Here is a 119,356-nt window from a genome sequence, read left to right on the forward strand (position 1 = left end):
GTGTCCGGCTCACGGCACACCAGTGCGCCACGGCACACCGGTTGCGGAGCACTGCTATAGGGAATGCCCTTTTTCCTTATTGGGAAAAATAATAAAAGTATTGAAAAAATCTTGATGAGAAAAAAAAACAGTGGGTAAAGTATAAGATATTTTTTCACTCATTGATGCAAATTCAGCATACTCTGACAGACCATGCAATACAAACAGAATACTACACTTGATACAAAAATGGACAGTCAATAAGAAAACCGCAGGTATCCTCCCATTGTTCATCCTTTTATTAATGTACGATTCATACGGAAGCTTGTCCAATCCTTAGAGAAAGTTCGTTCTAGACATTGTTTCTGCATGTTCATGACTTTGGGTGATGCAGTAGACATTCAGTTCGCTCAAGTTCAGTAAAAAAAGTTACGTAACTCAGGGATTGAAAATGCTACTTCACTGGCCTGATGGAGATGTGCTCTCGCTGACAAGTTCAAACCTCGACTTCATTTTGATACAGAATGAGGAGAAACAAAAATCAACATGGGTTCAATGGGGCAAGGAAGCCAGTTAAGAGTTAAGTAAAATGAAGTGCAGATTAACGTGGTTAACTTTTCCGCTGGCCAAAGGAGGATCTAACAAAATTAATAATCTGTTTTTAAATCCACAAAATCTACGTTAGTAATGCCATCAACTGCATAGCTAAACGTGTCAAGCTGCTCTTTATTAAAACATAAATAATTTATACCTACCATACTGCTGCAAGTCTCATTGTGTGTGTGGATAGAAAAGAAAAGTAATTAAAATAAAAAGGCAAACTAATATATAGATGATTAAACTTATTTATTTTATGAATATTATATTATTTTTAATGGTAAAATAAAATTCATAGAAGTTATTGCAGTTATAAGAGTACTCCCGTTTTCATTTATTAGCGGAATACTTCTTTAAATGGTTTTAGGCAGACATTATCAAAATGTCCTTTTTTCTAAAGTATTTACTGTACCGTTAATTATTTCCAATAAGATTCTTCAATGAGAATGTGTTTAATTTCTTCCTCTGTTTCTAGATAATTTCTGCCATCCACAAGACGACTGAGGCAGATATACTTTTTAGGTTCAAAATTCCTGAAGAAATCCAGTGTTTTATTTATATCAGCGATTGTACTATCAAAAATATGCAAAGGTTTCATACATCTTTTAGAATATTTCAACACCTCGTCAAGTTTAGGGTCTTTGTTCTCGTCTTCAAATGTAGAGAAATCTTCTTTTGGAAGCGGGTAGCTTATATTACTTTCGTCAATTGTTGAAGACAGTTGGGTCAAACATTTCTTCCAGGCAAACTGTCTTTCGTAAGAATGCACTATGCTGGGTAACGTTTTCAAAGGGTTCATAACCTTCAAGAGATTTTCTTTGACTTCAGTACAGTACAAGGTTTGGTGGTGAAGCGTATCATCGATCCACAGCTTCTCCCCATTTTCTAAGACAATCCTTCTGTTTCTGTGTAAACCAAATCTCTTGAGCGACTTAAGTTCTTTGACGAGCAAGTTGCTAACATCATGAATGTCTTGTTTCGTTTGCCTGTTGGCGTTCATCTCACAAAATACATGTTTAACATCAATGAGATTTTTCATATTTTTATTGACAACTGACTTCATAGTTGAATTTGGATGAAAAATCGACATGTTCAGAGACTCGTTTCTTTCCATAAAACCAAAATCATTGTGTCCGAGTGTATCAAAAACAGACTTACGAATCTTCTTCATTAAATTGATGCTCTCTGATAATTTGGAAATATTTCCATGCACCAGGGTTTGTTTTGTATTATGAACAGCGTGTATGGCTAAGATATCATCTTTGAGATTCACAATGGACTGGCCATAATCAGTATTTATATTATCCATCTCCTTAATGTTTCCTGCAAAGATTCCATAAGCAGAAGTAAGATTATCAATGAATTCTTTGAAAGCGTTCACATAAGCGCTTAACTCTGCATATTTACATTTTATCTTCAGAATTTCCAAGGTTTGTGGAGAGACTTTCGCAGACAAAATCTTTGATTTCAAAGTGTTTTGAAATAAGAGAGAGGCTTGATTAGAGTTTTTTTTGTTTTGCATGCCAGCAATCATCATATTACAATGCATGAGATTCAGTTGAGCCAGACTTTCTTTCCACGGCAATACATTCCTCAAACGTGCATTACCTTCAACCAAAGCGATTTCTTCTGCTACATTCTTATCATCCAAGACTTTAGCAATAATAACATTTCTCTTATTTATCAGATTTTCAAATAAATTTGCCACATCAAAACCATCGAGAAGTTTCTCTACATCTACTGCGTCAATTTCATCCAAATTTGAAGAAAATAAACTTTCGAATTGATCAATTCCCTTTGTATTGTTGAGAGATACAAAAAGGTCAACTTTGCTGTTATCGACAGAATAGTTCTGAGAATCTGGAAGGTTTTCTTGCTTGTTAAAACTGCCAGAATGCAAAAAATCTGCAAGGACATCTATTTCAAAACTTTGTTGCATTTTCAGTTTCATGTGTTTTTTAAAGCAAGGAATATTAGTGATAATGTTGGAGAGAGATTTACTTTGAGAGATATCGTCATTTAGTTGCTGGGTAGTTTCTTGTACCAAATGTATTTCACGTTGGATATTTGAAATTGATTTTTTCATTCGATTTACATTTGCACATTTAGTTTTCAATTTGACAAGTTGCTCAGCGACTTCATTTTCACTCGACTCGTTTTGTCTCCTAAGTTTTCGAAGGGTCATCTCGCTTTCGTTTATTTGTTTCCATAATAATAATGGAGTCGGCGGCAGAACTTGCCCAAGTTTTGCTTTCGATGAATTTTCAATCCCTTCATATTGGCGCACTGATTTGACGAAAATGTTTTCTTTGATAAAACCTACTTCTTTCTTAGGCTTCACGTTTTTTACGACGTCTTTCCAAAAGTATCGGAATATAGAACCACGACAAACTTTTTTCAATTGATCATCGGAAGGAAATTTGTCTTTGGGATACCCCATATTCAGAAGCCATTCTCCCAAAATAGCGTGCGGATCCTTGTCAGACATTTTAATGATTTTACGCGGAAAATTATACAATTTCAAAGAAAATTGAAAAGATTCGATTCGTAATTTCAAAACAACTGTCAGTTGTCAGTTTGATCAACGGTTTTTGGTGTAGTGTTCAGATTGTTCAGGTGAAAAAATATCTAGTGTTAACAGCAATAACTGCAAACATAGCAAGAAGGTACTTTTATAGTGAAGCAAATAAAAGTAACTCGAGATGGCGAGGCGTGGAAAAAGCCTTCTTCACGAATTAGGGTATTTTTAATCACGAAACGCTTATGTATAATATTTTGTTTATTTTGTGCTTGCTCTCATATTATTGTTTTTAGCGAACCTTTTAGTCAATTTCATGTTTTGTTCTTTTTTTCGTAAATGAGAGATTATTTTATCATTTTTTTTCTTGTACAATTAAAAACAAAAAAAAAAGTATTTTTCCATTAAACTCGCCAGTGGGTAGTTGGGTTTGGGTTAACCTTCCAGCGGGCGCGCTGTCTTAAAATTTACGACAAACGCGCCTTATCGCTTCCCCCACTCTTGCGACTTAGTTGTAAGCATCGAGCTTCGAGCTATGCTAGAGTCAAATCAAATGTCAAACATTTACCGCAAGATATAAATGCTTTTCTCAAAGTGAATTACGGTAGGGTAGTTGAAACGATAACAGAAGAATAAAACAGAAGCTTTCCAAAATGCGGTGTTTGTCGGTTATGTGCACTGGATAAGAAAAGATCCTCCGCATCAATGAAGTGTTGCCGTTGCCAGTCCTTTACATGCAAGAACCATTCTTCAGTTGAGGTGGTTTGTAACAATTGTAAGGATGAGGATATTAATTCTGACTAAATAGGTCGATAAAATATTTTGTTTTGAAATATTAACATGTTTAGAGTGTTGCTTCGTTTTTTTAAGAAAGTCAAATATATTTTTTTAAAGTACTGCCTATTATGATTTTTCATATCCTTAAAGAAATTCCCTAACGTTTGTATAGTAGTAGATTGTAGAAAACACCACTTACACGGAGAAAACTTGATGACGTAAAATTTATGACAAGCGCCCGCTCAAGGGAAATTTCTCAACGCGCCCGCTGAAAGGTTAAGTAAGGTTATATACAGTTACAGTTACGTCGAATAATACGACATCCGTCTCGTTCCAGAAGCACGGTAAATAATGAGACCGAGTGCGTATCACGTGATTCGTTTCAATGCCCCCAGTGGTGACATTGTGACAGTAAAAATGTTTTTAATTGTAATAAAATCCCTGGTTAAAATCTTTCGGTAATAATACACCTTGTGTATTATGTGTTAATTTTGAACTTTCTTGTCTCTTTTATATTTTTGTATGCTCTTTTCTATATTGTGTGTATTTAATGTACAAATAAAAGGAAGTAGCGTGAAATTACACTAACCACCTGTAATTCAGGAAAAAACTTTCTTATCTCTTTATACGTTTACGTTATTCCTTGTATTTTAACAATCACACCGTCACTCCTTGCTTCATCCTCGATCTATGTACAGACTTTGAGAAAACATTTAAATATAATATTTAAGTACACCAGGACTTAAATGTTATATTTAAAAAATTGAGTGATATCGGTTTCTCTCAGAATTCTCTTGTTTTCGTGGCTAGCTACTTACACAATCATCATCGTTCTTCTGTGGAACTATATCTAATACGGGTTTGTAGAAAGAGGTTAACTTATATGTGCCTAATAAGTATACTCGTGAGAGATTCCATGCACTTTTTTTACACTCTGAAAGCAAGGACTTTTGCCAATCAACTTAACGATTCTGCATTTACAATGATCGTATTTTTAAAGATCACTCCCTTCAGCAACTATCTTTTGACGCATAGAAAAGAATAGTTAGCTGCCCCCAGGACCTTTTATACTTACATCTTTTACTTTTTCTTATCTTTTCCGTAGTATGTTGTTGTATACCGGTTGTATGGAGGACATAGAGAAATAAATAAATAAGATTAATACTTCATCTCATATATACCCTTCTATTATTCTGACTTTTGAGATGGTCTGACTCAAGTATTTGGTTCACTTTATCGTACTAGCATTAAGTATTTATTTAATATTACATATTATGGAAAGTTTGAAATTATACTAACAACCCCTAAATCCGGAAAAATTAAAAAAAAAAATTGTTGTAGGTAAGCGTATCTGTGTGGTCCGTAGTATCATACTAAAAATAGTTCTCATGACGAGGTTTTACGAACAAATTCACTACCTGTAAACCACATAAATATAAAGGACGATGTTTTAATGATTTATTGAAATTTTCTTTCGCATTGAAGAGCCAGAGTCTCCAAGAAGTTGTGAACTTAGTTTTAAATATTTCTCAGGGTAAATGTTACAATACAAAAGGCAGGGGTTCAAATAAAAACCAAAAAATAATATTTATGTTTGAAGTTTACTCTTTTTTGCTTTAAAATCAAAATCATAACTGCAACACTGAATGTAACATTAATCTATGAGAGTTATTATAAATTAATATAATTTATTAGTAATAACATTACAAGTTTCACTTTTGAACAATTCTAGTATCATTATATTGATATTATCTTCTCTTTTTTTTCTAAAATCTCGACTATACTATAATTGTTCGATCCGTGATTTATTGACTAGAATTATACAATTATTGTAATATAATACAATTTTATTACATATTCATATTATGAGGTGCAAGCACAGATCTACAAATCAAAGTTAGTCTCAAATATTCACACAAAATGTGCAAATTTTAGTGTTCATCTTTACAAAATACAAATTTGTCATAACGCAGTGAAATAAAAACATACCTTATATCTTCATAAAAAAATAGTAAAACTTGCAATGGACATAATCGAAAGACCCAAATTATTAATCAGGAAAATAATAAAAAAATATGCGGAGAATTAATTTTGAATAAAATTACCTTTTTCCAACTTTTTCCCTTTCAGAAGAAGTTACGCATGGTGAAAAAGTGCGTATTTACTATAAAATTTGGTTTTAAAGGTTATTGATAAGAAACAAACACACCATTTTTATAAATCACCATAATAATTTAGTTTCGAAATACTATTTCAGAAAAAAATGATAAGATTGACTTGAAAAATTAAACACATGAACAGTGTACCAAGTTTAGTATTCAGTTTTATTGTTAAGCGTACCGAATTTTTCACAAGATCTTTGCTCAGTAATTTTAACGTTCAAAACTGTTTTGAATGTTTTATTAAGTCTTTACTTTATAAAATTAAATTTCATTTGAATAACATTTCTTCCTTACTGAAAGATCACTTGAAAATATATATCTAATAAATGTTTTGGGCGACAACGTTTCGATTCTCAAAATGTCTCGACTATATCCATCGCAAAAATAACAGAAAAATGATTATAGCGTCGTGAAATGTCCAAGCCATCCTTAGTAACTTTCAAAAGTGATGAATTTTCTCTTTTGTCTATTGCTTTTAGGTACTGGATTATTCTATGGGTAACAACAACTGTCAGTTGTCATTTCAAAAATATGAGAGAATCGTTTTATTCGAAGAACCTTTTTAACATTTAGTTATTTCACCGTTCGCTATAACCGGTTTTACCGTATGAGAAAATAACCTAAGGTCAACTTTGCTGGGAGGCGTTGCGATTTTAGGAAGGCAACTGGAAATATGTGAAACAACAGTAGAGATAATACAATAAAGTATAAATACCTATAGTATATTGTATTTAGAGGAATAACGTTAGATATATAATATTCCGTTATGAAAAATCACTTTCATAAAGATAACTTAAAAATAATAATTGAAACGATTTCCTTGGAATGTTAAAACGAGATAATTCTTTGATTAGATTAAGATCGATTATTAAATTCTGATTCTGAATATTTAATTGGCATTTGGTATTTATAAATTTGTATTTTTACAAAGTGCCATTTGTTTGAATAATTACGTTAGAATAGAGTTTTAGAAAGAGCATATTCACTTTCAAATCATGTTTCAACTATACAGTATAGACCCTGTGTCCGAACAATTAAAAACCGAGCCTGTTCGGTTTAAAGATTATTACTGAAGTCTAACAATTAGTCAATTTAACATCTTTTCCACCCACCCGTTTTTTGGATTAATGTAAGTCCGGTTTATAGTGGGTTCGGATGACAGAGACTATACTGTACAATACTGATAGAAAATGAATTAGATTTTCAAAAGTCATGCAAGGAGAGGTATATTTTATCTAAAAGGGGAAAAAAATCATTATCATTATGAGGAATTGTGTTTGTGCTCCACTTTGAAAAGAACACTCACACGTTAAGAGCTATTTGTGTAAATAAGTTTCCATACAAATGAGTCTTTTATACAACGATATGTATGTTTTACAGTTGGCAGCCTGTAGCGTTACCATTCCCTCCTCATTTGTTGATAATCTTCTTCCATTCTTTATTGAGATATATCTCATGTACAGGTGTAGAAGGAACGCTTCCAGTAATAAGGTCGATATCCTGGCTTCTTTGCCAGAGCTCATTACATTTGTTCATTTAACCTACCCTCAAGTGTTAGATTGTTCGATTTTTTAGACTAGAATTGTTAAATTTAAAATTATAATATTGAACAGGCAAACGTACCTATGTTACAGATTTTTGTTGAAAATGTGAAGATAATGATTTAGATGACAAAGGCCTGAGAAATCTTGTGTACTATTTTTGATTTGTAATTATAATTATTTATCTGTTAAATGTATAGTTATGTATGTTGAAAATAAACTCTGGAGAGATCATTAGTCAATCATATTATCCTAGTACAATAGTATGCAGTTCAACATGTGAGTTATAAAACATGATCCTTATAAAGTAATGAACAGAAAAGATTGCCCAGATTTAATAACATCATGGACATACATATTGCAAAGTTTAAAAGCACACGGATATTACTAAGAGTATGCTTATTTTTTTTATTTACATCTTTTATTTTTTGTTCAGACAGAAAGTTTAGGAGAATAGATAAATACGTCAATTAGATTTCTACTCCAAGTGACACTTGCGCCGTACTCTACAATACTCGTATCTGACAATATATTATATTGTTTCAGTCAATTCCATTACATAGTTAATCAAAGAAGGATTGTAAGCAAAGAGTTACAAGTTAAAATGGATCAAGTCAAGTGAAGAAGTATAGTAACAACCAAATGGTAATACATAATCTATCTTCCGGATATTGTGCAAAGAATGCCTTTCTAAGTGAAAGGTACACAACTCTTACCACCAAACAATATCACAGCACCCTTATTCTTAGATGAAATTAAGGTACATTTGTGGGATAATGGTTTCAGATCTAAGAACACTGACATGAGATGCTAGAAAATATAAAACATGAACTCTAAAAAGAGATATGTTCATTTGATTTTTAGTACAAGTACAATATTAGATAATTCTACATTTCAGACCATTTTCTTTGATTCGCTTCCCGAGATCCAACTACATACATTCGGTACTTGTATTTGTGTGATATTTTCCATTTCGACCCTTACATTTGAATGAACCTACGTACATAAAATGAGTAAAAACATTAAAAAATACCTCTCCACACCTTATAAAAATTTACAATAAATGATTAAAATCTTTCAATGACCAGATAAACAATTGTAATAATACAAGAACATAAATATTAATTTGCACATCCATGAAACTAAACATTAACTTCTTATTTCTAAACCAACATGAATTGACAAATTTTGAATATACAGTGGAAACTTTACAGTTGTACTTACTAAAAATTAAATAACGTAAACTAAATTAGTGTAAACAACATAAGTATTTCTTAAAACAATAGTTTTTTTTACCGCCATTATTATAATTTGTGAGCATAGTACATAATATAACCATGAATTCAAATGAATATGATTGATTTGATTATATACTTGCTAAATACAATATAATGCACCTCCAACTTTAATACTTTTCCACAACTGTCACAAGACAAAACTATGAAAATTATAAACTAAACATTTAATTTTCTACAATTTTGCAATCAGCATTAATTTTACAAGAAAAATGAGAATTACCCATCCCTTTGGTAAATTGAGTTGATTAAATGATGATGAAACATCACATTTGAACATAGGTGTAGTGTTACGGATAAACAATGACAGAACAATATAACACCAACCTCTCGGAACATTGAACATGGCCAGGCTCGGAATACTCCTGCAATCATCCGTGCGTACTTATCCTCTAGAAACTTCGTAATAAGTGCGATCTTAACAATTTGTTTAACTTATCATAATGATTTTAGAAAATAACTCTATAATATTATCGAATCATTCATATTTTACACGTTAGTTCGTATTCCTTCTAAAATAGCTCTTGTGTTCTGCACTCTCTAATTCCGAATCTAAAGCTACGTTTCGAGTCCAAGCATTTCGAAGCCACGTTGTCATGGCAACAATCAATATGCAACTATCACTTTCCTTCTTCCAAATTGTTTATCTCGTGAGATTTAAAGATATCTATATTACAATGGGAAACAGCCAAATAAACAAACCGTAACTGAATGCTTTAGCGATGCACCTAAAACTCTAGATTTATCTAGTTAACACGTCACTCGACACTTAATGGATCATATAAAAATTAAATTGTTGGTTTTCATCACATTTTGATGGAGCATTTTAACCCCGTAGTGTTTGTATTGTCTCTGAAGATTTACACGTACCACTCTTTGATATCTTTACTGTCTCTCTTCTTCCCGTTGGCCCCATTCCTTGCCATGGGAACTGGGGCAGCGTTCCTCTGCATGGATGCTCCGTTCATCTGATAGCCCATGTTGGCTTGGCTGGACTGCACCTGAGAATGTACAAATACAGAACACTTCATTCATCATTCAATCTACCTACTATGCACGAAGCACACTGTTTTATGTAATTCATTCTGTTTTGTAGTGATTGGCTAAAGTGACAGTAGGTTCCAAATACTTACAAGTTAATTACATTATTAGCATATTATTTTTTTGAGAATCCAAGCAGAATTGTTTTATTTTGACTGAATTTTACAGCGGTTGTGATGCTGTTCAAGTAAAAGAAGTTTTTGGAGAATGTGTTTTGGGGGTTTTAAAAAAAGAACAGTTGAACGATTTAAAAAGCGTCTATCACTTCTTTATGCATCATAAAGGTTGTCACACACATATCAACCCGGCACCATATCAGTATCGCCTCAGCTCGAGCCGTTCAGAATTCTTTGTATGAAACTCCATACTGCAACGACTCTAATTAATCAGCATCGTAACCTCCCTCTCCTGTAAGCTCCCCTCATTTAACTTGCTTGTTCCGAGGCGATGCCGATCCGATGTCAATCTGATATGAGTGCGATAACATTAACCCCTAAAGGTTTGGAAGGATATTACTAGCAACGTCATGTTCCATTAAAGCCTCTCCTAATGTAGCACCAATGATTCTAGGAAGAGTACTCTAAATTTCCTTGTTGGTGTTGCATTAACCTCTACAAAGCTGGTTTTACAAAGCAATCACATGTATTTATATCCATTGTATGTGTTTTAGTAAAAATTCATGGATCACATGTGCAATATCCGCCTGCGGGTTTAATCGCCGATGGACCACATATGCGACAGCCAAGCAGATCAAGGCTGTAACTTGCATGATTACCATTGAAGTGTGGTTTGTCTTTACCTGGTTTCCTAATAAGGCAGCGCTAGCTCCCTGCTGGAACGCTTTGTCGTCCTCCACTTTGTAGCTGGGATCCGCCCTCGACTTGAACTTGAGAACTATGAGTACCACGAGAATCACTGCTATCAGAGCACTGGCCACAATACCTGGAAACACAAGACAACCATTCATTACCGATTCTTATATACTTTTATAAAATAATATTATCCCAAAGATAGTGTCTGTCCAGCTGTCTAATATCTATGAAAGGCTTAAAAATCTTTTCAAAGTGCCTTATTAGAAAAAAAAGGTTTTGTTAAATTAATTTGAAGTGTAAAAGCATAGAAAATTCATTTCACTATTTGACGTATTTATAATGCATATTATTCAATAGAGAGCTGATAAAACAGGGTATGTGACTAATAGTAATAGGTAACCGTTGGGCTTCCTTGGTTGGTAAAAGGAAAGACGTCGCTCGCAGTTGCGATGGGCTGACAACCTACAGAGTACAGCTGGCTTTGAGTGAATGAGAGTAACTAAGAATGAACTAAACTATGTTATATATTATATAACATTTTAGGGAGGCTAATTTTAAAAACCATGGAAGAGATAGATGATGGAAGAATGTCGTGGGTGGGTGCAACACTTGTGATCACATTTCTAGAGAATTTCTTTTCAGTGTCCAAGACTGGTCTTCAGAAGACTTATGAAGATAAATAATATGAAATGTACTGATCAACTATTAAAAACTAGCTTAAGTCCACGGCGTTACCCGGGGATTTACACAGAGTTTTTCGAAATAAAATGTAGACAGTGACCTTCCTCTTGTTTTGAATTTCAAGTGTGCAAAATTTCATCAATCTCGGAATAAAACTAGATTTGTATAAAAATCAAATTGAGGTCGCCCGCCCGCCACAAACACTTTGCTTTATGTAAATAGATTTACAGGTAGGTGACTGTAATCATACCAATGATCATAGCCGTGTACTCGGAGGCCTCCGAGTTGATCCTCTCCTTTATCTTATTCCTCGGGGTGTACGCAGTGGGAGGATAGTACTGAGCTGGAGGCATCTGCACTGGAGGCAGCCGCTCCGGCAGTCCCGGGTATACAGGCGAAGACTCCTCGTGTGGTCCCCACGTGAACATATCCGGCGCTGAATGTGATGTAGTCTTATGAACAGGGGTCGACGGTTCTTCTTCCTCTTCGACACCTTTAGGTGTTTGGTAGGGGGTGGTTCCGGCACCGCTGCCTGTGGAGTGCTGATCGGGCTTGGTGTGCATAGCGGGAGACCACGGCGACACCGGGTGAATGGAGGTGGTAATGGAGTGGACTAAAGTAGTGGCTCCGCTCGGTTGGTGGGACGTAGAGGTGCCGCCATCTGCCGTGCTTGTGCCGGTACTAAAAAGAAACAATCACATTCATACAATTAGGGGCCGTTCAAGTATTACGTAAGCAGATTTACAATTATTTACCCCCTCTCCCCCCTTGTCACCAAAAGTAAGCAAAGCTCTTACCCCCCCCTTCCATGCTTACGTAAAAATTGGTACCTATATGCATTTTTCTGTTAATGTATTCTGTTTTTTTATTGATTCATAATCAGCACTTATAAAATAGACTTAGGATAGAGGACTTTAATGCACATAATATTCATTTAAACAAACTAAGCGAGTACCTAAACGTATTAATTATTTGTGGGAATCTCCAAATATGTATTCGGTTTTCAAACATTGACAATGTGTGGGTTGCCAATGTGTAAAAAAAAAAATAACTACTGCTGAGCAGTGCTGACGTAATCATTATCTCGACCCCCCCACCCCCCATGTCATCAAAAGTAAGCAAAGCAAAGACCCCCCTGCCCCCCTATAGTGCTTACATAATACTTGAACGGCCCCTTATGCATTCAAAAATATTTTGTGGATTTTGATGATTTTTTGGTTGGTAACTTGAATGAGATTCTAGATCTAAAAAGCAGCATCTCCACAAACCTTTCCGAGGAAGATCGTTAAAAAACTTTACCCTTCATTGCATAAAGGCGGCTTGCTGTTTTTCAATTAAAATAAAAAAAGCAGAAGTTTGTTGCCCGCTATATTATCAAAGACAGCCAAAATCTTAAAAGAACTACTCTAACTTTATTTCACCATTACATATAATACATTTAAGGTGTCTAGAGACTCGTAGTACAACTGGTAATAATTTAAATAAAATTAATTTTTATTATTATCTACCCAGTATCACTTAAATAACCTTATCATTTTTCTCATAGAAAAATTTGAAACAAAGAATAATAGCATTGCTGGAAATAGTTACTGTTTCTGATATCACGCTATATCAAGATATTTTCTGCATTATAGGCGTCATAAAACTTCCAGCAAATTAAGTGCATTACCTTGGTGGAACCGTATGATCTATTTCAGTAGTTATTTCACTGGAACCAGACCCTGCAAAGCAGTCTTCATCGTCACATGGCTTCTCCAGTTTGCCGCTCTTTTCTACTTTGTCCTTATTCTGAAATGAATGAAAAACAAAATGTTGTAACTTTTTGTGGTGGTAAAATACATATTTTGTTTTATGGTGAAATAGGTGGAAGTAGTAAAAATGATAATTTTGCTCTTGGAAGAAAATATTAAATTATTTTTATAGATATTATGTTAAATGAAACATAATGAAAGTTTTAATTTACATTTTACACTGAGCTGGGTTAAATTTGAGGTAACTCTACTTACTGGGCTAATCTTGCTGGAGCTTGTTGGCCTCGGTTGTGGGGGTACATAGACAGGGGTAATGAGGTCATCCCCTCCAGAGCCAGCCTCAGGAGCTGGGAGACACTCGTCCTCATCATCATCACGGCATCCGGATCCTGCTCCGGAGAATACCAGTTCATCGAGCACTCCCACACCACCATAGCCGGATGCCGGGGTCTGGCATGAAGATGAATAATGTTTAATTTTGTTTACATATAACATATCTTTAGATTTTGGCATAATCTTTACCATTAGATTCCCTCGAAACAACAAGGTTCCATCTGACTCTGTAATGTTATAATAAACTCTAAAGTAGAACTCTCTATACCCCTTTAGGCCCCCCAAGGGCACGCTGCGTTTAATTGAATTCATAACATTTCACTACTTTTAAAAATAAAATAAGGGTTTTTGGTAGTATGCGGATATCGCATATTGACTGGGGTTCGGTAAAACCCTTCAAACCTCAAAATTTCAAGAGACAATAAAAACGAATATTTACAAATTCATAAAACAATTTTAAAATTTTGAAGTTTATATGAAAGTGGTTATTTGTTTGATAATATTGCAATTCTTATAATTCGTCCCTCCAGTTCGTTTTTGTCCAACAGACCAAAATATAAATAGGGAGAAATAGCTCTTTAATGTTTTTTTTTAAACTAAATTAGGTCAATTTTAGGATTGTTTAAATGATTTAAAGTGAAGGAAATTATTATTTTTAAGTATATTACGCAGAAAACATAATTTTTATTTGGATGTTAGACAATGTGACGAATTCTTATTGCTTAAAATTGGATACTGGACAAAAGAGAGAGGATGTTGTTGACTCTTGTGTGACTGCTATTTTACCCAATGTTTGGATATTCACGAAGATTAGAAACAGAGATGTGCAAAATGGGTACCCAAAACCATTTGAAATGCAAAATGGAAATGGGTCAAAACTTTTCCATTTGAAAATGCAAAATGCAAAATGGTTTTTAGAAAAGCATTTCAAATGCAAAATGCAAAATACCTATTTTCAAAATGCATTGAAAATGCAAAATGGTTTCTCAGGTCAAACAATTAAAATAATTATAAAATTTTTACACAATTTTGTCATAATAATGGACATCAATGTAGAACAAACATTATACATGATGGTAAATCCGAAAACACCACGACTACAGATTATGAAACCACAAAAAATTTGCGCGGGACTAATGTTGCCAACGTAAAAACATAGAAACTGCTATCTAACATTTAATATTACAGCGTCATGGCCCCATGTTCAGTATTTGAATCAGTATTTTTTGTAATGGTATCACTCAATTGCCAGGGCTCCTACCAGGGAGCAACTTGACAAATGTAAATTATCTCTCATAGCGAGGTTGAGAACAGACTGATATTTGGGGCTTATGAAAAAAAGATGAGTGGAGATAGTAGGAAGAATGTTGCAAAAAAGCATTTAAAATGGAAAATGCATTGAGAAAAGCATTTAAAATGCAAAATGGAAAATACCCATTTTGCATTTTGCATTTCCATTTGAAATGGATTTATTTGAAATAAAGCACATCTCTGATTAGAAAGTATTTAAAATTAATATTATAACACACAGTAAAAATAGGTCTATCATTAAACATTGATACTTATGGGACTAGCTCGTTAGTCAATAATATTAACTTTGTAGTTATATTTTTGAGATGAGATTGAAAAATTTGGATGTGATTTTTTAAAATAATTTACAAAGAACATGCTTTTCAAAAATAATTTGCCACTTGATTGGGAAACAAATGGCGATTGTGAGCTTTTGCACAATATGTTAGAAGGTCATAATATCATCTATAAAAACTTAACTTTTCAAATAATCATACTCCTAAAATAAGGCCGCATTACACTCATTGCATGTATTATTGTTGATTGATGAGCGGCAGCTGGTGAAAACAATTAGTGCATCAAGTAGGTTATCGATCGTTAGAAACAGATAGAGTTTATGTATTCATAATTATTGTAAAGCACCCTTGAGGTGATTTTACACTAAAACAGCGCTATACAAATTATCCAAATGTTTACATATACATGGGCGGACCCGAAAGATTGAATGGATTTATATGACAATATAAATTTAGTAACATTTCAAAATGGTAAGATGATTCGATGGATTTCAAAAAAGTAGTAGATACAAGTTCTTTAAATGTGTAAAACAACAGACAATGAGTTATTTTTTTAAATTATTACAAGTTGAAACATAGATTTATTACACCATGTCTTCTTCTTTCGTATGGTGGGGGGGTCAGAGGGGGACATCTAGATCTGCGAGCCATTTTAGGGCCTCAGGCGTCGCCATGTGGACCTCATCAATCCCGCCGGGGAATGAATGGAGCGGGCATTCGTTGACCACATGTTCGGTAGTCTGCACCGCACCACATTCACACATCGCCGACTCTTTAAGGCCCCATCTGTGCATCATGTGGGCACAGCGGCTATGGGAGCACCTTAACCTATTGATGGCGGACCAGGTTTTGCGAGGCAGTGAGAACCCAGGCTGTCTCTCGGTGGGGTCCTGTATGAGATGGGCATTTCCCACGTTGGCCGTTTGCCACTCAAGTTTCCACCTATCTTCTGGGGTGAGAGGTAGTCGGAGGAGCCTCTCTCCTTCCGCCCAGAAGGGCGAGTCTAGAAGAGTCTACACCATGTAGACTTGTAAAAAAAGAGGTCACAAAACCTACCTAACCACATTTGACTCCGTGACAAGTGTTCCAGTATTTGAGATATCGGCTAACTGTTATCACCACTCTGTTGGGCAACATTGTTAGGCGGGTTATGAAAAGGGCTGAATGAAGAGATTGGATATTGATTTAGGTAAATAAACAAAATGGATAATAATAAACATTAAATGTATGTACCAAAAACAACACGTTTTGATATTCAACTACCTTTGTGGAAGACATTTCTTTTTCTGAAAATCACAAGAGCAGTTCTTTCACGAAATTAATAGACTTCATGATTAAAACAGCAATGACTTTAGATTATTTCAATTTTTACTGCGGTTTTTCACCAGATCAAAACATTTAATCGAAATACAAAATGTTATTATAACCAACCATGTGAATCTTTATAAAATAAATCTAAAGAGATCTTTTGAAATCAAAACTGAACAATTGGCTGAGAAAATTATAAAATTTTAATAACCTGTCATTTTTTACTTGGATATGTTTTTTCTTTTCTACAGGGTTACATCTTTAGGCACTTTATGTGGTGAAATCTTCTAAAAACAATTGAAATAACTTTGTAAATATCAAAACTAACATCAAGATTTTTACTTTCGAGACGCAAACAAATGACGCGGCTGAGAGTGGTCATGAGTTCTTCTGCTGCGCCACTCTTGGCTGTTTAGTCTGTTGGAGAAATGCGCTCTTAACAGAGAATTTAAATTTCACACTTAGGCTATGAATGGCTGTAGATGTTGGCCACAATAATATGAAATGTAACTTAACGGCCGGTATAAAAATGGAAGGGTTCTTTGTCCATGTCCAACTTAAGACAAAATCCATTTTACAACACATTACGTAATTTAAAAAAAAGAGTTTTTTTACTTGAATCATGTAAATAAATGTTTTTTTATAACACCCACATACTTAACTCAATTTTTATCAAAATTGGTCTGTTCCAAAAAGAACTATAAAAGATTCTATTGATGAATTATGAATGATTTGAGGGATGAGTAATATCATCGATAGTTTTTTCAAAGTAATAAAAAAAAAAAGAAAACTGTACAGTGCAGAAAATTAAAAATGCCAATCAGCAAAAATTACTTTACCATGTTGAATTTTTTATTATTCTTCTGTATCTATTTTCTATATTGTGGCTTCTCATTATATGTGTGCTTTTGTTTTTAAAATGTGGCTTGAAGGGTTTTACCAAAACACAGTCGATGTATTATGATTCATTCATATGTTGCCTATATATTTATGTGATTCACAAAGTTTCACTAAAGCACATACATTGAGTCAAAATGTGCCGTGGGGAAGGGGTAGATTGCATTGTAAAGGTTAAACACAATAACGCATTGTCAGAAAGAGTCAAAGAAAAACCAATTGTGTTGGTATATGATAATAATACTTATTGGATTTGTATAGTGCCGTTTTTGTGAAAAATCACCTCAAGGGCGCTGTACTAATCTATGCCGAATTTAAATAAAAAAAACTGATATTGCCAATGAGGTCAGCTCCTAATTTTTTGATTTTAATGAAAATCTATTGCATTGAAAGAGTTAATAACTACAGAAAATTAGTTTTTCGGTGTCTCAAAAAATCATTCAAAATGAATTCGGGTAAAACGTATGCAATGGTGTCTCGTGACGTCACACGAGACACAATTCAATAAGAATTCATAATTCGAATAGCAGTTCTGCAGTACCGCAGTACATGTACTGTGATGTCACAAGCTTTTCGGCCGGCGGCAAATATCTAGATTTTGATGGCTAGTATCTTCAGTACTACCTATTAAGAATTTTCTAAAAATTCAAAAAGCTATGCCCTCAGCATGCTTTAATATGATACATTTGCATAAAATTTTGTTGTAGGAGATGACCTCATTTTCATAAGACCTTTAGACTCCTAGGTCTCATATTTCAAGTTTGAAAAACCCAAAGCCAAGAAAATGTATGTGACCCACAGCTGGCAGGTAAATTTAATAAAATTTTTGAATTTCATACGGAGGTCCGATTGGAAGAAAGAAAAATGTGACAGGGATTCAATCGACTAGGCCTAAAATATGTTACACACCTGCTGCATCCTATGTAGCTCATTCCGTTCCAATATCCCCGTCATCAGCTGAGCGTCCCCCCTCACGGAGGCCCCGGGATCTTTCTCCGCCGCCAGGTCCAGAACCCGAAAACCGTTGGCCACCAGACCCGCAATCACCCCGCTGAACCCCCGCTCTACCCGTGACTTGGCCTTGTTCCATTTACCTCCCACGTAGACGGCCGATTGGGCGTTGAAGACTGTCGATTGTTGGCCTGGAATTTGATAAGATTTTTTTATTGAATTGGATACACTGGAATTAGGGTCAAATTCAATCAAATCAAATCGACCATCATTAAATTAGCTCCATTTTGTATTTTTGTCCCCGTTAAATGTCGATTCCTGGGCTGTTTCAGCTTTTGATCAGCTATCTTGCATAAAAGCAAAACCATTTTGCTTGATGACTGATCAAGACTTGACAGAAAGAAATTTCAAATTATCAAGAAAACTTTGTTCAAAACTACTTTCTGCTATGGAATTACTTACCTACTCATAGTTTATACATAGAAAAAAAAAGTATTTATGCAAGTAGGTACTTAAGTACCTAAACACTTTGCCAATAATAATTTGAGAATGAAAATAATTGAAAAGAGAATAAAATAACAAATTGCAAGTGCGCCCCTCAATTTGGCAGCCACCTATGGTCTGGAGCCCCCAAAATCTTTGAAAAATCCCTGGACACGGGCGGTTTGTTTGATAAATTCCCCTATCTTAACAAATGGATTGTAATTTGTAGAGCAAAGTTATCAGGTAGGAATGCTGTCCTTGTTTTACCAGTATTTCAATGGAAGATGCTCCAAGGAACTAGCGTCATAGATCACTCCGGTACCAGTGCATAATCGGGAAACATGCCAACTGCGGGCCTTGTACACGGTTGAAATTTGCCACTACAAGACCCACATTTACTCCTTCCTCTCCTAAAAAAAACCCCCCACACAGATCCCCAAAGATGACAAAAGCCCGGAGGGAAAATATTTTTCTCAGGTCCTCTTGTGAGAAGTTAAAGATACATTTTGATTATTCGTGTATATAGTATTTTTATCAATATACCTTGTGGATGACTGAGTTGCACATTAAAGTCATCTACTTGCAGGGTGGAGTTGGCTCCGTGTCTCGTAAACCGAACAACGTGGTAAGCATTGTCGTTGACTTTCACCCCAATTTCTCCCAAAGGATGGTCATTGTTGCCAACATTATATACCATGAACACATTTCCTTCGACCTGTAAGTAAACAAACAATATTCAATATAATGTATTTGTAATAAAATTTATTATGAAAGGGCTATGAAAACGCTATGAAAGGGCACAGTTTCTGCAATGTACAACCCCTGTAGTTTCTGAGAGGCTAAATTAATTGCGTCTTCAATGGAGCTCACGTACCTAAGATCATTTTTTAAGGTTACTCCGAGCATGTCAATGGAAGACTGTTTCGTATTAAGATATAATTGGGTCTTTTAAAAATTTATTTATCAAGTTTTAAAGTGATTTATGCAAATGACTTACGATTTCCATTTCCATGTAATCCTGAGTGACTGCAGATTCAATTCTCAAGATCACAGCATCCGATCGTGAGGTCACAAGTCCCAAGGCAACCAGATCTTGCTCAGTGTCGACTACTCGGGAACTGGGCAGGTTATACTGGATCATGCCTCGGTTGGGGCCAAACTCGTATGCTATTGATTCTGGAATTAGAACAAATTGAGCTAGGCCATTTGTATTTTATGATTTATCAAGTCTAGTGGGTTTGTGAATCCACCATTTTGATTGAAAGCTGATTCAGACTGAATGAATTGGGGCATTGTCCCGGTAAAACAGAGGTCCTGGGTTTGATTCCCAGTTGCGACCGTTGCCTTTTTATTTTCTGTGTCTGTTTCTGTTTCATGTTTCGTTTAGGTTTACATATTAGTATTACCTTCATCTTCAATGATTAAATCATTTTTATTGAAATAAAATAAAGATCTATAGACCACATCCATAGATAAAATAAAATAGAGATCTAGATACCGTGCATGTGAAATTTCATAGTATTTTTACCTCAAACAAGTCAATATGATCATTTTTGTGGATAGGTACTGGGATTGAGTAGACAGTGAGAAAATAAGATCGGTAAGCATACTGATTAATTAAAGAAATATCTTATTTGTGTTTGAAAGAAGTATTAATTGAAAACTTACCATCATAACATGTAGGGCCTGTGAAAGATGTCATATCGCAGTCACAAGCATACGTATTCCACTGCTGCACACAGAGCCCCCTATTGGCACATGCGTTGTGACTGCATTTTGTTGGACCTGAAATGTAACGCAGATAAAGTATGATGTCATATTTATTCAATATTATAATATTTTGACTATGTAAAACATGCAAAATGTTCTTCTAATGTAGTAAAAATATAATATGTATACTGATCCAGGAATGTTAGCCACCATCGGTATTTAATGTGTACTTAGTGTCGTAGGAGATGGCCTACCTTTACCTACTGGAGGGATGTGTAATAATGAAGTGTCGCAATGCTAAGACAAAGATTTATGAATTAAAAAAGGTTAAGTGAAATATTGAAGTTATTGGACTGACTGTGATACATAATCCTTTGATACTATCCTAGGTGGCGGTTGTTGTCTTTAGCAATGGGCAATTTAATATCGGTTGCCCTTCCTGGAAATTTTTATTGCCATATTTGTGGAAGACTGGGCAATGTGTCTTACTGACTGTAAGTTGTAGTGATAATAGATATTATTAATAGCTATAATATATTAGATGAAGGAGAAAAATTTATACAAACCTTCGCATCCCGTTAACAATGAACTACTCGGCACGACAGCATCATCGATGAGTGAAGGACTTTCTCCTGGCAGATCTAAGCTAGCCAAACATCCTTCAAAGCCCTGTCGGGATACAATACCTGGACCCAGACCGGCGTACATGTCCTTCATCACACCGCCGATGTAAAGAATGCTGTCTAACTCAAATGTCAAGACAGAACCTACAAAATACACGGTAAAATGTTGAAGTTATTTATTATAAGATCATTAGTGTACAGAAACATAACATATAATTCAATTTTATTACCTGTCGTGCTGAATATTTCAAAGGTGTCATCCACGGTGAGGGTGTGAATTTTTGGTGCGGGCCTTCTTACCGATACTGAATGCCATCTGTTGTCATTCAATGGTGTCTTTACTTTATCCTTTATTGTAATCACTCCGTCTCCTAGATTGAATGCATAGTGTACATGTCCATTCACAAGTTCCAACGCAATGAAATCTTGTTTCTTTCCCCCATTGTACAGAAGGATTCCATTGGCTTCCAATGTTTTGAAGTAGAAGTCAATATAGACATTTGAATAAGCTTTCAAAAGTGGAAGACCGATGTAAGTGTGTTTCGATCGGAAAGTCACAGCCTTGAAAATGTTTGGATGCTCAATCTTCATGAATTTTCCTGTAACCTTTATTTGCGGATAAGTCGGAATCAGGTTATTGAAGCCAAGACCCATCGTCTTTGCCAGATCTATGAATCTGTGACCATTGAAAACAAACCCTTGCAAATATCCAACATAGTTTGGTAATGTGGTGGTCATTTGGATCTCTTCTTCTAAGTGGAAGAATCCTCCCAAGTGAATCGTCGCTATTTCCAATGTTGACGCTTTTCCCAAAATTGTTTCAGCTGAAGCAAAACAAGAAAGTCAATAACGTAATGAATCGGAAGGGATTTTTATAAAGATTTACAACATCAAATAGATGAGCAGAAGATAATTAATTGCAAATTAAATCCAATCATGAAAGAATTGACAGTAAAATAAAGAGACAGCACAAGTGGTAGAAGAGTTCCAGAAAGCAAAAATAATTTTTAGACAGAATAAAATATGTTGCAATGAAATTGACAAGAGATTTTTTAAATAAAGCATGTTGAATATTTTTTAATTTGAATAGAGATTAAGATGAACAATATTATTTTTTATTCAATCCACGATTTTCAGTATTTTTAGAAATAAGTATTAAATAAACAAAGAGATTTATTTTAAGGACTCAAAGCAGACAATACTGTGACTTGTTAATTTATTGGTTTTTTAATGGAATCAAATTACTTTTTTTTTTAGTTAATTTTTTTTTAAGGGAGGGTTATAATCAATTATTATCGCAAGCACTACATTCTTTAAGGATTTAATATTATTTTTGTCTAGTGGATTTCTAAAGAGACATTCAACTAAGGATTGAGGGTCGAGCAGGCACAAATCATAACTCACTACGGAAAACCAAACCAAAGAAGAGAAATTGAAGAAAAAATAAAGCGAAATTATAAAATAAGAAAATAAATAAAATAGTGCCCACTAGAAAGGTAAATCATAGGAAAGTCAGAAAGATTATTTTGTACTGCACATTTGATGCCTTTATTCATTTTATTTTATGTTCAGTCAAATAAGTGAACTTTCAATTCAATGGCATCGCATGAAATGTGCAATTCAGCTTCAGGACAAATTATGACGAAAGAGAGTTTAGTCTTTTTAGTAAAATTTATGAAGTTGTTGATAAATTTGGCAAAATTTTGTGAAAATGAAATTATGGTAAATTCTTTAAAAATTACATTTAAAAGAGAATTTGAACAACTCACGAATGTTACTAAAGGACAAGTTTTTATTTTATTTGGATAGATTAAATGTTAAACCAAAATATTTACCAGTTGAATACAGAGTTGTCCGTGTAAGCAAAGTTTTTATTTGATGAAATTAACAGGTTTTATGGTATTTCCAAATAAAGTAAGAAACAGGGTAAACTATTGTTCGACACTGTCAACATATTTGATAATTTAAAAATAATATTTATATAAAAAAAGATATGTGTATAAGTTGACGCGATCTGAGTGACAAGTCTCCAAATTGAATGTGCACTATTGCTACCATTTACTACATAATTATTAACAGTCAACACTTATTAAAATTGTAAAAATGTGCAAATAATGTAGCAACAAGCTACTTCCAGTATAGGCTGCGAGCCTGGCTATAGAGAACACGCCGGCTTTCCAACAGTTTCTGGAACCGTCGGGACAGCTCCACTAATAATAAACGCCGCGTCTGCCCAAAACCTCCTAGATCACAAGGCGGGGACACTCATTCAGAGCAGCCTCCTAAATTGTATGAGATTCTACAAAAAAATTAATTTAAATTTATTTTTCAAATGATTATTATTCATTAAAAAAAATTAAAATGGTTTGGATAATTTAAAAAAATAAATGAAAATATATTTTTTTAAGGTTCTCATAAAAGTAAGGAAGCCGATTTGATTCAGTGTCCCGTCCTTGAGGATTTGCCACCGTTTATCTCCATCACCCACGGTGTTGAGCATCGGCCCGGGCAATTCGCCACTGTTCATCTCCACCATCGACGGAGTCTAGCGTTGGCCTGTAAGAATTCGCCAACATTCATCTTCACCCTCTACAGTGTTGTGCATCTCACTGGAGGACCGGTAAGATCCATGATCTTCACTACCAGCTGACCACAAAAAGCAAAGATCCACATCCCGACTTGAGATGTCACCTAGCCGTCATGCATCTCATTGTGATGCATACACCAATACTGTCTACGTAATAAACAAACTGATACCTGATACTACATCAACATCTTTTATTGTCTCTACCTCCCGTTACCCACATAATGATCACACGGTATTGCATGTTAAAAGATAGATACCCAATGTATGACCACGAGCCATTGATTATTCAAAAAATTTCTGATAATTTGACTAAATGAGTTTCAACGTCAAATTATCAATTCTTACACGTTTGACATGAAAATTTCCAAACTGAGTTGTCACTAGATTATTTTACGTGTTTTGGATACCTTTTTTTATTATCAAATATGTCGAACAGACTAATTCTAACAAGTCACTTTAATAGGTAATACAATAAATAAGTGTGCTCGGTGTTGTGCCCAATACATACATAACATACCCCTCACGGGCACCGCCGAGTCCACCTGCAGTTTGAGGTTAGAGGCACGTCTAGAGAAACGGACCGTGTGCCATTCGTTGTCGTTTACATTCTGACCCGCTAAAAGGTTCTAAAAATGACATGGGGAGTTAGTATTGTTAAAACCTTAAGCATATATTATGTTACGGGTGATAAAAAGGTACTGTTAATAAATAGCATGAAATATATATATGGTGTCAACGACAGTTAACGATATGCCGGTTAAAGTAGAAAAGATTCCGTGATGCACTCTTGATGTTTACTGTCAAAGAATGGTGGAAAAAAATGCTGTGGATGACAAACGTGAAAAAATAAAAAGAAGATGTTGTAGTGGTGGCTAGCGACTTTTTATGTTGAATAAATCGGGGATACTAAAATGATAATGTTTTGGTGTCAATTTCATTTTACTTTTAGTAAATTTTTTTGGCAAGATTTTAGACAGGGAGGTGTTAAATACAAAGGTCCTTAAAAAAAAGAGGAATCTTAACCCTCGTTAATGAAAAGTTAGTAGCTGCCATTGCATTTATCATTATCATCTTAATCATCGTCTTCATCCACAGCTTCATCTCTCGTTGGAAACCCACATACCTTCATCACACGTTGAGTACATAGTGACTCATCAGTGTATAGTTATTGTTAAACTCTATCACATTTGAATAAATTAGTTCATACGTAACGATTCACATGTATAAACTATTGATCTTCCCACTCCACGTAAGGGTCAATATTCCGAAACTAATGGTCTTCAAACCTTCTCCCTATCACCCAGCCTCACGCTGGCCCGTACCCTCCCTGCAACCACCGCCAGCTCCAGCCGGTCGGCCGCCCCCGTCGCCGTGGTTAGCAGCAGCAGACCCAGTGGCCGCGAGGTGCGGAACCGCAGGGCCAGCTCCTCAGTCTGCGTCAAGTGCTCGGGACCCAGGGATATGGAAACATGTTGGCTGCCATTCAGGGAGATGGTGGCTGATTCTGCAAAATTTTGGGAAGTATTGTTGTTTTAGTTGGAGGAGTGAAAGGTAGGTGAAGAAATTCCAATCCTAAAACATAATTTTCATGCGGTTAGATTGAGCTATCTCGGGGTTCGACTAAAAGTGAAGAAAATATTAGTCAACCTAACTCAATAATCATCACGTCTTTTCATTGTGTGGTTAGGCGGAAAGATTGGAATTCTGCAAAATTGACTATGTAAATACCTGCGACATCTCAATTAAGGGAAATGTTGAGAGTCAGAGGAAGGTTTGGAAGTACCTACCCAGAAAATCAGATCTGTTTCCTAAATTTCACCACATATTCTAATTCTATAAGTTAAAAAAAAAATCAATCTAATTTTATTTGCCCTCACTGGGTTAAAGGTCTAGCGCCGAAAAACTTTTCGCTATGTCACGGAGGTGGTCAGGGCTCTGTCCTAAATACGCTATTCTCTTCACCCACATTCGTAAATCTGCTCAGTCATACTCTTTTATTATTTCGACTCCTGATTCGATTGATGGTTTAATGGATTGATATGAAGTATTATTGTCCTATTCTAGATTATTGGTGACATAAACGAGTTAAATCACTACTTGCACAAAATCAGTGTAGTGTATGAATGATTATTTACCTCTTCCACAGGTAGGTCCCGTGTAACTTGTAGCAGAACAGTCGCAGAGGGGACGATTCCAGCCTTCCGTGCAAGCTCCCCCATGTTGGCATGTCGTCAGGGAACACTGCGGTGGTACTATGTGGCATGATGGACGCACTGAACCTAGAACCCAAATATAAATGATTATTATTATTATTGGTAAGGAAATGGTCTGCAAAGCTCCTGTAAGCAATCAAGCCCTGTGAAAGCAGTACATGTACCTTAGTCCTCTGATAGTAACCCACTTTCTTTAACCGACAAAAATATAAAATAAATAAAAATACATTTCAAACAGTATTGTGATTGTGACATTTTGATTTTTGTGTTTAACAAACCCAGTGTATTAGATATCCAAAAGCAAAATTAATGTACAAGATTGATACTGCAATTTCAGTGTTTCGTGACGTGCTTGGACACAATTTTTCAACATTGCGATTGCAGGGATCCGGCTCCAAAGGTTTAATAAATTTAACCAGGGTTGGCGTTCATTCCACAATGTGTCTTCCCCAGAAATCTGAGCCTTCTTTCCATCAAGGTGGGAATTTCATTGAAAGGTTAAGAAAGATACCTATAAGACCAGACTAACTTGCTACAATAATAACTGGATTATTTTAGTCATTTGCGCTTATTGACATCCTGATTTGGAATGTTCACTCAACAGTTGCACCGGGAGTCATTTATTTATGGTTGCACCTTTGACAAACATAAAAAAGAGTCTACATTCCTCGCAATATCAGTGGGAAATATTGTTCCCTTGCGGGAAGTAGGAAAGGGGGTATGACGACTGTCAATGTCGTAAGAATCCTTCTGACTGCGAACGAACTCAACGAACTGTCGAAGGTGACCGGCGGCTGCGCACCACCATGCAAATGCTCCACGAGTTTTTAGCATTAATAAGTTAATTTACACGATTACTGATTATGGTAAAACCCTACTTAAAGGTATTGCTTTCCCTGTATTTCCCAATACAACTTGTGTAATATCTCAGCGTACATGTGGGCATTTTGAAGTTATAGCCGGAGACCTGTACCCGGCGAGCGTTTGTAACCGACTGATGCCTTTGATATCTCACATCGGACAATGATCCGATATGCGTGGCCCATACTTTGGACGCCAAAGCTGACTCTGTTTATGTACTGCGTTGTTGCCAAACAGTTTTTCCTTCTCTTGAGCGCTGTGACTCTGTGAATGACTTCGTAACTGCGTAACCCATGGAGGTGTTATAATATATATGACCTCAATGTATTTGTGCCGTGATGACGTAAACACAAACACTAAAACTCCCTACGGTGTAGATGGTATCTGGTTGTATCTAGGTCCTTTTAATGACTATTTGAGCTAATGGAAAATGGAGAGTGTGAAGTCTTGTATGAAAACAGTAATTAGGTGCAAATGACCATACCATAAAATAGTAGCTGAGAAAAAGTTTTTACTCCAGATAAGATGAGTGACATTATGAAAGTGAAATGTTTCTCATTCAAAAATTCCACACATTTCTCAATATAGGTACAGTGGCAATGTTTGACTCAACTGAAATTTGGGTAAAGTTGTCGAATTCTGCTTCATGCAAAGGCACTTAAAAAAAAACACTCGATTTCAACTCATATCTAATGGAGACAACTATTCAAGTCGGGGAGATGTAAACATACACAAAATAGGTTTTTAGGTAGTTTGGGCTCAATTTATGCTTATTTCCTAACCTTTTAACTAGACTTTGATTGAGAAAAATGGAACTATAATGCATCTTTTACCATCTCCCCCTACATAAACAGTTGTTTCTTGTAGTAATTAAGTAGAAACCAAGTGCTAATTATATATTTTTTGCGTAATAAGCGTGAGGCGGAATTCGACAAGTTTATCAATGTCTAAATTAGGAAGGTTTATTTTTATTCAATAAAATTGTATTCTTTACGAAATTAGCGGCATTTCAAATGTCAAATAGTAGACCACAGACAATAATGAATGAGCAGTGTCATAAAAAGTTGCTGAAGTATAAGTACCTACCTATTAATTTTCTCTTCGTTTTTGGATGAAATTGACGCTTGTGGCACTATGTATCCACCGGTAGAATTACAATTTCTTTTAAAAGTACCTAGTCACCCATCGATTTTGAGATTAAAAAAATGGTGAAAAAATCTCACCTTTGAGAAAAATAAAACAAGTACCTATATGGTTTTGTCGAAATATAAAAATTGAGTACCTGAATCTTGTTGTCTCGCATAACTCGTCAGGTCTATCGCCTTGTTGTTGGTAACAAGGTCTCTGATGCAGCCCACGAACCCCTGACGAAGGGCCGCGGTCCACAGAGCGGGAGGGGTGTTGATTGAGGAATGGGATGGCCCCAATCCACCCAGGTACAGAGGCCCATCTAATTCTAATTGGTTCGACTCCCCTGGAAAGATAAACAAGATCATATTGATCGTAAATATTTTTAAGTTGACTTGAGATTAAAAATAATTATTTTCTCCTTCAACCGAAGCTTAGGAATATATTTTTATTTAATTTATTTACTGTCGGGAAATCGACAGTTTACATTTAATCAGTTTGTACATAAGTATTATAGAGCCAAAATAAAACCAAATATAAATTTACCCCTTGTGACTTTACCTCTACTGAGAAAGCATAATATGGAATAAGTAAATTAAATTTTTAAGAAAGGAATATAAATTAAAAAATTTATCCAAAACAAAAGATTATATAACGAAAAATTTACAAAACATTACATTTATAGCCATGGAGAGAGGTTGTAGATATAAATCCAACTTTTCCGACTTTATGTCCGGGTTAAATCTTTCCAACAGGAAAAACTAAACCCTTCCATACACTTTTCCACAAATGATCATCTAGTCAATCCACATTATGCAAGTGCATTATATAAGCATAACAAATGCAAAACAATACAAAAACAACACGTCAAATCACCAGAGATCAAATGGGAAAATAATTCACCGACACCAGATATTTTCATATCAGAGGGTTCGGCTCGGAAAAACTTTTAGTTGGACCTATAAATCCTACAGATCCCTCAATATTTAAAAATCTTTCGTAATCCTACCTACATGTATTTAAAATGACTGAATCAATATAATCAAATCATAATAGAGATATAAACAATAGACACATAAACATTATTCACAAACCATCAGAGAAATATTATTTTATGGACCTCTTGAATTTGGTAACGTAATATTATTATTACTCTCTCTTTTATATAAAAATTACTGTCAAATAATTGGAAAGTAACTGGTTATGCCCGGGTTACAAAATTATTTTTTCGAAATCTGTTTCTTTGAATTCTGTCTTTTTTATGACAAATTTAATAAATAATGATGTGTAAATAATGAATTAAAATAGTAAAAATAATGTTTAAAAGTCATTGATAGCTCATGATAGAAATTAAATTGTTAGTTAAAAATTCCAGACAACCTGTGCAAATTTCATGACTTACGTATTGCTTCTTCAACTAACGATTTTATGACTGAATATTGAAAAGAAAAGATCTTATAGGTACTTGAACGAGACAGTAAGCTGATGAGAAACATTATTTTATTGAATATCAGGTAAAGTAAAAGGTAAGTAAAAATTATTTTAAAGAGATTTTTTTAATGTACTTGTGATACTGATAATATCTAACTATTTTGGAACACCCACCCGCAGTCCCCTCTCCAGTCCCTTCAGTTTCACAATCCCCGCAAATTCCCAAAGATACTCGGTGCTTAGCGACGTTTTGAAAACTCGCGTTTCAATTCGACAATGTTCTATTTAAGTTTATTTTGATCGATTCTTCAGCTCCCAATAGAAACAGAATTATTATAAAACAAAATTATATTTGATCAAGAACACCACTTCACAGGCAAGGGTTTCTTCAAAATGATTTACCTGAACGTATACCTTTACAATTGTACCTATACCATTTCTCTGTACCAGAGTTTCACTCTCGAAGACGTCGCCCTAACCTCCTTTAGTATTGTAGAGCGAACCGCACCAATATGTTCATGAACTCACCCGTGGGGAGAGTTACATACATACTTCCTAAATGCAGTTACCTTATCAAAATATCGATACGTTTTTCATGTCCTACAACGCAATTACAAGGTTTGTGGTACTACAAATACATTGTTTAAGCTGTACAATTATAACAACTTGGACCCCATTTTCTAATGATATAAAAAAATTGTACAAATTCAATTAAATAAATAAGACTTGGGTCGTGTGGAGATCTCTTAATAATTTAATTAAAGGTTCCAATTCGGTACCTAACAGGAACGATTTCTGTGATTACAAAACTGGTGTTCGTTTTACCTGGAGTCCTGAACTCGGCAGAGGCACCGTCCACTGTGATGCGGCCATCCCGTCCACTCCTCCTGAGCGTGAGGTCGTGCCAGTGAGCGTCGTCCACGCGCCGTCGCGACGCCCGCACGCGCACTCCGCCTGAGCCCAGGTCGACGTGCAGATAGATGTGTCCGTTCAGCAGCTCCACGGCGAAGAGATCCGACTGCAGGACAAGGTTGTGCAACGTGCAGAAGATCAATGCCGTTGGGACAGTGTTACGGAAGAAAGCTTCCGCAAAGTTTTTTTTTTAAATATAACGCTTTCGCAACTACACTGCCGTAAATCAAAATTCTTAAATTCGTAAAATGAACAAACTTTGGGAGGTGATTCTACAAGATAGTACCTACCTAGAAGTAAAAAAAAATTAAATAATTTTTTTTTAAATCTCAACGTTTTAAGGTAGTTTTCAGGTACAAAATTTGAATTGTTTATATGGAAAAAATAATATTCTTTTATAGAAAAATATTTTTGTTTGGAAAATAATCGGAATTTCTAAAAAAAAATATTTTTATTTTTTTACTTCTACCATCATTTCGAAACACCTCTCGAAGTTTATGCACTTTACCCCCGGAGACCCTGTATGTTTACGTCGATAGGCAATCCTTGGTCGATGATAGTACCTATAATAGGTCCCTACATTTGAATGAACGCCCAGCAAGAGTGTCAGGAGCCAATTATTAGTTATTTATTACATGGCTACTACAATAAACCAACTTAACAAATGGATTGCAATATTTAGAGCATGGGCGTTAGGCGGGAATGCAGTCAATTTCTACCGATAGTTCAATGGTAGATGCTCCGAGGAACTAGCGCCATCCCTTCGGTACCGGTGCTTAGTCGGAAAACGACTCGTTCCTGAGTTGAACAGCTCAGCTATAGAACGATTTGCCGGCCTCTGTCTTCTCTCACTCATAACATGGGTATTTTCAAGACCCATGTTCATTCCTTCTTCTCCTTAAAAAAACAGGAACTGATGGAAATTATTTCCATCAGGGTTTGTTAATGTTTCAAATAAAATTATAAAACGCGTCATTATTATAAAAATCATATATCATGTCAATTATTTCAGATTGATATATTTTGACATTGGGCAGTGTAGTTGAAGGAGCGCCATCTATGCAATACCTACTAGACTTCTAGATCTAGACGATAGTCAGACACCATCGTGGAGGAAAGCAAAATAATAAAAATTATGAAGAACAACCGGTTGGATGCTACGAGTATAATAATACTTTTGACTCTTTGACTTTTGTATAAACGGGTAAATCATTTGATAAAGTTTGTCAACCTTTGTTCTGTTCGTATTTCAATTGAAGGTGCTCTGAAGAACTAGCGTCATTCATCCCCTAACAATTCAAACGCGTTCCCAACATTAGTAACTTTAATAATTGAAAAAAAGATATTACTAATAGAGATAAGCGAAACATTAAACATAACACAGCAAATAAAAAGGTAACGGTTGAAACTGGGATTCGAACCCCGGATTTCTGTCGTAACGGGACAATGCCTCTAACTAACCACTCGGCCATTTTACAAATCAAGCAAAAAGATAGCAGCCAAAAAATATGTGAAAAAAATTGAAGATTATATTGTTAATTCTGAATTTGAACTATGAGATGAAAAAAAATCAGGCACAATGACCGAGTGATTAGAGGCATTTTCCCGGTAAGAGAGAGATTCTGGGTTCGATTCTCAGTTGCAAGATTCCCAGTTCCCTTCACTTTTTTATTGACTGCGTCTTGTTCTGTTTCATGTTTCGTTAATATTTATCAGTATTATCTTCTTCTTCAATAATTAAATATTATATTGATGATTATAAGTTTCAAAAGTTATTTAAAATAGTTAGTTAAAATTATTCTGAAAATTGGTTCATGGTTTCGATTTAACACAAGGAATGAATAATTTTCATTACTCGTTCTTGTGATCAACACTCCTAAGAAAAACCTTAGGATCTATGTCGTTCAGTATAGAATTAATATACCAATATAATCTAGGTGGGTGTAGCAACTCAGTCTGCTATAATGAAACAATAATAATGGTAGAAAGTGATAAAATTACTATCGGTGACTAACTACGCCTGGAGCAACTTGAACTTTGAAAATACCATCTTTATTTATATTATAAATAAGATATGAATTTGCCTACCGTTATCTTTTGATTGTAAATATTCAACCCACTAGTTGAAGATCGGAAAAGTACTTTTAACTGTAAGGACGGGTTGTTTCGGAGAATTTAAACAATTCATCAAGTTTCAACGTTTCATTTTCTGTGAAAGTCCTATTCAAGTTCTGTTCATATATCATTATAGGCTAGTTACTTGACCTAACAGAAAAAAAACAGAATTTAAAAAATCTTTCACAGAACTTGAAAATGAACGTTGAAATTTGATGAATTGTTCAAATTCTCTGAAACAACCCGTCTTAGAAATGACTACCTTAGTCGTAATCTAAATCTTATTTATATTGCGCTTTTCTGCACAGTTTAATCTCGTTATTAGTCTGGTTATTGTTTTTCTGCGTTGCATTGTTTCACAGAAGGGAATTGACGTCACATTTGCACAACAAACACTGAAATCCAGTTCCAGAGCCTTTCCATTTTATCCAACGAGAGAAGAAAAAACATACCTACCTATGTAAGAAAAAATACACCGATATGTCCAGTTAGTTTCCAATGATAATTTTTTTGAAATCTTTTTAATATTAAATTTTTATTTAGGGCTTTCCAAGAGATTTAGGTACCTGTCCAGATTGTCTAGTAAGTACACAAGTTGAGAAAATAAATGATATCTTTTCAACATAATCTTTGTGACCAAGGCCTCTTTCAAGATTAAATATATAACCAATCGGTTAGTTAGTTGGACTAGCTGTCCGAAGCCCCGGGTTCTCACACAGGAAATGTTTTATTGGTTTCTTGGATGAGGCCTTTTACACTTTATTATTTTATTCTAAAAGCCACATACTGCTCAACACGGTTGAGTTTTTTGAATCTAAAATATTTAATCAATATGTTAAACATGTCAAACTGTATGTAACAACGAATCTACGTGCTTTTTAAATACATATAACTATAAACGGGAATGCAGTTATTTCTACAAAACAATAATTTAACACGCCACATAAATAAAGAAAATAAATTTAAAGAATTTCGAGTACCTAAATATTGCACTTTTTAAAATGCCGGGATCACACGAGGACAATACAATAGGGTGGGACAATGAGACAATACAACAATTCTACCGTAGTTCAAACGCGGAACGCTGTCAAAAGGGATATACGACGACGCGCGTTATACGAGCGAGTTCGCGAAAAATATGGTCTTTCTATCGGTCTTTTTTACCAAGATGTATTGTTGTGTTCCTACTGTCCTAATGTGAACAGTAGTTTGGAAGACAGAACAAAGAACCAAGACACTGTCTCAGAGATAAACGGGTTTCGCGTTTGAACTACGGTAGAATTGTTGTATTGTCCCATTGTCCTGCCATGCGCGGTCGAGTCTTTTCACGGGGCAGCGACAGGCCAATATTGTACTGTCTTCTGTATTGTCCTCGTGTGATCCCGGCATAAAACAAAAAAACATTTGATATTTACCCCTGTGCTTACGTTAATTCGTGTTTTAAACCAGTACAGAGGTAACTGAAATTCATAAATATTTAATCGAACTCTTTCGAGGTGGCTCATTAAAATAATGCATGTTGAATTTTTTTATGTTGACCGACACTTACTAAACACGCAACATAAACGTAGAAAATAAACTACCTACTCTACTAACTAAAATGTTGCGTTGTAAAAAATATAACCTCGCTAACGATTACAGCATGAGTATAAAATCCTTTTTGTGTATTTTTTTTTCGAACATAAATTGGACTTACCGGGTTTACACTAGCGACAAATTTGTTGAAGTGTTCTGTGTAAATGAATTCTAAGATTCAATCGAAGGTCTAAGCTAGTAATCACAAAAAAAAAACAATGGAGCTCTGTTAACCTAACATGAATTTTATTTATCAATTTCCACGCTTTAGTATTAAATTTATATTTGCTAAATCATCTGAGGGAGCCGAGAAATGTTATGATAGTGATTATAGGGCACCATTTGTACACAGTTGTCATTAGTCACATGAGAACGAATCGTTTCTACGACACGTTCTTGAATTGAACAGCTCGGTTGTGGAACGATTTGCCTACCTCTGTGTATCCTCCATTCTACAAGATGGGTCTCTTCAAGACCCATGTTCACTCCTTCCTGGCCTGAAAAAGACACCTCTACACAGCATCCTCAAAGATTACATAGGTTATGAGGGAAATAATTTTCCCCACAGCGTCCTGTGTGGAATTAATTAAAAAAAATAAACGTCATTGAAAAATGTATTCACGTTAGGTTAGAAAGGCTGCATTTTAGCATATTTGCTATTTATAAGTTATGAACTTTGACTGAATCTTAAAATTGGTAATACAAGAATACGGTCGCTACTGCCATTATTTTACTTGTAGTAGTTACATAACACAATATACCGAGACCAGTTTACTGTAAAGATTTTATTGATTTTTTTAAATATGAGCGATGGATTCTAAACACTTTTAATTTAGGCAGTAAGTAAATAGATGTTTTTATTATAAACCCTAAATTTTCACGAGGAAGCCAGTAAAAATATTCTTTGACCTTAAAAGATAATCACAACAAGAAAACATTACTTGCTACATAACTACATGCTAGACAATAAACACGAATCAAAGCAAGCTTAGATTACACATAAAACATAGAAAATGGTGATGAAAGCAACTAGTTCAGTGTGTTGAAGAAAAAAATATATGTTGCCAAGTATTAAAACATCAGTAATATTAAAGTGTCATTAAAGGTTATTATTTTGTAAATCAGTTGATAGTAGTAATAAAACACTTTGAAACGCAATTTTTGAGATATTCGTTAAAACTTTCATTATTTACAATTATTAATAATCGGTGTTGTGTACCTATCTTCTAATAAACATTAAAAGTTATGTAAGAATGCTTGGAGTTTAAATTGATTGAAGAATTTGATAAACAAAACATTGTCTGCAAATAATATAAACAATACAAAATGACAAGATTACATTGTCATCGATAACGAGTCTATATGTCGAGTTGTAGCTCGATCGAATGTCGGGAAGTGGGTTAATTTCCACTTCCAGGATTCATCTTCATTAAATAAGGCGATGCACTACGTAGTGTAATATTTTAAATTGAGCCGCTATCAATAACAACCCTTACGTAGATGGCGATAAGGTTTAAATTCCCGCTTAACACCATCCGCCTGTTTTGATTTATGCAAGAAAAAAACATGGCCAAAAAGTGCCTTTTATTTTATTTTGTGGATGTTCAGGCATAAATATTTAATTTTTTTTGATCATTTTATAAATAACTTAATTTTCCACAGTATACAATAAAATAATATCCGAAAATGGGTTCGTAAGTAGGAGCTTTTGAACTTTAAAGCAATTTTCATAAGCCTTTACATTATTTTTTTCTGGGTTTATAATAAGACTTATCTAAAAAATTCCTCCATTATTTCAAAGGCCAATATGTATTCTATTCGCAGTATTTAATTAAAGCATTTGAAACATTTCTAGGCGACCAAATTTTCAAACCAAAAACACATGTTTTATCATTACTACGCATGGCATTGCCTTAAATAATTTATTCATTAATTCATTCAAGAATAGAATAATGAAATTCTATTAGATAAATTTAAAAACTCTATAAAATTTATGTAAATGCATATTTGTATGAATATAAAATATATGTAGGTATACGAGCGCATTTTAGGTATATCTATTTGGGCAAGGACCCCGACATCTGTAAAACACCTGCATCACTAATTAGTAAGTGGTCAAATGACCCGAGGGCGTATTCTAAATAACAAGATATTAGGGGTAGAATCAAGCAGTTTTTCATTAGTAGAATATCCTTAATAAGAATGTATAACATTATACATTCAAATATAAAAATCTCAACTGCTAGTTAATGAGAAAAGATTTTTATAGAATTGGAAATTATTCGTGAATTTCTTATCAAAATCAGGTTTTTTCCGTTATTTATTTGTATAGTTGAAAAAATAAGTAATATAAATTGGTTTGGTGAAAAAAATTTAATATTCACAGAAAACCATGTTTTGAAGAGAATATATTATTTATAATATGGTGTTGGTTTCAATCTATCGGTATTTAATTCAAATTCTACCTAACGTTCGATAAGAACGAAATGCTATAACAGTCTGATTTTGTGAATATTCAGATTATGTAGATGAAATGATTCTTGTGAATTTCACAGATTAATAATACTTTAAATAAGTCAACGGGAGGTACTAAAAACTATCTACCAATCTTTGTTGGAATCACGAACAAACAATAATTTTACAGGGGAATGCAAACCATCAAAGTTTTCGAGATTATCACATTTTTCTACCTAACATCTACAAATAAAGTTTTACAAATTTTGATGGCAGTAATATTGATTATAAGGAAACGATATGAAAGGAAAACTACATAATAACGTTTTATGTGTCGATGCGATAAGAATTATGTATTTAAATAAATAAATATATGTTTTATGTATTCATTTAAACGAAATTAACGTAAATTTTGTCATCAATTAAAGTGTTTTTTTAATGATGTAAGGTAAAAAATAAGGGCCCTGAATGATATTTCTAATTTTGAAACTTTTAATTTGTGGAGGAAATCCATAGTCCCCATTAAAAGCTTTTAAATAAATTGTAATCACATGTTAAGTTTAACGGACTAGTTCTTATGCTTTTCAACTGATCACAATATTATTTTCGTTCAATATCTGAAACTTTCAGAGAATCGGCATTTAACTGGAACCGTACAAAAATGTTTAAAAAAATCAAAATGGCGCTGATCCTTGATTTTATGTAAAAAGTGTTGAAACAATTGATTTTTGAAAAGAGATATTCACTATTTCGTTGTATTGCTCGATTTAGTTTATAAAACTGTTTATGATTGAAACTTGCGATAGATTTGAAATTGTTGAGAATGTTTGCAAGATGGATGAAGAAGGTATTTTAAGGGTATGTTTGATGATGCGATCAGAAGTTAGACGGAGTTATAGGTTATATGTCATAACAGTTAAGGCGAAGGTAAAGCTATGTAGAAGGGTTGTTTCAGGGGGGGCTGGTAACTCGAAATGATTAGATAATGTAGGTTGTATGTCAGGGGTTGGTAGATGGTAATGGCGGCGGTTCTTTGCGTTTCGAAGTGCTTCTTACCGTGCAACCTACCCTGGGTGGTTTCACCCCCGTATTGAAGGCTATTAGTCCGTTGGTTTCGTTGGTCCGGAACTTGAAGGAGATGGTGCCAGTCTTCACGGCTTCCCAAGGCGGCAGGACCTAAAATCAATAGTCAAATTTAAAAAAAAAAGAATCCACATTTACAATGCTAACAGATTTTTTTGAAGACAGAAAATACGAGCTGAATACGTCATGCTATGTTAAATCTCGGGTTAATTTTAGAAGTGCCTATGTCAATTTTTGGTAATTTGAATTAAGTACCAGAAAGTACTCCAAAACGTCCCTTAAGTTTGGTATCCAGACACATCTAAAAACATTCCTAGCAATGCGCAACGTTTAGATTATGAATGTCGATACAGATGTGTTCTGTCATTTAAAAAGCGCCGATAACAGCAGTATTGGAAACAATAGCCATCGCTACAGATGTGTGTTGTCGGCTTTGCTGTAAATATTAATCCTCGGGGGAAAGTTGATTATAAAAAAATACATTCATTTTTGATATGAAATAATTTGATCTCCCTTTTATATTAATTAAAGTTGTGATGGGCATTAATAATTGAACTAAAATTAATATTTTTAATAAAATTGCATTAGTCAGAAAATAACTTTTGGTAAAACATAAAGCCTGTGGATTATATTTTGCACTGGAAACCGCATATACTCAATAGCAATGCTCCATATATACATAAATAAGTATGTCGATCTGTGTAGGCTTATTGTATCTACTTATCAGTGTACGCCACAAAATAGAATTAAAAGAACGAACTAATATGATATGATAATGTTCCATTCTTCTACCACAGTTTATACCGATGGTTCCATTTAATTTTTGTAACATATTTTCTATACATTATGTACTATTTTGCGTAAATATATAAAGAAGAGTGTTCCGGTGTGGTCCTGAAGATTTTGTGGGTGTGTTTTTAGAAAATTCTACAGTTTTATACTTAAATTGATGACATTTTTTACACTTGAACTTAAAAAAAAGAGGAACGTCAAAAATCATCCTTATGCCCTTTGACGCAGAATTTTGATACTTCTTGATACAATCTTGAACACTTTTGAATTACTGTTTGTCTGATTTCGAAAAAAAAAACTGCGTAAACCCGTGCAAAACCGGGAACTTCCGAAAGTCAAATGTAAGATCATTTTGTATAAAATTAGGTAGGGCTAAATTAACGATTGGTTCGCCGACCTTTACTGCAAACTAAACCATCCAATGCCGGTTACACGAAAGCTAGTATACAATATAATATACAAAAGCGATGTCTTCGATTGTAAAGAATATTTTTAATATCTAAAACATTCATAAATTATGTTTTCAAACTCCGTGGCAGATCTGAAATATATATGGCTTTCAGCCCTGACACTGCTCTTTGAAAATTTGGTGTACTTAGTACCTACTTATTTTTTGGTAAACTAATGTTTAAGACAAAATTTTTTATGTATAGCACAAAGGGTAACAATTATTTTACAAGCAATAATTATTCGCCTGAAACACTCATCCACATTGAAAAATCTCCTGATAAAAGATACATGACGCCAACGGGACTCGAACCCGTGTCCCTTCGATATCCGGTCGACAGCTCTGACCACTGAGCTATGGCGGCTTATCTCTTATCCGCGAAATAATTCAATATTTACTAGTGTTTCATTCAACAATTAAAGTTGGTTGTTTTTAGGTGAAAAAATGTAACAAGCAGTAATCCCGTTGGCGTCACGTATCTTTTATCAGGAGATTTTTCAATGTGGATGAGTGTTTCAGGCGAATAATTATTGCTTGTAAAATAATAGTACCTACTTATCTAGACCATCGTTTTTTTTCGTATCCTTTCCAAGCGTTCGTATTAGGTAACAGTTTAAATTATTTCCAGTTGGATAATCATTGGTCAAACTTCGACTAAAAAGGTAGGCAAGTTCTCGTACTAATAGGAATTAAACCCTCGAACTTAAAATCGAAGTCACGAAAGCTTATTGCAGGTCACGACAGGAATCATGTCACATTAATTATACAATCATTAAATATAGAATTTATCGATTTTTGTTTTGTTTTCTACTTTTAATAGCACCTACCATTGCAACATAATATGACATATCTATTATATAGGGTGAAATTCGGGAGGTGATTCTACATTATGGTAGAAGTAAAAAGGATAAATAAGTTTTCGAAATTCCAGTGTTTATTTTCTCATACAGAAATATTTTTTTTATATAAGAATATTTATTTTCCCATAAAAAAAACCAAAAATAACCTTAAAACATTGGAATTTCGAAAAAAGTTATTATTCTTTTTTACTTTTAAAACGTTGTAGAATCACCCACCGAAGTTAGCGCGCTTTATCACCGAACACTCTGCATTATTTTCGGAATCTACGCGATTACCTGTACAATTCATAAGAGTAGTCGTAATCCAATTTTAAAAGGTTACTTCCACAAACTTAACTTGCTGTTGGTGACGCCACTAGTGTAGATATTGTGAAAATCGGGATTTATTTGTAACAGAATGTTTTCTGAATAGTCGAATTTAATTATAATCTAGTAATAATTAAAGTGAACTAGATGAAGTCCCCAGAGTTGCCCGGGCTGTGCACAAAGTTATTCGAAATCAGGCTTATACAGTAACCTTCCTCTTATTTTAAAGTTCAAGTGTGCAAAATTTCATCAATCTCGGAGTAATACTGTAGATTTGTTTAAAAATCAAACGAACGTCACCCGCCCGGTGTCCGTCCGCCCGTCACCGAGAATCTTCTTTATATAAATACATAGATAGTTAGATAAAATAAAGCACATACTTTTAGATATTTACTATTTTTTACAAGAGTCTCAACTGCTCTCAATTGTGTGGAGCCAGTAAGACTACGGCATACCCAATTGAAGTGTGGATATTTAAATTAATTAAAATACAGTTGCCTATCTATCCAATCACACAAATAATTTAAAATATCTTATTCTTCTCATGGATATTATGTTATTAACTGTGATGCTGATGGAAGGATTAACAAGGGTACACACGACACAATACTGGAATAATTGGGGCATTAGCTTGACACACATGGCAGAGATAGCGAACCAAAACCCCGCACCAAAACTCTTCACGAATGGAAAATTCAGGTGGCTTAGCTTGGCTCGGCAGCCTCTGCTTGGTATTCGGCGAGTCCAAATCCGCCGAGCCAAGAGAAAAGACTGTGGTCAAAATGTGGACAAAAGTCCCCGAGCCAATGGCATACCGGATCTGTGGTGTGTGTGCAATAACCGAGCCAAAATCCGCTCAGTATAAATTCAGACATCGAATCGAATCGAATCGAAAAGATTCCTCCGAGGTATGACGTCTTAAAAACGGATGTGATTTTGTTCTGGATTTTACAGAAAAAAATATTCCTACCAATATTATTTCCTACTACTTAATTCTAAATAAACCTTAAATGTTTGTAAAAAAACTATTTTATTTACGCAAATATTTTTTATTTATTTCTAATCTTTAAATAAACTTTCTTTGTTGAATATTCGTAAAAAAACTTTTCTATTTGCCCATATCTTTAAAACCACTAGTACGATTATAGATCACAAGTTCGAGTCACTCGATGGTAACATTGATGATATAGTGATGCTATTGCTAAAATATTCTTTAAATATTTGTAAACCAATCGATTTTCTTTTTTGCTGCTCGGCATCACTGGACATAGATCCAACTTGCATGGCTCATCCGCACGATCGTGTGTGGCCATTAATTTCCACAGTATCTAAATTAATTCAACCAAATGGTTGAGGGCCAAACTGTTCTACCGTGTGTGTCTAGCATAGGTTTTCGAAGTCCGTGAATGTCAAAACCTTAAAGTAATTCATCGCCCAACGCGTTTTACAGGTTTTTGAAATTTGTGTACCTTAATTTCATGAAAACAAAAAACAATGATCGTTCACAAATGAAAATAGTTTGAAAGCATAATAAAAAATGGCGTCTTTAGTATTTCGGGCCACCTGCAGAGTTAACTATGTCAAGCCGTAATCAAGTAATTGTAGGTAGGTACACATTAAAAAAAGTAAACGTCTAAAATATGTAAATTATTTTCACAATGAAAAGGGTTGAATTCTTGAAACAACAAAAACTAAAGTTGGAATAATTTACGAATTAATAAAAATACGCAATTACGTCCTCGTTGAAAAAATAAACAATGAAAACGAAGTTTACGGCAAAACCCTTGCCCAGATGGGAGGAGTTTTTGGTTTCAAGTCGTTTATAAACGTTATTAATGTCCCATAATAAATTATTTCTCAGAGACTCGATGCGGTCAATTCTAACTCCAAGTAATGAGGTGACAGGGAAACTAAGAAATATAAATATGACAAGGAAAAATAATAAGATCATTTTTTTATTTATTTATTTCAAACTTATACTACTGAAAAGAACAATACCCACCTCGTGGACTCTTTACCATGTACGAGTTTCGGGTGTTTTAACTGCAATATAAAAAAGTTTTTCCAACATTTGCGTTACAGGAAATATGGTGTGTTGTCTTATTTTTCACGGTTAAATGAAATGTATATTTCAAGCCATGTAACCAATGCCAATGTGCGAGCTGAAAACAGTGTTGTTGTGATTCCAGACACAACAAAACTGTACAAATTCTATGACGCCAAAGCGAGTGCGAGGAGGTTTTGCTATGACACAGAATATATAATATTTTTCATAGTGTCTGAAATAACAAGGACAGTTTTCATTAATTACCTAAAATTCCACGAGGTTGAATAGTAGTAAGCCATGTAGAATGTCCAATATCAGACATTTTATAAGTGCTTGATTTTTAAAAACTAACAATGTAGGTATCGACGAAGTAAGTTTATACATTGATGGGGTGGGGTGAATATATATTTTCATTAGGGTCTAAGAGTGCAATCGAGCAAATTTTGAAGGCGAATGGCAATCAACATTATACGCATTATTGATATCGAGGGAGAATGTCTTTGTTTTCCACAGGATTCTAAAGATATACTGCTACGCAAATTTTGGCTTTGTGGGTTGGTTCTGGGATCAGAAAGACATTCAATCAATTTTATGTATGAAGACGGGCACCTGGACAATATTGTTGTAGATATATTTTTTTTACCAGAAGTGTTCTCTTGATAAATTGGACTATTGCTAGATTTTCCTTCAATGTCACGAAAAAGGACGAACAGTTTGTATGCAAAATCTGTCATTCTTTCACAAAACCTCATCACTACGAAAGTAGGTTCCCGCAATGCGAAGCTGGAACTCCGGAACAAATCTTTGTTTTGTACTGAACGATGTAGTGTCATTTCAACCAAAAATTTCAGGTCCAAAATTATTATGTTAAAAGCAAAGATGTTCCTGAAATCGTTACAAAAAAACGTTATTGGTGTAAAAATGACACAATAATAAAATGACGATGTAATTGTTCTAATGGCACTTCTCTGCGATATTCACCAAAAACGGGGGTCGATAGAAAAGATGATTTAGGTTAAGTTTTTTCTGATCTGAGGCCAAAAAAATTACTAAGATTCGAAAGCTCACAAATTAATGTAAAACCCTATTTTCCTGAAAATAATTCTAGCGACCTCAGTCTTATCTCTATATTCCACGCCTAAAGCATATAGGCAGTTATATTTAAAACAGTAACAAAATACGAGGACACTAATATGTTTCTCTTGTCTCCTCTACGACTTCTGAATGCTAAATTAAAATAAAACTTATAATAAGTTGCCTCCCTACTACGACAAATTAAATATATTTACCCGTTTGTTTGGGTAGAAATAGGTCAACCCTAAGTTACTAAGCCACTAAGTCTCTTCGTACATTAGTATTACCATTAAATAATAGTTACTATGGTAAAATTTTATACCGACAGTGGTCTGGAATTTTTGATGGTAAAAAATATGAAGAGTATCATTATAATATATTATATCATATGGTATTATCATTTTTGCTGTCAAAAGGCTGGGTTATGTTCCACAAAACCAACAAGGGTCGACATTGAAAATCTTTTTTGACACATGCAAGATAATTATTTATTTATTTTTTCATGTTCTCCATAAAACGGTTATACACCAATATATCATGGAGAAGATTACAAATTAAAAAGTTTACAGAAGCAGTTTTACTATTTTGTGACATATGTTAAAAGATAGTTACTGAATTGTCTGTAGGTGACATTGAAAATGTCGATGGCTAATGCAGAATCGTTAAGCAGTTGAGTCGCTCTGTTTATTGGCGCGTTCTGATAGGCAGAAGTCCTCGCTTTCGGAGCATATAGGAGTGCATGGGATCTCCCTCGAGTATAATTGTTAGGGACATAAAAGTAAACCTCTTTCAACATAGGCGGATTGTGTATTGTACCAGAGATTAACTTAAAAAAGTGTTTGCCTAAAAATATTTTTCTGCGGGCTTCTAATGTATTGAAATCGAGCATTCCTGTTAAGAACAAGGATGGATACAGGAATGGATAGTATGTATATTCCCTCATATACAGGTAACGCATAAACCTTAATGACCTCCAATGAACAATAAAATTGCCAGAAAGGTTCTCCCCGATTTTTTCGTAACGCATTTCGTGAAATAGGTAACTAGATATAATATGTAGGTAAAAGAAATAGCTTAGGTTGAATGTGGCGGCACCTGTCATCTCAATTAGTATATTGGTATCATTGATATTGGTCCCTGCGTATTTGGTGGGGCTCACCATATATGCAGAGGACGCAAACAGTAGCAATGAACGAAGTTAATGGTAGGTGCATAGCTAAAATTTAGCTACATCTGAATAAAGCAATGACAGATTGCACTCACTCACTGAAATGTCACGGACCGCCATTGGTGTTCATCAAAATCTTGCTCAGAAATATACGTATGTTTTTGTGCAATCTCTCATTGCTTTATTCAGATGTAACTTTTGTTGGTAGGTATCTACCATTCTCTTCGTTCATTGCTTTTGTTTTTCAGTTCGTATTATATGATTTGTACTGTGCTATTATTGGATATTAATCTTTTAAAGTTTTTTATGTGAAACCGCACAAGAGTCCCAACTGCTCCCAACTGTCTGGAGCGATGATACTATGGCATCTCCAATCGAGGTATGTTGTGTGGCTGAAGGTCGTGGGGAGGCGAAGGATATGGGGGAGAATAAGGTGTGGAAGTACCTGGAAATTAAAACCAAACACAACAAAAGCTATTGAAGCAGGCAGCGTTTCAATTCTGAATGGTTGTCTTACACCAGGGCGGTAGAGAACAGATATACTACATATATATTTTAAATGAGTAATTTGTGAAATTTTACAAATTAGTCAAATAAAATTTACTTGTGCACGCCGGGATTTGAACCCGAGACCTGCAGCTTGCTAGTCGAGAACCCTCGACTAAATTAAAACTAAACTAAACTAAATTAAACAAATGTAAAAATAAATAAATATATTTTTTAAATAAAAATACACAAGCTGTACCCCGCTACGCGTTGCTGTGGCTCAGTCAATCTGTGCAGATAGAGACAAAATAGCGCGTGTTGCTTTGCGGTTTTTTGCGGGCGGACGCAGTTTTTATTTTGGCAAGACGAGTTGGGAGTGTGTTATTTCTACATTGGAATGTAATTATAGGAGTTTTGTTCAAACGATTTCGTCGTTCTCCCCGTTGACAGCGTGATCTCCTGCGTTCGTGGGTCTATCAATATGATGAAAATGGCTGACATTGTTGGTGCGGGCGTCTCCTTTGTTTAGTCGCAATCGGACTTGAAAAGAAGCGCTGCAAATTATGCCGAGAGCCACGCTATCCTCACAGTATGTACGCAGTTGGCTGAGAAAAGATCGGATACAGATTGCCACTTGATTCCCCGACAAGAGGGATAGACCTCGCTACGTTCATTCCAGAAGAAATCCTGTAAGAACGCCCCAAGGAAAATGTTGCCTTCAACCAGAAAACACGCGTTCGTAAAATTCCTCTCTTTTTTTATCTACCTGGTTTACTACGCCAAATATAGTGATTATTGGATGAACTTTCATTTGTATTTTATCAATAAGCCCTCTGACAGAAAGCAGTATTGACTTGTCCCACGAATCCTGAGATAAATTTCCTCATCACTCTCAATAAGGTGAGTGATATTAATATACACGTATATAATTATGTGTGACAAGATATAAATTCTCAAATGATAGCTATCATAAACAAGAGGCTGTCATGAAATGATAAAAGAAACCTGCCACTGTATAAAGAAAACCTTCATTAATAACGTGGCTTACACATTTTTGGTAAATACGCACCCAAAGGTAAAAACTGGAGGGTGTGAGATGCCAGTCCGCTAGCGGCTGCTTATTGTAACAATTTCAAGGGCGGGTCTGGTGGCCTCGGGGTAAAGTGGTTTTTTTCTTATCACCGGGTAACGGGTTTGGGCCACGTTACAAGGCAACATCGAAAAGAAAGAAATGGCAATGATTTCATTCTTAAAATATTTTTGCTTTCATTAAACTTCCCTTGTTAAGTAAGATCACTTAATAAAGATATCACTTGTAATATTGTAAAAGTCATATTATACACGGTGTCCAGAAAGTATAAGCGTGACACTAGTGAATCTACATCACATTTGTAGTCGATTTTGTTGGATATATTTTTAGATTGGAATTTTTTTTTAAATTTTGGAAAACATTGGTCGGCAGGGGATTAATATCAGCTGTTTCATACATTTTAAAATGCGCCGAAGCATAGATCCGGTCCCAAGCGACTCTTAAGGCGACACAAGACTCTGATAACGGGGGTTCGCTCGAGACTCACAACTATCAAATATATATTTTTTTGACCGATTCATATGGATGTAAGTTATTCATATTTAAGATTAAGATTAAGTAAGACCTTACCATAAAAAAATATTTTATTTAAAACATATTATCTAGAAAATTTCATAAAACGTTTTTCAACTATAAAATTAGCGGCAAGCACCAGATTTTATTTCTTTAGACGATGAGTTAGTAACATTTTCTTTGGAAATAATTTAAATAAAGATCAATTTTCTAGGTCTGCTCGGGCAAATTCAACCGAAGGGTCGTCCATTACGCCAGGCCTCACGAAAAAATAATTTTACACAACTTTTTCACTTATGTGGTTAAGATTCCTACATTATTTTAGAGATTTGCCATGGAAAATTCGACCGTAGGTCTGTCGATTACACCAGGGCCGCGCGTCGTTTATTTTTGTGCGTGACTTCTTCACTTACGTCGTTACGATTGCCGCTTTATTTTAGGGTATTGTCCCGTCTTAAACCCTCTGATTGCCGAAAAAAAGTGCTTAGGTCGAAAAACAGATGTTTTTTGGATTATATTATGATTATTTACCGGTTTGTTGCTTGTTCTGCAAATTTGCAGATACCGTGTATAATCTAACCATTAGCATTCTGTAAAAAAATCGTTCCGCTAAAATTTCATCCGATTAAATTTCCACACGAATTCTTGTAAAAATATTCTAGAAATCAATCGATGATATAAACTATAAGTTGAAAATAATTTAAAATAAAGCTCTGTTGTCTACGAATTAATTTGTCTATCGATTACCATGATTTAATTTCTAATTTAAATTATATAAATACTTTACAATGAACATAGTCGTTCGGTCGGCTCTCTGAGAAAGCCGGGAAACGTTTATTGTAAGGAATTATACCGAAGTTATAGTTCTACATTTGAATATTAGAATGCGTACTAAGGACGGGTTGTTTTGGAGAATTTGAACGATTCATAAAATTTCAACGTCATTTTCGGGTTCTGTAAAAGTCCTATTCAAGTTCTGTTATTATAAAATTATAGACTAGTTGCTTGACCAAACCGAAATAATAATAGAACTTGAAAAAATCTTTCACACAGCTTGAAAATTAACTATGAAGAATTGTTTGAATTCTACGAAACAACCGGCACGAAATCACATATCGATTTAAAATAAGTATTTCATCAATTTTGTTGAACTATAACACTAACATTTTAAATGATCTGAATAAGCTAGGTAAGTGTGTTTTCTGTATTTGTTTGTAAATAATTAGATAGAGTTTAGGTCACAAAAACGGCGCTGTATAAGTTATCGAATTGTTATTTTTGTTAAATTTTTAAATAGAAGATTATCACTTATAGAAGGATTATCACATTATACTTATTAAATTCTAAATAATGCGTTTGATAGTCCAGAATTGCTTGAATTGCTACACTTTCGGATACCATTACGTAATACTAGAAGTCGGGATTAATTCAGTGCAATAATTTTGGCACTAAACCCGTCGTCCACGGGTCGGTAAGGGTAACGAAACGATAAGGATTCGATATAAACCGTAAGACCCTATGTAAAAAAGTTCCACAATAGCTACGCTGCAAACAGTAGCGAACTTTTCTTTTAAGTGCAGGGTTAGCGCATCACTCGGTTTTTGTCGATTCCTTACCGGACCGTGAGGCAGCGGGCTAGCTACCATAAGTATAGTATGTACTTCTTTTTGCCGAGAATTTACTGCTCTATGATATAACATAGCCGAGTGTACGTGACCGATGGTACGCGTCGCACTATTTCCAGCTCACAAAGGACTCAAAATGAATTATGGAAAAAAAACTGAAAAGGGCGTTAATAATCATGTAAAAAATAATTAACAGTAAAAAGGATGACTTTATTGAAATTGTGACAAAACTCTCACAAGTAGTTATAAAAAAGGTATAAATTTGACGGAAATTTTCTTGATTTATTCTAAATTTGCATACCATTTAAAAACTAAAAAATCACAAGTTTTGACCGAAACCAGCAAACATAATTTTTTTGTTGCTGCAATATTTTACTAAGATTTAAAAAAATATTTATGCATTTCAATAAAGGCAAACGAACAAGAATCTAATAGGTCAATAATCTGAAACATGCCGTTTATAGAAACCGCTAATACTTTTTGATCTGAAAAGTGTCTCGTTTAACGCCTTTGTACGTTAAGCCTTATAAAACAACCCTCGCAGACGGTCATTCTTCCAAGTAATTACGTTCCCCACGCGGCTCGTTTTGCTAAAGGATTGGGTTGTTGACATTGTACGAGGCTATGGCCCATAAGGCTTAATGATTTTTTTCTCCTAAGGGTTGAAAACCTGTAAAAGCGAGTGCGGAATCTCGGAGGGGCTTTTAAGTATCAAATAGATATCTTATTGGAATTATTGTTTTGCTCGTTAACAATTAACTTCCGTCAACGATTTCAGTTGTAAGGTTTAAGCGACCTAGGATTTTTTTCTCTCTGAACATTTTAAATAAGTTTTTCAACGTTTCCGTGGCAATTATTAACTGTAAATTAATATATTTAAAAACATCTATTTCAATTTCACGTTTGTTTTTGTTCTTGGGAGTGGAAATGAATCCACTTCTCGACATTCGAAAGAGCTGAAACTCAGAAGATTGGACCTCATTGTCTATGACAATGCATTACAATTATGAACACACACTCGTAAATATACGCTTTTCTCTGAAATTCGATGACTTTACAGAAGTTAATAAACCTAATAAACGTCTGTTTTATGCAATCGGGATTTGGCTCGGTTGATAAAACTGTAGACTTCAGTACCTGGGTAGATATTTTTTTAATCAAAATACAAATAAGAAAGCGCAAAAACACCACCACCAAATACTAATTAAATTCAATTTGCCGCCATTGAAAGAAGTGTCAAAGTCGACATGCTAAACTTGCTTCAACTAGCGGCTAGATTTGTTGATTATGCCACTATTTCACTGGAGTTGGAGTTAATATTTTAGAGTATTTGGTTGTTAATCGGTTGGGTAAAATTTAAAACACATTTCTCAGTATATACATGTACTCGAAACGCCATTATGTTAAAACGAAGTACATTCATCAGCAATTTGAGTGTTGGAGTGTAACTTAACTATGTGCAACTTTCCTCACGTTACTTACGTTTAATGGAACTCGTCGCACCAATAATATCAGTCGAGTATTGATGCCATCTAGTGCAATAAAATAAGTAGAAAAGCAAAATAAAAACTATTAAAATATACAGAAAAAAATACAATATAAAATTTTATGATTTAATTGAACACCGAGGTTGCACTAGGAATGGAAATTTGTACAAAAATACATTAAAAGCATCAAAAGATAAAAAAACTCTTATTTTTTATATGAATAAATATTTCGTGATTATTGGTATTTGACAATGCCTTTAGATTGTGGAACACCTGTCTCGCATATTTGCATAAATTGCTTTTAAATTTTAATAACTTCTTACAACTTAATAATTGCTTATTTTTTCTTTTCCTTATATATCGTAAAGTTTGTATTACGTAAATGTTATTTATTTTTAGATTTCTTGTAAGTCTTAAAAAATTGCACTTTTTAATGTTTGCGCGCTTAATATTGTGAATTTTCAGAATTGAATTTCCATAAAAAAATTCTCTAAAATCTAATCTATTGTAATATCAACGTACGTGTGGGATTGCACTAACCTCCTCACATCCTGGTATAAAAAATTTGATTATAAACCGAGAAACAACAAAAAAACATAGAAAAAAAATCGCCGTTATCGAAAATATAGAAACGGAAGGATGATTTTTTAGAAAAACAATTGTTCTGAAAACCTCTGCAAAGACGCCATTGATAAGTACATATGTACTCTTGGTAGGTAAGTGTGCCTGCAGCCATATAAAAGTAACCAATTACTTGGTAAGGGGAATCCCCGTCAGTTTTACTCCGCGTACATTAGGGTGCTTTTTATTCCTCTTTAATCAATTTTAGGTACCTAGGTACTTTAGGTGAATTATGGAAAAAAAAGAAAACAAACTGAAAAGGACGTTAATAATCATATTAAAAAAATTAACTGTAAAAAGGATGATTTTATTGAAATTGTGACAAAACTGTCACAAGTAGTTATAAAAAAGGCAATGATCTACCAACCGCAATGATGAAGTAGGTACTTTGCAATAGATTGTGGATATCGACTTAATCGTAATGCGAGGGCAAGTTAATATCTCTATGGTACCGTTCTACGTTCTAGCAAGATTTTATTTAAAAAAAGAGAAATTAATAACATGTGTATTAATTTTGCATTTAAGACGTTGAATATAAAATAAACCAGATACGTTCTATTTACAATATTTTTCATGGTCACATGTAAGGAAGAAAGTATAAATTTAAAGTTATTAGTGAAAGAAAAAAATATGAAAAGGGTAGACGAACAATACAAAAGAATTGTTTTGGTTTAAGTACATTGTAAGGTTAATTTGATTTAAGAAATTTTAAAGATACAGTGGAAAATATCAATATCTCTCAGGGAATTGTGAGTTTTGCAGATACGGAGTTTTGGGCGTATTTTGATTTGAATTTTTGTTTGTAAAATAAGGTATTTGATCTGGTATTGCGTTCAGGGCAACGAAATGCAATCTCTTCGAGTCAATAAGACAGTTCACAATCTTATATGGAAGATTAAGTGGAAGAGATCTATAACCCTAAAGTAGATACCTCATCTGTTGGTTGAATATGATTTTATAAGTTATTTGAGAGTGGTAGATAGTAGGTAGGTATTATGGATTGTTGAATTGTAGTTTCATTTTCTACCAAAAAGTGGAGTTATACGGTAATAGCAATCCTTCGTACAATAATTACGAAATATAAATTTAACGGCTTGTATTTTAAAAGAATTTCATGATGTTTTTTATAACATAAATGCCTAATGCTTTTGATGGTTAACAAAGAAATAGACGTTTTTATATGTTCAAACAAAGTGTTTAAAATGTCAGTTTTTTTGTGAAAATATTTTTATTAGATGAACGACATAAAAAGTGAAGTGAATGTTTTTTGCGAATTCCTTATATAAATAAAATGATTGTGTTTTTTGAATTCCGTATTCTGCTTTTTTTACATTTCTAGAAAAAATATTTGTGCTTAACTCTTTTCAAATTTTTTATACGTTTGAAATTAAAATATTCCATTTCATTTTTCGGAATAACTTTATTGAGTAAAATCTCAAATTGTAATATTTGATTATTGAAGACAATATTAGCGATTTCTAAACGAAAATCTGAAAACAGAAAAATCAGAAAAGTATACGGTCACATCTAGGACTTGTGACCGTATCCTTTTCTGATTTTTCTGTTTCAGATTTTCGTTTAGTAATCGCTAATATTGTCTTCAATAATTAAATAAAAAATTCCAATTTAAACATTATATTTCAACTACAAAAATCTGAGAAGTTATTTTATCTGTTTTTTAAAATGGTAATTGTTTTTAGGACATCTTTGAAAAGAAGATAAATATATAAAGTACTTTTAAAATACCTTAGAATTCCGAAATTCGATGGGAAATTTTATGTTTATACAACAGATATGGAATCCTCTTTGGCTGGATAAACAATGTATATATCTTTCTAATAATTATTTCAATATAGTTTCTATTAGAAAGGTGTTAACTGCTTATCAATTATATGAAATTTACACCAAATTTATTAGTAAGAGCGTTAGTATTTTACGCTTTAAGCTAGAGTTTATTAGAATGCCTAATATGCCAATTCAAAATCTTTATAAAGCTTCACGTCGTTGAAGTTTTCTTCTTTTTATAATTTATAGTCATTTGACATTTCTTGTTACAAATTGGGATAGTAACGCTCAACATGTTTGAAGATTTTTCATCTCACCGAAACAGCTATAGATCAAGAAACTTTCAAAACATTTTGGGCTCAATTCAAGGAAGAGTTAGCGGTTAAATTACCGAAGACCGCCTCACACATTTTTCACACAAAATATACCACGAAGTTGCCGAAAACAGCGAATTTTTCAATAAAGTTTTGTTCAAACTTGGGAAGAGCAAAAATTAAATACACATTTTGCCATCTTTATGAATGGGGTATTTTTACAAAATATGAATACCGTTAAAATATGTGGAAGATTTATAATTTTATTTCTTATTCTGATCATTGTACTAAATCATTATTTAATATGAATCTCGTATAATGTAATTTCATTCATAATTACTATTGATTTAACAAAACGATCTTATTTTGAAACGGTTCCAACTGGCTACAAAATTATGACATAAAAATGTCATTATTACGTCAGCGCCGCCATATTCACGAATTATAACGATCATGTCGGTTTGGCGGCAAATCGAAAACGGCACATTTTAAACAGTTACAGAAAATTTATTCATCAACATTAAAATTTAATGAAAATACATTCATTATTGTAATTTTTTTCGAGTATTAAAAGAGAATGAAAATACCCTATTGAGGAAGCTTGAGTTTGTACAGCAAAAATATTAACTAACAGACGTGGGTACAGCGGAACGCTGCGGTTGAATGTATTTAAAAAAAAAATTATTCAATTTATTTATCGAAAACATCAGTCACGACCGAATATGGTGTTATCATAAAAAGGTAGCCACATTTTTTCAATCAATTTTTTGTTAATTTATCCAGCAAACTACTATTTTTCAAGTTACACAAATACCCAAGGTTCGTAGAAAATACATTTTAAAATAAATTAAAACACATTTTCTACGAACCTTGACAAATAACGAGAAAACTTATTTAAGAATAAAGTTATAAAATTCTTTCGAACTTTACACCAAAATACTTCTTTTTCAAACTGGCAAAGTATTTAAAGCATAAATGAAATTGGCCAAAAAAGTTTTCGTTCTGATTGGGTCTATGTAAATAGGTTTACGAACTTAAGTAGGTACCTACTATATTTTATTGTTATAAAATAATGTTTTTTTTAACCTTAAATTATTATAAGTTAAAGGACATTATTAATATGTCAATGTTCCCACATTCGTATCACGGCAGATTCTCTTCTCCTAGAGAAATAACAGTAACTTACGCCGTAAAAAAAACTTTGCATCTTTCATAACGGCAGAGCTCGCCTTTTTGGGAGATTTTGCTGCTTAAAATAAGACCTTTTGACGATCTCTTTAATATCTTACAGCACGGCGAACATATTTAGTTACGATAGTATTGTTAAATCGAAAGATTTTTCATTTATCGATTTAAACAATATTTTTTGAGACCTATTTCAAAAAGTCGTTTTAACATTTCCACAAAATTTTAATCAAAATATAAGGTGGATAATATTACTAGAACTGAAAACTTAATTAATTATATTATTTTTAGTTTAATTTGATTCGGATTCAAATTACCGCAATGCGCAACCCTTGTTATCCTCCCAGCAAAAGTCCTGCAAGAGAAATCGCTGTCGTTATCCCGGGTCCCTAAACATCTCAGGGGTGAAAACATCCCTCCTGGCGCTGGAAAATATCACCAATAACTCGTGGTATTTTTCTCTTACTCAGATATAGACGGGTTGGCAATTTTCTGCACGTGTATAGAAAAGAAATAGGGTAGAAGGAAATATTGATTAAATAAACGTTTAATATTTTTCCAATTTGCAAGAGTTTCTGTTCCCTAATTTAAATTATGCATGGATATATAATCTTTATCATATCAAATCTCTATCAGGTTTAATCTCTGTCATATCTAATCCCTATAAGGCACATATTTTCTTAATATTCATAAAGCTGATTAAATTTTTCTTAAATATTTCTGAATCAAATTCGTGTTTGAAAAATTATCTTTACAGTCAGTCTATTGGGCATTGAGGCAAACTTGCTGGAAGACACATTCAATGTAAAAAGTGATGCTTGATATTTTGACTGCAAAATAATGCACTTTCTTTTAAAAAATATTTTCTTAACCCTTCAGATTTTTAAATATTTTTACCAACAGGTCCCAACGAAGAATGTCGGAATGTTCCCTAGGTATCTAAAATGTGCTACATATAACTTATTTTTGAAGTTGTCGTTAAAAGAAATACTATTTTAGAAACGAGATTAAATTATCTTTGAACTATTTGCATTAGAAAGAAACACTTTTCTTTAAAAAAAAAAAAAATTATATCAAACATGAAAATGTTACCAAAAAATTTACCAGGACATTTTGATTCGGAACGTCCATAATTTTGAAATAATTTGATATTTATATATTCCTTTTGAGTAGGTAATAAGTGAAAGGAGTGTCACTGCACTTTTTGTAAGGTTTATAAAATAACAGAAATATAGATAATTTTTTAACTTTTAACTGCCAATGAAAAATGCAGAAATTCATAAGCATGCACTTAAACAATTTTTAAAAAATTTATCCATGCTATTATGTATAGATATAAATATTTGACATAAACTGTGAAGAATAATTATTAATCTTTCCAATGACGAAATTTTTTCATATCTACGCATTATAAAAAAAAGATAAAAATACTTTTATAATGTATTGACGCCGCGGACAAATCTGTTCTTCAGAGGCTATAATGGAATATGATGTTTGTGGCTGGTAATGTCCTTCCGAGGCTTGAAGGGTTAACCAATATGTTTGGTTTCAGTATTTTGTAAGGTTCACATGCCTTGCTAGATAATACTTGGTCGATGACATTATGTCTTCGTTTGCTTTCTAAGTGGATGCTAACCTAATTATCTTTTAGCGTTCAGTTTCTATGTCACGCGTGAACGAAATTATGGAATAGAATTCCACAGTCGAACTGTATTGCAAAATCTGCTCATCACAAAAGTCCAAACTGCTCCCAACCATATAGAGCCATTGCGGTATCCCCAACCGGGGTATGTTGCGAGGTTGAAGTAAGTCGGGAGGGAAATGATATGGCGAGGAGTAAAGTGGAGAAGTTTCTGGCTCTTCAGAACTTGTCAAAACTCATGGCTAAAGCTACTTCAAGCCAAATTTAGATTCTGCATGGTGATCTTTCACCGAAAACGATACTGAGAGTATTTTGCACACTCTCCGTGGATGATTTTTTAGATCTTTGACTCAACTTCGAGCAGAAAATACAGAACGTCAGTTTTCGATATACGATTTGATCTAGACTAATTCATTGAATAATTCTCAAATGTTCTGGTCTTCAAATAATTTTATGATAAAAGTATGTAACAAGTTTATCTTTTCGTGATTTTATTTATTCTTCGTGGTTGTCTTTGCAATAGTTCAACCCCCAACGTACGTTAGTTTCAAAAAGTTTACGCGAACATATATTTCAAACAATTTTTAGATAAAACATGACAAATCATTTTTTCACCAATGAGAAAATACCATTAATTTGGAACATTTTTTGAAGAAACTTTTAGATAAATTAATGACTAAAATTGCATCAAAGTAAAGTTTTTGTCTCATTAGAAAGTTTACTATTGATTGACGTGAGATCATTTGCTTACCAGATGCGAGTCTCTCGTGGTGAAGGACACCGGATCCGCGGTGTCCCCGGAGATGCAAGCATAATCCACCGCGCCCGTCACGCTGATCAGTTTGCTGCCGGTGCGCGCCAGGTCAATCATGTTGAGTCGAAGAGTGTCCGCCGAGAACTCCACCTGGAAGATAAAACAAACAGTTTAAGCAAAAGAATTCTCTTTTAAGTCTTTGTGATTTTTATTTCTTTATATTAACCCCACACAGGAGGCCCTGAGGAAAATAATTTCCCTTTGGGCGCATGTCATTTTTGGGAAGCTATATATAAGGTATTTATTAAGGAAATGAAGGAGAGGAAGTTCTGGGAAGGTAAAAGGTATCAGTATTGGGTAGGAATTTAGGGATCAGTGTGTCCAGGAGTGACGAACATATGAATATATCCGTTCCACTGTGGCGCAAGGCGATGGGTCGAGAGATCAGTTGGAGAGGTCAAAAGGTAACCCAAAACCAGCCTCTCCCGATCTCTCACGCCAAATAGCTGGTGAAAAGGCGCATCCTAGACACACCTCACCTGATGAACACAGGAACCCCTGCCAAACACCAACGTAGTGAACCACTTGGGATGACCTATGGCAGAGGTGTTGGTTATCGAATAAATGGTTCCAGGGCAGCGGTACCCAAGCCCGTCTCCCGAATTATAATTAGTCAGCGGTGGAGACCTGCTTAGTTTTTATTAATTATCTTGGAATCATTGACGTACCAGGGCGCCAAGACAAACTATCAGTGAATCCTGACATTATTTGGGGGTAAAAAATGGATACAAAATTTTGATCGCACGGTGAAATTTTTGTCGTTTTTATTTAAAGAAATGAACCAACTCGACTTTGTAAATTTTTATTACCGCGACAAGAGACGGAACCAACCTAAGGTGCGAAAACGTCCAGCGACAGTGCCCACTGCCAGTAGCCGTTGTTTCTTCGATACAAAGTTGTGGAAAGACGCTAAAATTAATGTAACTTTCCTAACTTTTCGTATCCGAATTTCTTCTGTGGTGGTACTCAAAATTTAATTTTACAGTCCACTTCCCACAAAAAAACTCCCAACTAATATTGTCGAAAATAAAAAAACAACCCCCATGTTCTTGTTTTTGTATTAAGTAGGTTCTTGCACGATTTTTTAAGTTAAGTACTCTAAAATCACCCCACTAAATAATGGCATCAAAAGATCAAAATCAATTAATCACTTTAAAACCGGTGTCCAAAAATGGATATCTGGCGGATAGAGGCGAATTTTCTTTAAGGGACATATATATATATATATTTTTTTAAAGAAAGTCAAACATTCCCAGGTTACGAATAATCTGACAATATTTAAAAATCTCCTACTACCACCACAGTAAGCTGAAAATGTTGCTTGTGTTGTGATGGAGGACTTAGCCAGCCGAGGAATTGAACACACTTACTACGCCTGGGTGGGACCCAAACGCGATGTCAACTCGGCCACCGACCGGTGAATCTATACCGGCACTAAAAGTTTTTGTATTTAAACCAAAAATATACATAGCTAGCTGAAAGATTAATTATGTTTTACATTAATTATTAAAAATAGTTTGACGCCGCTGATACGTTTCATGTACTTTAGAATCGCTTCAGTATTTGTCGAGAACAATATTGTGACAATAATTTTTTCGCTCTAGTATTATTAGCCAGAGTTCAAACAAGAATCTAATTTATCCACATGTGTCACTGTAACTCGCACATACAAAATATAAACAGTTTACCATATTTTTCTTATTTGCTTACCTACTTACATACACACTTTGGTGCTATAAATATATAATTTTAATAACTTATTATGTATTTATTTTAAATTCTATACTCCTTACTATATTATATACTTTTTTAAAAATTATTTTTAAATTCCTTAATATTTCATTCTTTTAATATATTCTTTCAAATTATTTTATTAATTATCATGTATTTCACATAAAAACCAACTCGCACATAAAATTTCAACGGTTTATTTTTTTCTTATTAGTACTTACATTAATTTCTTAAATTGAATTTAAATATATAAAAAAATATATATTTCTTATATTCTCTTGAGGCGATGCCATACGTAGTAATGCAAAATCATGTGTTTTTGGTTTGAAAATTTGTTAGCATAGAAATGTTTCAGGTGCTTTAATTAAATACTTCGAATAGAATACATCTTATCCTTTGAAATAATCGAGTAGTTTTTAGATAAGTCTTTTTATAAGCCCAGAAAAAAATAATGTATAAGACCTATGAAAACTGCTTTAAAGTTCAAAATCTCCTACTTACGAACCCATTTTCGGTTATCATTTTATTGTATAATGTGGAAAATTAAGTTACTTATAAAATGATCGAAAAAAATTAAATATTTATTCCTAAACATCCACAAAATAAAATAAAAGACACTTTTTGGCCATGTTTTTTTCTTGCAAAAATAAAAACAGGCGGATGGTGTTAAGCGGGAATTTAAACCTTATCGCCATCTACGTAAGGTTGTTATTGATAGCGGCTAAATTTAAAATATTGAATATGACGTAGTGCATCGCCTTAAACTCTTCTCCTTATTCTGTTAATTTTGTATACTTTTTTTATATTTCTTCTATATTTCATATTTGATTTATTCTTTTAATGAACTTTATATATAATCAACCACCACATCACAGGCATGTGCCTAGCTTGGTAGTCTAAACATGCTCAATGACTGTAATAAACAATGCACTGAATAAAGAAAAAAAATATTAGGGCGCAGAATTATATAAAATAAATCCCTTAAATAGTTTGCGCTTTTGTAAAATAATTTTAAAATTTATTCTATTCAGATTCCAGATACTTCCAACTCCAGGTGGTACTATATTTTTAATCTACAAAAAATCAGAAAACAATAAAGCTCAGCTATATTCTTATCCTCTCTTTACCTTTATCTGCAGTATTTATTTCTATTTATTCCTCATAAATATTTACAAGCCGCCGGTAAGCTCCTTTCTTATCTTGTTCTTTCTTGACTTACTACACTTTCCACCTCGCTGCTTACTCTTTCCTTCTCCGGTCAATATAAAGACCCAAAGGGAGATCTCGTTACATTATTTTGACATCTCTAAGGAAAATGAGGAGTTTGAGGAGCGGAAAAGAAAGAGAAAAGTGACATCCGTCCCCAGAGGCCTTTGGTCCCGCGGAGGATATTGTTTAAGGTTGTATGGCCTTGATGGGTTGACGTTCGATTTTAAAGAGTTAGACATTTTACTTTAGTGTTGCTAACATAAAATAAAGAATAAAAAGCTGCAGATGTTATTTTAGAATGGTAAAAGTATTCAATTGGGTAATATTTTCACATTTTTACACGTTATTGATAAATTTTCTTGTATGTAACTAGAATCTCAAATATAGTTATTAATATTCACGTATCACGTTTATTCTCTTAAAAGGCGGTACTTTAACGGAATTTGGTGCTACTTTGATTATGAAATAGATAATTCTCAACAATCATAACATTAGATACCTCCTTCACTATTTACTTTTTCTGAAAATATTCCATTTCATATCAGACATCACTTTTTTTTGTTTACTCAATTTGTAGAGAAATATTATCGGGTCAAACTGGGGAGCTAGTCTATGTGCTTATATATATAGATAATAATATGTATAGTTACAAAAATGGAAAAAGAATATTTTCAAAAATACTGTAAAATAGTACAAAATATTGTACAATGAGAAAATTACATATAATTATAGAAACAGAATATCAACAAAATTTTAAGATAATTTTATTTTAGGTAACCTATAAGTTATCTGTAAGAAATATGTTTGTTTGATAAAGGTACCAAATCAAGAAATATATTTTTTATGTTTATCCTTATGTCCTGAGACATTACAACAGCGATGTACAAATTATTCAATAATTTATATTATTGGGGAGGAACCTATAAAACTTATCCATACTCAGTAAAAGATTCACAAAAAATCAACATTAGAGTTGTTTGGTTTTGAATTTGAGAATATGCTTAGTTTCTACCATCACCTTGCTGAAAAAGTATTTAAAATTTGGAACAATAGCAAGAACATAGTACATTTGTTTTGTGCATTCGGGTGTATTTGTTTTGAAAACAAAAGAAGGATTGAGACTTTCTTGGAAGCAAGCTCTTGTTGTTTTTCGTGTACATGATCTTGAATGAAGTTAACTATCTTTAATGTGCATAATATCGTTTAAGTACTCATTCGTTTTGTTGTGGCCATAATTACCTCGATATCGCGGTGGAACTTACTATATTGTGATTATGTTGTGTGCTCTTCGCAGAAATACAGTGGTGAGTGATTGGTCTTCCTGTTCCTTCCTTCCATACCTTGTTCCTACACATACTATCACACAATTCCAACAAACACCATTTCATTGCGTCTCGTTTAAATTATTTACAATAATCTTTATGGATAATATTGGATTGGAATGCATGAAGTATTATTAAGAAAATAGCTCATCTTTCTTATTGAAGATACGTTTTAAGGTAAAGCGGGCACTTGGCATTATTGCTTTCTGCATTATTATTTTAATTATTGTTTCAACATCGCGGAAGACGTTTGGTTTGAAATTGAACTTTTCTTTCATGTACAAAATTCGTATTAAAAACGTTCAAAAGGAAATTCATCGCAAGTCACGAACATTTATTAAACGAAGACAAGGAATAAGTTAGACAAGAAAGCAGAAAATTGAATTTTCGTAATATGCGGTAATTTTACTGTAATATCTTTATATGTCACTGTACCTGTGTATTTGTTTTGAACAGAATAATTCACAATCTGAAAGAAATAAAATTACCTTGGTAATAAAAACAATTAACTTATTAGATTTTATAATAACTCTTGCTCAAAACTGTTTTCGAAAACATTATTTTGATGATGTACCTACACATTTGAAGAGTTTTTTTCCCTTATTACGTGACAATTTTTAGATTTCGTGTCTAAAAAAATTCAATGATTTGGAGACGAAAAGAGAATTCCCATCAATTATAAAGACCAGCATCTTCATTAAAGAATAGTAAAAGTAGATGTTTTTGGATAGAGGAGTTTAATCGAGAGGACGATCATGAGGATATGATAGAAAATAGAAATAACAGTGCACATGAATATCCGCTTTTGTAATGTAAGCGGTTCGAGAGTGGTCAAATTGTTAAGGCCAAAATTGGTTTAGCAACCTACCTAGCCCCAACTTCGTGATCAAACCAAACACAAGCATTTCTCGGAAATATTGGTTTTTGAATATGACATTTTATTTTTGTCTTTATTTTCAAAATGAAAAAAAAATCAGGACGCGTTTTATAAAACAATACTGTAGCTATAACACAAGGACACGAGCGGAACACCCGTTCAAAGTTGATGTAGGCTTTATGAGAAATGTTTGTATTTACGACTGGTTTTTGTGTAAGTCGGCTCGTATGTGGAACGAGCTACCGGCATCTGTGTTTTTTCCTTCATATAATCCGAGTCTCTTCAAGTCCCCTAATTAATAGGACCTTTCATACAGCCCCTAGGTTAACCCGCCTCACAACGCAGCCCAACCGGGTGGTAAAATAGTTCCCCTGCGTTTACACTGTACAGACAGGGAGCGCTCTTGTGAGGTGTCACATAAAAAATAAAATAAAATAATACACGTTGAAATTTAAAAAAATAGCTTAATATATCAATGTCAAAAGCAGATACATCTTTCATTTCTGAAGCCCTGTCATCGAAACTAAAAATTCTCCGAAATTATCCATATTATTAGACTGTTTATCGTTCAAAAAATATAATTTTGATTGTCATTTGAGAATATTTAAAATAGAAAAATAAAACGTAAAGCTTGTCATAATATCTGCCAAACTGTCTCAAATCCATTAAATATACGAATCATCCTTTGAATAATAAGATGACACTGGAAGTTTCGTTTGACAGCTTTCATTGAATAATTTAAACTCTAAAGGTCCCGAATTATTTATTTAAGTATCTTCCCACGCGAAACTCGAACTCTAAGATATCATTCTAGTACCCATGTTAAAATGTTAACAATTTAAAAAGAAAGTTTAGACGCCCTCACTGGTTGAGATCTAAATTTTTGTGACATATAACACTGCCTAAGTTTTAATTTTGAACCTCGATGTTCATAAATTACTTTATCTTTTGATTCAATGCCAACCCATACTAATTGGTTTAACTGTTCTAGATTTACAACGTACAATATGAGAACGAGAAAGTAAAAAAAGAACTATTTGTCAGGGAACGAATCTCGAAAAATACTCTATAAAAAAGTCTGAATTACAACAAAAACTCATTAAAAAAATCTTTCAGAAAGGAAATATTGCTTGAAATGGCTTTAGTCGTGTGTATAAATCAGATGGAGAATATACGATGCAAATGTGAATGGTAGCAGAAGTCAGTGACGCTTGAGGAAAACATGGCACGAACAAGTGAATCAGATACTTGAGTCAGGCCATGTTAAGAGTCAGTAAATAATATAAGAGTATGTATGAGACGATGAATGAGGCAAGGAGTGTATGCCAAGACCGAGTTGTTTGGCGGTCCGCCCTCTCTGCCTACCCCTGCGGGGAAAAGGCGTAATGGTTAGTTAGTTACAAATCAGATTTGAATATCCAGGTACCTAATACCCAACCTTCTAACCTCCTTAACCTCTCTACTTCATTAATACACCTACCCTAATTGGAGAAGCCACAATCCGACAGGCTCCGGGTAGTTTTTTTAGTACAGCACTCTCTTAAGATTTGTACTTAGTACAGTACTCTCTTGAGACTTTTATTTAGCACAGTACTCTATTAAGACTTTTATTTAGTACAGTACTCTATTAAGAATTTTATTTAGTATAGTAATCCCTTAGCAATCCGAAGCTCGATTATTTGACAGTTACTATACTACGTCGTTATTTTTACTAGTTGAAAGCACAAAATCAAGCTCTACAATTCGCCGGTAATCATATGTCAAATTCAGTAGTTCGCTGCTTGTCTAGACTCAGCGCCATGCTTCTTACTCTCACACATTCAATTTCTACACCGACACCGTCAAAAAATTGAAGCAAGTAAATTAATATGATTTATTTCACTCCACCGTATTTCTCATATCAGAACTGATAGTGTAGGTACACAACTTCACCCTGAAGCCTAAAACTGTACAAATAACGAACTTATCGTGCAATCTGGGATAAATAAGTGGTACCCAACACAAAATATCAACTCGACTATGAGGTTATGAGTTGTGACATATTCTATTATAACGTTTTGAACAAGACTCAAACATTAATTTATTAGCGAAGTTTCTCCATTATTGCTGAAGTTCAATGGCTGAGATGAAATTGTTAGTGGTGGGGAAGTCGGGGAAGTCAGAGATGTCGGTGAAGTGGCGTTGAAGATGGAGTTGGAATGACGTTACTTCATATAGAAGTTGTGTTCCATTATATTTGGTTTTGTAGCAAACAAAGCGTTTGTTTTAGAAGACGGATTAAAATTATGAGTATATTGAGAACTCTGCTGATAGGTATTTTGGTTGTGGTACACTTTAAAGTGCCAGAGATGGACAGAATGTGGAGAGAAATTCTTCAATGGGTAGTGGGTATATTGAGTCACTACATTCTGCGAAGTTAAACTGAAATTGAAACCTCGAATCGGCTTACTCTTATACTATTCAAACAAACTAACAGCTAAGCACTGTGCTATAAATATAATTTTCTTCATTTCGTGAATAAAACACTTATTACGTTTATTATGTCACATATTCTTGATTATTTAACCAGTGGATCTCGCATGACATGGCGTCATATTATTGGTGTAACACCCGCTCACGATTGATACCGAAAGAGTTGTTTCTTCGATTCTGTTGTTGTTTTTTATAATATTTAGCATGTGAAACTAACTGCCCGTTTTCGTATTTCTTTAAAGTTATTCAGCCTTCTTAAGAGACACGAATAAATAAATACCTCAAAAGCAAACTCAACCAGAAAAACATATTGGTTTTACAGCAATTTTCGTTAGGTATGTGTCACACAAATAATCCTCGGTACACGTGAGAACACTCGTTCACAGTTGATGTTGGCTCTATAATAATTATTAATAAATTCCTTCCTACCATACGGTACCCTTATCAAAACGCTGCCCATCTGGGATGCTTCATGGTTCCTCTACCTATGTTATTACACTGTACAGACATGGGCGCTCTTCTGAGGAATCACATAAAAAAAGTTACTAAGAATTGAATAGAACAAAACACAATTTGGATTGCTACAGAGATGTCTTTGTGAAACGTATTTTCTTTTCTGAAGTCGAATAACACGCTTGAAATATGCCATATGCAAGCAATGGATCTTGTGAGTACTGCGTTCATATCAACTCTGACTGCCATACCTAAACAAAATGCTGAAAAACTATTTATAAAAATTAAAGCTCAATATTACGTTACCTTCTTGAGACAGCCGATGAAGTTGCTGTGCACCCGGGCGCCGAGTAGCGCGCGCGGGTTGAGCGAGCCGGCCACGTGCGCGCGGCTGGACGCCAGCATGCTGAACTGACCCGCCACGTGCGAGTGCTCCGCGTACACGTCATCCACCACCGCCGACACCTGGAGGATAGAACGCAAATTAATATTTAATAGAGTGTGACAATTATTTTAATACAATGGCGTAAAAAAAATATTTTGTGCAATTGACATTCACGTGGAGTATGTAGAATGATTTTTGGGTATCATCTTGTCTCATCCTTTTTGAGACGTTTCGGAGAGCCGTAGTAGTAGATACTCTCGTTAAATACTTCAAAATGCTCTTGTTTGGGGGCTAGATCTGATTAACTAGGTATACTTCCCAACCTTCCTCTCTCGTTCTACTTTCCTTCGCCATCTCCTTCTCATTCCCACTTTTTTCAGCATTCCAACGTAATACCCCAATTTCCACAATTCAACTGAAATTTGCGGTATCCCATTTGAAAAAAGTTAAAAAAAAATAAAAAAATTTTAACTTCCAAAAATACAGTTTTTATTTTTTATTTATTTTTTAATTTTTTTATTTTTATATATTCAATAATATTGTTATTGCCTTCAGAGGGCGAAACAACTGTCACGCGTAATAATAATTACACAGCAGAACTTGTTTAAAAATAAACTGTTTTTATAAACCCAATAACAATATTATTGAATATATAAAAAATAAAACATTAAAAAGGAGTTCTACAAATTAAACTTAATAACAATAAATTAACAGTTTTTTATTATTAGCCCCGTTTAACTGATTGACATCAGTTTGTCAACGGGTTCTTTTTACAATTAATTTTAAAAAAATACAAATACAATTTTAACAAGTACATAAAATATACACATAATTACATTAGTACAAAAACATTCTTTCACATAACCATTTTTTTAACATACATTTCCTTCTGAGAGTAACATTCCAGCTGTAATAATTACGCAGCAGAACTCATACTTTTATAAATAAACTGTTTTTTTGTAAACTGAATGATAATATCATTGAATATATAAAAGAAAAAAAATTAACGTAAAATATTTAAGGTTCATAATTAAGTTGGTATGTATTTAAGTAATTACTTACAAAAGTTGTGATTTCACAGGAAATTTTGGTTTTGATTTATTAAATAAAATTATTATTGGAAACATACTTTTTTGAGCGCGAGGTCTACTTAACCGTAAAATTATAAATTAATTATGAGTTTATAGAAGCTATCTGTCCCTAGAGCCGATCTCCATAGTTTTAGTCAAACTTCAAAAAGAGCTGCCATTCCTGTAAGCCGTTTTTAGGAAGGCTTTCAATTTGTTATGAGTTTCACGTTTTACGGGAGCTCAGAGAAGATCACCCTTTGGATAGAGAATAAAGACAAGTATGACCCACGCAGAGGACTCACAGCTCTTATTTTTCCTTTACTGCAAAGAATCCCAATTTTTGAATAGGATATTTTATTTTCAGAATCCAATTGGATTACGTTTCTAAAAATCTTGTTTTATACAATTCTTTCCTTGAAAAGTCACATAATCAAATTACCTACTTCGATGAAAGGTAATTTTTCTCTTACAACTTTTCAATGCCAGGTAGATACTTCCTTATCTTCCTCTTACCCCTTTCTTTAATTACCCCACCTTCCGCCGTTATCTCCATCGGATTACATGTATTACTATTGAGGTAGAAAGTACCTACACATGAACACAAGTCATGGGTATATTAATATTCACGGGCAATCGGAATTACATTTCGTAACGTTATACACTGAAATATGAGCGACAAAAATCGACGTGAAAAATCACTTGATATAATATTTGTAGAATTTGTGTAACCGATAGTGATCATAAAATATTTTCCCCGGGATGATTTCAAAAAGAAATATTTTTCCTGTTTTTAACATTCAAATTAACACCGTTAGTAAACTTAAGTACGTTAGCCTTTAAAAAATTTAAAAAATAAATACACATTTCAAATAGAGAATTATTAATTTATACAATAGAAAAAATCTAATTATAGGTAGGTTGTTTGCGTACCTACTATATCACCGTCCGAAGAATCAGTTCGAATTCGCAGTAAAAACTAACGCACATTACAACTTGTTATTTGATTGCAGAAAAATATGTTATTATTACGTTTCATCATGGAAGATTGCAGACAAATATGTTATTATTACGTTTCATAATGACCAATTGCAAAATAACTTTATGTTCTTAGGATTCAATAACGCCGATTGTGCAGAATTACTATGACATAATTATGTTTCAGCCGATTCTATAATTTTAACAATACTATTAAGTTTAAAAAATGTGGCCGATATGTAGCACTGGTATTTTTACGATTCATCGTGACTGATATATTAATAATACATCAAATTATAAACAACAAGATTATTCACAGACATAGCAAAAAGACGTGCCATTAAATTAGACTACCAAAAATAGACAAATCTAATTCGCAAAACAGTTTTAAGGGGTGAAATATTATAATTGGCTGCCGGAAACTATAAAGTCTTCACCAGTTATTGGTAGATTCTAGATGGATTGTAGGAGCCACATTAAGCTATATAACTAAATCAAAATTCAGATTTGTTTTTATTTGTTTGTATTTACTTCAATTATAAATTCGTATTGAATATGGAATTATAGGATGGGGATCTGCTGTATCTAAGTACACACATTAACTGAACACAATTCAAAAAGGAATTATAAAGACCATACTGAAAGTACCCATAAGAACGCCTTCGATTGAAATATTAAATAGTTTTGATGTACCAAATGTACAACAAATATATGCTAAAAATATACTATTAAAAATACTGAATCCTCTACAATACCGCGTATTTATCAATCAAGGTCAAACACAATGACATAAAAAATATTCTAGGTCATAAAACCACATTCGGACAATGAAATTATATTTATTTTGCGACAAAACTCTTCAACATCCGTCCCCTGATATAAAGCAAATAGAAAATTTGAATGATTTCAAATCAAGAATAAGAATCTGGCTGAAAGAGATTAATGAAAATACTCTGAAAAATACATTAAAAAGGACAACTAATAAAACAGAAATGAATAACTTTATTTGGCCTCAGCACAGGTAACCGTAGTGAGGAGGACAATTTACTATACATATATTTAACATCATATTTTGCATATGATTTAAGATTTTCACGGCCAAAAGTATTTTTGCTATTTGTTTTTGGGGTATTATGCCGTGTTGCGCTAACTCCTTCTTTAGCCAACGTTTCGGACAGCATTGCAGTGTCCATCATCAGGGCAGATGTGTTCAACACATCTGCCCTGATGATGGACACTGCAATGCTGTCCGAAACGTTGGCTAAAGAAGGAGTTAGCGCAACACGGCATAATACCCCAAAAACAAATAACAAAAAAAAAAATCATATTTTGCATTCAAAAGTTAAAAAAAGTCGACCCAATAAAAATTGAATATTTATTTGGACTTTTAGAAAAAAGTTAATAGGTATCAAATTTAAAACGAAAATCGGATATGTTTATCCGAGACATTATCTTAGTTATAAACCAAAATTTAGAACTTTGTGATCATTAAAATATTAGATCGAAAAATATGACGCATGACAATTAGGTTTCAATGTAGAGGGAATAAAGTCATTTTCCCTCTAAGACAGAGATCGTGGATTCGATTCCCAGTTGTATTTCTTTAGATTTTTTAGCATAATTTCTTCTTCAATAAAATAAAATTAACAGTTTTATTCACTTTCGCATTTTATTTTTAATGAAAACATCTATAAATAAGCAAAATACAATATATCAATACTATATAATATACAATATATCAATACTATATAAAATACAATATATCAATACTATATAAAATACAATATATCAATACTATATAAAATACAATATATCAATACTATATAAAATACAATATATCAATACTATATAAAATACAATATATCAATACTATATAAAATACAATATATCAATACTATATAAAATACAATATATCAATACTATATAATATACAATATATAAATACTATATAATATACAATATATCAATACTATACAGGGTGTCCGGAAACTAGTAGTACAAGCGGGAAACTGGTGAATCTACATCACATTTGGAGTCGATTTTGTAGTATATTTTTTTTTATTTGAGCTTTCGTTATCGAGTAAATCGAGTTTGAAGTTGATTTTTTTTTTTTTTTTTTAATCAAATTCTTATAAATTATTACTGAAGATCAAAGTACCCAACTAATTAAAACTATTTGAAAGTAAAACAAATGAAGAAACTCGGATTTGAAGCATTATTTTGAAATCACCCTTCATTTAACCCGGTGTAATCATAAAATATTTCTGCTCTGCAGGGTTAAAACATCTGTTATTCAACCCTAAACACCAGAAAAAACTTTAACCCTAAAATAGCCGAAAAATATTTTTTTTTGTTTTTTTTTTTTTTTTTTGAAAATGCTCAAATCAAAAAACTTTATGTTTTTTTGGGTTCCCCATGTGGTGTAGATTCTCCAGTTTCCCGCTTGTACTACGAGTTTCCGGACACCGTGTATAATATACAATATATCAATACTATATAATATACAATATATCAATACTATATAATATACAATATATCAATACTATATAATATGTTCAAAATCTTAAATCTCCGACAGTTCTTCACCGATTGCTTTGAGATTTTCAAAATTTGTTCTCATTAGGACCAGGAGTGTTGAGAATGTGGTTTGAATGGTAGAAGTAGTCGGGGACGCCCGAGAAACACTTAACGCAATATCTCTGCACAGGAATGAGATTCAAAGTCGAATTACTGTCGATGAAATGTAGTTTTTCAACAGCAACATTGTGGTATGCAGAAGTGAATGGTGGAAAAAGTTGGACACGCCCGAGGTAGATATTAGTCATTAGCGTGGCCGAGTTTAGCTAGTTTGATAAATACATTATTAAATAACTATTTATTTTTATTTTTATGTGACACCTCACAAGAGTGTCCCTGCCTGTGCAGTGTACAGACAGGGTAACTATGTCGCCACCCGGTTGGGCGGCGTTGTGAGGCGGAATAAGGTAGGGGCTGTAGGAAGGGATTTGTTAATGCCGGCCTTGAAGAGGCTCGGATTATAGGAGGGAGGAAAAACAGATGCCGGTAGCTCGTTCCACATACGAGACGACTTACACAAAAACGAGTCGTAAAAACGGCCCGTTCTCATGAAGCCAACGTCAACCGTGAACGGGTGTTCAGTTCGTGTCCGTCGAGTTTCGCGCACGTGCACCGGTGCATCAGGAATCAATGCTGCTAGCTCCTTGGAGCAGGCTCTATTGAAATACCTGTAGAACAGACACAGCATGCCTACATTGCGTCTATGCATTAGAGAAGGCAATCGGTCTGTTAACAACGGATTGTCAATCAGACGGATCGTTCTCCTTTGCACAGATTCAAGCAGGTTTATCAAGTATTTTGGGGCACCAGCCCAAAGGTGGCTCCCAAATTCAATCGTTGGGCTAATAATAAAGAACACGAACAGTTTTATTCACTTTCGCATTTTATTTTTAATAAAAACATCTATTAATAAGCAAAATAACAATATAGCAATAATAAACTTCCCTTTGCGTAAATCTTAGTAGAAAGGTTAGGTTAGGTACTTTAAAACATTATGAGGTGTCATATTTACTCACTGATTTAACCCAACAAGAAACATTTAACATGCTTTTTGAGCAAAGTACGGAATATATTAGACACAACGAGTAAGTCCATAACGTTATTAGAACGTACCTACATAAATTGTTTGCAAACTCGACGGTTTTATTACTACTACTTTGACTTGACTTTTAAGTTTACCCATTTAATTTCAAAGTTATTACGCCGAGAAACCGATTTATCAAGTCGAAACATTTTTATAACTATAGCAATATAATACGTACTTACCCATCTCGCGAGAAAAATAATTGTGTTGAACTTAATAACTTAATATACCTACCTAATTATAGTTGAAGATACTAAATTGTGGCAGGACTTGAATTTTCTCAACTTGCGTACACTTTTAAGCTCTGTAGTTTATAAGTTAATTATGTACCACCAAGTACAGTAATTAAAAGCAAGTTTTAAAGACTAAATACTCACTTAGCGGAATAACGAAGTGGGAACGATTCTTTGTTTTAGGATGTTTTCAAGTAAATAAACGCTCTCGGCAATGTCATTTATAAAATTTACATTTTTGTGTCATTTTATATTAATTGTTAAAACTACTAAAAAAAGTACACATATTTTATTAGACAAATATATTTAAAACATTATTGTAACCACACGTTTTTGTCATATCAATAATAAAAGATTTGGAAATAGTTTCATAATTTTTCTCGAATTGTGGTCGGAGCCTTTGGTTTCATGTAAGTGTACATTCAGGATTTCAACATGAAGTGTGGTGTTTTCTCTTTTTAACATCGTTTAGTTCATATTTTTCACCATGATATCAAAGGAAACACAATGATTTCTATGAGACCATATAATCATATAAGTGAACAGATTAGCCTGAGGAGTTAAGAGTTGAAATTACATTTATAGGTATTGCATCCAGAGTTGACCCGTACCTTGAACCGAACACAGTACTTATACAAATATATAGCTTGCGTTCTTCAGACATGTTTTTTGACTTCACAACATCAAATTCCAGCAAAGTTAAAAAGGACACTTTCAATACGATAAAAGAGCACATTAGAAAAATGTTAAAAGCTTAGGTAATGCAATGACAATGTCACTTTTGGCAAGGAATTCACTATTGAAACTGAATACATGTGCTCTAATACACAAAATCCTAATTTGTTTGGGTCAACTCTAATTGCGCGAACTGCATCAAAATTTGTTCGCTAGTGTGGTGGGTCTTCAAGGGTTTATTATTTACAATTGCTCTACAATTGCCCGACAACGTAAGCCGCCGCTGCCCCCATTACCAGAAATAGGTTGTGCACCACAATAGGTTAAACTAAATCCCTTCGCAGAACTGCTCCGCCATTCAAATGGTTCTAGGAAATAATTGATTTTGTCGATGACCCTCTCATTGTTAAATTATACAATTCATTCGATTGCCCTTACGATCGGGTGAAACAAGAACAGATATATTTAAAAAATCTAATGGTGACCTGTAAGTTATAATCGTTAATGATTCAAGTTTATTGACTGCTCTTATTTTTTGCGTTTTTTTAACGTAGGAGAAAATAAAAATTGGGATAAAAATATTGATAATAAAAAGAAATGTTTGTGTATTGTATTTCTTCTTTGTCATTATTGAAAGCGAATTTCACCGAGGTCCAGAATCAGCTATCTAACGAAAAATTCATTTTTGTTTTTAATGAGTTTTATTATTCCAATGTACATTTGTTACGTATAACTTTTATTAATTAGCGACCGGTTTCGACACGTCCATGTCATTAACTAGCTATTTTAAAACTAAATTTTTAAGTGCAGAAATATGGGGTTTTTATTTAGTTTGGTTCTTTGGTGGGAGGGGATTTGAGGGAGGGGGAGGGGGTTGAGAGGGAAACGGAGGTTCCCCGAATGTTCCCCGTTATGTTAACTCCTCCCTCCAAAAACAAAAATGTCTAGAAATTGTTACATAGTGAATGCCAAAGAAATACAAAAAATAGAAAAATTCATTGCTCATTATTATTAAATTTGATAATGTAAGGAACATTTTTGTATCGGCGTTTATTGAAATATTATTGACAGTTTCACACAATATAATATATGTATCTACGATCATTCGTCAGATACTTATGTTACTAGTAAATAAATAAGTAAGCATTGAAGAAGATAATATTAATAAATCTAAACGAAACACGAAACAAAACAAGACACAGCAAAATTAAATACAGGGTTCTCCAATAAAAGGTGTTATTTTGAATAGCCCGCTATTTCGGTAGATGTTACTTTTAAAGATGTCATTTTTTAACATTTGACAAGTAAAAACTACGCCATTAATAAAAATTGAACGATACACGCTTCAACAACTCATTGAAATGATTAAAGTTCACTTGAGTGAATCAAATGCAAATCATCTTGAGTGATGAGGTCCATTTCCATCTCGGTGGCTTCGTAAACAAGCAAAATTGTCGCATCTGGGGCTCGGAAAACTCAAGAGTTATTGTTGAAAAGCCTCTCTATTCTCAACGTGTGACTATTTGCGCACGAGTCCGGTGGAGTCATTGGACCTTACTTTTTTGAAAATGAGGCTGGAGCAACAGTTACGGTGAATGGATTGTGCTATCGAGAGATGATTAATGATTTTTTATGGCCGGAATTGGATGGTATTGATCTGGACAGCGTTTAATTTCAACAAGACGCTATGCGCCACACAAGCAACAAAACCATTGATCTTTTACGATTGAAAATCAAAATGACACCTCTTATTGGAAAACCCTGTATAACGGTGTCACCTGGGAACTCGGCCATTGGGATAAATATTTTAAATTTCATATTTTTGGCTGATATGTTTTGAATAATTACAAAGTTCTAGTGAAATTATTTGTAACCTAAATAGTACCCACTCTTTTTTAAATCGAAATATATTTAAAAAAAAAAAATAATCTATTTTTTTTTTACATAAACCGTTTAAACCTAGCATGATTCTCGTAGATAAATCCAGGGTTCGATTCCCAGTGGAGACCGTTACTTTTTATTTATTTTTCAATGTCTTGTTCTCTTTCATGTTTGGTTTAGATTTATTAGGATAATCAACGTCTTAAAAGAAAAAATTACAATAATGGGTATTACCTTCAAAAGTTATTCCAATAAAATAAAATAATCAAACAGTCAAAAGGACAAAATAAATGTTATGAAACCAATTGTGGCTATAATAGTGTATTCAGGCGTTTCCATCAATGTTTATCTTAGGTAATTGCTAGTTGGAAGCGATTCAGTGCTCAGTGCGTTGTGCGGGTCTCTTAAGGACGAAACCATCAATTATTTAACTATATACAGAAAATTGCAAATAATTCATCTGATTCTGATTTTTAACAATTTTTCTTAATCCACTCTTATTCACAAAAGTCCAAGTTTTCATCTCGATAAGAAAACAAAACACTCATGAATTGCAGTTGAATGGTGTAGCATGAACATCGCCACACACAAAAAAATCTTGTGACAAATATTACGAGCCTCTTTGCAACTGTCAGCTCAATTTCCTGAATATTTAGAGCACTCAGCCTTTGAAAGCCGAGCGACAGTATGGCAGCGGCAACGGTGAAAAAACTGAAAAAAAACTGTGGAAAGATTGAAAGAGAAGGCTTTTTGTGGAATGCGGAACTCGTGCAGTAAACCAGGCCGCTCTGCCGAGACAAAGGGGTTCCGGAATGCGGATTTCCACAAACAAATGGTACGAGCAGACTGCGGAATGAGCTAACTGGGAATGCATAGAACGGTGAAATTCAAGACCGGGATTCCCCGAATGATTGAGAAGACCTTGTGGGCGCCGGAAGGTTTGTGGAAATGGCTGTTTTATTGGAATGTTATTAGCATTACAACACTAAAATAAACAGATTTTCAAGACCATTCAATAATTTCGAGTATTTAAACGTGAATCATTAAAATATTAAGCATAATTTTTTAAATATATATTTTTATTTTTGTCGAGAATTTTATTTTAATTTGTATTGCGGAATCAACTTTATAACTTACCCCTATTTAAGCGTTTACATTTCAACATATAGAGAAAGACTTGCCATGTCTTCCTCGGGCGTCTCCGACTTCTTTTACTATTCATATTCATTCATATTAGTTATATATTCTCCTTACACTCATTTCTTCGTTCATTTGCTCACATGTTTTTACAACACATGCGCCTCAGGGATCTCATTTCTACAGAATTCAGTCTACTTTCATCCTTCCTCTGCCAGTTTTATACCTCACTGCCATACATCAGGGTAGGTACCAGTACTCGATTGTGAACTACGCTTCTTTGGACAATTTTTCGTTAGCGCCAACCGCGTTCAGTCCCCCATTAATGAAGTTACCCGCAATTACCCTTCTTTCAATATCTCTGTCAGTCTTACAACCTCTCATAAACATACTTCGTAAATACACAAACTCATCCACCTGCTCCAAGTATTCATAATTCACAACTATATTGCACACTGTTTTCGTGCTCTCTCTCTTTAAAACGCTATGATTTTAGACTTACTTACATTCATTAATAACTAATTCCTCATACATTATTCGTTAATCCTAAACACGAGAGACTGTAGATCTTCCGTATCATATTAAAAATAACATACAGTATAATTGTGCACGTTCCAGAGTCGAAGATACTTTCAGTATCGCCCTGGTGTAGTTGAAACGTTGCTTGAAATGGCTTTAGCCATGTTTGGTGACCAGATCTGAGCCTGGTACTCTCCCACCTTCCTCTTCTTCATCTCTTTCCTCTCCCTATTACCTTCAGCCTCACAATATACCCCGATTGATGATGCCATAGTCTCACTGGCTTCAGACGGCTGGGAGCAGTTGGGACTCTTCGGTGTTCAAATAAAAAATACAAAAATATACTTTAAGATTACTCAAATTCAGGTTATTTAAATATTGAAAAACACTACAAATGCGTTATCAACAATAATTATTTTACGTTACTTACATAAGTTTACGTTACGTTTTATAAATTTTAAATTAAATATCCCACTACAAGACTTACAATATCATTTCCTATTAAATACTTAAAAATACACCCATTGGAAGACAAACGTAAAATAAACGACTTAACTGTTTTATTCAGAATTCTAAATTCGACTGTTGCGAACTTCTGCAACTCATAAACTTACGAATACCTACAATAACAACACGACAAAATACACAATTCCACTGCAACACACATAAGCGCAATTACATTGCGAACTCCCCAAGACAACGGTTTCACACTATGGGAAACCAATACTAAGGTGATGTCGATATATTTAATAATAACTTTGCGAATTTTGTGGATCACGTAAAAGATTTATTTCAACACTATTCCTAAACGGAAGTTGTATTTTTGTAAACCAGTCAAATCGCTGTATTTTTTAATTAATGTTCTTGTTATTTTTATTTTTGTTTCTTGCATGTATTATTTTTTAATGTAATTTTAATTTTATTACTCTTTCTCATGTTTCAAAATTATCTGTCATCAAAATTGTACCACCTACATGTAAAACCCTCTGGGCGTTAAATAAATAAATAAATAATAATTACCACTAACTTAGGAAGTTTCTATTCAAATTCAACCTCCATATTAGCCCGTTAAATATACATGTAAAAGCACACAATAAATTTTAATTTATTAATGCTTCAATTTATTGATTTCCCGAAAGGTACTTTAGAACACATTCATGTTAACAACTTCTATCTATTAATGTTTATAGAGGACCGACACTAAAAAATGTTTTCATGCAAATTATCGATTTTTAATGTCAAGAAACACAAAGGTTACGACCTACTTACCTTCATATTATGTCAAAAATTTAAAATTTTCATCATTTATCATCACCGAATTGAATTATTAGGCATACCAAATAAATACTTGTGTCAATATTCAGCCCTGATTTACTGAAGCTATTCACCTTCAACATACCAACTAAAACTACACAATTGAAAATTATGTTTAATTGCAACAATAATATCACGACTCAGTTATTCACATACTCAATTTTTGCAGAAATTGTAGATGTATTCAACTGCACGGAATATAATTACAAAAAGACTATAATAACATGCCTCAGAAATAATAACAATTACAGTTAGCATAATACTGTTCTTTTGCTTAGGTTACATATAATTTTAAAAACAAATTTTACTTTTGATTACTGTTCCACTGAATTTAGTACATAAGGGCGTGTAATATATAAATAAATAAATATCTAATATTGCTCAGTATTGGTCCAAGCGAGGAGAAAACTTATCAATAGTAACGCTTTGACGACATCAATTACCAAGCGGTTAAAATCGTTGGTTACGAACACAGAGTTCATGAGTTCTGAAATGGAAAATACCTGAAAATATTCGAAAACTAAATACTGTTTTTCATATATTTTATTTGTCAAAATAAACCTTACTGTCGTCTCACTTTTATAACGTTTCTTACAAATATAATTAATACAAAAATCGCAAAGTTTCAGAATTTTTTCTCAAATTTCAGTTCAGTTTCATAGAGGTGTATATTTAAATTTTTCTGTGATTAACACTTATATTTCTAAAAAAATATAAAAAAAGTCGCTATCCACGTCTGTCTGTTTATGCGCTTAGTTCTTCTGAACTATGTAACGGATTGTGATAGGGTTTTCACTATCATTTAGAGAATTTCTTCCAAAAGGTTTGTATATAAAATACATGCATATTATTTTTGTAGAAAGTAGAGAAAAATCGATGTTTTATAATCGAGTGGTAAATGTCTATCTCCTAATGATAACACCCCGAGTAACGCTGGGTAACCGTCAGCTAGTTTGAATATAAAGCGGGGTGTTTTCTCTTTCTAACACCGTTTATATCACATTTCTCACTACGACAGTAACGGAGACAACCATTTCTACGAGACCTATATGAGCTTTTCCCAAAAGAGACAAATTAGGCTAAGGGGTTTTAAAACACGTTAATTAGTAAGGTGTGGTATTTAGTGATCAGGTCTGAGTAGTCAGGTACTTGCGAGCCTTCTTTTTCCCTTTCTATTTCCTGTCCCACTCCCGTAAATCTCATAATATACTCCTGAAGGAGATGTAGTGCCACTGGCTCCAGTTAGTTCAAATTCGCATCACGGACGTGCTACTTGATGTGAATCAGGCTATAGACAAACAAATAGCGTGATTGTAAATACAACATTAAACATGATGTTATTATTATTTGTTCTCTATTATTTGTGAAAGGTGGTGGTTAAATAAACTGTTTTGTTTATTCAAAGAAATTCCCAGGTTGTTAGATATTAATTATTACGTCATTAGAGTTTTGGGTAAGCACTAGGCCAATCATTCCCATCGGTACTAAAACGTTCATGAGCTGGATACTATCATTTACTCCAATTTAATAATCTGCCATAGAATCTTTTACTAATTGAACATCCGAAAAATGGAAATGAAAATGATATCTTACTTAATTTCTTGATAAATAAATTAATTTTTCAGTGATTACTCTATGAAGTAAATCACATAGTATCCTTAAAATTGGAGCATTGACCAATAAATGGGCGCTTTTCTGATTCTCATGGTTACATCACGGCGACGGCACAAAAAATATAATGCGTACCTTATTTATCACAATAATACTGCTCTTTCTTACACACTAAGTTATAGTGAGACACACGTTAGGACAAAAGATGTGCGTATGTCTGCTTACATAAACACCTCATTAGTATAATAAATTAGACACCTTTGCCAGTGCCGTCTCCGTGGGAATTTTAAAAACGCCCAATTTCAGACAGAAAATCAATGCAAATTCCATAATGCCCGGGCTCACTGTTAGCTTTAACTGCTTTAGATAATCATTTTGCTGCTATTAAAATAATTAAGATTTGCGCTATATTCCTTAGTGATTACCCTGGATAAAGACCGCCATTTAGATTTGAAAAATCGTTGCACGGAATGCACATAACGGTGTTCAGTAACTAGATCTAAATATTCAGGCACTTCCCAGCCTTCTTTCAACTCATCTCCTTCGTCTCCGATTTTCCTAAACCCTCACAACATATCCCGTGGTAGAATGCCTTCCAATCACTTTCAAATTATCCAAACCTTCCCCTTTCCCATCGCCATCGTCTCCCCACTAAGCCTCAATACACATAGAATACTACCAAAACCACAGTCATAGTGGTTTTGGTGTTAAGTCTTGAGTGGTAGTAAAAAAAAACAATATTGTTTTTCCTCCTTCGTTTTCAAACGTGTATTCGGTTAAGCCGAGCTCTTAAAATATACCCATCCGTCTAACAGGAATTTAATCAGTCGTAAGTGTGTAAAGATTGGCAGAGATATGCTGAAAAAATAACCTTCGCAAGGTTGAATCGGCCAACTGAACTTCAAAGGAAGCGGTCGAAGGTTGCCGCCCGCCGTAAGCTCATGTGGTGAGGTAATGAGCTTAATATTGACTTCATATAAGAGCTTAATAAGTCTTGGCTGTGGGAACTTCAGTAAAGTAGATAGTTTTGTAAGCAAAGTTTTGGGAAAATACAAGATTACAAATTAATGTACCCAACAAGATTATAAATGCAAGATTACAAATTAATGATGGATGGGTAAGGTTAACAGTACAAATATAACAGTGATAAATATTATTTCCAAAAATATCTATTCATAGAGATTTTTTTTGTGTACGGTTTTTGCCATAATTGATGAATTAGTTAAAATGAATAAAAATAAACCCAGTGATTTGACAATAACGATATACTCGTATCTAGGTTACAACATCCGTTATTCAGAACGGGAAAAATCGACAGTTCCAGAGTGGACACTGGATACTCTAAAAAATAATCCCAACGCTGCACGTTGCTTGAAATGACTTATGCAGTATTTGGTGACCAAAACTGAACAGCAAGTACTTATTCCTTTATCTCTTTCCCCTCCCCACTCTTTTATGTGGATGTCGTAGCCCACAGACTACAGGCAGTTGAGAATCTTCAGAATTCACATAAAATATATCGTCAGCTATCTTTTTAAATATATTCTTATATACAGTATGTCCGGGGTAAAGTGCACAAACTTCGGGAGGTGATTCTACATGATATTACAAGTAAAAATGATTAAAAAAACTTTTTTCTTATTTTCAACGTTTTAAATTGTTTGTATGGAGAAAATAATATTCTTCCATAGAAAAATATTTTTGTATGAAAAAAAAAACAACGTAATATTTATTTATCTTTTTTTAATTTCACCATCACCTCACGAAGTTAGTACTTAACCTCAGGACATCCCGTATATCAGTAAGAAGGATGTCCTGGTGACGGTTTGTTAAGAAAAAAACGAAAACAGGAGGAAGCTCACTGTCTATATGAAATTTAAAAAAAACTACCTCAACCTCCTTTCCCACATCTTAAAGTAGTATTTGGAAATTTCTGTCCACAGATCTGATTTCGAAAATCTCTGTGTGCATAAAGCGTGAGCTACGCCGAAAACTTCAGGCAGTGCTTAATAAATGCAAAGTTAAAATCATGTTTGACCGTCCTAAAACGGGAAAATTATTTTCGTTACACATTTTTTTTTAAATTTTCATATTTTTCCTACATTGTTTTCTGCACTAAATTTGAATTGATTTCTACTAATAAACTAATAAATAAAATATTGAAAACAAATAACCTTTGAAAAAAACAAAATGTTACTAATTACATTTTCATTAATAAATATAATTAAACCAATAGAAAATTACGAGTGCAATGGAGTTGATTTATGATTTTGACTACAGTATTCCCCCTTTACTATAATATGCATGTTAAATATTATCAAAATTATCTCTGTTTTACAGTTTTCTTGTATGTATATACGTTCCTAAGTACGTACTAACAACCAAGCAGGTCAATATGTATATGAATTAATCAATATCAATTGTTCTATTATAATATTACACTGCACACGTGTATCCACACGAATCGAACAAACTTTAACCAGTGGTTTAACCAGCTTTTTGGAGTAAAATATAGATTGCATTTTGGTCTACGGTGACTTATTCTATTTGTTTAACCTCAAAACATAAAGAAAAACAACTGTAGGCATTTAAATGTTAGGATCAGGGCTGTGGGTTAAGCAGTTACTAGCCTGAGTAACCAGTAACATGTGATATATATTTTTTTGAATTTGAATTTTTTTTAATCTTTTTATTTTTTATTTTTAATACTAATAAGGCCAGGTATTACAGTTTGTTGGGTACGTGCTGATACACCTTATATTAATTTTAAAATTTGCAAATATGAACAAAATTAATATATAAATTCACCTTCCCTCTCTCCATAATTTGAAATGATGGCCTAGAACACCCTTGAAAGCCAGAAAAAAAAGTTATTCATTTTAACTTAGATGTCAGTGGGTATATTTTTAATGTACGTTATCAGAGAAGAAGTTTATTTTCTATATTTGTTCTTAAAAATTTGTATACAGTCTTGATTTGAAGTACCTATAAGAGCTTCTAAGGAGTTTAAAGCAGATGACGTCACAACAGTTCTAAATATCTCCACAATACTTTATAGTTGTATAGTGATTGGGATCGAATTACATCAGAGGCATTATGACCTTTTGGTATTTTTTATTAATTATTTAAAAATGTGGCATTTATTGTACGAATAATCACAATGTATAATAAAACTGACTGTATAAAAAAATATATATGTCTACCTAACTGTGAAACCATCAATTCATGGTGGAATTCAATTAAGTCCCCATATTATCTTTCCTTGTTCACGAGTCTATCATCTACCTTATATTGTCTCCAAGTATACTGGAAAATACAAACAGATTTTCTGTATTACGGTAAATCAACATTCCGTATGACGACAAAGATTTATTTGAAGTTAAACCACGAAATTGCTTCATACTGAAGCATTATTTGCTAAAAATATTTTCCTGAAACAATGTAACATTTTAGATGGCATTGCTTTGCGTTTAACACAAATTAAGCAAATAGCCCATTCCAAAAACTAAGCGTTCACCATATAACACGGGTAGCACCACCGTTCGACGGAAAGAATCACTATAAAACTAACAGAACGAGTTTGCCTAACATGAAATAGCTTTTGGTTAATAAAAGCCGATATAATCAGGTTATTTGAACAGCTAAACAGATCCACAAAGGTGTTAGGCAAATAAACCCCGTCAATGACTGCCGCAGCAAAACCGTTACTTCCACAATCAGCCGTGGCGTTATTAACGCAAACAATAGTTTAATTCCAACCGTAATTTTGTGGCGGGGTCGTATTTCAGTCAGGGGTGCGCAAAGCGGTACGTGAGCTAATGCCGCCTAATTCTATAGGGTGCTAAACATTGTGCGAGTTAGCAGCTACTTAGGTAGGATTCGGTGACGAAGCCTGTTCTTTGCATATAAAGTTAATAATTGTAAAACTACATGTAATGCAACGAAGTTAATACGTAGACTACATACAAAATGCATCCAAGCAAATAAACATTTATGTAACCAATTTGCCAAAGTTAAACATTTATTTTAAGTTAAAGTTACGGACTTTCAATTTTGTAATTTTATTCCCGCTTAATCTAGATTGATTAGAAATCCTAAAACCTCATCAAAATAATGCTCTCAGTAGGTCTCACTTAGTGAAAGACTGCCATTCGGAATCGAAACGTAGCATGATTTACCGGGTTTAGTTACTGGAACTGAATATCTAGGTGCTCACTTACCTTGCTCTTTCCCATCCCCAGAGCTTATAAAAAATATAGAAAAAATACTAGTACAATTTTTATGAAATATCACCCCTAGGGGATTTGACAAAGCTTAATTAACTAAATAACTTATCTTAAATTACAGTAAAAATACAATAGCTATAAAATATCTAAAAACTCTAGATAAAATTACATAAAAAATACCAGAGCTAGAAAATAATTAAGAACTATTGCACCAAAGCTAGAAAATATCCGAAAACTGAAGCTTAAATTACACAGAAAAAATCTTCAAAAAAAAGCTCTCTAACGCTAAAAAAGAATTGCGTGCTGTGCCTTGGGTCGTTGCCGTTGTTAGGATTTTATAATATAGGTACTATACATACTATGGTTTGGCGGTATTTGAGCCTTTGGGCGTTGCCGTTGGTAGGATTTTATAATGTAATCGTATACATGCTATGTTTTGGCGGTATTTGAGCCTTTGGGCGTTGCCGTTGGTAGGATTTTATAATGTACTCGTATGCATGCTATGGTTTGGCGGTATTTGAGCCTTTGGGCGTTGCCGTTGATTGGATTTTGTAATATACTCGTATCCATGCTATGGTTTGGCGGTCTTTCAGCCTTTGGGCGTTGCTGTTGGTAGGATATTGTAATATACTTATATGCATGCTGTGGTTTGGCGGTATTTCAGCCTTTGAGCGTTGCCGTTGCAAGAATTTTGTAATATACTCATATGTATGCTGTGGTTTGGCAGTATTTTAGCCTTTGAGCTGAGTACCTAATGCGAGTAGATTAAATATTATATCGCATGGAAACATTTTCACATTCGTAGAATGCCATGTAAAAGGCAAATTTTGGGAAAGTTTCTTCACCACTGTTGTACGGTATTAATGTAAGCACGTGAATCGCTCTAGGCCCGAGTAGGCATTCTGCATATTTTATACGGAATCTCATTGAATACGAGTTATGCCGAAGTCGGGCCAAATGTTACGTATAATACTTATGTATGGAACAGTCAAATCTGTGTTCCCGGGAGCAGGGCTTAGCAAATGTTAAGCCACTTATATTTTAGTTGAAATGTTTGTGTTAATTTTGAAATGGGTCGGTAGGTATTTAAGTAATGAGATTTGTGTGGCTAGACAAAATAACCCCAAATCATAGAATCATTTACAATTTGGGTGGCCGCGCAGCCCCGGGAATCATTCATTGAATAACCACCACTTCGGCCATTGGTCACCACAAGTGGTTCTGTAGGTTTTTATGACTTAGCAGGGGTGTCCGGGTTTTCGGGGTGAGGTTTTTTCAGGTCTTGGTGTGGGATGCGTCTGCCCACCGCAGGAGAAGCCGGTTGAGGGCGCCCCATTGACCCTCGAACCAGACTCTCGGTCGGACGGTTTGCACATACATTAACATACTTAAATTTCGATGTTTTTTTTTCGTTTAATGAATCTGTTTTGGGGCAACCTACTATTTACTGGTAAATTAAATTGTTTAGCACAATATTTGAATACTACCCCGGAAGAAGGATCTATAGAATAATACATTAGTTCAAAAAGCGGTTTTTTGATGGAATGCCTAGTGATCAATATAGTTTTAGGCACAAATGGAATTTTATGATTGATTTTATTCCCTACCCGTATTATGTTCTGTGTTACATAAGATAGTGAACCATCATAAAGTAGTAGTGTCATCTCTGTCTATATAAGTCTTAAACAAAGAGAAAAACATATTTCCAATATAGAAAACTAATAATATGCATAGGGTTAAGAAGTTAGAAGTTACTGGAAGGATAATATGCATAACCGATATACGGAACCGTGAAGAAGAAAATGTTATCAGGAAGTGTGTAAATAAAACAGCAAAAGTTGCTCTTAAATTGGTAGATGGAATAAAGATGTATATGTCATCTAACATTCTCTATTACCAGAAAAATAATGTTAGTAATAATGTTTTATGTTTTGATTATTTTCAGCATCGCGACTGTGATATATTTTAAAAAGCAATACAAACATTCCCTAGTTACGAATAACCTGACAATATTTGAAAATCTCCTATTACCACCACAGTAAGCGTAAAATGTTGCTTGTGTTGTGATGGAGGACTTAGCTAGCCGAAGCGTCGAACACACTACGCCTGGGTGGGACCCAAATGCGTTGTCAACTCAGCCACCGACCAGTAACTGATGGAAAGCATTGCTCGAACATCACATTAGTATGTGTATGTAACATTTACTCGTATTGTTTTTACGTAAACCCCACACAAGAGGCTCTGAGAAAAATAATTTCCCTTGGGACTTATATCACATTTTGGGATGCTGTGTGGAGGGTCTTTTTTAACAAAATGAAGGAGAGGAAGTTCTGGGAAGGTAAAAGGTATGAGGGTTTGGGTAGGAATCCAAGGATCAGTATGTCCAGGATTCACGGACATATGAATATATACCTCCTGCTGCAACGAAAGGCGATGGGTAGAGAGACCAGTTGGAGAGCTCAAAGGGTCTCCCCAAACAAGCCTCTCCGGATCTGGCATGCAACGCAGCTGGTGGGCAAGCGCATCCTGAACACACCTCACCCGATGAACCCGGACACCCCTGCTAAATCGCCAAACGTAGCGAACCACTTGGCCGACATGATATGGTAGGGGCGTTGGTTATCCAATAAATGGTTCCCGGGGCGGCGGTACCCAAAATCGCCTCCCAAATTGATACATTTGTTCCACCATGAAACATTATACAATATATTTTCGCAGAAACTCAATAAAGTAATACAAAAATATTCCACATTATATAAAATTTTAATTTTAATTTCAAATGTATATATATTAGTATAATTACGTCCGTGTTGTTATTTAAAAAAATATATGTGAAGGTGTGAAACTTTTTTTTGCATCTCCTGAAAAAAAATGATATTTCATACAGATTCTTCTTCTAGGGAGGTATTCAATTGTTCTTCAAAACAATTTATGAATGTTTCGATAAACCGCGAACCAAACTAGATTTGAAATATCAACCCCAGACCCACCGTGCTGCTTGAAACGGAAATATAAATTACTTACGTATATGAAAGGATTTATTTACAATTCGCGGCATTACCTCTACAATAACGGGTGAATTGTAACGGATCTTGTGAGAGAATGCATCCGGAATAGTATTAGATAGCGCCATCTATCATAAGATAATGATACCGGGTCCCGTATCCCGCATCCCTGATCTGAGGTAGAAATTGCTTTGGGTTTGTGCCAACCCTAACTTTGAAGCGGAGCAAATAGTTGCATAGTATTCTGAATTTCGGAATATTGATTTTGTCAAAGTTTTAGAATTTTATTTGTTTCCAGGAATATTCTTCTGTAATAATAAGCAAAAAGTGATGTTTTATATTATACTGGCCACTTGTTAGGAATCCTATCGCGGTAAATTGTTATTTTACATAAATTTTTCGGTCTTTGTTATTTTCGAAATCAGAAATGGTAAATACTAGAACATTTTTAAATTATTTATTTCAGGTACTTACCTAGAGTACCTACTTATTCTTTTCCATGAAAATATTTGTGCCACTAGAGAAAAATTGTATTTATTGGTGTACCGAAATAATAGTGTACATATGGGGTATACTCATTGTGAACATAATATTGTTTATTTAATAACAACGATGTTAAAATAACATACAATATACCATAAACCATAGTGGCAAGACTTTCGTTAGTCTTGCGGGTAGTACGTTTGACTGGCTGTTAGACGAGCCGAGTTTGATACTCACAGCGTTTAACCCAATTTCTCCCTTGTTAATTAAAGTTATGCTTCGGCAAAAAATGTGTACTATAATTCTTAGTGTTCATTGCTTCGGTTAATACTTAAATATTGATGGCATCGATGCTCCAAGGTAAATATTCTGCTAACCATAAATGAGAGATATTCCTGGGAAATGTTTTCCAATGCTTTGGATAGCTTACAATGCAACCCGATAGAAGTTGCCATAGTCCCACCAGCTCCGAGTACCACTTCTATCAAAAAAATGTGTAAGGTGTAAGTTTTAACTCTTTTTTATGTGACCAACTATTTTGTATTTTGTCTGTCTGTAAATTTATTCAAAGGTTTCGTTTCTAGTTCAAGACGGTGGCCATTTTTTTTTGGCCATTTTTTTCAATTATGAAATCGTCGATACCTAATTGTCATTGGGATATTAACGTTTCTTTGGATAACCTGCATAGCGAAATAAAAAAAACATGTTACGCAAAACACATGATTTATTATTAAGTGGGTAAGTATTTAAGTACCTACTTATGAAAAAATATGATTTTAGAAGAAGTTTAGGTTTGCATTTATTAAAAAAGAGAAATTTTAAACATTTTTTTTTGACATACCTACAAAGAAAAAATTTTTTTTTTGCGGATTTCAAACCCGCCACTTCTGGATTCACAGCCAAGGATTTTAACCGCTCGGCTCTGGAAGACCTCCCAACATTATTTTTAATCCTAGATAACGCAAAATTTCTCCGGAATGTTCTGATATCAATCAGATTCCGAAACGTTTTCTCCATTACCCAAGTTTAATGTGTCACCCAGTCGTTCGTAAGAAGTTGGTTGTGACCCAGTAAATAATGAAAATGGTTGGAAAAATAGTTTTCTTGGAGTTTTATTCGGCTCCTCGGATCGAGAAAAGAGTCGCGAGCCACTAGCTGTACGTGATATCACGCCAACGTGTAGTCACGTACAACAGTAGACTTGTAGACTCACAGACCCCTTGTGTAGTTGTTATTACGTTTACCACACAATGGTCTGAATCGCAATTTTAGCTGGCCAAATATAGCTGTAGAAAAAAATTGTATTTCTTACATTATCACAACATAATGTTCGTTTATTAGTGCTATTTCCAATGGGCCTGCCAAGACAAAGTTGTGAGAAGCAATTCATAAGAAGAGAAAATTAAGGTACAGGCCAAATAAATGATCCGTCATTTCAGATCACTGAACTTACCGACAATCACAAAGGTTAGATGCATTTTTTAATTGGTTGAATGCACTAAAATTAGTAACTTTTCAGTGCATTTTGGTAAGAATATAAATGAATGATTTTGGATGAAAAAAGTATAAAATGCGAAAGCTAGTCTGCATTTCACTACATAGCGGTGGTTAAAAATCACTGAACAGAACATAAATGAAATTATAATCTGTCCGTTTGGAAAAAGCACGGATATAACACACGATTTATTTATAACTGTTTGACTGCTAGTCCTCAGACGGGTTAATGAAAAGCTGAAGAATGAAATTCGTTAGGTATTTGATAATTTTTAGTCAGCAGTAGCCAAGAAAATATGAACTTTCTTCGGATACACCGACATGCCCATATTGCCCATACCACAATCCTATCGGTTTATTTTTTCAGTAAATCAGATGTACATATTCGATTAATCACAGGGATAAAAATCCTGAAAAAAAAGTGATAGCATGCCGATTTCCTGATAAAATATTAGTGATTCAGAATTTATCGAGAACATGCGTTCTTTTCCAAATAACTATCATGACGGAATTCAATTTCTATATGAACCGCCGTCTTCATAAAACATTAGCTTTTACCTGATAATTTGTTAGGAACTCTGTCAAAACATTCGTTAAAAGCCTACAGTCCCGTTTTAAACAGGAAAACGAATAATTTGACCAGATTTTTAAATAAATTAACAGTATTTTATATAAGTAAGTTATCTCCGTGCACTTGGCCACGGAGAAAAATGAGTATTGCTTATTTATTAAGAATCTTTTATTATTATTATTGGTAATTAGGTTAAAAACGGGTTTGCAGGCCCTTAACAAATACATCAGGAGGTTTCCTATTAAAATTTTAATAAAATATGAATAAATTATCATGATGTCAGAATGTGTTCATAAAAATCCTAATATTTTTGCATTTTGTCACTCTACTCGTATATATATATAATTTGTCAATAGTAAATAATTCTCAGTATATTTGGGAATTGACAAACGTTAAAGTAATGATGAACAACAGGTTTGAAACATTTATATCATTGAATTCGATGTGGAATTTGAAAACCCCATCATGGATTTAATTAAATGCTGATTTATTATTGAAACAAAAGTGAAACGTATACTAAGCTTTCTTTTACTAAGATAACTGTTGATCTAGATCAATAAGGTTCCTTTAATGCCCAAAAGACTTAGTTTATGCACAAGAATAAGTCTTCTAACTTTATCAAAAGCTTTGGAAAAATACACAATATGTATCACAATAATTATGTTCATAATCCCTATAAGAGGGTATGGTTAAAGATAAACAAATTAAAACTAAATGTTACAAAAAGTAAATACATGGTAATAGGTAAAAACATTAAACTGTGGAGATTTCAGACTTCTAAAAACATATGTGTTGGGAACCCAAAATAATATCTATTTTAAAATATATATATATATATATATATATATATATATATATAGGTCCCACAACATTTATTGCGTCCGTGCGTAAATCCGTCTTTGGGCGTCCAGCACTTCTAGTTCTTTTTTTTAGATTGTTTTTGTGAATATTGCACTATGTTTTACTCACGATAATCGCTAATATCATATTTTTTTAATATTCATAATAATGCAGGTTTTGATGTTTATTACACTCTCATACATTTCTAGCGTCACGTACATACTCACGTCCGGGTGTATATTTTTTGTATATTGAAGGTTCCTTTTAATATAGGTTTCACGTCCGTTCACTCTAATTTAATTGTTACGTCTGCCGTATATTGCTGACTATTCTAATAAAGGTTTCACGTCCATACTGAATAATATATTCTTGCGTCCGAGTGTATATTATTTGTTTGTTACATGGCGTTTTGAAGGTCGATTTAATTTTTACGTCTTCCGTATATACGGCCCTTAAGACTCTTGGATTTGTTTTGAGAGTTTCAAAAGGTAAATTTAGGCCGTTGTTATGCCCCTTATATTATTAAACCCCTTAGGATTACATGACTTATTCTGATATGGGAGATATATTTCACCTTAAAAATAATTAATATAAATATTGTTTATTTTAATTCTTTTGTATATCGAGACAAATAGACATCTATAATTTTTGCAATCTTTTCTTTATTTTGAATATCTACTTATGTGAGACTTCTTATCATTTTTACCAATGTATCTTATTTTATTAAACGCTTTTGTTGTAACATTTTTTTTTTCATTCTATTTTGTTTTCTCTATTGTTTTAATTTTGAAGAATTTATAATAACTGCGATACTCAACTATTAAACTAGAATGTAAACGTCTATTAGGTGTAATAAATAAATTAACAAATAAATAAACAGCACAAAATATTTCTTACTTTTCTAGTGAAGTTTTCACGTTCATAGTGAATTAATTAATTAATTACAACATCTGTGGTTGAGAGATAAGACTCTCGACTCGCAATCCGAAGCCCGTAATCTGACGGTCAAACCCGGCGTGCGCAAATAATTTTTTATTTGTTTGTGTTATTTCACAATTAATACATTAAACATAATATAAAGTGTGTTTGCAGCACGTTCCAGAGTGAAATATACTCTCAGTATCGCCCTGGTGTGTGACCACCATTCCGAATGGAAACGTTATTTCCAAGCTTTTGCCGTGTTTGGTGACCAGATATAAATAGCCAGGTACTTTTCTACATTTCTCTTCCTCATCTTCTTCCCCTCCCCAATACCTTCACCCTAGTACTCAGATTGGGGATGCCACAGTCTCGCTGTTCCAGACGGGAGCGGTTGAGACTCTTGTGCGGTATATAAAAAATATATGTATATATATTTATGTTTTATTTTTTTGACATCCAGAAACACACCAGACCTGACAACAAACTGTCTATTGATAGTGAGAACTTTTAATGAATATCTTGTTACACCTTGTATACAAACTTACCTACTGGGCGTAGGCGTGCGACAATTTTTTTTACAACGATATCCTTAGTAAAAATGTATCATTTCATAACGCGCCAGTTCGCTCCATTGCAGAGGGCGGTCGGACATTTTTAGGTCGGGATATCAATTTACCGTCCACTGTAAACCATCTTACAAAAATGTCCACCCGCGCAAGGCGCTTTTTAGTTCTGAGTGCTAAGTGGCAACGTTGTAAATTAACTGAATGTTGCCAAATCTGGGGTTTTGCTTCACCAAGGACTCAAACAATACATAAAAATGTACAAATTCGCCAACGGCCATGGGGACGCAATACTATCGACGAAATGCGTGGACGCAGCACGGCCGTCGTTATGTATACAAAATAATATCTACTCGTGATTGGTCACGAGGATACAATACCATCGACGCAGAACTTCTGTCGTTACGTATTCAATATAATAATATCTGTTTTTATATTTAACTTAATTAGTTCAACCTCAAATTGCAATATTTTAATCAATGAGTTAAACTTATTAATACCATTAAGTTCAAAATAAAAATATATTTTTGAAGTGAAACTTCTTTAGGCGCGTAATGGATTAATTATTCGGGGACGGAGTAAAACCGAGTCAGGATCGACACGAAAATGCGGGTACCCCCACCACCGCTCACCGTTCACTGTCCCTCTCTCACCATATGCGCTTGTTGAGGTGGGGGAGCCGCTCACGAACGTTCTCTCTCTTCTCTTCTTTCCTCTCTCTCAGACACCAGCGAACTGCGCCACGCCAAGCATCAGCTGCTTGGTTAGTATACTGCGTCGTGAGTGTAATACGAGTGAAATACGTAATTGATTGTGGTTCATACGGTTTGGTACAGAATTTCAGTGTTAAAAATGAGTAGTGACGAGATAGAGGTGATGAACACATCAGTGGCACAAGAGGAAATATCCCCTGAGAATCACCAAAGAAGAGGAGAGTCTGATTCACACAGTGATGACATTAACATAAGGTAAATATAACCTATAAGAGTTGATAAATATTTCACAATATAGTAGTATTGTTGGAATAGGATTGTTTAATATATTGGCGAGATTATATTAACAGTGAAATATGATGTAGGAATGTCGTTACAATCAAAGCAATGGCCAACAGGCGGTACAGACAGCGGAAAAAAGAATTAAAGCCTCCCAAACCTCAAGCTAAAACGGCAGCAGAACGTTGTAAAGCATACAGAGACCGTCAAAAACTTCGGCAATCTGCGGTAGCTGAAGCTATAACACCTGCTCCAGTTCCATCAAAAAAACGGAAAATCGTTCCAAATTCTACGTGTACTGCGAATTTATATATCGCACTTTAGTTACCATAACCCAATTATCACGACATTAGGAAATGATATTCATGAAATTGACAATGAAAATGGCACATGATTGGTAAATTGTCATTGTAATTTCTTTGTAATTTTTAATTGTAATATTGTTATTTATGTAATATTGTATACTTGTGAATAAATTGAAAATTTTTGGAACTATACATTAATCGAACGTCATTCATCTATAAGAAAATATTAGAAAAAGCAAATCCATGCTTCGTCGTTGAATTATTTAACCTCTAATTTTCAAACTAACCTAAGAGAGAAAATAGAGATGATGAAATGAAAATAGAGAGAGAGGAATACTAGAAGTTTCACTTCTGTCTTGCGTAGGCTTGACACACCCACTTTTTATTATTTATATTTTTATATTTTTTATTTTTATTTCTTAACATCTTTAGTGTTACAATATTTACAACATAATATTAAATAATATTTAAATCACTTTTCTGATAAGTAAGATGCTTGTGCTTAGGAGAGGACAACAATATATTTTTACATATTTATATTGCAAATATTATTACAAAAACTATTAATAACCTTACAAGAAAATACAATAAAAGTAATAAAAACAGGTTAGTCATAAATAATACCAAGGAATGATAAGCAGAAACATAATATGTGGAGTTTATTAAGCAGAATTGATTTGAAAGTACCTACACGGCACACACGCTCATGTAATCTAGTAAAATAAAAATGCTTGTCTTAGAAGAATATGTTCAACATATGTATAATAACATTCTCTCTGATTCTATCTTCGATGTAACCAAAATAAATATAAAAACTATATTAAAAATGTATTAAACGTGTACCAAACTGCATAAAATGTTATTATATTATGTAATGACATATATTATGTAGTATTACGTTATAATAATCTTCTGTTTTAATAATTTCCTGTTATAATAATCTCCAGTTAAAATAATCTCATGTTATAATAATCTCCCTCTTGAATAACGTTATATTTTTTACAAAATGAAACAACACTATGTTTTAAACCACTTTATATTTATTTTATACAATATTTGGGTTCAATCCAAACCGGTCGACGAAATATAAATAAAAATAAAGTGGTTTAAAACAAAGTATTTGTTTCATTTTGTATAATATCAAGCCACTAAGTGTTTGCTTTCTTCGAAAAATTTAATATTTTTTAGTTCTTGTAAGTATAGTTTTTAAATTTTTACATACATAATAGAATAGAATATTGCGGAAATCTGCAATTGGTTTCTCAGTTAGGTAAATTACACGTGTATAAATGAACCACATTGTAAACTGTTGATTTCCCTGAAATAAAATAAATAAATAAATAATTTAAAACAATAAGAAAATTTATTAGGTGGTATTAGAGAATTTTAAATTGTTTTTTTTTTGTAACTGTCATAATTTTCCTCAGATATATCCAGGAGTAATTTATTGAATAATTTTATACCGTTAAATAAATAATGATGTTTTGCTGTTGTAGTTCGAACTAGTGGTACGGTTAGTCCTCCAATATAAATAATTATTTAGCTTAAAATTAATTATGGAATATTATTTTTATCAAATAAATCTTTATGTAATTGAATTTCTTAATGTACGAGTATTTTTGTCATAAATTTTTGTGAGAAGTGGAACCGGGAAACCTTGGAAAACATTTATTGTTGGATAGTTATATGGCTTTTTTAAATATGATTTTTATTAATATTTTTTGAATTGTCACAAGTGGACGTAGGTATGATTTATACGCACCCCCCCCGCAAACCACGATTTCATATTGTAGTAGTGTAGAATGTGCAAGTGCAAAATAAATACCTTTAAGTATTTAATGATACAGTATTTCTAAGTCTAAAAAACATAAAGATGAGTTTTCTCATTCTGTCTACTGTGGAGTTTATTTGACTTTTCCATTTGATGTTATTATCGATAATTATTCCAAGATGTTCACAGCCTAAGCACCCTGATCAAGTTTCTGAAAGAATCGCTTGGGTACCTACTGGATTATAAGGGTATAACGAGCTATGTATTCGATACATGCGATTATATTAATTGGCTCATTATTTAGATTCACTAATTGACAAACAGTTTGCGTTACATATTGGTATTTCGTTAACATTGATATCAGTAAATTTTTCTTTAGCATAGACTACAATTCCACTACTTTTATTTTTGTGATAATTTGTGACATATTGTTTGTAGTTTGGAATACTTGGTATATTTTTATGTATTGCATGCGAGTGTGCCTCGGATAGTATTAAAAAATCTGGTTGTGGACATAATGTTAAATACATAGGTATACCAGAAGTTCGTCCATGTTTCAAATTATAATCCTTATGTTTAAGTGCAAGATTGTTAGTAGATTTATTATATTGTTTTAGATTATAGTGCATTCGCTGTATGTTTCACATACGTATTCTTCTATATTTTGATTTTTTGTTGATTTCATTTAAGTTAAAGTTTTCATTGCATTTATTAAGGTGTGATAAAATATATATTTATAATTCTATGAATATATTAATAATAATCCTCACAATTTGTGTTACGATATTCTTGCTAGATTTCAATTCATATCTTGAGGTTTTTATTTTATTCTATAAGATTTATTTTATATTCAGATAATATTCGGGAACTTATAAATTGTTTGTTTAATTGACAACAATATTTAATTTAAAATAAAACAATAACTTTGTAAACACCACTTTTATTTTTTATACTTTGTGCCGACCGGGTTTCGTTCCCAAAAAAAACGCTTTTTCTTTTTAAAAAAACACAACGAACGCAATACTACCAACGTAATGCGTAAACGCATCACGATCGTCGTTATGCATTAAAAACTACGCAGGATGCTTCTTAGTTCTTAGTGTCAAGCGGCATCGTTGTAAATTAACCCAACGTTGCCAAATCTGATGATTTACTCTACCAAACGCTCAAATAATTTATAAAAATGTACTCGTGAATGGCCATGGGGACGCAGTACTATCGAAGTAATGGGTGGACGCAGCAAAATCGTCGTTATGCATTAAAAACCACGCAAGACGATTCTTAGTTCTGAGTATCAAGCGGCATCGTTGTAAATTAACCAAATGTTGCCAAATCTGATGATTTACTCAACCAAACGCTCAAATAATATTTAACAATGTACTCCGAATGGCCACGAGGACGCAGTACTATCGACGTAATGCGTAGACGCAGCAAGACCGTCGTTATGTATTCATAATAATATTTCAACGTGATCGGCCATGGGGACGCAATACTATCGACGTAATGTGTGGATGCAGTACGACCGTCGATATGTATATAAAATAATATCTACTCGTAATCGGTCTCGAGGACGCAATACTATCGACGTAATCCGTAGACGCAGTACGATCGTCATTATGAGTTAAAACTAGTATATTCTCATGAGCGGCTACGGGGACGCAGTACTATCGACGTAATGCGTGGACGCAGCACGACCGTCGTTATGTATATAAAATAATATCTACTCGTAATCGGTCTTGAGGACGCAATACTAACGATGTAATGCGTAGACGCAGCATGATCGTCGTTATGTATCGAAAATTATATTACTTCGTGGACGCGGCAAGATCGTAGAAATGAATAAAAACATACACTGCTCGATATATACATCGTGTAGCGAACCTGTCGGCAAAATGTCAAACGTTCAATATTCGTTTCCAGACATTCTGAGACATTTTTTGCTTCCACAAAAATTTTTGCCATACGATTCTACATGGGGTAAGCATCGTTCTGGCCAATTTTGAGGTCAAAACATTGCAGCGTCCGTATATCGGACGCTGTAAGTCGGTGGACGCTGCAATGCTATGGAGTTTTTAGGGGTCGGACGCAACAAATGTAGCGGGATATATATATATATATATATATATATATATATATATATATATATATATATATATATATATATATATATATATATATATCAAGGCAAATGCAAGTGCATGAACACGTATTCCGATATATTAGGAATTTACTAAAAGTTTATCAAGAAACCGCCTGCAATTAGGTTTTTATCCAGATTACCGATAATTTGAAGAGGTTCTTAATAAATTAGGAGTACAAATTTTCCTCTGTGCATAAGGCCGAAGGAGTAGCAAGTTTACGGTGCCATTTCGGTAACGCTGTGTTTTTGTTTAATATTTGGCAATCCTTCTGTCGAGTTATAGATTCAATAAGATTTTACTCTGGGCAAATTGCATTTCTGGCCACCAAAAGATCCGGTCAGGGGTGAATGTGCGCCTGTCATGGGGCTACACCGACACTGGGCATATGGTACCCGATGCACAAATCCTTGGGCCAAGTTTTAATTGCGGAATTAATTCTGCGCGCCAGGAGCCCAGCAGAGGATTGGAGTAATGTAACACACGAGGCTTTACTTTTGCAAAAAATAACGCGGCCACCTGAAAAAAAGTGGGTGTGTCAAGCCTACGCAAGACAGAAGTGAAACTTCTAGTATTCCTCTCTCTCTATTTTCATTTCATCATCTCTATTTTCTCTCTTAGGTTAGTTTGAAAATTAGAGGTTAAATAATTCAACGACGAAGCATGGATTTGATAGGATATTTCCTCTTGTGCCACTGATGTGTTCATCACCTCTATCTCGTCACTACTCATTTTTAACACTGAAATTCTGTACCAAACCGTATGAACCACAATCAATTACGTATTTCACTCGTATTACACTCACGACGCAGTATACTAACCAAGCAGCTGATGCTTGGCGTGGCGCAGTTCGCTGGTGTCTGAGAGAGAGGAAAGAAGAGAAGAGAGAGAACGTTCGTGAGCGGCTCCCCCACCTCAACAAGCGCATATGGTGAGAGAGGGACAGTGAACGGTGAGCGGTGGTGGGGGTACCCGCATTTTCGTGTCGATCCTGACTCGGTTTTACTCCGTCCCCGAAAATCCATTACGCGCCTAAAGAAGTTTCACTTCAACAATGCATACCTGACTTTAAATTATGTGTGCATACTTTTCTGACATTCCGAGAGCTAATTTTTACATTAACCACCTCACCACGTGATCTCTGTTCTGAGATGTTATTTTAATAGATCAAATTTAAAAAAAAAAGTATTTACTGCTGAAATTGAAAACCAGTTTTATTTTCAGTAAATCTAAATGTAACTAATCTGTCACTCTATTTACGAACAGAGGTAGGCAAAAAAGACACATCGCCACACAAAATACTTTATTCAAATTTAAACATCGCCTTATAAATTCTCTTCTGTGATTCTGACTCTTTACATGACCCGACTCAAGTTGATTCGCTCTAATTGCTCGTACTTATCACCATAATCATTATGCTTACATTAGATGAAATAAAAATAATATGACCAAATAAATATATTTGAAAATCGTCCGACACGATTTACACAGCTGCAAAATATAGGAAATTTACGAAGAAAGTTGTTAATTTTCATTAAAAAACCACAATAATATTATAACATCAAAAACTCAAATAGGAAGCTGGATGTAAAACATATGGAAATCAGAAATAGAAAACATGATGACATAGATACCACTTGACTGCACTAAAAAAATACCATGTAATATGTTAGCTATTTTTTACGTAGCTTCTTATCACTTATATAATTACATTTTAATAACACGTACATGAAATGCTCAACACGGGAACATCACTATCTGTACTTGTACAAAAAGGATGATCATGTGTAAAATATTTATTATTATATAATACTCCGTGTTTGTAAACATTTTCAATCACTAGGGATTTAAATGTTTTTCGTAATTTTTAAATGGAAAAGTATAGATTTTTTTATGAAAGCCATTAACTTAAAAAAACTAAATGAAAGGGATTAAAAAAATATTCCGACAATATTTTACAAAATCATGATAGACTCTGTAATGTTTCATATAAAAAAGGAAGGGTAATATAAATTATGTAATAAAGGGTAATTTAATGTAAATTACTCTGTGGGAGAGTAATTTTTGCAAGGCCGACCATTCTTAGCCTGTAATCACAATACTAAATCACAAACTAGCAGATCCCATATAAGAACCGAAAAAACGCTCAACATATTATTTGCTCTGCGACAGTTATCTTGACAAGATTAGGCAAACTCAAACGCGTTCAATAAACGATCTTGAAATTATTTGGAAAATGTATGCTCAAAATACAGTATGATCTGGATAAAATATCTATATGGTTAAAGATAAACAAATTAAAACTAAATGTTACAAAAAGTAAATACATGGTAATAGGTAAAAACATTAAACTGTGGAGATTTCAGACTTCTAAAAACAAATTTGTTGGGAACCCAAAATAATATCTATTTTAAAATATTTAAAATTTTAAATGTATTACCGGGCAGATGTTAAAAAAGCTAAAAGTCTTTCTGCTTTTTGTGGGTTATGCCTAAATACGATAAAGAATAAGTTTTAGATGTATTGTAAAGTGTCCTTAATGTAATAGAAATATGTTCAAAGGTTTATACTAGATATAAAAAATATAATTTTTTTATAACTAAATAAAAACATGCAACAATATGTGTATTAAAAAGCTGATAATTAAGAACATCATCTTCAAAGAACTTGGATGTATCGGAAATTTTTTGAAAAAACATTACGAATACATTGTGGTGAAAAAAAATTTATTACGATCAACTTTTTCTCTTATTTTGAAGGTTATACCCATTTATTGAAGAAAAGATAATACTAATAAATATTAACGGAACATGACACAGAACAATACCCAGAAAATAATATATGTTTATCCGAGACACTATCTAGGTTACAAACCAACTTCATTAGAAACTTTGTGATCATTTAAAAAGGGTTTGCTGACAAAAATATGTAAAAAAATTAGTTGCTAGATGATTGTTAATTCTGAATTAGAAATATGACGTTTAATAAATAGGTCCCAAAGATCGAGAGGTTGAGACGCCTGTTCTGGTTAGACAAGAGATCCTGGGTTCGATTCCTAGTTGAGACCGTTATATTTTTATTTTCTGTGTCTTGTTCTGTTTCATGTTTCATTTAGATTTATAAGTGTTATATTCTCCTTTAAAGTCATTTGTTTGATATGATTCTTTTTAATAATGTAATGTATTTATTCAATATTTTCACACCAACATTGTAACAAATCTTATGTGATATAATTTTTAAAACGTGTTAATTCAATCGCCTGCCATAACACGGGCGAAACAATACTAAACGTATTTACTGTACAAATTTTGCTGCAGGAAATTTTATTTTATTATTAATATATCTTAAATTTCCTTGTGGTGACGGTATGATGCTAGATGGTGTTATACAAAACATGCGTAACTGCGCTTTTACATTATTCTTAATATTAAAAAGATGTAAAAAACTCACTCTGCCGTTTTAATTTAAACAAGAACAGAACATACAGATGCAATGTGACTTTAAACTTACAATATTGATTTTAAAACTTCCTTAAAATCGAGTGCGTTATTTGAGATCAATAAGTTATTAGAAATCCATGATTGGTCTTTGGCAATACCTATAAAACTTCATCATTTCTCTCTCTTTATTACTTTCGATTCAACTAAGCTTTAAAGTACATTTTTTGTTTCCAATAACTCAATATAGGTAATCGTGCTAATCGTTAAATCAATAAAGTGTCTAACAACATTATTTGAATTGTTTCAACTTGACAAATGTTTACGCTCCCAAGGTTACCATAATAAACCGCCACGAACCTAAATTGCCACGAGTAAACGAAACGGCTACGATGCTACGAGTTGCTACGATATAAAGACTGACCTTCGTTTTAAACTAACAGCGCGTTTTATTACATATTTGAATAGTCGTAAACCCCACATTTATAGAAATAAGGTACGGAAGAACCGTGGGTAAATATAATATGCATATCAAATAAGGTGGAAAACTTTAAAGAATACATTTTATCCTTTTGTGGTTTTGATGTGCTTTGGTTTTCTTTCAAATAAAAAAATCAGTTAATCCCCTGATTTTTCCACTTTATTGAAGCAAAAAGTTATCTACGTAATCGATTGTTCAATTTTTGTTTAGTGTGAGCGCAAGAATGGCTATTCAGCTGTCATGCTGTGAGAATCATTGTTAAAAATATATTATTGGTATTTATCTAAATAAAGGGATCATTTTTTCACTCATCAGATAAGTGCAAAAGTCAAAATAATCACTTAGGGACCTACATTGTAAATTAGCTCCGTATCATCACCTCATCAGCTCAAATAATCACTTAGGTCCCTTTATTGAAAATTAGTTCCGTATCATCACCTCATCAGCTCAAATAATAATAATATCAAAAAGGTAAAGTGCAAATTCAAAAATATATATATATATTTTTTTTTCATTTTCTAGATTCTTATATTCCATGAAGTGGTGAATCATTTAAATTTACTGAATTTAAAGTTAATGTTCTTTATACAAATAGAACGGCGTCATATGCGCCTCACAATTTTTACCTCATATGGGTTTATTCAAATATTACCTGGCTTTTATAGACTTAGAGGCCTTATTTAGTTCTCAAAATGCTCATCAGTTTGTACTGTACTGCACACTTAGAGCGTCTATTGAGTAGGTATATTTTCGTTTAAAATACTTAAATATGCCAACATTTTGGCAGACAAGGTTAGGGAAGCGTCTATTACGAAGATATATTCTTGTAAAAAATACTTAGATATGTCAATATTTTGATACACAAGGTTCGAGGAGCGTCACTTGTATAGGTATATTTTTGTTTAAAATACTTAGATATGCCAGCGTTTTGGCAGACAAGGTTCGAGTAGCGTCACTTGTATAGGTTGTTACGTAATACAGTCTCCCTATGAAGTTGAATAGGGCATAGTTGCCCCAACTTCCCCTCACTAGTTGCGACACACGCGGCCAGATGGTCGAAATACGTGATAGACCACACGCAGCGTCTTCGGCTAAACACTGCTCGTTACCGCCGCGCTCGCCAGTCTCCATTCCACCCGGGCCTCGGACAGTCACGCGCTCTTGCAGTTTGTCAATTATCAATTCACCCGAACCTCACGTAGTTCTCGCGTGTGTAAACTATCTAAATTATTGTAATCAATAGTCTGCCGCATCATTCGAATACATGATTCTACATCCCGAGATTAACCTTTGTCCATCGGAGCCACGCTTCCGTCGAAGCACCTTGTGTCTCCTCATCACCTCAACGGTACCGCTGCTTTTAAGCGCGGGAAACCTGGGTCAACATGATGTACCACATCTCAAGGCGAATCGTAAGCTTTCAACCTATCCCCTTTTTCTTGTGTTCAATTCTTGTAACTTCATGTAGAATCCACGCTCATCCTGTCGTCAATTTAGAGAAGAGAGTAGAGATCTATTTCACCCTTGTAATTTCTCGAGATGTTTAATATACCTTGTGCCTTTCTACCCATGTGTATTTATTGTGTGTAAACCTGTCCGACCTCCTAACCGATGGACGAGCTGATGACCAAAGAAACTGCCCACCCCTGATAGTACACGAGTTTCATCTGCCTACCCTTTTTTATCTGAGCTCAGCCAACAAATTACCTGGTTCGATTCCCGGTTTAACCATATGTTAGCACTGGCGCAAAAACGTGGGTTTTTTTGGTTATTAATCGTCCATCGGGAGGTCGAATTGGAAATAATCTTGTACTCCTTCACTCTGTTTTCATGCCTTGTTTTGTATTAACCTTTGAATAACAATGTTTTCTTCCAATAAATCATAGCTGTTCTACAAACCATCGCGTCAAATCTAAAACAACCGTGTCACATTAAAACAATTCGGTGTTAAATTACAAGTTTTACGAATCGTCACTCGACAAAATTTTAAGTACCGGTATTCTATCACAAGGTGCGCAACCAACATTTACTTCTTTTCGGACATCTCAAACATCACATAGTGATCCAAAACCACAATGGTTTACTTTCCAAGTGCAATTATTAGAGAGAATGAGCTACAATAATCTACAATTCAACAGTTTCAAATCTTGTACATGATACAAAATAAATTCCTTGTTCGTGGAACCATAAGCCAGCATTGCTCTGCAAAATACACAACCAAGGAAACTAAAGCCCTTCTGTCATTTGATAATTCCGCTTTACATGTAATAAAGGTGGGTAGAGTATCCTTTTTGAAAGAAAAGTCTTGAAAGCCGACTTACCCTTTACATATAATTGAGATTCGCGATTGACGTAAACCCGGACTCTCGGCGCTTCTCCGCAATGGCCTGTCGATTGTCCAAGGGAAAGGGAATTTTACGAGTAAATAACCAAACACTGGTTCTGCTTAAATTCAGACAATTGGTCACGAATCACAAACAAACCCCCCAATAATTGTTGAAAAAACAAACAATACTCTCTCGAAATCTGCACTTTGAATTTTTGTTTTTTTTTTCGGAAGAAATTTTTTCAAAATTTTTTCTTCGAACCAAGGACTTTGAATTTTTTTCGGAAATTTTTCAAAACTCACATCTCAGGGACTTTTTCCACTAAAATTACAAGGAAACCCCTGGCCGTTTTGTTTTCACAAATCAAAGACTTGGAAATTTTTTTCAAAAATTTTCTTCACTCATCAAGGACTTTGAAATTTTTTCGGAAATTTTTTTCAAAACGCACAATCTCAGGGACTTTTCCACTAAAATTGCAAGGAAACCCCTGGCCGTTTTGTTTTCACAAATCAAAGACTTGGAAATTTTTTTCAAAAATTTTCTTCACTCATCAAGGACTTTGAAAATTTTTCGGAAATTTTTCAAAAACGCACATCTCAGGGACTTTTCCATCAAAAACACAAGGAAACCGCTGGCCATTTTTTTTTCCATAATTGGAACTTTGAAAATTTTTCGGAAATTTTTCAAAAACGCACAATCTCAGGGACTTTTCCATCAAAAACACAAGGAAACCGCTGGCCATTTTTTTTTCCATAATTGGAACTTTGAAAATTTTTCGGAAATTTTTCAAAAACGCACATCTCAGGGACTTTTCCATCAAAAACACAAGGAAACCGCTGGCCATTTTTTGGCAATTTTTGGATAGGGCCTGACACGCTTATTACGAATATTTTTTAGAAAAAAACTTTATATTCGCCTTAATTACTATAAAAGAAAACTTTTTGCATTTCGGGCGGCGGAAAATTATGAATTTAAATTTTCAATTGCGTTAACCAAAATTCACTTCGCGAATCGATGCGGCGGCAATCAGCTGCCATTAGGTACGTCACTGTTATGTTGGTATCCCTGATACATTGATTTGTATCACAAACCATGTTACACAAACCTAGCGTAGCCGGTAAACTAGTTGAAAACTGGGATGTTTTTCTTGCCTTGACGCGAGCAGGCGTTATTAAGGGGCACTTTCCTTTGTATCACAAACCATATTACACAAACCTCGGCATCCCACGAAGATAGCAACGGTCGTATTTAGCTCTTGTTAATGCATCAGTGATACCAACATAACAGTGCGTTCCTAATGGCGTCGCGTTGTCGCCACATCGATTCGCGAAGTGAATTTTGGTTTTATGCAATTGAAAATCAAAATGCATAATTTTCCGCCGCCCGAAATGCAAAAAGTTTTCTTTTATAGTAATTAAGGCGAATATAAAGTTTTTTTCTAAAAATTATTCGTAATAAGCGTGTCAGGCCCTATCCAAAATTTACCCATTTTTTTTCCATACTGGAACTTTGGAAAATTTCACAAAATTCTTCACCTACCACCACAAGCAAACCCCTGGTATTTTTTTTGAAAAACAACCAGCCACACACTCAGACAATTCTCTTTCTTCTCACAAAGTCTAAATCAACTTCCACAAAATGAATCCTCAAAACAACACCTTAGGCATAATAGCCAACATCTGCTCTCAAAGTACTCAAAGTTTAGAAAAGGAATTAAAAGACAGGAATATTTCTCCTTTCAACAAAACCAAAAACGTCCTGATTAAGTACGCAGCATTTCACAACAGGAAATACATAAAAGGGCTGCAATTTCAACCCGGCAGTATAATTGCTGACACAAACAGACACAATTTACGCAGGAAACATGTCACCTTTAAGGAAAACGACACAGTTTGGAGACGCAACAACACACTCTCACAAGGTGCTTTGTACTTCTCTGCAAAACTGGCTCCTCGCTTTGTTAAAGCAAAAGTGCTGAGAAAAATCTCAGATGTAGTGTATACCCTATCGGACGCCTCTGGTAAACACATCGGTAATTACCACGTGAAAGATATTGTCAAACTAGGAAGCGTGGACACAATGGACACCACCTTCACTAGGTCACCACACACATAGCTAACAAACCTTTGGCTCTACCTTTGTCCCACGAGATTTGGCCCTCGTGCAGACAAATAGCATGTCTTATCGCGTAAGTTTCATATAAAAACTCGCACTTCGACCTCTGCAAGGTAACCTTCTCATTTTTTTCTAAAAACACAGAAGTGTCAACTGTGGTTTTTAATCATTTCCCACCCATACATGTACTACTATGCTCCTTTGTATAAACCTTTTGTTATTTCTGTTTCTTTGTCACACCTCACCGTGTATTGTATATAAATTGTACTCATATTTTGTACGTATTCTTCTCTGGAACTGATCATTCTAGTCAAGAGACTTTTCTGCTTCCCAAACGATTGATGCTCCCGGAGTCATGACCCTGGACATTAGTTGTTAGTCGTCACCATTCTGACACTTACGACACTAAATATAACTATTTTTTGTCATAACTACCACAAAAGTCACGTACAACATTGTATGTAAAATTTTTTTAACTCCCTCATGTTCTCTGTTATTCACATTGTTTTTCACATTGTTCTTTCACATTTGTTCGTCACATTTGTTCCAATGGGTTTCATCGTACTTATAACAATGACCCTTTGCAACATACACCCAATTGAGGTGAATTTTTCTACCCCTGTAACTTGTAATCATAATGCGTGTGTAAATTCCAGTTTGGTATCGTCATTTGATTCAAGTTTACATAGGTGTAACAAATAAAAGTTACAATTACCTTTTTTTAAAGTTTTTTCAGTTTTGTCTAAAAAATTGAATGGCGCTCAACATTCCCATTTGCTCTAATTTGTTGTTTTTTCAGAATTTGATATTGACACGTCAATTCTGAAAAAAAAAGGTTGTTGTAAAGGAGAACAAACGCCGTTTTGTCCTCCTCATCAATAACAATGTATCATACATAACACCTTTCGGTCACATTGAGTATGTAAAATCTTAAGATCTCAACTTTCTGACCCCAATTTGTTATATTATGTACTATATTTTGACTTAATTAGCATTAATTTGCCTTGTCAAATACACCGAGCCAGGTCACTTATATTAAGTCATCCTGTCTCTAGGTGCCACTTGTATCAATTTGTATCATAAAGTTCACAACATTCGTGTTTGTGGCAATTTTGGCAACACCAAGTGTGTTCCCCGTTTTTTTTGTTTGGTCATTTTAAGTAAGTAAAACCCTAAAAGGTCTTAAATAAACCACTACAAACCTTTTTGTAAGCAAAGAGTAAGTAAAACCGAGTAGGTCTCTTTTGCTATATGTATGTCTTGTCTAAGACATCCTTATAGGCATATGTTTTGTATTATTGCCAACTTAAAGCATAAACCCAACCAAAGGTTATGCCATCACAACATTTTGTAAGCAAAGAGTTAGTAAAACCAAATAGGTCTCTTCTGCTATACTGTGTGTCTCGCGTAAGACATCTTTAGGCATATGTCTTGTATTATTGCCAACTAAACGCATAAACCCAACCAAAGGTTATGCCATCGTCATTTTTGATAATACCAATAGCCACTACTTTATTGTTTTTGACATTGTGTATGTATCTTTTTTCCGGTATTGAAATGGTACTTTTTTTATTATTGAACGTTGATATGTTATTTTCATGATACATGAGAATGTTACAATATCCACCATGAGACGAGGGATCGTTATAAAATCTAACGCTATACATGAGAATGTTATAATATCTACCGTGATACGAGAAGTTCGTTATAATTACTTTTTTACTGGCTCACATACACTGTGGCCAAAGAGATAATTTGTTCCATAAATGGTTATAAATATCTATGTTGTACCGTCCTTTCAATACTAGGGTTCTTTCGTAATTCGTTCAATTTCTACATGAGACGTGGAAACGTTATAATATTTACCATGATTCGTGCGAACGATACAATATCTTGTTGTTGTTTTCTTTAAATAAGTTGACACTATGTACTTGTTCTACCGGACGTAGATCATTTTACCCTGACTTGTCGCCCTTAATTGGGACCCTTTTGTATAACTCATAGCACCGAGGGAAATGTCCTTCACTGTAGTGAGAATTTTTGTTCTTAAATCATGTATATGTGTAAAGAGTTAGGAAATTTGCTGGTTGATATATTTCGTCCTCACATGGAGATCGAATTGAGAATTAGCTCAGTCACTATCAATTTTCGCTACTCAAACCCTCCATCCTTCACCCTTCCATCAAACTCTTGTACATTTGTAAAAGCTAAGAAATCTGCTGGTTGACCACATTTCGTTCTCTGAAAGAGATCGAACGGAGAATCAGCTCCATCACCAGCAGACCTTCTCGCTCTACGCCTTTTTTCTCATCCCTCATTATCTTTGAGGTTGATTTCATGAATCTGGAAGGTGTACCCTACGCACATAGCGTATCGTCTGTCTATAAGACAATCTTTATCCATGAAATTTGCTTCAAAAACTTCCTTTTTCACCCCATTCCTAGGTAATCAACACATTTCTTGTAATTTTGAAAGTCGTAAGTTGTTATCGCTCATGCGCTAACACCGGCCATGGAAGGCCAACTTCTTTCAGAAACTTGGTGTTACTACGGTACAACCACCTACCTATACCTTGTAAATCAAATAGGTAACCTCACGCTAGTCGTGATAGTTTTTGTCTCCCCAATCTCGGGATACTCATGGTATAGTCAGCACATTAGATCTCTCTCTACTCTCTCCTCTCTAACCAAACTACGTTTTTTTTTGTCTTTTTGTCTTTTCTCTTGAACACAATTTGTTTCTCTCCAAACGTTTTTTCATCATTGGTCTACCAGGCAGGTAAACTTCAAGAATTTTGACTATAATAATAACCAATTCCCGGATTAAAAAGACCAGCAGCCCTCCTCATCACCTGCAAGCTGAGCTTCACTTCTTTGCCGCCTTCACTTCCATCACTCACTTCTCTCCAATCTCTGCGTACCAAAAACACCCGACCGCACCCAAATTAGGTGTGAGTCGCGCGTGCAGTAGCAAATCAAGTTGTCTCATCATTCAAACCACATTCAAAAGAACCAACCTCAGAGCATGCCAGCTCAAGGTTAGTTATGTTCCTGCAATCAACCACTTGCCATTGTGCAATCAACTACTTGCCATTGTGCAATCAACCACCTGCCGTTTGTACAAATCAACCACTTGCCATTGTGCAATCAACCACCTGCCGTTTGTACAAATCAACCACTTGCCATTGTGCAATCAACCACTTTTGTACAAATCAACCACTTGCCGATGCGCAAACTCAACATAATAGCCATCACACGCATCAACCATCAATCAACTTACTGGTATTACTCCATGTTATTACCAACTTCATTTCACCTTGACAACCACTGCTCCACCACATCAGCATAATGAAATTCACGCTGGTACAACAACAGAACCCGGATACTTCTGGCCCTCAGCATCACCATCTCTCAACCACAACCAAGAAGCACAGTTCAATTTCTATGGCCCTAGTGATACTTGAGTGCAATCTCAAATGGGTCAAGTTACAGTGAAAGTGTAACTTTATTAACTTCAGTGAAATTACGTCTACTTGGTACTCAACGAAACACTACGCTCTTCAAACTTAGCTTACAGACCAATGAAATTTTAGAATCAGGTTGTTGTCTTTTCATCACTGCATAAACTTGTATGTTTGTCTTTTCATCACTGCATAAACTTGTATGTTTGTCTTTTCATCACTGCATAACCTTGTATGTTTGTCTTTTCATCACTGCATAACCTTGTATGTTGTTCTTGTCATCACTGCATAACCTTGTATGTTGTTCTTGTCATCACTGCATAACCTTGTATGTTGTCTTTTCATCATTGCATAACCATGTTTCTTTTCTCTTTGTTTTTTTTGTAAATCAACACTTTTTTCTCTCTCTACTCCCCTCACGACAAGGTGAAGAGGATTTTTAGCGCCTAAAGCTTCATTACCACGTCGCCTTTTACTGGCGGAGGGGGAATGTGTTACGTAATACAGTCTCCCTATGAAGTTGAATAGGGCATAGTTGCCCCAACTTCCCCTCACTAGTTGCGACACACGCGGCCAGATGGTCGAAATACGTGATAGACCACACGCAGCGTCTTCGGCTAAACACTGCTCGTTACCGCCGCGCTCGCCAGTCTCCATTCCACCCGGGCCTCGGACAGTCACGCGCTCTTGCAGTTTGTCAATTATCAATTCACCCGAACCTCACGTAGTTCTCGCGTGTGTAAACTATCTAAATTATTGTAATCAATAGTCTGCCGCATCATTCGAATACATGATTCTACATCCCGAGATTAACCTTTGTCCATCGGAGCCACACTTCCGTCGAAGCACCTTGTGTCTCCTCATCACCTCAACGGTACCGCTGCTTTTAAGCGCGGGAAACCTGGGTCAACATGATGTACCACATCTCAAGGCGAATCGTAAGCTTTCAACCTATCCCCTTTTTCTTGTGTTCAATTCTTGTAACTTCATGTAGAACCCACGCTCATCCTGTCGTCAATTTAGAGAAGAGAGTAGAGATCTATTTCACCCTTGTAATTTCTCGAGATGTTTAATATACCTTGTGCCTTTCTACCCATGTGTATTTATTGTGTGTAAACCTGTCCGACCTCCTAACCGATGGACGAGCTGATGACCAAAGGAACTGCCCACCCCTGATAGTACACGAGTTTCATCTGCCTACCCTTTATCTGAGCTCAGCCAACAAATTACCTGGTTCGATTCCCGGTTTAACCATATGTTAGCAAGGTATATTTACGTTTAAAATACTTAGATTTGCCAGCATTTTGGCAGACAATGATCAAGGAGCGTCAATTGAGTATGTATATTCTCGTATAAAATATTTAGATATGCCAACATTTTGATAGACAAGGTTGGAGGAGCGTCTATTGAGTAGATATATACCTCGTTTAAGATACTTGGATTTACCAAAATTTTGACTGGCATAGTTCTACAAGGTTCATAATGAATCCAATTGCTGCCCAGTGCTCATAGGTTGAAAGCGAGTTCACTTTCACTCATACATTACGCGGTTTTCAGTGATTTTTGGTAATCATACTAAAGGTGTTTTGTAAAATGCCGCATTATTTTTACAAAGCCATTTTACCAATGTTTATAATGTCCTGCTAAATATAAACATTGCTAAAGAAGATTAAATTAAATGCTGTACTGTACTGTTACTTCAACACACTTTTATAAACCAGATACCTACAAATTACGTTCATCAATAATATTTCCTACTGGATTCAAGAGTAATCTCATTAATTTTATTAATTTCATCATTGGTCAGCAAATAAAAAAGAAAAAAAACTAGAAAATTATCACAATACGCGTAATAAACGTATCATATATTAAAGCATAAGTAAAATATTCAATTAGAAATATTGTTGTGTTCATATTTACGGAATTATTTGTTTGATTGGTGTAATTGAACTATTGTCATTTATTTATGCTGGAAATAAATATATGTACCTACCTACATAATTCCATTAAAATATTTTGGTAATCGATAGGGTATACGTTATTGGTAAATTTCCTAAAATTTACAAGTGCCCTTTAAACATCGTATTATTATTATTTAATGGCGTGGTAAATGGGATTTTCCCCCTGCGTGCCGGTAATGTTTTCGGAGCAATATTGTTGGCTTTGTAAATTTTCTATGGGTAAGTTCCGAACTGCCGTGTTCTATGGTCCTGGAAACTTTTGAATGGAAAACATGTTAATTTGTAGCAAATGATTTTTCACACGTGGGATTTTAGTTCATTGTCGAAATACGATGAAAATGTAATTATATATTTTAGAACGACGCATATTCACACACTTTTACCGAAAAATAGTATTATTTTATACTAAGGTTGGATAATTTTTTTTTCGTATTGCTTATAATCTATTTTCGTACGATGATATCTCACCAAAAGAATTGAAATAGTGGAACCACTGACAACATCATGTTTTCAGATGGTTATTTATTTTGCTGTTGATTCCATCGTTATTTTGAAAAATGTACATTCTGCATAAGACTCACAACTGTATGGAGCCATTGGGATGATGCATGGTGAAAAAGGAGTATTTGGTGATCTATTAAAATCTGGTAGAAAACGGGATTGAAGGCCGTTTCCTATTAAACTTTTATTACAATCCCAATATATCGGAAATCGTGATTAAAGTAAAATTAAAGCACACGCATTAAGTGTTAACGCAGTTCGGAAACCCATTTTACAAAATTTTATGATATTATAGTGAAACATTTATTTATTAATCGATTCCACTAATTACTAATTTTCGTTTTAGGACCTAATCCAAATCCAATTTACTTTGGAGCTGAATCCTTTAAACCGCTACCTGGGGTAAGAATAATAATTCTTATAATTCAAGCTTATGAGTCAAGAGTGTAGATCGTTGGAATATCTATACATGGAGGTGTATTATCTATACGCCTTGAAATCTATTCTTTTTGTTTGTAGGTTTGTAATTTTGTTTTGTAGGTTTACTTGATTAGAAGAAGACCTGGCAGGTATTTTATTTTAATTAATCACCAGGAAGTTTCACCGCAGAGATAAGCAGAGAAGATGGACCACTAAACAACTATGTCTTGGCACACTATTTTCACAATTTTCTCTTAATTATTATCGTTTTTTTAATATTAGCGCGATCCTTCTAACATTCGTATTAACATATCTCCCTTTCAAAGCATCTGTGAACGTTTACTACGGGGCCTAAACTTACATTGTATACTCTTTTAATTATCCGAATATTGACATGACCCCTCCCAATGACACATGGAAAGTATCAATATTATGTTTGAATATGTATAATAGTTACATTTGAAAGTATTATTTGGTCTCTCGGAACCGTCAAGATTGGTGTAGCAGTCGTCCATAACGATCGCTATGCGGCTATCTCACTCGCGCTAGTTTATGCCAAAGTAAAAATGACGGAGATAGGTATATTTCTTAGCTAAGAAATCCGCCTCCAGAAGTATTATTTAGTGGTAAGGTATGTTATATACCTTGTGCTATAATATGCTGAGCTAACACATTCGTTCTGCCATGTGAAATACATAAAATATCATGACAATAGTTGTTTGGTAACAAAAAACAATAGCATTTAGGGAAAGAATGAGCTGTCTATTTAAATTACTGGTTAGGAACTGAGTGGAAAAATGCATCGGGCTCCCTCCCCCCAGGAATAGTGGGTTAAATTCCACTCCTAGTCAATCTCTTCATCATTACACAAACGACAAATTCCGTTTTCAATGATGCTTGAGCGGTTTAAATATTGTAAGGTTATTCGTAATCCCGAATTGTTTGTTTTTTTAAACAAAAAGTACGAGTTATATCAAAAGAAAAATAATATAGTAATTTTAGAAGTAAATTATTTTATTGCTTGTTTTTTGGTCCACCCCAATGAACCAAATACTTCGTAACCATAGAAGTAAGGTGTATTTTATACAATTTTCTACGGCTTTTTGGCATTTTTCCGGTCAGAACTTTATCCGTTGGTTCTCGAGCATTGGTAGGAAATAGCGGGTCGATATTCGTATTTCGTTCTTTGATGTTGAAATTTGAATATTTTTAAACCATACATAAATATGATTTGTGTGAGAAAATATTATTATAGGTACTAACGACACGGCGGGTTGCGTAGTCATTTCGACACCGTGGAAAGATAGAAATAAGAAGATTATTACGGAAAATTATGATGGAATCCGATTCTCAAAATATCTGTTAAAAAATTGAATAAAAAATAAATGTTTCGAAGATTATTTTGGTATGTTTATGTTTGGATGTAAATATACCAAATAATATTTATTTTTTCATAGTTCTAAATAATTAGTGTCGTTTATCGACTCTTTTTTAACACACTTATGTTTTTAAAAAATGTGTACCCCTCGTGTCATGAAATTTGTAATTTTCTGTGACAAGCTATTTTCAGCTTACAACATTTATTTTGTAGTTATAATGGAGATTTAAAATATTGATTCAAAATATGAAATATAAATAGGTGACCAGTCTTTGATTTGATGACTTTAGAAGTGTAGTGGTACGCCACTACTTGATTCGAACGGCATTCTAGAAGTTTCGGCTTTTTCCAAACAAGCTTCTTGGATGTTCTTTTATTTTTTAATTTTAGTTTGGCAATATCTACATAGCAACCAAAATGTTCGAGAAGTTTTTTCACCTTATAAAAGCGACAGCATGAAGGATCGTCAGCCTTTCGCTTAACAAGGCCAGGAAAACCACTAGTGCCCTCTACTCCCTCCTTCATGCAAATTCAAAAACCTCTCTTTACAATAAACTCACCATCTACCGCGCTAAAATCAGACCTATCATTACCTACGCCTCCCCCATCTGGGCCACGGGGAACACCAAACGTCTGGAACAATTTCAAAATGCAACGCTCAGACGATACACCCAAAGTCCATGGTTTGTCAGAAACTCGATAGTAAATTCAAGCACGAAAATCCCCCCACTTAGGAAACACATAGTCGATCTGGCCAAAACTTTCTTCAGCAACCTAGCATCAAACCCCAACCCCAGCATCTCTAGCCTGGGTAAACCCAACCCAAACGACACCCTCTCCAAATACCCATACCCCATCTCCATTCTACTCTCCCCCTAATGTGCGGGCTTAAAACAATATATTTTTAAAAATAAATCATACATACCAAAATACAAAACAACTAGTATTGTACAAAAAAAATAGTACCCCCGCCTTAAAACTTAAAATAAAAAAAAAAACAATCTCACATCACTCAGTCGCCTAAAGGCAGCCCGCACATAGGGCCCAAAACCCCCCCTCCAGGTACCTGCGCACTTCAGACAACGAGAAAAAAAGCTCCTAACAAGAGAGACTTTGCACCTCGGAAAAAAAAATCCATTAGATATCAACATCTCGTCAGCCAGTCAGTCATCAATCCGCCATCAGTTTACAAGGATCAACGAGTGATAATCCGCGCACCTTATTTGCGCGAAGGACAATATTCCCGGCTTTGCCCGTACTCATCATGGACTCCATCGGGACATCATCCTAGCGCCTTGGCCACCGTCCCTGGCCAGCGCTACAACGGATTACAGCGCCCTGGTTCCAGCGCCTCTGACCAGCGCTTCATCCACGCACCATGACCACCACGAGGACATGCAGCATCCTCACTGGTCTACGCAGCTCCCGCTCAACCGCCTACAAGGTCCGCCGCACATTCGGCCTTCCCGTCAGCACTGGAGTACTGATTGCCAAGATCGCCAGTGCCTGACAGTCAACGAGTCCGGTCACCAGCGCCCGGCGTCGACTCACTGACCCGCGCTTGACCAGCCATCACAGCCAGCATCCGGAGAATACAACATCAGTCTTATGTCAACTCACATCACGGCAAACTGACTCACCAATAAAACACTGTGACCTTCACGACTCGTCTTTCATTTCGTGCCTCCTCACCAGATCCCCAAAGACGAATCGATTTTAGAGGTACAAAATCTGCTTTATAGTAAAGATTATATGGACCTTATCACGGACTTAAGACATCATTGACTAACATATAATACGCATTCAGTGTAAACATACATTAAGTAATGTGAATACGGCACACAAGTGCCAACTGCCCGGTGCCAGTGAGACTGTTTCGTCTCAAATTGAGGCTTGAGTGAAGTCAGCGTTGGCAAGTACCAGGCTCATCATATCTGGTCACCGAACACGGCTGAAGCCATTTGATGGTATTTCAGCAAATTTATTCTGAGAGTATCTACTACTATGGAAACGTGTCTGAAATAAAACATTATATTATTTTACATTATAATTAATAATGAGGTAATCTCATATTTCATTGTTATTTTGATGAATATTCATTATATTTAAAAAGTTGGTCATGACAATAAAATTAGTTTTTCGATATATCCGAACACGACAAAGATATGAATTTTTTTAAATCAACTTGTGTAAAACGTTTGTAATGGTGTGTCGTGACGTCACACGAGTCAAAATTCAGTACAATTCCTAATTGGAATGGCAGTGCTGCAATACTGCTGCACGTGTACGGTGACGTCACAAGCTTTTCGGCCAGCCGTAAATATTAACATTTGGAACTATTCAATGTTTTCCAAATATTTTGTAAGTTCTTCCTTCTCTAATTATAATGATACTTTTGGATGATCTTCTTAGTTTTGTGATAAGAACAAGTAAACAATTTTCCAAGCCCGAATCAATGACATCTATGTTCAATTGCATAAAAAGATCAAAACTAGAATACGCTTCTGCTGTTTGTTGACAGAATCGACAAAAAAGGAATGGTGTCCTTACAGTAACAGCGTTTAAAACAATAAACAACTTCATTGCCAGCTCACATGGAATGCTATAAATGGTTCGTACCAAACAACTACCGCCAGGGTAGACATCACGACTTGCTCTATATTCCACATGGCAGAACGGATGTTCTGGCCCAGCATAGCATGACAAAAGTTATAGTGCTGCTAAATGAAATCTGTAGGTCTCTCACATTTTTAACATTGACCTCTAAGGTTTCGAGAGTCATTTTAGGCAAGGACTGGAAGGAAGGAACATATATTATAGTTAAATACTTAAAGTTATCTAAATTATGTTATTTGTATTGTAATAGGATTATATAAATCTGTAACACATAAAAAACTAAAACAGTGAAACTTGGTTGTGACAGACAATCGCGCCTATGATTTTTTGAAGTGAAACTTCTTTAGGCGCGTAATGGATTTTCGATGGACGGAGTAAAACCGAGTCAGGATCGACACGAAAATGCGGGTACCCCCACCACCGCTCACCGTTCACTGTCCCTCTCTCACCATATGCGCTTGTTGAGGTGGGGGAGCCGCTCACGAACGTTCTCTCTCTTCTCTTCTTTCCTCTCTCTCAGACACCAGCGAACTGCGCCACGCCAAGCATCAGCTGCTTGGTTAGTATACTGCGTCGTGAGTGTAATACGAGTGAAATACGTAATTGATTGTGGTTCATACGGTTTAACAAAAGAAGTTTCACTTCTGTCTTGCGTAGGCTTGACACACCCACTTTTTTTTTTTTTCTCTATGCACTCTGCTATGCTATAATGCTTTTTTACTTATCACAGGCATTTTAAAAACGTTCACGATTAGTAAGTAAAAACAGAAAATTGCATATTTCCAACATATGTTATTATATTTTACATATTTTTTTAGAGATAATATAGATTGAGTGTCTACAAGTGTTTTAGCAAAAAAACGGTTCACTAGGCCAATTACAAATATGCTAAAAGAAAACAAAACTGTAAAACTTTGATTCTTGATTCTGGAGAATGACTTCTATTTGAATTACCGTGTTTTTACTTATCACGGTAGTACAGACCTAAAATGATTTCTTGTTAGTGCAAATGAATTGCTCAAAACCGAGTTACATATTTTATGTGTTAGTTTCCATTTCCAAGTATTTTCTACGGCTAAGAATGCACATTTACTCAGAAACTTCACAAACCTCAAAACAAAAGGCACTTTTGGGAAACTCTGACTTTGGGCGAGCAAACAGAGGTCGGATAAGTTAACCGAACCCACAGTGTTACGTTTTACAACAATGTTACTTTTTACAACATCTTTACAGTCCGCAGTTACTGTTTATGTACACAATGTTACCTACAATGTTACGGAGAGGAAGGAAGCGCTACAAAGGAAGTTATTATCTTAATCAGGACAATGGAAAATAAAATGGTAACCTCAGGAAGGTACCCACACAACTGATAAAAATAAACTAGTGTACGCGACATCGTAAAATAAATAGCACTGAAGTAAATAATTTAATAAAAATAAATATATGATAATTATATGAGAAATAAGCCAAGTAAAGTAGATTCTTCATTTATACTTGTGTCTAATCATTGTAATATAGATATCTTAAACTTGGTTTGTTATATTTTAACTTGCGTCTGAACATTGTTATATTTTATATGGATATGCATTGTTTATTTAAACATGGTTTGTTATATTTTAACTTGTGTCTGAACATTGATATATTTTATATGTATATGCATTGTTTATTTAAACCTGGTTGGTTATATTTTAACTTGTGTCTGAACGTTGTTATATTTTATATGAATATGCATTGTTTATTTAAGCATGGTTTGTTATATTTTAACTTGTTCTTTATAATATTTATATGTACATGTAAAAAAATAATTATAAACATAAATACCGCTACAGATTTGGCATCCATTCACTTCGGATCATACGCATCCAAAATATATTTATTTTTTATTAATGAAATAAAGCAATTATATATAAAATCGTATTTACATTGGGTTTCTACATATTAGGAGATTTGAAAACTACTATTCCACAGAAGCTTTACCTTCATTTCAGTGTGTGCATCAGCTCAGTATATATATGCTTTGTTTATTTAAACTTGGTTTGATATATTTTTCGTTGTTCTTTACTACGATTTAATTTAAAATGTGTCTTTTATATATTCAATAAAATTATAATCTAATTTAAAAAATAAGTTTATTTCGAAACGAGTTCTGCTGTGTAATTATTATTACGCGTGACAACCGTTTCGCCTTCTGAAGGCATTATCTACCAGTGGTTAGGCCACTTACAGACGATATGTTTATATTATTTCCGTAGATATAAATAAATATTTGAATTTTTTTTTTAATAAAATTTTAATTTCATTTATTTAAATTTTCAAATTAATGGCCTGAACTCGCCAGAGCTCACCAATTTAAAAAAACATTAAGTCAAGATCAACATGACAAACCATTTTATTTCATTTGACAATAAGATTTTTTTTTGGAAATACGAATAAAAGTAACGCTTACGATCGTGAATTAATTGATATTTTTTTGGAAATATCGAATAGAAGTAACGCTTACGTTTGTGAACTAATTGATAATTTTTAGAAATAACACTTACGATCGTGAAATAATTAATAAGTTTTAAAATATCGAATAGAAGTAAAGCTTACGTTCGCGAGTAAATACGTGAATATGGAATATATCGAGAGCATCTCCTATCCTTAACCTATATTCCGCTTACTCTCTCCCTTACTTAAAATTAGTAATAAGAGACAAAAACTACATCTTTAAGGCTGCTTGTTTCTTACAAATAAATAAGTAACGGAAAACAAATTGCTTCAATTTTTATTGCCAATGGCACTATTGATTTCGGAGTAAAATGTCGGAACTTTTATAGTTCCAGCAATAATTATTGCATTGTTTAAATTCGACTGAAGTTCATCATAGGATGATTCCAAATGATTACTTTGGATGACTCTTGGGTATCTTTTTCCCTGCATAATTACTACGCTAACTTGTATTTTTATTTTCGATAATAATTAAACCCGGCTTACATATCTAAGACTCGTAAGCGAATGATATTTTTTGTTCATTTATCAAACTACGAGTAGCTCGAGGATTATTAGAATCTGTAATAATTTCAAAATGCTCAAATGCTCAAATGCTGAAATCAATAATGGTTATAAAAATTCAAGCAATTAATTTTTCAATAATCTAAATATTTTGTCTCTAAGTGTCGTAAGTCTTAACCCCATTATGATAATGCCTTCAGAAGGCGAAACAGCTATCACGTGTAATATAATTCACAGCAGAACTAAATTTAAATAAACTGTTTTTTTTTGTGAATTGAAAAGTACAATTAGTACAATTATTGAATACAAAAAAGTATAACTTAAAATTAAAATGGAGTTTCGCAAGTTAAAATTCATAATAACAAAAACACAACAAAAAAAACTTTACTACAGAATCGGTAAACTGTTTGCACAATAAAATTTAAATGATGTTTGTATTTGCGAGGCAGCAAACTGACAGTTTCGAGCTTTATGATGAAAGAGGTGCATTTATTAATTTGTTTTAATCGGCACACGATAGCAGAATGAAGCGTTGTTTACAAAAATATTGAGTCTACTTTCGGACACACAAACACTCACACACACCTCTCTCCTTCCCCAGCACACTAATTTAACTTAACTTAAAAATGTAACTTAACCGTAAAATGTATAATATACCTCATATGCATATATGTCAGCGACATGTCATTGGTACCAATTATTGTACTAACTTTTATAATTTTGTAACTATTGTCATCTATGTAATTATGTACTGTTTGTTTCTGCAATAAAAAAAAAAAAAATAAAATATATATATATATATTTTTTTTTAAAGAAAGACAAACATTCCCAGGTTACGAATAACCCAACAATGTTTAAAAATCTCCTACTACCACCACAGAAAGCCGAAAATGTTGTTTGTGTTGTGATGAAGGACTTAGCCAGCCGAGGAATCGAACACGCGACGCTCGGGTGAGACCCAAGCGCTATGCCCACTCAACCACTGACCGGTCAAAAATATATAACTTGTTCTTTAAAATAAAGATGACCTGACCCTTAATTGTAGTACTAAATTGATCTAAATATTCTTGGCTTAAAGTTCAGTGAATAATTTAGTCTAGTATATTGAATAACCAATTAAATTTATCTTGCAGACCTTTTCTAGACGTCATACTCCTCGTAATTACGTCTTCCTAACTATTTATTTCCCACTCAACACAGTTACGGTAGGAATTGTTCCGAAAATTGTAAACGTAAAAAGTTGCTAGAAGTCATTTTGATGCTATTAGCTTTTTATGCGTTTTCAATTACGCCAGCCTCTTTTGTTTGAACCCCTTTGCGTTTCTTTCCTGATCTGTCTGAGTGATATCTGTAATGCATTATTTCCATTTCGCTTTATGTTACTTCAAGTTTTGGACTCATGGTCTTACAATATTATGGTGGAACTGTTTCAAACTCCATCACATCAGATGATTAAATGACTATCAAATCGACAATCGGCGCCATTATTATTTGTTAACATTTAAACAGTCCCCATTAATTCAGATTCAAGGGTTTCAGCATTTCTTGTGGTGATTTGCAATAAAACGTACTGGTCACTGGAGGATTAAAATATGATAAATTGTTAAAACCCACAGAGAATTGGCGTTAATCGGAACCATTCATATGTCAGAAATTAAAAATGGCGTTTATCAACGATTTGATGGTGACCAAATATTATGACGGGAGAATAATACATCCCAACCTTAAACATTAATTTGTCAATATATATGTTCAATACATTGTCATTGGTAACAACAAACACCTTTTACACAAAGTTTAAAGAATTTAAACGTATGAGGCGATACTCAAATGCCAAAAAAGTATTTCTTCTCAACTTTGATTTTTGTAAACCTATACAATTTTATTTATTATTAGGATCAAACTCAGGACCTTTGTCTTATTAGCTCAACACCCTAACACTACGCTATTAAGATCTAGAATAACAATATAAAATACAGATATTATGTTCATATGAATAAGAGCAAAAGAAGAGGCATTTCCTTTCCATCGCACAAAGTAATGCTTCAGACGATACTGCAGGCTGTATGGTTGTAAAGTTGTGTGGCTGTAAGGCTGTATATACATCGGGGGTTAGGGGTAGAAATAGGAGTGTGTAGCGCCTCTTGAAGGCTTTTATGAAGCGCCCTTCACAATACCCGTCTTCAGAAGCAGCCCCTAAGAAAACTTGCAGCGAACTTTGGAGCTTAAAGTTTATATTGCATTTTAGTCGTAAGCTTGCTACATTCATTGCAGCCAGCTATGCGATCTTTTTTGTGCGATCTGCGCATGTAATTTATAAATAGTTCAATGATTTCATGTATCTTTTCTATGTTAATTTGATCATACGTATTAACAAAGCATTTGAACTCCTTTTCATGGAATAAACAAACTGTGAATAAAGTAGAAAAATTTTCTGAATGATGATTTAATTAACGAGTACATAAGTGATACTAACTTTTGGTGAATCAAAGGGCATTACTTAAAAAAAGAAAAAAAATCACCAGGTAAGTGTAATTAGTGTTGCAAATAACGAACATATTCTGAAGGAGTCAAAATTCGTTGGTCAGTCGTTTACTATTACTTTAAAAACGAATATTCCTGGCATAGCTCGAGCTTTACGCAGAGTTTTTCAAAACAAGTTGTAGAATGTATCCTTTCTATTGTTTTGAACGTCAAGTGTGCGAAATTTCATAAAATCTAAGAATGAAACCCTACAAATTATTATAAGCAATAATTATTCGCCTGAAACACCTATACAAATTGAAAAAATCTCCCGAGGAAGAATAAATGCTACAGTCGGGAATTGAACCCGAAGCCTTCTGACAGCTTCTGCCAGTCTGTCAAAACTGCTCTAACCATCAAGCTACGTCAGCTTATTTCAAACACGCCAAGTAATTTAATATGTGCTAGAATTTTTCATTGAACAATTATTTCTGATTATATTTTTCTCACTTGGGAACATCCAACTTTATTTGTTGTAGGAAAGGCTTTGCAAATGCTGAATTTCACACTGGCGTCGAGACGCTTTTGATTTATCAAATATCATTATTTTTTAAATAATAAACTAAATTTTGTAAGACGAGGACTTTATGCAAAGCACAAAAGATAACAAAATATCATAAGCAACATAGCTGACTGGAAATTAGAATG

At 34.1% G+C, this 119,356-nt stretch overlaps 2 protein-coding genes across 2 annotated transcripts; both read right to left on the reverse strand.

Moving 5' to 3' along the window:
• Nucleotides 1–1,785: 1,785 nt before the first annotated feature.
• On the reverse strand, nucleotides 1,786–3,120 carry LOC149416904 (uncharacterized). The gene is made up of 2 exons (XM_089640678.1): nucleotides 1,984–3,120; nucleotides 1,786–1,899 (listed from the first exon to the last, which is right to left on the reverse strand). Coding segments are annotated over exons 1-2 (1,083 nt in total). The 5' UTR covers nucleotides 3,065–3,120; the 3' UTR covers nucleotides 1,786–1,897.
• Nucleotides 3,121–5,935: 2,815 nt separating this feature from the next.
• LOC149416905 (neurexin 1-like) lies at nucleotides 5,936–75,536 on the reverse strand. The gene is made up of 20 exons (XM_089641345.1): nucleotides 75,531–75,536; nucleotides 64,032–64,190; nucleotides 55,599–55,751; nucleotides 37,378–37,497; nucleotides 30,091–30,283; nucleotides 27,989–28,180; nucleotides 25,768–25,911; nucleotides 24,919–25,136; nucleotides 24,150–24,258; nucleotides 21,276–21,869; nucleotides 20,989–21,189; nucleotides 20,381–20,497; nucleotides 19,710–19,888; nucleotides 19,256–19,427; nucleotides 18,188–18,420; nucleotides 13,410–13,604; nucleotides 13,073–13,191; nucleotides 11,654–12,084; nucleotides 10,710–10,852; nucleotides 5,936–9,870 (listed from the first exon to the last, which is right to left on the reverse strand). The coding sequence occupies exons 1-20, from the start codon at nucleotides 75,534–75,536 to the stop codon at nucleotides 9,730–9,732; spliced, it is 3,819 nt and encodes a 1,272-aa protein (XP_089497471.1). The 3' UTR covers nucleotides 5,936–9,729.
• Nucleotides 75,537–119,356: the final 43,820 nt, after the last annotated feature.

This window comes from Hesperophylax consimilis, chromosome 16 (genome assembly GCF_061612785.1).
Source record: "Hesperophylax consimilis isolate HC1 chromosome 16, BYU_Hcon_1.0, whole genome shotgun sequence".
NCBI lineage: Eukaryota > Metazoa > Arthropoda > Insecta > Trichoptera > Limnephilidae > Hesperophylax > Hesperophylax consimilis.

Bases quoted from the DNA above. Each gene is read 5' to 3' on its own strand.
- LOC149416904 (XM_089640678.1), bottom strand. From the start codon at position 3,064: ATGTCTGACAAGGATCCGCACGCTATTTTGGGAGAATGGCTTCTGAAT.
- LOC149416905 (XM_089641345.1), bottom strand. The intron at 25,137-25,767 runs GTAAATAATCAT...AAAATTTTGCAG, and splicing joins GGGACCTACCTGTGGAAGAG to AATCAGCCACCATCTCCCTG. The intron at 20,498-20,988 runs GTTTGTATAAAT...GTTACATTTCAG, and splicing joins ATTGTTAACGGGATGCGAAG to GTCCAACAAAATGCAGTCAC.